Here is a 144,179-nt window from a genome sequence, read left to right on the forward strand (position 1 = left end):
CGATCACGCAATATGCATGGGGTTCTGTGAACAGGTCGCTCACATAAAATGCATCAAACTTAAAGAGCCGTATATGAAATGAGCCTGATACGATTCAAGAAAGTGATGTCCCAGGTGGGTGCTGCCATTTCCTCTATCACGGATAGCCACAATGAAAAAATTAGCGAGCTCAAGCAGGCCATCGCGGATAATGGAGAGAAGATTGATGTACTCTCCAGCAAATTTACTGCAGCTACTTCAACTACTGAGCTGAAGCAGGCCATCTCGGATAATGGGAAGAAAATTGAAGTGCTCTCCAGTAAATTTACTGCAGTTGCTCCTAGTACTGAGCTTAAACAAGCCATCTCGGATCATGGAAAGAAAATCGAAGTGCTCTCAAGAAAATTTACTGCATCTACCCCGTTAAGTTCGAGGCCCGCCGTAGGTCAGCCTCCTCAAAAACGTCCTCGAGAAGAACATCTAAAGGATCCCAAGCCCCTTATCGGTGGCACTAAAGCTTCATACGCCAATACTGTTCTGACTGTACCACCGCCGAGGGAACAGTTTTGGCTTTATCTCTCCAGAATTCATCCGAGCGTTAAAGGGGAAGCAGTGGAGACCCTTGTGAAAGAATGCTTGCAGTGCGACGACCCTATCCATGTGATTTCGCTGGTGAAGAAAAATGCCGATATGTCATCCTTGAACTTTATTTCTTTCAAAGTCGGGATGGACGTGAAATATCGCGACGTTGCTCTAAACCCAGCAACATGGCCTCAAGGAATCCTGTTTCGAGAGTTTGAGGGTGCGAGCACAAAAAACTATTGGGCGCCACCAGGAATCAATGCGTCCAAGCTAACACCTCGTGTTCAGTTAACTCCAGCACCAGGACCCAGTCCTTCATCGAATTTCCTGTCACCAGCTTCAGACACGGGGGCAACGTCGATGGATTCCTCATAAAAACGCCACCATCTACTGCTCAAGATTCTACAACAATACGCCTTCATCCCAAATACGCCGACTCCGCCATCATGCAACCATTTTCGCCAGGACGCACGAAACATGGTCTCTTGGAAGCCTCCGACCCGTCCAACACAGTCGAGCCCTGCCGCCAGCGTCAACACAGCCGTCCTGGTCCTGCCGTTGAGACTGTGGAACGAGGCTTCCAAAAGGCCTCGTCAGGCAAGTACCCCTGTATCATTTGCCCTTCGTACTCTGAATCGGCCTCCTCTTCCAGCACCGAGCTCTTATTACCGTATTTCAACAAGTCTGCACCAATCAACGACCGCTTTACAACACAATCACCAGAGCGCATCTCTCCATCGACATCAGTAGCAGCTCCACCAGGACGCCCGAACCACGGCCTTTTGGAAGCCTCCGACCCGTCCAACACAGTCGAGCCCTGCCGCCAGCGTCAACACAGCCGTCCTGGTCCTGTTGTTGAGACTGTGGAACGAGGCTTCCAAAGTGCCTCGTCAGGCAAGTACCATTGTGTCATCCGTCCTTCGTACTCTGAATCGGCATCCACTTCCAGCAACGAATTCTCGCTACCGTACTCCGACAAGCTTGCGTCAACTACTGACCGCTTCACAACCCGATCGCAAATGCACATCCCTCCACCGACATCCGTAGCAGCTCCACCAGGACGCATGAATCATGGCCTTATGGAAGCCTCCGACCCGTCCAACGCAGTCGAGCCCTGCCGCCAGCGTCAACACAGCCGTCCTGGTCCTGTTGTTGAGACTGTGGAACGAGGCTTCCAAAGTGCCTCGTCAGGCAAGTACCATTGTGTCATCCGCTCTTCGTACTCTGAATCGGCATCCACTTCCAGCAACGAATTCTCGCTACCGTACTCCAACAAGCCTGCGTCAACTCCTGACCGCTTCACAACCCAATCGCAAGAGCACATCCCTCCACCGACAAACACAGCAGCTTCACCAGGACGCACGAACCACAGCCTTATGGAAGCCTCCGACCCGTCCAACACAGTCGAGCCCTGCCGCCAGCGTCAACACAGCCGTCCTGGTCCTGTTGTTGAGACTGTGGAACGAGGCTTCCAAAGTGCCTCGTCAGGCAAGTACCATTGTGTCATCCGTCCTTCGTACTCTGAATCGGCATCCACTTCCAGCAACGAATTCTCGCTACCGTACTCCGACAAGCTTGCGTCAACTACTGACCGCTTCACAACCCGATCGCAAGAGCACATCCCTCCACCGACATCCACAGCAGCTTCACCAGGACGCACGAACCACTGCCTTATAGAAGCCTTCGACCCGTCTAACACAGTCGAGCCGGTTTCATCGGCCGCAAGTCGAATTAGAATGGAAGACGTTTTTATTTATTACCAGAACGTCGGCGAAATGAATGGCATCGTGGATGACTACCTTCTGGCGACGTCCGATGCTTGCTATGACATAATCGTGCTGACAGAAACTTGGCTTGACTCTCGGACTCTTTCCTCTCAGGCTTTCGGAACCAAATATGAAGTGTTTCGCTGCGATCGTGGCCCAAGAAATAGTTTGAAAACCATCGGTGGTGGCGTTCTAGTTGCGGTAAAAAAGAAATTGAAGGCAAGTGTCATAGATAGCGATCTTTGGGGTAGCGTCGAGCAATTATGGGTGCGTATTCAGTTTTTTGGTCGTACCCTATTTCTCTGCGGCATCTACATTCCTCCCGATCGAGCTCGTGATGAAACTACTATCGAAACCCACCTGGAATCGGTCTACTCCGTGGTCGAACACGCGAAGGCGTTGGACGAGATCGTCGTTTTAGGGGATTTCAATATGTCCGGAGTAACCTGGGCAGCATCCGACAACGGCTTTCTTCACCTAGATCCCGACCATTCAAGTTTGCATGCCGCTGCCTCTCGACTTCTTGATGGTTACAGCACGGTGACTCTCAGACAAATCAACTTCATTATCAACGAGAACTTCCGAAGTCTTGATCTCTGCTTCGTTAGTGCACAAGATGTTGCTCCGCTCATAGCTACTGCTCCATCGCCGTTGGTAAAGGAGGTTAATCATCATCCTCCGTTGATGCTTAAGCTCATTGCCCACCAGTCCTACGATACTGAAATAGTTGCTCCGGTATCCTACGATTTCCAAAAAGCCGACCACCGAAGTTTTTTGGAATATCTTGAATCTATTCAATGGAATGATATTCTCGATGCACATGATGTAGATCAAGCTGCGCAAACTCTCTCTCATATTCTGGGACATGTGATCGAGAGACATGTTCCTAAGAAGGTGCATGTCCCTAACCGTCTACCTTGGCAAACCCGTGAGCTCCGTACTCTGAAATCCGATAGGAGAGCCGCTTTGAGGCACTACTCTAAGTACCGTACTTTTTCAGCACGTGAATATTACTTGAGGGTCAACGTGGCTTATAAGATAACCAGTCGACGTTGCTACAGCCACTATAAACAACGAATTCAACGCAGTCTCCAATCGAAACCAAAGTCTTTTTGGAGGTACGTGAACGAGCAGAGAAAGGAGTCTGGACTACCTTCAACGATGATTTTGAATGGAAACACCGCTTCGGAACCTCAACAGATTTGCCAATTCTTCGCTCAGAAGTTTGCTAGTACGTTTTGCGATGAGACGATTCCTGAAACCCTCGTTAATCAGGCCATTAACAACGTTCCGCTGGTTAACGATTCCTGGGCTACGCTCGTCGTTGAGGACGAAATGATTTCCAGCGCCGCTTCGCGATTAAAATCTTCAAGGAAACCTGGCCCAGATGGTATTCCATCAACTTTCCTGAAGATGAATATCGAAACTCTGCTAGTTCCTATTCGCCACGTGTTCAACTTATCTCTGTCAGTTGGAGTGTTCCCGTCCATTTGGAAAAATGCGACCATGTTTCCCGTACATAAGAAGGGGCAACGGAAGGACGTTGAAAATTATCGAGGAATTTCGTCTCTATGTGCCATTTCCAAATTGTTCGAGCTTGTAGTAATGGAACCTTTGTCGTCTCACTGCAAAAGTCATCTAAGCGGCGATCAACATGGATTCGTCCCAGGCAAATCTACAACCACCAATCTTCTGTGTCTTACGTCATTCATTGGCGATAGCTTCGCACAAAACGTACAAACGGACGCCATATATACAGATCTATCTGCAGCATTTGATAAGATCAATCACGCAATAGCAATAGCCAAATTAGAAAGATTTGGCATTAGCGGAAATATCCTGCGCTGGCTTAGTTCATACTTAACTGCTAGGAAATTGACTGTCTCGATCGGAGGATTCCAATCTGCCGAGTTTCATGCCACGTCCGGAATTCCTCAAGGCAGCCATTTGGGGCCGTTGATTTTCTTAATTTATTTCAACGATGTCAACTACACGTTGAAAGGACCCCGTCTGTCTTTCGCAGATGATCTGAAAATCTACCGGATGATTCGCTCTATCGAAGACGCAATTTGCCTCCAGCAGGATCTGGATGCATTCATGAACTGGTGCATATTAAACCGAATGGTGGTAAATCCCGTGAAGTGCTCCGTGATTTCGTTCGCTAGAATTCGTAAACCTATAATTTTCCAGTACAAGCTCTTCGACACCGTGATTCAGCGTGCACATGATGTGAAGGACCTGGGGGTGATTCTGGATTCACAACTAAGCTTCAGACAACATGTTTCCTTCGTCGTTGAAAAAGCGTCTAGAACGTTGGGCTTCATATTTCGGATCGCCAAGGACTTCACAAGCGTGTATTGTTTGAAATCTCTGTATTGTTCGCTAGTTCGATCGACGCTCGAGTATTGTAACGTGGTTTGGAATCCCCATCATCTAAGAGGAATAGAGAGGATTGAATCTGTTCAGCGTCGTTTTATCCGCTTTGCTCTCCGCCGACTCCCATGGCGCGATCCGTTGCGACTGCCTAGTTACAGAAGTCGGTGCCAATTGATTGACCTAGAGAGCCTACAGGTGCGCAGGAACGTTGCACGAGCAATGGTCATTGCGGACTTGTTGCAGGGAAGGATGAACTGCCCCGCACTCTTGCAGTCCGTCGATTTGTATGTTCGTCCAAGAGCACTGCGGAATAACGTGATGTTGCGACCTTGGCTACGGCCTCCTTTGCGTAGGACTGTGTACGGACAGCAGAGTGCCATTACTGGTTTGAAACGGGCGTTTAACAAGTTTAAGGCTGTATTTAGTTTTTCTTCATGACGAATAATGATATTATTTTTTCTTTGTGTGCGTGTTTTGTATGTAATTTTATTATTTTACTTTTATTGTAACAACGATAGGGAAATAAGTTAAGTTATTTATACATCATTAGGACCTGTGTTGTCTGTTGATGTCATACATTTCATTTTTCATTTTTTTCATTTATTTAGTTCACATCAAATTCATGATAATACTGAATCAACAATTTGCCGCCATAATACTCGATTTGCAGCTGCAGCTCTCCATCCTCGGTCACGCCCAACACTCGCCAGATCACGCTCCACCTGGTCCGCCCATCGTGCTCTCTGCGCTCCACGCCTTCTTGTACCAACCGGATGGTTAGCAAACACCAACTTTGCAGGGTTGTTGTCCGGCATTCTTGCAACATGCCCTGCCCACCGTATCCTTCCAGCTTTGGCCACTTTCTGGATACTGTGTTCGCCGTAAAGTGCAGCGAGCTCGTGGTTCATCCTTCTCCGCCACACACCGTTCTCCTGCACACCGCCGAAGATCGTTCTTAGCACCCGTCGCTCGAAAACTCCGAGTGCTTGCAGGTCCTCCTCGAGCATCGTCCATGTCTCGTGTCCGTAGAGAACCACCGGTCTTATTAACGTCTTGTACATGGTACATTTGGTGCGGGGGTGAATCTTTTTTGACCGCAGTTTCTTCTGGAGCCCATAGTAGGCACGACTTCCACTGATGATGCGCCTTCGTATTTCACGGCTCACGTTATTGTCAGCCGTTAGCAAGGAACCGAGGTAGACGAATTCTTCTACCACCTCGAAAGTATCCCCGTCTATCGTAACATTGCTGCCAAGGCTTGTCCTGTCTCGCTCAGTCCCACCTACCAGCATGTACTTTGTCTTAGCCGCATTCACCACCAGTCCGACCTTTGCTGCTTCACGTTTCAGGCGGGTGTACTGTTCTGCCACCGTTCCAAATGTTCTGGCTATAATATCCATGTCATCCGCAAAACAGACAAATTGGCTGGATTTCGTGAAGATCGTACCTCGGCTGTTGAGCCCGGCTCGTCGCATAACACCTTCCAGGGCGATGTTGAATAGTAGGCAGGAAAGTCCATCACCTTGTCGTAGTCCCCGTCGAGATTCAAATGAACTGGATAGCTCACCCGAAATCCTTACGCTGTTCTGCACACCGTCCATCGTTGCTCTTATCAGTCTAGTCAGCTTCCCGGGAAAGCTGTTCTCGTCAATAATTTTCCATAGCTCTGTGCGGTCGATACTGTCGTATGCCGCTTTGAAGTCGATGAACAGGTGATGCGTTGGGACCTGGTATTCACGGCATTTCTGGAGGATTTGCCGTACGGTGAAGATCTGGTCCGTTGTCGACCGGCCGTCGATGAAACCGGCTTGGTAACTTCCCACGAACTCATTTACTTTAGGTGAAAGACGACGGAAGATGATCTGGGATAGCACTTTGTAGGCGGCATTCAAAACGGTGATCGCTCGAAAGTTCTCACACATTAACTTGTCGCCTTTCTTGTGGATGGGACAGATTATCCCTTCCTTCCACTCCTCCGGTAGCTGTTCGGTTTTCCAGATCTTGACTACTAACTGGTGCAGACAGGTGGCCAACTTTTCCGGGCCCATCTTGATGAGTTCTGCTGCGATACCGTCCTTACCTTTGTTGTTTTTGAGCTGGTGGATGGCATCCTTAACTTCCCTCAGCGTGGGAGTTGGTTCGTTCCCGTCCTCTGCTGCACCAACATAGTCATTTCCTCCGCTGCCTTGGTCCTCCGTGCCTACATTCTCTTCGCCATTCAGGTGCTCGTCGAAGTGCTGCTTCCACCTTTCGATTACCTCACGTTTGTCCGTCAGGAGGCTCCCTTCCTTATCCCTGCATATTTCGGCTTGCGGCACGTAGCCTTTGCGGGATGCGTTGAGCTTCTGGTAGAACTTGCGTGTTTCCTGTGAACGGCACAGCAGTTCCATTTCCTCGCACTCCGCTTCTTCCAGGCGGCGCTTTTTCTCCCGGAAGAGACGGGTCTGCTGCTTTCGCTTCTGTCTGTATCGCTCCACATTCTGTCGGGTTCCATGCTGCAGCATTACCGCCCGCGCTGCATCCTTCTCCTCCAGAACCGCTCTGCACTCCTCGTCGAACCAATCGTTTCGTCGACTCCGTTCTACGTACCCGATAGTGCTCTCGGCTGCGTTGTTGATGGCTGCTTTCACTGTACTCCAGCAGTCCTCTAGAGGGGCCACGTCGAGCACACCCTCGTCCGGCAACGCTGCCTCGAGATTCTGCGCGTATGCGGTGGCGACATCCGGTTGCTTCAGTCGCTCTAGATCGTACCGGGGCGGCCGCCGGTAATGTACGTTGTTTATAACGGAGAGTTTTGGGCGCAGTTTAACCATCACCAGGTAGTGATCGGAGTCGATATTAGCGCCACGATAGGTCCTGACGTCGATAATGTCGGAGAAGTGCCGTCCATCAATCAGAACGTGGTCGATTTGCGATTCCGTTTGTTGTGGTGATCTCCAGGTGTAACGATACGGGAGGCTGTGCTGGAAGAAGGTGCTACGAATGGCCATGTTCTTGGAGGCGGCGAAATCGATGAGGCGTAGGCCATTTTCGTTCGTCAGCTGGTGGGCGCTGAACTTTCCAATCGTCGGTCTGAATTCCTCCTCCTGGCCTACCTGAGCGTTTAGATCCCCTATGATGATCTTGACGTCGTGGTTTGGGCAGCGGTCGTACTCGCGTTCGAGCTGCGCGTAAAATGCGTCTTTGTCATCATCAGTGCTTCCGGAGTGAGGGCTGTGCACGTTTATTATGCTAATGTTGAAGAATCGGCCCTTGATCCTCAACCTGCACATTCTTTCGTCGATCGGCCACCAACCGATCACGCGCCTCTGCATGTCGCCCATCACTATAAAAGCTGTTCCCAGCTCACGTGTGTTGCCGCAACTCTGGTAGATGGTATGATTACCTCTAAACGTTCGCACCATAGATCCTGTCCAACACACCTCCTGCAGCGCTACGATTCCGAACCCGCGGTCCTTCAGTATATCGGCGAGTATGCGGGTGCTCCCGATGAAGTTGAGAGATCTGCAGTTCCACGTACCGAGCTTCCAATCGCAAGTCCCTTTTCGTCGCTGTGGTCGTCGCCATTGGTATCGGTTCGCATTCTTCTCTTGTTGATTTTCCGGTGCTAGTCTTTTTTACGGCTGGCTCGCAGGGCCTGACACCAACCCACTAACCCAGGGAGCTGGGCTTACCTTCCGGAAGCTACGGGTTCTGCATTGGCATTTCCTCCAACTACAGTGCTAAATAGCTAGGCTCGAGCGCCAGTCTTCGCCGGGGGTGGTGTTTTTAATGGGCGCCCAGGAGATAATATTTTACCTGAGCTTCCACCCCAATGATGTTGATGTCATACAATAAATAATAAATAAATCCTGTTTGTAAAACAAAAAAAAAAAAAAAAAAAAAAAAACCCTTCAAAGGAAAGCCTATTCCAGCATCTTTGCTGTGGGAACAGCTTGGAACGCAGCTTGGAACGCTTAATTCTCCAAAGGACGACGTGGGAGCCAAGATCCTTCCAGGAAGACACCCCCGTAGACCCTGTCCTAAACCGAATTTGCTCATCAATTCCAAGCACATGCGTGAGCCGAACCCAAACCCGGGAGCTGAATACCAAGCTCGATCCGAAAATGCAACGTCTCCGAGTATCCAAGGGATCTTAACCTTAACCTAGGCTGTAAATCCCACCTCAGATCGACGAACACTCACTGTGAGATGTCTGGGCATCCCGGACACATCAAGCCGGGCTGTAAGTCCCAACAACAATCATCGGAAGACCCCACGCTTTTATCTCCACTTGGACCAGCTGCTTGGAATGCGCAACTCTACGATGAGCTTCACCGTGCACGCTATGGACATCACGCCGTGATCGTAGCCGGAAGATCTAACGAATATCACAAACATCCACACCGGGATTCGAACCACCTGAATCCAGCAGTACCTGCACAACTCTGTCCACCTGAATCAGCCCTCCACGAGGATCAACGACACCACCACCAATCCCATATCGGGACAAAATCAGCCTACCCGAAACACGGCCACGTTTCCGAACAGGGCCCTCTTGGGCACCCCGGACGGCCCCTTTCAGTGGAACATAAACGGTTTCCACCACAACCTGCCGGATTTAGAAATTCTGGTCCACGAGTTGCAACCGGATGCCCTGGCCATTCAGGAAATACACCGCGCCACCCCGGCGACTATGAACAGCACCCTAGGCGAAAAATACAGGTGGTTCACTAAAACCGGCGCAAACATCTACCACTCGGTAGCGGTCGGCGTGTCTACGGACATCGCAGCTGAAGAGATTGATCTCGATACTGATCTCCCAATTGTCGCGGTCAGCCTTCCCTGGCCCTTTCCCCTTTTCGGTTATCTCCGTCTATATCCCGAACGGGAAGCTCCCGAACCTAAGGAATCAGCAGTTCTACACAAGATCTTCAGCGCTATGGTAACGCTTGGCGACGTCAATGGGCACCACCGAGCATGGGGCAGTCGAACTAACAATGCCAGAGGAAAATGTATCATCGACATCGCACATCAGCGGAGCCAGCATTTTCTTTTTTCTTACTCACTCTCCTAAACATACACGAGAAAGAAACAGATGGAAGAGGGGGCAGCTTGCCTCCTCTTTCATCTCGCTCATTTTCCTGCATGTTTAGGAGAGTGAGTAAGAAAAAAGAAAATGCTGGCTCCGCTAATGACATCGCATGCAACAACAACCTTGCAATTCTGAATGATGGCACCCCCACATTCATTCGCGGACAGGCAGAGACGGCCATTGACGTCTCTCTCGCCTCCGCCTCCATCATCAGCCGCCTCTGCTGGTGCGTGGAAACGGACAACCAGGGAAGCGATCACCGTCCAATCATTTTAAGACTCGACAAATCAGTTAGCCCGGAAACCTCTCGCCGGCACCGCTGGTTTATGACCAAGCCGACTGGGCCCAGTTCCAAACTGACATTGATTCCGGTATTGAACGAACACCCCCAGCCTCAATCACGGACTTAACTGCCATTATTACCCGATCGGTAGGAACATCTATTCCGAAGACTAGCCCAAACCCGGGCAGAAGAGCCCTCTACGGGTGGTCTCCCGCAACAAAGACGGCCACGAAAACCCGCAGAACGGCCCTGCGCGCCTTCAAAAGATCCCAGAAGAATCTGCCCGCCGAACACCCCGATCTCGAATTGGCCAAGAAACGCTACCAAACCGCCCGGAATGAATGCCGGCAAATCATTAGGGAAGCCAAGGAGAAAGACTGGATCGACTTCCTCGATACAATCAACGAGGACCAGTCATCATCGGAGCTGTGGAGAAAAATCAACAGTATACAGGGAAAACGCCGAGTGAAAGGGTTCTCGCTCAAGATCGACGGCGTAACCACCCGTGACCCACAGACGATCGCAGATGCTCTCGCGAAATACTTTCATGGAATATCCGCCGTCGATAAATACCCGCCAGCCTTTTTAAAGCGCAAACTGCCACGATGTCGAAGTTGCGGGGATGTAGTTCGTCGTAGATTATCCTGTCACATCCTGCGAAACCTAGTGACTTGCAATTCCATGTTTCAAGTTTCCAATCGTAGTCCTTATTTCGTCGCGTGGGTCTTTGCCGATTGTATCGAGTCGTATTTTCTCCTATGTTATTCGCAATGGGGTTTTTTACGGGTGGCTTATTGGGCCCATATAGCCGAGGCGGTAAACGCACGGGTATTCAGCATGACCATGCTGAGGGTGACGGGTTCGATTCCCGGTCGGTCCAGGATCTTTTCGTAAAGGAAATTTCCTTGACTTCCTTGGGCATAGAGTATCTTCGTGCCTGCCACACGATATACACATGCAAAATGGTCATTGGCAGAGGAAGCTCTCAGTTAAAAACTGTGGAAGTGCTCATTGAACACTAAGCTGAGAAGCAGGCTTTGTCCCAGTGAGGACGTTACACCAAGAAGAGAGAGAGAGAGTTATTGGGCCTACGCCAACAATCCTGTCTCGCTGGAGGGCCATCGTGCCAGTTCTGTTTAACGTCCCAACCAACACTAGGACGACCACGCTGATGGGGCTACCACCTTGGATCTAGCTGGGCGTGGTGCAGCGTTTCTTACTCAGCCGCTGCATGCCAGAACAAACGCTGTTTGAGCCGCACCTCCTTGGTGAACAGACGCTCGGGTCGTACCTCCTCAATCTAGCTGAAGTCAGAAGTGTTGAATGGTAGGTACATTCTTGGAGGTGCATCACACAGCTCAGTGAAGAGCTAGATATTAACTGGTAGGTAAATGGAAATAAATTGTAAATATGTTATATTGGGTTTCTTATTAATGTTTAGACTACTGTGATAATTTGAGAATCCACTGAATCACCATTTCCCAGCGCCATTTCACACTAATCTATCTAATTTTGTTTACCTTTTGTGCATCCGACGCCCCTGTGATGAACCCAATCGAACTTGTGTATGCCAGCCGCTGCGAAGTCGTGTGCGAAATTCTACTGTGATGATAATGAATTTCGGCCGAGTCTTAATGGGTGCAAATGTCGCAATACCTAGATTGAATAAAGGAGAGGCACTGAGCTGGTAGCGATATCAGTCAGTGCCTGGGTTTGGAGAACAAAGCCTCGCCTGTGTTTTTATTTCCAATAAGAAGGACAACAGTGCCCAGGCTGCACTACCTTTTAGCTAAGCACACAACTCTTAGCTGGCGGTCTTTGTCATCGCCTGACCCGTGGAAGCATTTATCAATTTTGTTAAATTATTTTACTACAAGGAGCTACTAATTGCACCACTATTGGTGCATTTACCCTAGTTGAACTGTTACTTGAAGTTTTCTATACCTCAAAATGTCGAAAATTTCTAGTACAAAGCTCTTTTGGTATAACCGACTCCGTCAAACCGCATTCCATTGTTAACCGACGTTTCTCGATGTTGACTTCAATGTAGCACAGTTTATTTTTCTGATTAACAGATACAACATTCAAACAAGAAAAATCTTTTTCTTTTTCTATATCAGATCTAAGACTCTTTATGAATAGCTTAAACAAATCAGATGTTTCTTTGGCGGTATCCGACACCGATGCCTTTGGTTTCGGTGAATCAAAAAACTTTACTCCGAAATGAGAAAAGTTGTGAGTTTTACAAAAGGAACAAAAATAAGAAGACTTGTCACCGCTGCCACTGTCATTCCTGTATCGATAACTACCGCTGCTTCTATTTCTGGAGTAAGACCTATTGCGTTCAAAACTCCTGCTTCTACTTCTGTATCTCACCTTTGGAATCTCTGGTTTGGGACACAACCTGTTAACAATACTAACTCTCTTATTGTCTTCGTCGGTCAATAACTGAGTTCTGCTAGAAGGCATTTCTTGAGTTAGAATCAGTTTTTCTGCTCTACAGGCTGATAAATCCGCTTCGTCAAAGTCTTTTTTGCAGGTTGGAATCGTTCATACTGATAACTTACATATCCCTTATTGCTTTACTCTTGATAAGCAGGTCCGTAGATAGTATATTTCAAAATCGCCATCAGAGAGTCACATTCAAACGGCATTATCAATTGTTGAGCTAAAACATTTCAAAAACACCTTTTCCGTAGTCATTTACTGCTTCAAAACATCACGCCGAAAGAAGCGGTCGCGTGACCACCTTGCGGCAGCGTGTGGTCAAACGTGATGGCTTTCCAGAAATGCTTCCAGTTTCTCAGTAAACTAATCGCATTTTAAATGTAGACAAAATGTATGCAAACACGAGGGGCCGATATGCATTAGAAGCAAATGAGGATAGCGAAAATATCATTCAAAACCACCTGCCTGAGATTAGGCTGCTTTCAAAAGTATCAGCACTGCTTAGAAAGGCAGAGTTAAGAAATGCGTTGCCCCCAGCAAATTTTGTTTTGACCAAGAATGAATCTCACAGAAATCTTGATGACCATAACACCCGGGGGAGCTTAAGTTGCGCAGTAGGAATACATGCACTAAATAGAGCCTCGGGTCCACATCCACTGACTGGGTGTCAGATTTGGACTCCTTGCATTATACTGCGTTCAGCTGGTCAACGAAATAACGCCCGGCAGCACTCACGAATTGCATGCCTCACCGAAGACGATCCAACGAATGACGAGTGAAAATAGAAAATAGAAGCTCTTGCTCCTGGACCGAAACATTCTTGACCCACCAGTCAGTAGATGGCGGTGAAGATATCTTCCCACAATCAAACACCAATTTGGAGAGTCTCGTTTTACGGGGCAGACGGGATCTTACATTTTTTCTTCATCACACATCCCATGCATTTGATAATATACGGACGGAGAAAAAATGATACAGGCTAACATTAGGGTGTTTCTTTTTCTCGTGGTCACAATGTAAGCTGATGCAGATATAATCCCGGGAGTGCTGGGAGTCCTTAGTGCTGAAGTGAGCCCCCAGGGAATTCATGACTTTTCAATGATTTGGTGCGTAGTAAATATGAGAATTGGCTGTTTCAAGTTACAATGGTCAAAATGTTTGCGCCTGCAAAACATGTTATGATAATATTGCATCATTTTTATGACTTGTAGTCAGTCTCTGTGTTGAAGTGTTTAGTGGCTTCGTGACCGTGCGGCTAGAGTCACCACTTGCTTAGGCTTTTCATCGCATGGTTGTAGTAAAGTAGCTGTCGTATCTCGGAGCCATATTTGCCATTATTCTTTAGCCTCGCAACGGTTGTAGAGTCACTGTCTGTTATCACAGATGTGAATCTAATCCTCTTCTTGTGCAATTTCTGGAAGCCATCGATGATCATGTTTAGTTCCATTCCTTCTGAAGCTCCCTTGCAGTTTAAGTAATGTATGGTTTCGTTTTTATTCAGGTTGCATGCGATGCATCTCTTGTTCCGAAAGCCCACAGGTTCTTCCTTCGACCTATAATTGCGGCATACTCAGATAAGGAATCATACTGGTGCTCGTTACTCCTCGGACATACATCTAAAACTGCACATGACTTGATCATCTCCTGCTCGCTGGGTTCTATCCATTGCTCATCAAGTTCCTTTCTCACGGCCAGTGAACTGTATACTACAATGTACTACGGTACATTTTTTTCATTATCGTCGCAATGCCTTTAGCGTCATGGCTAATGCTGCCTTCCATGCATGAATGTAGCATATGGCACCGTGATTGTAACACAAATCAAGATGATTGGAGTACGAAATGACAGTTTTAGAGCTGGAGTTCCAGTGGTTCGGGGGTTTCACAGGGTCTTAGGTGCGTCCATGGATTTCCAGGGGGTTTTAGGGGGATTTCGGAGGCATTCCAAGAAGTTTAAGTGCAATTTCTGCGGATTTCACAGTCGTTACGGAGGTGTTTTTGAGGATTTCGGAAACCTCCGGTAGTGTCCCTATATTGTCAACAGGCGCCATCATTATTTCCAAAATGACCAAGGAAATCGGGTTCCAACATCAACTCAATTAGCCAGGTCTGAAAATATTTATATTGCATAAGTCTTTTCATTCATTAGACGTGGGCCGTCACTATTCAGTTGGGAGCCACTGACTCTTGTTCCACTGCTCCATTGGTGGTTATGACCCTCGGAACGCACAATCCGAAAATCTTTGTCTCTGCTTCTTTACACTTCAGGTTCCTAAGTTATACGCATGTCCCGTTTGCAGTTTTCGGAACCACTTGGATTTCATCAGTTCACTCAATCCGCCAATCCACTACAAAATCTTCCGGAAATTACTCTATGACTTCCTCTAGGAATTTCTTTGAAATTTCCTTCAGGAATTCTACAAATTCCTACATATTTATTCTATACATTTATCTGGAAATTTCGCTGTGAATCCCTCTACAAATTCATTTGGAAATTCTATCATGCTCCCACAAAAAATGCTCTTAAAACTCTTACATTGATACATGACCTTTTTTCCAGGAATTGCTCTAAAAATTTCGGTGCAAATTCGATCCATCCGGGCATCGTAACCCCAGGTAACACCGAATCACTAGGGAACTAGCACAGAATGACGAAGATGGCGGGGATGAAACTGATAGCCAAGTAGGAGATCAGAGACAGCCAAAAGTAGACGATAAGCAAGTAACTGGAGACGAAGATGATGATGTTAAGGTTGTAGGATTCGTCATTAACATAATCGTCTTCATTGAAAATACGAAAGCAGTTTTCTCGTTCAAAACTTGAATGATTGCTCTGAAAAAGTATTAACCGTTCTGCACCAGCAATACAATGAATACATTTTCACTGCGGAAATTTCAGCTTTGAACGAGAAAAGTGCTTTCAAACTTTCTATGATGACGATTATGTCAATGACGAATCCTTCAACCTTAATGAAGATGATGGGTTGTTACGTGCTCTGACGGAAGCGGTCGGTCGATATTGTACTCGTGTCAAACGGCTCGAGTCTGTTCCGGTCAAGCCTGTCAGATGTGATCGTGTGAAAGTGAAGAAAAGTGCATGTGTGCCACCGGCCGAGTCGACGCGAACCCGAGCATGGAGAAAACTACAAGAGCTCGAGGAATGGTATCGACTAGAAGAACTCGAAGAGGAAAACCAACGAAAAATCCTGGAGCTCGAGCGGAGGCGGATCGCTCGTCAAAAGAAAGTTCTGCAAAGACGGGTGGAGCTGAGACAAATCGTCGGTGCGGAAGGCAGAGATGAGAATTTCGTACTAGTCGATGAAGATTTTCCGGACTTGGGAGACGCTGCAGAAGTAGGAGTTCAAAGAGAACGGTCACGAGATCCCTCTCTGGAAAGAACGGTGCAACGGTGTAACATCAAGCTACCAAAGTCCCATAGATCAGACCCGAAGCAGTCCACCGGTAGGAATCTAGTGGAAATTCCAGTGGTTCCCAACGTTGTTCTGCCACGACCGTCGTTTGAAAGCGGAATAAACTCCCAGTCTTTGAGACGTGATCCGTTTTCCGGTGATGAGCGAGACACAAGAACGGATCAGGCCACGCCAGGGCCGACACGTCTGCAGATTGCGTCAAGACAAGTGTTCCCAAGGAATCTTCCTCGGTTCAACGGGGCCACCGAAGAGTAGCCCAGGTTCATCAGCGCCTATGAACAGGCAAATCAGTCTTGTGGATTCACCAACGCTGAGAACTTGGTTCGCCTACAGGAGGCGTTGAAAGGAAAGGCACTCGATATCGTCCGCAATCGTCTGCTTCTTCCAGAGAACGTGCCGTTGATAATCGAGAAACTGAAAAAGAGATTCGGGAACCCGGAGAACCTTTCCACAAGGTTGGCGAAACGAATCCAACAATTGGATGGACCGAGCTCGGAGAGCTTGGAGTCGGTGATCGAATTCGGAAGCGCCGTTGAAGAGTTCACGCAGCACCTGAAAGCGGCGGGATTGGTCGATCACCCTAAGAACCCTAATGAGGACTTTGGTGCAGAAGCTGTCATCGTACTATGCCATGGAGTGGGTGGAATATAAATGGCGAGCTGACACAGTCGACCTTGAAACGTTTTGGGGCCTTCATGGACAGTTTGGTGGAGAAGGCACTGGAAGCAACCTTTGAGAAGGCGGAAGGAAACGAGACGTCTAAACGGCGAGAAAGGTTGAAGACGAAGACATTTGTTCATTCTACGGACGGAGGAAACAGTCCGACCAGGCAAAAGAACGAGACAAAGAAAGCCGGACGAAGCCTGCCGCTGCAGTCGCAGCGCCGAGAACTAGAATAATGCATCTGCCAGAAACCGGGACATTTCAGAAGACACTGCCAGGAATTTCTGAAGCAGAACGTGGAAGAACGGTGGAGGACGGTGAAGCGGCTGAATCTTTGTCCGCTTTGTCTGTATGACCATGGAAGCAGATCATGTCGTATAAGGATGTGGTGCAAGGTAGATGGTTGCCAAGAAAGCCATAACGTTCTTCATGGACGCCCTGCAGGGTTATCACGAGTACAAGCCCAGCGTAATAGCCATTGTCGCTCGGAGCGAGCGGTGTTGTTCAGAACAGTTCCCGTGACGCTATACAATGGCGAGAGGAGAGTCAGCACGCTTGCCCTGATCGACGAAGGGTCATCAGTTACCATGGTGGACTGTGAATTGGCGGAAGAGTTGGATGCCGATGGTCCGGTGATGCGTACAGAACATCGCTCCAAGAAGGTGGTGCTTGAGATATCCTCCAGAGATTCGCCGAACCGGTACGAGCTGTTGGAAGCTCACACGGGGCACAGGTTTGACCTCCCTACACAAAAATTGGACGCCTCCAAGCTGACCCAGGAATTCAAACATCTAAAGCACATAGATATTGCCGATTACGAAAGGGCTGCACCGAAGGTGTTGCTGGGAATTGATAACTTCCATTTGATAGCTCCCCTAGATTCGAGAATAGGGAAATCGGGTGAACCCGTTGCTGTCTTATGCAAGTTAGGCTGGACAGTATATGGCCCACGTCCAAACGTCGCAAGCAACTTTCATTTCCTTGGACACCATCGTTGCGCATGCGAGGAATGTAGCCAGGCAGATAGGAGACTGGACGAAGCGTTGAAGCAACATTATAAGCTTGAAGAGGTCGGAGTATCACCAATTCGTCTGGAATCGGGCGAAGATCGTAGGGCTCGAGAAACTTTAGAGAAGACTACTCGGAGAGTTGCTGAACGGTTCGAGACTGGATTACTGTGGAAACAAAATGAGAGCTATACATGGCTGTGAAGCGGATGCGTAGTTTGGAAGCTCGGATGAATCGAAACCCGGGAGTGCGAGAGACATTACGGAAACAGCTGGATGATTACTTGGCCAAGGGTTACGCTCGTCGTATCACCGAGAAAGAAATGAACGAGACGCCGAGAGGTAAAGAGTGGTACTTGCCGCTAAGCTTCGTGGTCAATCCGAAGAAACCAGGCAAGGTTCGGTTAGTCTGGGATGCAGCTGCGAGAGTACAGGGAGTGCCGTTCAACGACCTGTTGCTGAAAGGGCTGGACATGATAGTGGCACTGCCAGCCGTGATCAACAGTTTCCGGGAGAGGAAGATTGCCTTTGGAGGAGACATAAAGGAAATGTTCCACCAAGCCATGGTTCGACCAGAAGATCGCCAAGCACAGCGGTTCCTTTTTCCGGGTGCGGACGGTGACGTGGAGATCTACGTGATGGACGTTATCATCTTTGGTTCGAGCTACTCACCCTGTTCGGCACAATTTGTGAAGAATTTGAACGCCCAGGAACACGCCGAGCAGTATCCGGAAGCGGCGGATGCAATTATCAGGAAGCACTACGTCGATGACTACTTCGATAGCGCCGACAACGAAGAGGAAGCTGTACGGAGAGCAACGGACGTGCGTATTGTGCATGCCAAAGGAGGCTTCGAGATTCGGAACTGGATCAGCAATTCGGAGGAAGTTCTGCGCCAACTCGGAGAGCCACAGTGTGTGGCCAAGCTGCTAGAAGTCGACAAGAACTGACCAACGGAGAGAGTCCTTGGAGTGTTGTAGGATCCGGAAGGCGACAACTTCGTCTTTTCGACGGAGATACGGGAGGACCTACAGGCCTACATTCGAGAAGGAGCCTGGCCTACGAAGAAAATTGCACTGAGGTGCATTGCGAGTATGTTCGATCCGAAGCAGTTTCTCGCTCCACTGTTAATACACGGCAGGATCATTATGCAGGATTTGTAGCGCAGTGATATCGACTGGAACGAACGGCTAAAAGAGGAACACTACAAGCGGTGGGTGCAATGGACGAAGTTGTTTCATCAAATCGACGAAATTCGTGTTCCACGGTGCTACCTCGGAAGATTGGACTCAAAGGCATACGAATCGGTGCAACTTCATGTCTTCACCGACGCCGGAGAAGCAGCATATGGATGCGTCGCCTACTTCAGGATCGACCACGGCGGAGACGTACATTGTGCAATCATCAAGGCAAAAGCGAAAGTGGCACCGTTCCAGTATATGTCTACCCCAAGGATGGAATTGGAAGCTGCGGTATTGGGTGCGCGAATGGTAAATTCAATTTGCAAAAACCATTCGTATCCCGTGAAGAAAGAGGTTTATATGGAGCGATTCCAACACGGTGGTGTCCTGGGTGCGATCAGACCAGCGGAGGTACAAGCCATTTGTCGCCAACCGGATCGTAGAGATTGTCAGCATCACAAATCCAGAGGACTGGCGCTGGGTTAGTACAAAGTGCAATCCAGCGGATTACCTGACGAAATGGTGCAAAGAAACAGAGATCGTATCGACGAGTCGGTGGTATCGGGGACCCGAGTTCCTGCAGCTAAGTATGGAAGAATGGCCGGATCAGAATAGCCCCAGAGTGGAAGTAGCCGAAGGGCTTCGAGCGTGTGTACTTCTTCATCATATTGTTTTACCGGACGGCTTGATCGAGAGGATGTAGCATATCTCGCGTTGACAGTAATGGTGCAGACAGTCGCCACGCTGTTCCGCTTCGTATCTAACTGCCGTCGGTGCGTGCAAAAAAAAAAGCCGATTGAAGCACTGAGGAAGGACAAAAAGCGAACCGGAGTGACTCGGATAAATGAAGTGCCGTTGCGACAAGAAGAGTACCTAGCGGCGGAGAATGTTTTGTGGAAAGCTGCTCAGGCGGATGAGTTCGCTGATGAAGTGATAACGTTAATGAAGAATAAGGACCCCGAAACACCCAAGATGCCGCTTGAAAAGTCGAGCATGTTGTATCGTTTGGCGTCGTTCCTGGATGAAGAAGGAGTCGTTCGGATGGAAGGTCGCACTGAGGCGGCCGAATATGCAGCGTTCGATTCGAGATACCCTATAATCCTACCGAAGAATCACATCGTAACGAGAAGATTAGTAGAGTACCGTGATTTCGGGTGAAATTGATCAGTGGGGTGAAATTGATCGACGTGAGGGCAATTTTTATTTGTCAAAAATAAAGCTTTGAACTTAAAACAATTTGTAGAAAATGACCATCATCTGGCTCAAGGGTTATTGAATGATGAGTTTACATGTTTTACAGCTAATTAGTCACATATTTCTGTATTCAATTTAATATTTTCCAAACCTGCGTGTTTGGCGAATATAAAAGCCACTTTCAAACTTTTGTTACCATAGCTGTATCGTACATGGAATCAATATTAGAATGAATGTTCATAGCTGCCAAGTGTTTGCTAAATCCGATTTCGTCATCAAAAGTTCTACAAATATTCAAATTTATGCATAAAATTGTACTTTTGCTAAAGTAATGACTTATTTAGTATGAAAATTGCATACTTTTAGGCGTTTTCTTTAGGTTTATTAAGATTTCACCAAACTTGTATAAGTTTTACAAAGCTTTTCGCATTCTGGGGTGATGAATTCATATGGAAAATTTATTTTCAGCACATACAAAGACATTTCACTGACTGATCAATTTCACCCCGAAACTATCTGATTGTTTGTTTTGTTTTAACTGATATTTATTGCAATAATATGATTTACAGTAAAAGTTTCAACCTCGTTGACTGATGCAACCCGTCGTACTTGTTTTAAAGCAATGAGTTTGACCATATTGACAACTATTCAACAATTAGAAGCCAAAAACTGTGAAAAGTGATCAATTTCACCCGAAATCACGGTACTATCATCAGCAATATGGACACAGCAGTAGAGAAACCGTCGTGAATGAAGTTCGGCAACGGTTCTATATGGGTAGCGCTCTTTACGTGCATAACAGTGCGTGCAGTGCACCTAGAAGTAGCGTACAATTTAACTACTGAATCGTGCAAAATGGCAATACTTGCCCAAAATGTGGAAGAAAGATCATCAGAACATCATTGTGGGTTTTTAAGCGTCGATCACCCAACGCAATCGATTCATGTCAATGCTGTAGACAGTTTAGCATAGAAATAAAATGTCCGTTCAGGATAAGCAGTAAATCGGACCTTAATAAACAGTTTTTGATTATGGAGCTCGCGAACAAATCTGACTCAACGATCAGCTTTATTCTTCAATCACATTCTTCAATTTACAGCTCTTCTGTCCACTAGGGCACTGCGTGAGCGATTCCTATTGGAAGCTGTACTTACAATTTGTACAGCGCCTAAATTTATTCTATCATATTTCTTCTATATCCAACTGGTTGCCGTTGCGCTTCTTTCTCTTTCTACCCTATCATGGTAGTATGATGAGCACGAGGAAGCTGATGTATGGCTGTTGGTTGTTCCTGTTTCCAGTCCGATTGGGGGTCCATTATGAGTTGCCTTTCGCCGATGTCCAAGTATCCGGGTCCATTTTAGCCATTGGCTCAAAAGAGGGTCAGTGTCAGCTGCTCTCAGGGGGGGGAAAGAGAGGGATTCCACGGAGAGGATCGACTGGCAGATCCTGAGCGACCATTTCAAAAATATCTGAAACTTTGCACAATTTTTCAATTTCATGTAAATCGCCTTTTTTCGATATTAAACCTTCATATTCACTCACGACTAACTTTTCAAAAGGGTGTATGCGAAAATAGTTAAAAAATATTTTAAAAGCTGTACAGCAAAAACGGATTGTTCGATTGTTATGAATTTTTCAGCAAAGTTAGATAACTAAATGATGATTTCTTAGAAAATATACACTGTAAAAAATTTCTTTTTTTACTTTAAAAAAATATGATCCTTGTCACAAAAACTCAAATATCTCAAAACCCTAGCTTTTTACCAACGTCAATTTTTTAAGGGAAATGGCCCATTATATCAGCTATCTACCATAAAATTTTGGTGATGGTAAACTGATAAACAAAGAAGTTATGACAATTCAAATATTTCACAATTTTTACATTTAGTAACAAAAAAAATTTTTTTTCTGTGTAAATTATTTCGAGAATTATATTCTGATGCTGACTTTATTGTAAAGGCTACCACCTGAATTAAACAAGTTATTTTCATATTTTTTTTTTTTTTTTTGATTATTAATAATTACTATAGTATCTATTTGAAACTTAGACGCGATCCAGTGTTGTGATCAAAAATATTGAGAGTGTCATACTTTTTATTGTACGTGACTGGTGAAAAAATCATTTGATAGCACTGATGAAAAGCGGTTGATTATAAGAAAAATGGAAATAAATTTATTTTTAATACAAAAGCTGCAGAATAAAAGTTTTATATACGCGTATACGTCAAGTTTATCTGCAAAAAAAATTACCTCTTAGAGAACAGACTTTATGATCGGAAGAATGCGAGTAACTTCAACAACAACAAATGCATGAGAGGTATATTTTTAAAACAAGTACTGGCCCTCTGAGTATGTGTTAAGCTACTCGAAAAAGTATTGTAAAACTTTAAAACATGTTTAAAAGGGTTTTTAAATCTAATTTTTGATTGTGTTGATTTGGGGTAACATTGATCATGTCAGTGATCAATGTTCATTTGTGTTGAAAACACCCTTACTTACTAAATTCGGGGTCGCTGATTTCGAATATGTTGTCTAAATTCTTACAAATAATGTACTTTTTAAGTTATTTTAGGATTAAAATCCTCTAAACCACGAATAACGCCTAAAGGTAGGCAATGGCTTAAGGAATTGATAGTCGACTTTTTATTTTTTTATTTGTATTAACGAGATTTTTAGCCCTAGGCTAGTTCATCTCGGGACCCACGCTTTACTTCCCTTCCGAAGGAAGAACTCACATTTTGCGAGTTTGTCGGGAGTGGGAATCGATCCCAGGTCCTCGGCGTGATAGTCAAGTGTTCTAACCATCACACCAGGTCCGCTCCCTTATAGTCGACTTTTAATAAATCGTAAATTTTACTGAAAAATAGCATTTTCATAAAAGTTTCGTTTATTAAATCCAACTCTAGGATATCATATTGAAGTAATACAGTGATTTCAAACCTCATATTATATCTAGTATTCACGCCAAGCATGAATGTTTGACAGTGTATCTCATTGCGTTACGAAACACAGTTATGGAAAAATCGATTTAATTCAATGTTTATGAAATTCGATTTCATAAATTGCATGTCGTTTAATAGCTAAGTGATAGCAGATTACGATATACCATTCCATAGTAGAAACTGATTCAATGTAAAATGCTTGTTTGAACATTTCAAGAGGTGGGTCAAGCCGATCAATGTTACCCCGCTGATCAATGATACCCCGGATTACGGTATATGATATATCATCATGAAACACCCGTATATGATACATATATGATATATCAATGGTGCAACCCCGTTTACCCATCCCCCCGATACAGTTTTTTCGGAATTAAAATTTAATTTTTTTTTTTATAATTTTAATACTTTTAATTTGGTCAATAATGGGGGGGTCTTATAATGAGGGGGGGGCGGGCTCTCATTCGTTACTGTCGCCGTCGGTGTCGCTGTCGTCGCTAGCGGCCGGAGCTCGAATCCCACTTGGCCCTGGCACTGGGCTCCCGCTTGGCCCTGGCAAGGCCAGAAAAAATGAGGTCTCCACTGTTCGGGACTGACGGAGCGCCGCACAAGCCTGGCTTATGCGCACCGTCAGCGTCCGCCAGTCCCGGATGATCGTGCTGCCCGATTTTAGTTCCCACAGGGCCGCTAATCGATTAATGAAATCGCGTTGCGACCCTGTGAGAACGTGCGAGCGGGGCATTGGTGTTACGGGTATAAATATTTGTTACAATAATAAGACAGAATAATTGTTTAATGTGTTTAAAGTTCTATATTCGTTCGTTCCTTGTGCTACATGTTGAATTTTAACTTGTAAATATTACCCTAGTATTAATTAACATTTATAGGGTTCTGGCAGGATAGAGGTCAATGAAGTGCAATCCTATTTCGATTGCCAACATGCAGGCCATTTCGGGCCGCGATTAAGTACTAGATACGTAAACCTTTCCCTGACACAGACTTCAAGTCATAGAGCTCTAGTATCGAAACCCGAAACGGGATGCCCGATTAGGATTAGTTTTCCTAGACAAAACCAAGCTATGAACACAGCAACAAATGCTGTGAACTAAAAGGCATACTACCAACAAAACTACAATTCCAGGATGACTGACGGACCCAAACCAATAAATGAAACCTCGTCATCCTGTGATCGGAAGGAGTTATCCATCGGGATAACAGGGCACATTTATGTTATGTGTTGTGCTGCGTCGATTTGTGATGTTCCTAATTTGTGCATTTGTAAGGCTCTATGTGTTGTGATATGTTAATACTTTGTAATAATTAATTTCTTTTATTATTGTAACATGGCGCCCAACTTGGGGCCCGAGAATTTGTAGGGTTCCATGTTGTATTTTTGTAACATTGGTTGGACACTCACATGCCCACGGGGGTGAATACACCGTATGGCCTGTCTTAAGAGCTCTGGGAGCGTGTCCGTTCTCCCCACCCGGTCGTTCAGGTACAAGGCGAAGCGGTCTGCATCCACCTGCGGTAGCAGTAGTGGTCCCAATCCGCTTTCAGCCAATTTGTCCCGGATGGCGTAACGGTGCAAGAGCTCGACGCACTGCGCGAGCCATCATAGCCTCAAGAGTCGCCATTTGCCGGCTGTCGAAGCCGGACAAGGCAGCCGGTGACTCCTGAGGCGCGGATGATGGTGGGGCGATAGACGAAGCCCCTCCGAAGCTCACCCGCCGTGGGTAGTCGGAGTTCGGTGACAGAAATCCTCGGGGGATTCTGTTGCGCTCCGTGGTGCGCGTCTTGTTGGAGTCGCAAAGGGCGGGTTCCGCGCGTGGGCGCCGCCCTCGGTCAATGCCGGGGACGCAAGTGGGGACGAGGTCCGCGCGCGTGCTGCTGCTACCGGCGACCGTTACCGGGGACGATGGCTGGGGATCGGCTACGATGTCTCGGTTCTACCGGTTCTTGCCGGCGAGCTCCCCGGGGGCGCCTCTCCGTCATGATGCCCTTGGCTGGGCGGGCCGAGCGATGTGGATTCTGTAAATATAATTATAATCATTATAATACCATTATAAAACTAGAACCCGCCCGGTTTTGAATGAATTCCACATTTCGGCATCCCAAGAAACAGATCCTGAAGGAAATAGAGGAAAACTAGCAAAACCAATTAGCATGATATCATTTCACATAATAAAATCTTATTTTGTGACATGGGCTGGATAAATCAATAGAATGCCTTGTTAAATAACAAATATTTACATCAAATCACATTTACACATTGAACAACATGTAAATGGTTCGTTATAAAAAAAAATAGCACAAAAAAAGTTCAACAATGAACCGCAGTGCACAAATTACATCGACACGTTTTGGTGATACAGAAAAATAACATTTTTTGGAAATTTCTATAAATGTCATTTACGGGAAAAGGCTACAACCAAAGCAAAAAAAAAAACAAGTCAGTATCCCCATTTTTTCTTATTACTGTTTGAGTGTGTAGATGCTAAAGGTAGCTGAGAAACCATTTATTTTGACCAACGATTTCACAGACGCAGAAAATGCGTGAAAGTAAACTCTAAAAAGTCGTACAAAGCAGTTGCTCCAACATCACTGCAAAACAATACTGTACAAATTACTACGTTCAACTTTCTTAAATTTTATATATTCCATGGACGTAGGGTAAAAAATATAATTTGGACATGTATGTAATTTGGACAGGCACGGCGTTGTATGTCTTGTTCCGGAGAGCCTATAAAAGTAGATACTTCTCAATATCGATTATTGAATCAAGTAGACCCTATTCTGATGACTTACGGTGAAAATACGCTTAACAATTAAGAATTTACTTCAAAATGATCGAAAATGTAAATTATTTCACTAAAACCCCTCAAATGCACAGGTATGCAAGACGACATACACTTCGCCATCACATACAATATTCGCCTCAAAATCGTTGAATTAATAATTATAAGAAATTTAAATGCCTGATTGCAATGAAAAATGTTCAATAAAGAAACATTAGGCAGCCAATCTCTTAACATTCATCGAGAACGCTTGAAATAGGTGGTGTCCAAATTACATTACAAGTTTTCTACTGTAAATATATTTTAGACATCTGACGAACTACATGGAGATGCTATGCGATTGCATACTCGGAGGCGTATTCTGTGGGTCTGGCGATATTTCCTCGATTTTAACAAAAACTGTAATAGTTATCAAAATAGATGCCAGTTAAGCGAAGAAATTTGATTATTTGCAAGAAAATACTTGTTAATTTATGCTACTTCCATGATGTAGCAGTATTCATGGCTAAACATTGAGATAATTGCCCTGTCCAAATTATATATACCTGAGAGTGTCCAAAATTCAATTCTAACAGGCGATTGGAAATTGTGATTTTCTCAGCTTAAAATGCTTTCGTTAAGGTTTTTGTCACCAGGAACGTAAAGTACAGTCATATTTTAAGCGTATTAGTAACTTTGCGAAATAATCAATTGCTTTCTAATGAAGCTAGGGGATGATGTTTCCAACGTTGTCTTCAGCCTGTCCAAAATACATGAATTACCCTACATTGTTAAACCTTTATGATAGTTAAATTCAGATTGCCATTTTTAAAAATCATATATTTTTAAGAGCACATTCAAAGCATTCCCGTTATTTAGTGGCCACCCGTTACTGTGGGGTACTTTTTGAGATATTTTAGGATTGTTCCTCCAGGGTACATTCCGGTGGCCACGGGTTGGCCAGGGAGGTCACTGGTTATTTTCATGGTTACTGAAATAATGGATATGGAAAATCATGAAGATAGAGCCGTCGCATGCCTAGTTTTGGTGCCATAACTGAAATGTCCTCGAAACAGGTTCCCGCGAGGGCCATTCCGACACCCGGGACAGGACCAGATCGTGTTGACCGGTTCCACATGTCCACTATCAGACGCGCATTATCCAGTTGGACTTTTTTGCTGGAGACACCAACATTGTATCTAGTAAAGCATATAAACCATAATTGAAAGCGTATGCAGTGTACTGAGTACACGATGCGACCGCTCGTGTAACTTTTTTTGATGCGACTGATTTTTTCAGGGAGGGTTAATCGACAAGACGCACTTTAATAAAAGTTTTTTTTTTGAGCAATCCAAGCATCCTGTCGCACATTTATGTTATGTGTTGTGCTGCGTCGATTTGTGATGTTCCTAATTTGTGCATTTGTAAGGCTCTATGTGTTGTGATATGTTAATACTTTGTAATAATTAATTTCTTTTATTATTGTAACATGGCGCCCAACTTGGGGCCCTAGAATTTGTAGGGTTCCATGTTGTATTTTTGTAACATGGCGCCCAACGTGGGGCCCGAGAATTTGTAGGGTTCCATGTTGTATTTTTGTAACATTGGTTGGACACTCACATGCCCACGGGGGTGAATACACCGTATGGCCTGTCTTAAGAGCTCTGGGAGCGTGTCCGTTCTCCCCACCCGGTCGTTCAGGTACAAGGCGAAGCGGTCTGCATCCACCTGCGGTAGCAGTAGTGGTCCCAATCCGCTTTCAGCCAATTTGTCCCGGATGGCGTAACGGTGCAAGAGCTCGACGCACTGCGCGAGCCATCATAGCCTCAAGAGTCGCCATTTGCCGGCTGTCGAAGCCGGACAAGGCAGCCGGTGACTCCTGAGGCGCGGATGATGGTGGGGCGATAGACGAAGCCCCTCCGAAGCTCACCCGCCGTGGGTAGTCGGAGTTCGGTGACAGAAATCCTCGGGGGATTCTGTTGCGCTCCGTGGTGCGCGTCTTGTTGGAGTCGCAAAGGGCGGGTTCCGCGCGTGGGCGCCGCCCTCGGTCAATGCCGGGGACGCAAGTGGGGACGAGGTCCGCGCGCGTGCTGCTGCTACCGGCGACCGTTACCGGGGACGATGGCTGGGGATCGGCTACGATGTCTCGGTTCTACCGGTTCTTGCCGGCGAGCTCCCCGGGGGCGCCTCTCCGTCATGATGCCCTTGGCTGGGCGGGCCGAGCGATGTGGATTCTGTAAATATAATTATAATCATTATAATACCATTATAAAACTAGAACCCGCCCGGTTTTGAATGAATTCCACATTTCGGCATCCCAAGAAACAGATCCTGAAGGAAATAGAGGAAAACTAGCAAAACCAATTAGCATGATATCATTTCACATAATAAAATCTTATTTTGTGACATGGGCTGGATAAATCAATAGAATGCCTTGTTAAATAACAAATATTTACATCAAATCACATTTACACATTGAACAACATGTAAATGGTTCGTTATAAAAAAAAAATAGCACAAAAAAAGTTCAACAATGAACCGCAGTGCACAAATTACATCGACACGTTTTGGTGATACAGAAAAATAACATTTTTTGGAAATTTCTATAAATGTCATTTACGGGAAAAGGCTACAACCAAAGCAAAAAAAAAAACAAGTCAGTATCCCCATTTTTTCTTATTACTGTTTGAGTGTGTAGATGCTAAAGGTAGCTGAGAAACCATTTATTTTGACCAACGATTTCACAGACGCAGAAAATGCGTGAAAGTAAACTCTAAAAAGTCGTACAAAGCAGTTGCTCCAACATCACTGCAAAACAATACTGTACAAATTACTACGTTCAACTTTCTTAAATTTTATATATTCCATGGACGTAGGGTAAAAAATATAATTTGGACATGTATGTAATTTGGACAGGCACGGCGTTGTATGTCTTGTTCCGGAGAGCCTATAAAAGTAGATACTTCTCAATATCGATTATTGAATCAAGTAGACCCTATTCTGATGACTTACGGTGAAAATACGCTTAACAATTAAGAATTTACTTCAAAATGATCGAAAATGTAAATTATTTCACTAAAACCCCTCAAATGCACAGGTATGCAAGACGACATACACTTCGCCATCACATACAATATTCGCCTCAAAATCGTTGAATTAATAATTATAAGAAATTTAAATGCCTGATTGCAATGAAAAATGTTCAATAAAGAAACATTAGGCAGCCAATCTCTTAACATTCATCGAGAACGCTTGAAATAGGTGGTGTCCAAATTACATTACAAGTTTTCTACTGTAAATATATTTTAGACATCTGACGAACTACATGGAGATGCTATGCGATTGCATACTCGGAGGCGTATTCTGTGGGTCTGGCGATATTTCCTCGATTTTAACAAAAACTGTAATAGTTATCAAAATAGATGCCAGTTAAGCGAAGAAATTTGATTATTTGCAAGAAAATACTTGTTAATTTATGCTACTTCCATGATGTAGCAGTATTCATGGCTAAACATTGAGATAATTGCCCTGTCCAAATTATATATACCTGAGAGTGTCCAAAATTCAATTCTAACAGGCGATTGGAAATTGTGATTTTCTCAGCTTAAAATGCTTTCGTTAAGGTTTTTGTCACCAGGAACGTAAAGTACAGTCATATTTTAAGCGTATTAGTAACTTTGCGAAATAATCAATTGCTTTCTAATGAAGCTAGGGGATGATGTTTCCAACGTTGTCTTCAGCCTGTCCAAAATACATGAATTACCCTACATTGTTAAACCTTTATGATAGTTAAATTCAGATTGCCATTTTTAAAAATCATATATTTTTAAGAGCACATTCAAAGCATTCCCGTTATTTAGTGGCCACCCGTTACTGTGGGGTACTTTTTGAGATATTTTAGGATTGTTCCTCCAGGGTACATTCCGGTGGCCACGGGTTGGCCAGGGAGGTCACTGGTTATTTTCATGGTTACTGAAATAATGGATATGGAAAATCATGAAGATAGAGCCGTCGCATGCCTAGTTTTGGTGCCATAACTGAAATGTCCTCGAAACAGGTTCCCGCGAGGGCCATTCCGACACCCGGGACAGGACCAGATCGTGTTGACCGGTTCCACATGTCCACTATCAGACGCGCATTATCCAGTTGGACTTTTTTGCTGGAGACACCAACATTGTATCTAGTAAAGCATATAAACCATAATTGAAAGCGTATGCAGTGTACTGAGTACACGATGCGACCGCTCGTGTAACTTTTTTTGATGCGACTGATTTTTTCAGGGAGGGTTAATCGACAAGACGCACTTTAATAAAAGTTTTTTTTTTGAGCAATCCAAGCATCCTGTCGCAGCTACACTTGAAGATGGCTAGAGGGACATCCGATCCGCCATAGGGCACTGCATGAAATTCTCTCCTTCTCTTTCACTCTTACAGAAATTTTGTAAACAACAAGGCCAAGAAACGTCAAAATCTCATACAAAATCAAAACAGTGCAGTGCCCTATAGGTAGTACCTCGGCTACAGCACTAGGCTTCGCGACTCCGAATCACAGAAACGACTGGTGCGACGGCGAATGTGAACAGTTGAATAACGAGAAGAATGCAGTATCGGCGAGAATGCTGCAACACCGTACAAGAGCGAATGAGGCACGTTACAAACAGGCGCGGAACAGGCAGAACTCAGTCTTCCGGATGAAGAAGCGCCAGCAGGAAGAACGAGATCGCGAAGCGATGGAAGAGCTGTACCGCGCTAAGGACACACGAAAGTTCTACGAGAAGCTGAACCGCTCGCGCAGAGGCTTCGTGCCACAAGCCGACATAATCACGGGAATATTCTCACGAGCGAGCGTGAGGTGGTCGAGAGGTGGCGGTAGCATTACGATGAGCACCTCAATGGCGACGTTGCAAGTACCGAAGGTGGCGTGTGGTAACAGATCTAGGAATATGTGCACAGGACGAAAGACTTCCGGCCCCTGACCAACAAGAGATTGAGGAGGAGGCCGCTGGAGCAGATCGACTACCAAGCGAGTTACTAAAACACGGAGAAGCACTGGTGAGAGCACTACACTGGGTCATTACCAAGGAAGTATTACCGGAGGAGTGAATGGAAGGTATCGTGTGTCTCATCTACAAAAAGGGCGATAAGTTGATTTGCGGGAACTACGCGCACTGCGTACTGCATACAAGTGTACTCTGAGTGCTGCATACAAGGTACTCTTTCAAATTGTATGCCACCGTCTATCACCGATTGCAAGAGAGTTCGTAGGGCAATATCGAACTGGATTCATGGGTGAACGCGCTACAACGAACCAGATGTTCGCCAGGTGTTGCAGAAATACCGCGAATACAACGTGCCCACACATCACTTGTTCATCGATTTCAAATCGGCGTATGATAAAATCGATCGAGAACAACTATGGCAGATTATGTACGAATACGGATTCCCGGATAAACTGATACGATTAATCAAGGCGACGATGGATCGAGTGATGTGCATAGTTCGAGTATCAGGGACACTCTCGAGTCCCTTCGAATCTCGCAGAGGGTTACGGCAAGGTTGCTTTAGAGGGTGTAATAAGGAGAGCGGGGATAAACACGAGTGGGACGATTTTCACGAAGTCCGTTCAGCTGCTTGGTTTCGCCGATGATATTGATATTATTGCTCGTAAATTTGAGACGATGGCGGACACGTACATCCGACTTAAGAGTGAAGCCAGGCGAATCGGATTAGTCATTAATGTGTCGAAGACAAAGTACATGATGGCAAAGGGATCCAGGAAGGAATCACCGCAGCCGCCACCCCGAATTTATATCGACGGTGATGAAATCAAGGCGGTTGAAGAATTCGTGTACTTGGGCTCACTGGTGACCCGCCGACAACGACACCAGCAGAGAAATTCAGAGGCGCATTGTGGCAGGAAATCGTGCTTACTTTGGACTCCGCAGAACTCTACGATCGAATAAAATTCGCCGTAACACGAAGTTAACCATCTACAAAACGCTGATTAGACCGGTCGTCCTCTATGGGTACGAAACATGGACCCTACGAGCAGAGGACCAACGCGCCTTGGAGTTTTCGAACTGAAGGTGTTGCGTTCCATCTACGGCGGAGTGCAGATAGAAGACGGGACTTGGAGAAGGCGAATGAACCAAGAGCCGCATCAGCTGCTGAGAGAACTAATAATCGTCCATACCGCGATAATCAAGAGGCTACGGTGGACGGGTCACGTCATCAGGGTCACGTCATCAGGTAGGAGGTGTTGGTTGGCTTCTGTTCAGCAAAGCACCACCCTGACCTTCTGTATGTTATATAGGACTAGTTACGGCTTTAATAACCCTCTGGACAAATATTTCAGTGCTTTTAATACTGTGTGTACTTTGTTTGATTTTAATACATCTAAATTTGTATTCAAAAATAAGATCAAGGGCATAAAATAAGATACAGTCTAAGGAATTTATTTTAAATTTAAGACGATGATAACAATAAATAAAATGTAACTCATTTTGTGATGAAATTGTTAAAAATACTAGCACAATATTAGTGCGACATATAATTCAAAGACAACTATCTCGTAAACACTAAAATAATCATCAATGTCATCCAACAGCAGTAGTAAAACTTGAAACAAGTTTTTTCCCTGACCCATAAGTAAAAAGGTTACAATATTGTTACAAAGCCAACCGGATGCAATGACCTTCCCTCTCCATCTGCAATGCTTCCCAAAATGCAAGGCAAGCAAAGATGAAAAATTTGCTGATTGCACGCCGTCGAACCCAAAACTGGAAAACGGGTAAGGAGGAATTTGTTTCTCCTTCTCCGAACCTTTCCCGGGATCGGGACTAGAGGGCTGTTCTTGCCTTCGACAGAACAATGACTGAGAAAGTATCAAAACTGCAAACGAAAAAAAACTGCAAAGAGCAACACTCCCGCATTGACACTGGCGCCAAAGTCCATTCGATACCCAAATGAAGCAATGTCTGGATTGATTTTTTCTTCCTTCTTTTTTTGCATCCACCCATAAAATGAATCCCAAAAAGAATACCCCCGAAAGGAATAAGTGCACCATATTTCCGTAACGAAGGGATGCACGCCGGAATGGCCCTCTGAGGAGCGACAGAGAGACAGAGGAAGAGTAACAAATCGCATTGTGTTTGCGGCAGCCGAAGCAGCAGTATAAGTTATATCTGGGCAATAATTCATTCTTTCTTGGACGAGCCGGTTGGATTGCACGTGGGCAAGTGTTGAAATTAGCTGCGGGATTTAAATTGGAACCAAAAGCGCAGAAGACGAAAAAGAAACTGTCACATTGTCATTTTGCAACACACTGATTGCCTTGGCAGAATTCGTCTAATCTGAACTGGTTTATCGTTATACCGTTCTTTTTCAAGTTGAATTTAAGCTGTATGCTTACTGGAGCTATCCACTGAACCTGGAGTTTAGAAATAAATTAGCAAGCACTGCGTTGAATTGTCCTTTTTATATTTATGTATACCTTGGCGCTCAGTTAAAATTGAAACAAGTTTTAGCAGCAAGAATTCAAATGCATTCAATCACTAAAGGCTGTACCATGATCTAGTAATTTTCAGTATCGGAAAAGAAAATTTCTAAAGCTGATATTAATATGAAACAATATTAGATCGTCAAGAGACGGAATGTTGCGATCGTTGATCGATGACTCTGTCTGGCACAAAAGAATTTCGAATAACAAGCACGTACCGTAATCCGGGGTAACATTGATCAGAATTTTCGATCTTTCTTGAATAATTCTCTTGTTAAAGCAAACGTTACATGTTTCATATTTTCAAAACAAGTACTGGCCCTCTGAGTATGTGTAAAGCTACTCGAAAAAGTATTGTAAAACTTTAAAACATGTTAAAATAATTGTTTTGATCTAATTTTTGATATTGTTGATTTGGGGTAACATTGATCACGTCAGTGATCAATGTTCATTTGTGTTGAAAATACCCTTACTCATTAAATTCGGGGTCGCTGATTCCGAATATGTTGTCCAAATTCTGACAAATTATGTACTTTTTAAGTTATTTTAAGATTAAAATTCTCTAAACCACGAATAACGCCTAAAAATAGGCAATAGCTTAAGGAATTGATAGCCGACTTTTAATAAATCGTATATTTTACTGAAAAATAGCATTTTCATTAAAGTTTCATTTAATAAATCCAACTCTAGGATATCATATTGAAGTAATAAAGTGATTTCGAAACTCATATTGTATCTAGTATTCACGCCAAGCATGAATGTTTGACAATGTATCTTATTGCGTTACGAAACACAGTTACGGAAAAATCGATTTATTTCAATGTTTATGAAATTCAATTTTCATTAATTGCATGTCATTTAATAGTTAAATGATAGCAGATTACGATATACCATTCGATAGCAGAAACTGATTCAATGTAAAATGCTTGTTTGAACATTTCCTGAGGTGGGTCAAGCCGATCAATGTTACCCCGCTGATCAATGATTCCCCGGCTTACGGTACTTACTTTCAGTCCTGAGCACCCTCGGTGGTGCAGAGCGCCGAATTGAAAGATCTCCATCCTGGGCGATTGCCCGCAATCGCCTCGACCTGTTAAATTTCTGTCGTCTGGCTATATTTCGTTGTTGAGGCTGCGCTGCCATGAGCCTCTGGATCTGCTTCTGCTGCGATGTCCTGCTGGGTTCCAATCTAACGCTTGCTTGCACATTCCGTTGCCGCCCCTGCGTAGAGCATTGCCGACCCACCTCCACTTTCGCTCTCGAATATCTGTCGCTGTCGACTTTGATGACATCGACGTTGGAGATCCAGATGTGAGGCCAACCATGCACGAATTATATAACGCAGGCATCTATTGATGAAGACCTGCAGCCATTAAATGTTCTCCACTGATACACACCAAGTTTCACTGGCGTACGGTAGTACCGATTTCACGTTCGAGTTGAAAATTCGGATTTTGATGCGTCAACTGTTTTTTTTTTTTTTTCAAACAACTCGCAAAAGCAGCTCTCGCCTTCTTGATCCGTGCACCTATGTCGATCTTGGCGCCTCAGCGAAAAAAAAATTAACGTAAAAGTGGTGAATTTTTCAAGGAAATGCCCAAAACGGAATCGACTGACTACTCTCAGAACTTCAAATTCAGCAATTACATTTATTTACAGTAAATAACTTATTCGGGTTGAACTTGTAACGGGGAGCTAAAACACTATGGGAAACGAATCATAGTCATGAACAGAGTTTCCACGTATCTGCGCAGGTTTTTTTGTAGCGGTGCGGCGTTTCGATGATCTCAGGTGCTTCCTGACAGTTCCCGGCCGTTGTCGTCGAAGACGGCTCGCTCTGACGACGTTCGATTGGACGTCCTCGGTGGCGATGACGGCAAATGGCTTAGCCGCTGTAGATGCTGACGGATATTTGTTCAACATCATAACACAACAAGACATAATCAACAAAAGTACGCCACAATACTCGGTTTGTGGCTGCCGCTCTCCATCCTCGGTCGCGCCCAATGCTCGCCAGGTCACGCTCAACCTGGTCCGCCCATCGTGCTCTCTGTGCTCCACGCCTTCTTGTGCCAACCTGATCAGTAGCAAACACCAGCGTTGCAGGGTTGTTTTCCGACATTCTTGCAACATACCCTGCCCATCTTATCCTTCCGGCTTTGACCACCTTCTGGATGCTGGGTGCGCCGTTAAGTATAGCGAGCTCGTGATTCATCCTTCTCGGCCGCACACCGTTCCCCTGCACACCGCCGAAGATCGTCTTTAGCACGCGTCGCTCGAAAACTCCGAGTGCTTGTAGGTCCTCCTCGAGCATGGTCCATGTCTCGTGCCCGTAGAGGATTACCGGTCTTATCAGCGTTTTGTACATGGTGCATTTGGTGCGTAGGTGAATCTTTCTCGACCGCAGTTTCTTCTGGAGCCCTTCACGGCTCACGTTGTTGTCAGCCGTCAGTAAGGATCCGAGGTAGACGAATTCCTCCACCACCTCGAAAGTATCCCCGTCTATCGTAACATTACTACCCAGACAGATCCGGTCGTGCTCGGTTCCGCCTACCAGCATGTACTTTGTTTTTGAGGCATTCACCACTAGTCAGAACTTTGCGGCTTTGCGTTTCAGCTGGGTGTACAGCTATGCCACCGTTCCAAATGTTCTGGCGGTAATGTCCATGTCGTCCGCAAAGCACACAAATTGAAAGGCTTTAGTGAAAATTGTTTCACGACTGTTGAGCCCGGCTCGTCGCATCACACCTTCCAGAGCGATTTTGAAGAGTAGGCATGAGAGTCCATCGCAGTCCCCGGCGAGATTCGATTGAACTGGATAATTCACCCGAAACCCTTACGAAGTTTTACACACCGTCCATCGTTGCTTTAATCAGTCTAGTCAAGTACCCAGGAAAGCCGTTTTCGTCCATGATTTTCCATAGCTCTGCGCGGTCGATACTGTCGTATGCCGCCTTGAAGTCGATGAACAAGTGATGCATTAGGACCTAGTATTCACGGCATTTCTGGAGGATTTACCGTACGGTGAAGATCTTGTCCGTTGTCGACCGGCCGTCGATGAAGCCGGCTTGATAACTTCCTACGAACTCATTCGTTTTAGGTTACAGACGACGGGAGATGATCTGGGATAGCACTTTGTAGGTAGCATTCAAAATAGTGATCGCCCTGAAGTTCTCACATTCCAAATGGTCGCTTTTCTTGTGAATGGGGCAGATTACCCCTTCCTTCCACTCCTCCTGTAGCTGTTCGGTTTCCCAGATCCTGACTATCAGCCGATGCAGACAGATGGCCAATTTTTCTGGGCCCATCTTGATGAGTTCAGCAGCAATACCATCGTTATCAGCTACTTTGTTTGTTTAGAGCTGGTGAATGGCATCCTTAACTTCCCTCAGCGTGGGAGTTAGTTCATTTCCATCCTCCGCTGCACTGATGTCGTCGTGCTGATCGCAGTGCTGCTTCCACCTTTCCACGTCCGTCCGTCAAGAGGCCTCCGTATCCCTGCATATTTCGGCTCGCGGCACGAAGCCGTTACGGGATGCGTTGAGCTTCTGATAGAACTTCCGTGTTTCTTTGGAACGGCACAGCAGTTCTATTTCTTCGCACTCCGCTTCTTCCAGGCGGCGCTTTTTCTCCCGAAAGAGGCGAATCTGCTGTTTCCGCTTCTGTTTGTAACGTTCCACTTTCTGTCGGGTTCCTTGCTGCAGCATTACCGCCCTTGCTGCGTTCTTCTCCTCCAAAACCGTTCTACCCTCTTCGTCGAACCTTTCGTTCCGTCGATTCCGTTCAACGTACCCGATGGTGCTCTCGGCTGCGTCCTTGATGGCTGCTTTCACAGGGAGGCTGTGTTGATAAAAGGTGCTACGTATGGCCATATTTTTGGAGGCGGCGAAATCAATGAGTCGTAGGCCCTATTCGTTCGTCAGCTTGTGGGCGCTGAACTTACCAATCGTCTCTGAATTCCTCCTCCTGGCCTACCTGAGCGTGCAAATCACCTATGATGATCTTGACGTCGTGGCTTGGGCAGCGATCGTACTCGCGTTCGAGCTGCGCGTAAAATGCGTCCTTGTCATCATCAGTACTTCCGGAGTGTGGGCTGTGCACGTTTATTATGCTGAAGTTGAAGAATCGGCCCTTGATCCTCAACCTGCACATTCTTTCGTCGATCGGCCACCAACCGATCACGCGCCTCTGCATATCACCCATCACGATGAAAGCTGTTCCCAGCTCGCGTGTGTTGCCGCAGCTCTGGTAGACAGTATGATTACCTCTAAACCTTCGCACCATGGATCGTGTCCAAAACACCTCCTGCAGCGTTACGATGCCGAACCCGCGGTCCTTCAGTAGATCGGCGAGTATGCGGGAGCTCCCAATGAAGTTGAGAGATCGGCAGTTCCACGTACCGAGTTTCCAATCGCAAATCCTATTCGTTTGCTGGGGTCGTTGCCGTTGGTCTCGGTTCGTATTATTCTGTTGCTGATTTTCCGTTACAATGGTTTATTACGGCTGGCCATAGTGCACAGTTGAGCTTAGAGTCCTTCCCTGGCACTCGGACGTAGATCAGCCGCCTCTAACATGGGGATCAGACGCTGTTGTGAGCCGCTCCTCCTGGAGAGCAGACGCTCAGGTTTGCCGAAGCAAACCCCTCCCCCCCTTCCTTGTCAGCCGACGACCAAAGTTCTTTGGACCAAAGTTCTGTGGTTACCCGATCTTTCCTAAGGATGCTCATAGTTTCCGGCCGGTATCATAGGAGTTGCTGAGCAGAGACTAGTGGGTCACAATGGGATCTGAATTGAGCAGCATACCCAGCCTTTACCGTGCCGAGGGTATATGTATATCATTATTTTATTTGTATCATTTGAAATTCAAGGATCAGAACTATTTAAATGAGCAAAAAAAGTTTTCTTCAGTACCTCTCTGGTACCTTTCAGTCAGCCAGTTTAGCAACGCCCTGGTGCTACTTGCAATTTCCTTGAAGAATTTTGTGTTCACCATTTGATACGTGGACAAAAAATAACAAGTCGAACAAAAATGTTTTTAGTTAATATCCACTAAAGTCCTCAGCTAAGAAGTAAGATATTCCTAAAGTGGAACGCAACGTCACTATGTCAGTCTATAACAGTGACGTTCAATAACTCAACAATCGCATTCTTTTAAGTGACGAATACTTCGCCCTTCCCACGCGCCAATTCAATTTCTTCCATCTCTCATTGAACGTACATCCACCCACGATCCACTATTTACCCACGAAATCACATCTCAGCAAAGATTTTTCAGTAGGCCCCAACTGTTGACCGCCTTTTTTGTTGCACATACTCAACCGGCTCGTAACCGATCGTCAACCCGAAAACGGCGGCGACCGAGAGAAAAAGAAGCGCGTCGTTCCGTTCGATAATTTATTTATTTGTTTACCCTCTTTGCTGTTTTCAGGGGTATCATTCAAACTGGCTCGGGTAACTCAAAGCAGGCAAAAACAAAAACACCGTTCAACAGAAGTACGGATACAGAGTGCGCCAGAGAACGAGTTCAAAGAACATGGAATATTACTTGACCGCTGCTGTGCTGGTTCCTGCCGATCTGACACCACTTTTGCCCATCACCCTTACCTGTAGCCGTAGGGGAGACTGGGGAGACTTGATCCCTTTTTGTTAATTTGCCTGTAACATTAAGAAAAAACACAAAACTAGATCCATTTTTCGTACAGAATGGCAGGTAAACATCTATTGCAAGTTTATACACAACAGAAGGACTTTAAATTATTATTAAAGTTTTCAAAACTGTATTTTTATGGAGGCATGTCTTATGATGTATTTTTCAAAAATGGGTCACAATTGATCCCCTTTTGAGCACATGTTTAATTTAAAGGGAAAATAACTCCAGAAGCTTCCTGTTCATTTTCTTTTCAAGTTTGCTTACATTTTTAATGAATATTGTGTATTTGAAATTATGAGATTTCCTTAAATTGTTAAGGATATGCCGTATTTTGAAAATGGGGAGACTTGATCCCCCTTTTAATGGTGTGTAATAAAATAATAATTATCTGACACGTTTTATCATTGAATATACTAGGATTCCGAGTAAATAGAGGCTTCCAAATAGTATTTCATTTTTCACATGTATAATGTGTGTGTAATCCTCGAGGGATCAAGTCTCCCCATGTCACTGTTGTATACACTAAGCTACATTAATTGAAATATTTATATAACAATCTAATTTGCATAAATACGTTTGATAGTATTTTATTTACACTATGTGCTGTAAAATTTTGACACGATTTGGTTCAATTTTTACAAAGTTATTGAGATTTTTCGGAATAGCCTAAAAGATTTCTGAAGGACTGGAAACAAACCATTAGCCATTGAAAAATAATGCAATGCATAATCAAAATCAATTGTAGCCAAAACATTGTCGTCTGTCCAGATGTTGTTTTGGAAAAAATATGCTAGAAGAAAACTGTTTTTGATTCCGAGAAAATATGGGGGGAACAAGTCTCCCCAGGGATCAAGTCTCCTCAGTCTCCCCTACTTCTCGTCGGGTAAAGTTCCTGGCCACAAAATGAACGCATTCCCCAGTTGAAGATTTGAATGGTGATTGCCACTGTTGCTTCTCGAAAGACGATGACGTTTTACAAGCTGTATTCTGTACCTTGGCGGTAAATTCGCACCAAAATTAGCTCAGACAGAAATGAATTGCATCAAGCATAGCATCAAGTCTCACAGAATCTTATCACACGTTACACAACATTATTGTAATTTACCACGCAAAACATAGTCTTCTGTTCTCAATATGCATTTTTTCACGGATAAGTTTGGCAACGAATGGGACGAAATCGTCGCTTTCCTGCTCCAAAATGATAATTTTCAGAATAAGCGTTTAAAAATTGAAAATCCTAAAGCACCTTCTACAATAACACATATTTTTGATAAAAATAAACAAGTTTAAATTGCCGTATCATGGAAAGGGCCCACTTCATGAGTTTCGGATTACTATATTTCAGCGACTATTGAAAAGGTTAACTGATTACGAGATATGATGAGTACTTTTTTTCGCATTTGGAAGTAGAATCCGTGTACGGTAGAATAGAAAAAGCGAGAATAGAAAAACACCGAGTGACTAGGCTACACATTCATTGGAGTAATACGTAGGTCCACGCAGTACCATTCAACGTTTAGGTGCTTGAACTGAAAAATTTTCGTTAAGTACTGTTCCTTTGAATTCCACTAAGAATTTGCATCCTTTGACAGATGACACATTCCACGCACTTCTACGCCAAGGGTGTGAAATTTCAAAGTGATTGTTTTGCCCCAAGCTTTCCAGCATATGAAAAAGGGTAGATTCAATCTTAGGAAAACCATTTGTTTTACTTAAAATTTGACTGGTAACGTATTTAAATAGTTAGGTGAAGTAATAGCATTTTATGTAAGTAAAATGAATTTTTTCATTGATAAGTTTCAAATATGCCTGCTTGCATATGAAAGTTCAAAAACATTATACCTATTTTTTGTAAATGTAGTATAATGATGTATATTTTATACACCCAAAGGCTACTTTTCATAAAAAATGGGTTTAGATATGTTTTAAGCACTTTTTGCAACTGCCGCAATTTAATGGTGTCCCGTTACGAAAATAGCACATTTGTTGTAATAACTAATTTATTACGAACTTTAGAAAAATGATTTTCAGGATTCTCTTAGTACTCGTGGAGACCTTTCTTTCAATATATGGGTTACCTTGATCGGCGCGTTATCTTAGGCGTTACAATGGGTACGTAGACATGGTGTCCCGTTACGAAAATTTTAAAGACATTCATAAGTGGATAGATAAGTTTGGTTTGATCAATTATTGAACCAAAAAACTGTAACCATGATGAAATGATATTGTAGGTGGTATTTATTTACACTATCCTTCTTGGGGTAACGGCCCTACTGGAACAAAGCCCGCTTCTCAGCTCTACGAAAACTACGTAAAAAAATGGCAGGTATTCTGATGGATCAGCATAACAAGTGTTATTTTATTAAGTTTTGTGGTGACAGCATACTCTTTGAATGCTGTAACTTTTTCAACATGTTGTTGCAAGTGACTGTCGAGGGGGAGGGAATAGAAGCCCTCGATCAGCCCCGGAAAGCTCAAAGGGAAATGCGCTCACAAAACTGAATAAAGCCCAACGCTAAACGTACATTATTGCTTACATTTATTCAAAGCACTTGGTTCTCTGCTCTGGCCCTAAGCAATATCCTCTCCCTACTTTCTTTCTTAAATCTAGTAATTTTCTTCTTACTCACGATTACGCTGGGTGCACCCAGCTTACCGCCGCCACGCTGCCACTGCTAATCCTCCGCTTCATCCTCTCGCGCAGTTTTCGTCGTTGCCCACGACAGACGACTCTCCCCTAAATCCGGTTGTGGGATCTGCTTTACACCGTCGTCGCGGAGTCGAACGTTTGGTGACGCTGGCAATTGGTGACGCTGCCTCCCACGATCTGCCGCCTTTCGGGCCGGATGCTCACCGCAGCCAGGGCAAAAAGGCGCCACGAATGGGGTCTCGATGCTCGGAAATGGTCTCGAATCGTAATGTCGCTGGCTCGCCCGTGCGTCGTGGTACAGCGCTCGAACCACTGCCCTGATCGTCGTATCTCCGCCGGATGCGCCGGATTTGGCCTCGACGGAAGGGCGCTCGCCAGTCGGTTCCGAGTTCGGGTTCCTGTGCGGCTCCTTCTCTCGCCTCCCGCAACTTGTTCGGATCTCGTGCCTGCCTCCGAATGTCCGTCGCCGGTCGAGGTTCCCGACCGTGGGCGACCCACTAAAGAAAGGACGATAAATAAAAAGAGGCCCTGCGAGGGACCACTGGCATTAGCACCAAGTTTAGTTTCTCACCCTCTAGCCGCACTTACTTCCAATGGAAAGCCTCTTTTCTGGATGTGAGCCTTGACGGCTTTGGCGAGGGCTTCGGTTCTTATATTGGCTGGCCTCGCTGTGCTAGAGATGATTTGACCAACTGTGAACGGAAATGCATATTGGGTTATGGGCACCGATCCCAGGAAAGTCCAGATCCCTCACCTTGCAGTGGATTTACGTGGCGCTCACACGGAAGGTGCAGTGCGTGGGCTCCCCTTGATCAACGGTTCCTCCGTTGCCCGTCACGTGCTGAGTCATGTGGGAAAGTTGAGGTTAATGAACTAATCGCGATTGCAGCGGTGTAGGTTTCTTACCTCCTGCGATCTTTTCCTGTTCTGTCCGTGTCGGTCTGGTCACTCGTGATGCTGGCACCCGTGGTGGTTTTGCCCGTGATCACTGGTTCCTGCGGTTCCAGCACGTGCTGATCACACTGGAAAATTGAGGTTATTGGACGAAATCCGGATTTGCTGTGGAGCACTCTTACCTCCTGCGATATTTCCGACCTACTCCCGTTGGCTGAGCCAATTCCGGCCCTTTTTGCCACCCGCACTGGGTGTTACTCACTCAACGACGGAGATTTTCTCCTTCTGCACAAAACAGATTTTCTGTCCGCCGCAAAAACCACACGCGATGTGCACCGAACGGACCACTTTTTCTTCTGCCCGCTTTTTCTCGATCATTCCTCCTTTCCGTTATGTTGGTACTGGTCAGCGAAGACAGATGACAGCTGTCGGTCGCCGTTGGTATAGTCTTTTCCATCGGTGTGAAGCGTAGGATTTGAAAAGACGGTTGGTGTTCGAATGCGCCCACACGGAGCGAATTTTGTTGGCGTGCGTGGCGGGTAATATGTTTTTGTATGTTACGAGTTGTTATTCGTTTATGATTTTATTTCTAGTGCTTCAACTAAACTACAACAGATCTAAACGTAACACAACTCTACCGTAGCGGAAGAATTTTTCATAAATCGGTGATCAAACGATTTATGAAAAATTCACAAAATCTTCAGTCATCCTCCTAGGATGATGGTCAGAGACAAGTCGGTCAACCTAACTCTTGAGCAGACCTCAAGTTACATCGTTTCCTCAACTAAAACCAAACTCATACGCAAGCCTTGGTCGCTTGCCAAATCTTCTCTATCCTCCAAACTGCATAATCTTAATGCTAGACTAAACTTCATGCCAGCTGCGCCTGGCAAAATCTACGACCTCTCAAATCGTCTCTGACCAAAGTCCATGTCCAACTTAAACGAATCCTACGGCAAAACTTTCAAATCGGATTCTAGCCTATGGTATCTGCTAAAATAGGCTTAATTGTACACTAAGCATTAAGAAGCTTTATGTATCGACTATATCTATGGACAAAATTGGTTTGTCTTGGTTTGTGCGTATTTTCTGAGAAAAGAAACATTTACTAATCTAAATCGTCATGAGCCCGAGAAATAGGGTTTTACCGCGCCCCTGGTCGCGTTACTTTTGGGATGAAGATTTCATGACGACCCCCAGATCTTTAACCCTTGGCCACGCATTCGAATTGACTGGAAAAACTTGAGGGTTCGTGTGCACCATCCAGTCGTGGATGTGCTTGGATTGCCGAGATCGTATTTTGTTCCTTCGTAGTGGTGCCACTCATAGCTCTGTGTAGTGAGGATGGTCGAATTCTTGATGATGGGCTCGATTTGTCTCGATCGGCTAACGGCATGACCACTTGGTGTTTCGGTGTGAGAGTTCCTCGGATGTTGCTGCGCTTCATTCGATGTTCTGTTCGTTTGGTATCTGGAGCCTCCCTACTCAACGATGGTTTTCAGGGTCCCAGTCTCCCTTGCCCGCTGTAGGCTGTGTGCTGCGCTCTTCGTGGTGGTATTTGGAGCCTCCCTACTCACTGCTGTTTTCAGGGTCCCAATCTCCCGCGCCCTTCGTAGGCTGCCTGCTTGTCTACCTGCTCTCCCAATGCTCTCCAGTTGCTGTCTCACTGCGCCTGATAGTGGCCGTAAGCTTCAACTCCGCGTCGAACCGATATTTGGTCGTCGAACTCCGGGTCTCCACTCCTCCTATCAGAGAATACATCTGGTGCACTGCCGAGGTACCTGCGTCCCGTTTCCGGAATCACAGGGTGCCATTTCTCTCGCTTGGCGAACGGCTTACGGTACACCTCCTGGCGCGATGGAAGTGTTTTGGTACCGCATGTTGATCTCTCTTTGTAGTCTGTCGATTCGCTGGGTTGTTCGTAGTGGTGTTTGGAGCCTCCCTACTCACTGCTGTTTTCAGGGTCCCAATCTCCCTCGCCCGCTGTAGGCTGATGACTGCTGTGTTCTCAGTACCGGTATCTGGAGCCTCCCTACTCACTACTGTTTTCAGGGTCCCAGTCTCCCTTGCCCGCTGTAGGCTGACGGTTGCGGCGCTCTTTGACATGGTATCTGGAGCCTCCCTACTCACTGCTGTTTTCAGGGTCCCAGTCTCCCTCGCCCGCTTTAGGCTGTTGGTTCGTCCTGGTGTTTGGCGTGTCTTCGTCCTGGTATTTGGAGCCTCCTTACTCGCATTGCTTTCAGGGTTCCAATTTCCCGCGCCCGCTGTAGGCTTCTTGCTACATCCTCCTGCTCTCCCAAAGCTCTCCAGTTGCTGTCTCCCTGCGCCTGATAGTGGCCGTAAGCTTCGACTCCGCGCCGAACCGATGTTTGGTCGTCGATCTCCGGGTCTCCACTCCTCCTATCAGAGAATACATCTGGTGCCTTGACGAGAAACCTGCGTCCCGTTTCCAGAATCACAGGGTGCCATTTCTCCCGTTTGGCGAACGGCTCACGGTACACCTCCTGGCGCGATGGAAGTGTTTGGGTACCACATGTTGATTCTCCACTTGCTACTGTTCGACCTTCTAAGGGATCGGGGGATGGAATCGCAAATCGTTCATTGTTCCTGGCGAAGATCGTGGTCTATTACAAAGCCGGCTGATCTGTCGAGGTGGAGAGGTAGTCGTAAAGAAGTTATTGCTCATCACACCTGACTTTCTACCATTTTCCCGTTTGTTACGTGTTTTTGGAGCGTGGTACTCATGGTTGACAGGCATTGCCTGCGGACATAGCTTTAACATTGTGGAACCTCGTACGGCTGTACGGAAATCCTTGCTGTCGACTCACAATCGGTGTTGCTGCGGTGGAGCACTATTGCGACGGCTTCTCACCCTCAGCTCTCGTGATCAAATCTCCCAATGTTTGGTTTTTTGATGGCTTGGCTGCTTTGTGGTTGACAGGCACCGCCTGTGTACATAGCTTGAACGGCCCGGAATCTCGCTGCTAGTAACGACGATTCCCGTCGATGTAGTCGTCAAATCGGTGTAACGGAAGTGCAGAATCCGGTTGGAACTTCTCTGCCCTCCTGTTCGCTGTAATGATGCCCAATTATGGTGTTTTCTTCAGCGTTCGCTTCTTCGTTAACAGGCACCGCCTGTTTGCATAGCTTGCACACGTTCGTTTAGTCCGCCTTGATGTCCTTCGCGTGGTATCTTCCCTTCTTGCCGCTCAGAACATCTTCTAACACGTACAGGTTCGTCCCGATGATCTCCTTGACAACTGCCGGAACGAATTTCGGCTCGAGCTTGCTGTTGATTTGGTCCGCCTTCGAGGAGAGTACGAACGATCGCCGCCAAACCAAGTCTCCGACTTTGAACGCTACTGATCTTGTGCGAAGATTGTATCGCTGCTTCGCCCGTTGGTGGCTGTTCTTGATCCGCTCGATGATTAGCTTCTGGATTCGACGAATCGCCGAGAGTCGTAGGTCCTGCGCTACCTTCGGGTCTTCTGGTGTGTTGAGCTCCTGCTGCGTGTACAGATCCGTGTGCAACAACAGGTTTCGTCCAAAGTTGGCTTCGTGTGGACTGACGCCCGTCGCTTCGTGCCGAGCAGCGTTTATAGCCGCCGTGATCGCCGGTAGCTTTTCGTCCCACTCTCTATGATCGCCGTCCAACAATGCCCGGATGCAGGTTACTACGACGCGGTTGACGCGTTTGGCGTTATTGACCTGCGGACAGTAGAACGCTGTCTTCATGTGGCCGATCTTGTGTTTCGCTAGCCAGGATTTGAACACCATCGATTCGAACTGCTTCCCGTTATCGGACAGTATCAGCCGTGGCCGAGAGAACTTCAGGCAAACTTCTTCTTCCAAGAACTCCACCATTTTCTGCGAATCCGCTGTGCGCATCGGCTTGACGATCACGTATTTGCTAACCCAGTCGACTACTACCAACAGCACCGTGTTTCCTCGCTTGGAACGTGTGAGCGGACCGACAAAGTCTACCGATATCATCTCCCAAGGAGTCTTTGCTGGCTTTGGGTTTCCCATTTGCGGCATCATTCTTCTTCCCGGTGCCTTGCATGCTTTGCAGGTCGCACAGTTCATAACGTAATCGTGAATCTCCTGTTGCATCTGTGGCCAGTAGTAGTGGGCTTGTAGCTTGTGCCAGGTCTTGTAGAAACCAAGATGCGCTGCTGCTGGTTCGTCGTGGAATCTTCGGATTAGCTGGAATCTCTCTTCTTTCGGAACGACTTGCTTCCACTTGTGGTAAACTGCTCCCACTTCGTCCTTGCAACGGCAGTTCTTGAATAGCGTGTCGTTTGCTATGCGGAAGTCCGGGAATTTATCTCCTTCGCTCTTCACTCTGTCCACCAGCTTTCTGTACCACGGATCCTGAACTTGGTCTACCGTGAAGACTGCTTCAGCTACTGTTCTCGAGAGCGCATCTGGAACAACGTTGATCGAACCCTTTCTATAGCGGATCTCGAAGTCGAACGCGTTTAGACGCAACAGCCACCGGCTCATCAAAGCCGTCGGGTTCTTCATCGACTTCAGGTAGCTGAGTGCTGCATGGTCACAGTGGACAATGAATCGGATTCCTTCTACGTAGCCTCTAAACTTCTCGATCGCTCGGATCACTGCGAGGCACTCCCGCTCCGTGACCGAGTACTTCCTCTCCGACGCTGACAACTTCTGCGAGAAGTAGCTGATGGGATGCTCCTCGCCGTTGATCTCCTGCGTTAGCACTGCTCCGATTGCTGTGTCGCTGGCATCGCACGCTATGGCGAACGGTTTGCTGTAGTCCGGCATCGCCAGTACCGGTGCCGAAACCAGAGCTGCTTTCAGCTTTAGGAACGCTTCTTCAGCTATCGGATTCCAACGGAACTTGGTCTTTCCTGACGTCAAGTTTGTTAGCGGAGCTGCTAGCTGCGAGAAACCGGCGATGAAGCGTCGGTACCAGTTGCAAACACCGAGAAATCGCTGCACCTCTTTGCGCGTTGTTGGAGTCGGGAACTGTACGATCGCTTGGATCTTCTCGTCGTCTACACGCCAACCTTGCTCGTCGATTACGTAGCCGAGGTACTTCATGCTCTTCCGGCAGAACTTGGACTTCTCCGATGAAATCGTGAGATTCGCTTGGCGTAGCCGGCGGGCTACTTCTTCGAGCAGAGCGATATGCTCTTCGAACGTTTCGGAGCAGATGATGATGTCGTCCAGGTAATGGAATACCAGCGGTTCTAGATCGGCGAATAGGTGGGTCATAAGTCGCGCTAGGGCTTGGCTTGCCGTACACAGCCCGAAAGGCACTACCTTGAATTGGAAATGGCCTCTGGATGGAACGGTGAAGGCTGTCATTTGCCTCGAACCTGGATGGAGTGGTAGCTGCCAGAAGGCATCCTTGAGATCGATCGAAGAAATGTATTTGCTGCTTCGGAGGTTGTTGGTGATCGCTGCAATCTGGGGTATCGGATAGCCCTCGTTCACCATGATGGAGTTGAGGTGACGCGCGTCCAGACAGACGCGATACTGCCCAGTCTTCTTCTTGACGGCGACCAGCGGGTTGTTCCATGGCGAGAACTGCGCCTCCTCGATGACGTCCAGCGCTATCATCCGGTCGATCTCCTTGTTGACCTCCTGTAGAACATACGGCGACATAGGGTAATGCCGTTGTTTACGGGGCGGTGCATTCCCCACATCGATTCGATGCTCGTACAGCTTCGTGCGTCCTAGTCTTCCCTCTACCGCTTTCGGAAACTTCTGGATCGCCTGCTCTAGGCGTCGTTGTTGTTCGGGGCTGAGTTGCTTCATCTCCTGGTCTTCACTGATCTGGTCTTCCTGCTTCGCTTCTAGTGTGCAACACACTGCTTTGACGCCAAACTTTTCCCAGAAGTTCATTCCTAAAATGACGCAGTCTGGAATCGAAGGTACCAAAAGCACTGGAAGAACTTCGTTGCGGTTGTTGTACACTATTGGGAGATAGACGAAATGCGAAATGTTGTGTCTTGTGCCGTCCGCCGTTTTTATTCCGCCGCTGACGGTTCCTTTCTGCAAACCGCAGTCTTCCGCCAGCCCGACTCTTTTTCCTCCTAGTAGGGAGCAGTTTGCTCCGCTATCCAGCAAAGCTGTTAACTCCTTACCCAGCACTGATATGACGGCGTGCGGTCTATTGTCACTTCCGGGGTTGATAATGATCGAGTTGAGGTTTTGAAATTCCGGGATGTCGGAGGGGTCTCCGAGATTTTGCGGAGAGCTGCTCCCCTCTATTGCTGGTTCTCCGCTGGGTAGTTTAACGCGTCCGTGCGACACGTGAAGCAACTGCGCAACGAGTAGCCCTTCCGTCCACACCGGTAGCAGAAGAGAATGGCTTGTGGTTTCGGACAGTCCATGAATCTGTGGCCTTCCTCGTCGCAGTTCCAGCAGAGCATTGCTGGTCGTTGATCGTTCGGAGCCTCTTCCTGTTGTATATGGCGATCTTCCCGTTGCCTGACTGGTTCTGGCAACAGACGTTGGCTTCTTCGGTTGTTGTCGCTCTGATCCGAACTTGGCATCCACTGTCGTACTTGCCAGCCCTGTGCTCTTTGCGGCTGTTCTTGCTGCTGTTGTGGTGGCCGAGTCTGGAACGATGCGGCTTGTGGCCGTTGCTGCTGTGCTGGAGCTTGCGCTTCTCTTGTGTACTGTCGCGCTGCTCGCAGGACATCAGCTTCTGTTCGGTTGTACCTGTCCGTCGACCTGGACTGTTTCTCGTCGCGTGCAGCAAAGATTGGCCTCGCAGATTTCCGCTCCAGGTTCATCTTCAGCGCGTTCACTTGCTCAACCAGTTCGTCGATTGTGTGCTGCCAATCGTCTTCTGGTCCTTCCTCTACCGCTTCGTGCTCATAAGCGCCTTCTACTTCCACGGCGTGAACCCTGTTGAACCGCTGTGGCTGTTGGTGATGCTGAACCGGTGGTGGTCTGCTGGTTACTACTGGCGTAGCAAAGTTCGGTTCCAGAAGCGCGCTGTGCGGAATCGGAATCCTGCGTTGTCTGTTCAGAAGCATTCTCGTCTCGTCGTATCCGGTGCAGACTTCCACCATTTCTTCCAGTGAACGAGGCCTCGCTGCTGTGACGATGGCTGCGTAGTTCTCGTTCATGTTCTTCTTCACCAGGAAGAACTTCTCGTCGTCTGGTATGGGTGGATCGACGAAGCGAAAAAGCGCTGAAATGTCGCGATAGAATTTCGCGAAGGATTCCTCTCTTCCTTGGAATCGGAAGCTAGCTTCCAGACGAAGAATTTGGGAGTAGCCGCTGGGCAGGAATTCCCTTCGAATCTCTCGCTTGAATTGGTCCCAGGTTCGCAACAAGTTTTGCGAAGTTGCTCGTGAGTACCAGTCGATGGCGTCCTCCTGTAGTAGGTGTTTGATGGAGCTCAGGAGTGTGGCGTCACTCATGCCTTCTGACCTTGCGAACGTTTCCACGCGATCTAGGAACACGTTGAGTGATGTCGTGTCCTTTTCGCCGCGGAATTTGAATGGCCAGTTGTGAACGGCCTTTTGTATTCGGCGATCATCCGCTCGTTCCGGTGCTGGTCGCTCTCGACGGATCAACCGCTCCAGGTCGTCTCGCATTCTGTAGTACTCCTCACGCATGTGTTGTTCTCTCTCCTGCATCTCCCTGATTCTTGCTTGTAACTCGCGGTTATCCCGCGATTGTTGCTCCCTGGTTGACGGGTTCCATGTTTCCCGCTCTCTGGGCAGGTAGGGAGGGGGAGGTGAGCTGTTTCGGTGCCTCGTATCTGCTGGTTCTGCTTCTTCGCTGTCTCGCGTTTGGAACGAACTCGAAAACAACAATCCTCTGCCTTGCCCACCCGAGAATGACGTCACGAGCGGTGGCTGCACTACTGATGGTGGTGTGGTGTCTTGTCTTGAAATGCTTTCCACTGGCATCGTGGTTTCTCCTCCGACTGCTCCTTCATCTCCGCCGTTGTACCTTCTTATGGCTCCAGTCGAAGTTGCTTGAGCCACAACACTCTCACTTCGCGGTACACTATTCACTACACTTGTTCCGTTCAGCTTGTTTAGAAGCACGTCGACATGCACCGTTAGCATTGCATGCGTATCCCGCGATTCACTTGGCGGACGAATCAACTGTAGACGGTCGCGGTAATGATGGAGACGTGTCCGAATTTGGTTTAAGGTCACACTGTCAGCTGTACGAATGGCTGCTTCGCAGCTGATGTGAAGCTGATGAACTTGCGCTTCGCAAAGTTCTAAGTTGGATTGGGGACTCATGACGTGTTCTGAGCTAGTGGGCTTGTTGTCTTTCAAGCTCTCTTCTTGGACAAGAGCCTTAAGGCGAAGAACTTTTCCTCTATGAGTAGTCGGACCTAAGTTGACTACGTGGCGTAAAGCCAACTCGTAGGTCACCTCTTCGTCAGTCAAATGGGTAAAGTCCATTTTACTTTCGAATTTTATGCGTAAAGGCTAAAATTTTAATGATTATCAAGGCCGGATAATCAAATGCACAAAACCAAATCTCATCAAACCATACTATAAATCGCTAAACGGTAGTTCCTATTATGTGGATTTTCAGTTGGGCGCCAGTGTTGCAAGTGACTGTCGAGGGGGAGGGAATAGAAGCCCTCGATCAGCCCCGGAAAGCTCAAAGGGAAATGCGCTCACAAAACTGAATAAAGCCCAACGCTAAACGTACATTATTGCTTACATTTATTCAAAGCACTTGGTTCTCTGCTCTGGCCCTAAGCAATATCCTCTCCCTACTTTCTTTCTTAAATCTAGTAATTTTCTTCTTACTCACGATTACGCTGGGTGCACCCAGCTTACCGCCGCCACGCTGCCACTGCTAATCCTCCGCTTCATCCTCTCGCGCAGTTTTCGTCGTTGCCCACGACAGACGACTCTCCCCTAAATCCGGTTGTGGGATCTGCTTTACACCGTCGTCGCGGAGTCGAACGTTTGGTGACGCTGGCAATTGGTGACGCTGCCTCCCACGATCTGCCGCCTTTCGGGCCGGATGCTCACCGCAGCCAGGGCAAAAAGGCGCCACGAATGGGGTCTCGATGCTCGGAAATGGTCTCGAATCGTAATGTCGCTGGCTCGCCCGTGCGTCGTGGTACAGCGCTCGAACCACTGCCCTGATCGTCGTATCTCCGCCGGATGCGCCGGATTTGGCCTCGACGGAAGGGCGCTCGCCAGTCGGTTCCGAGTTCGGGTTCCTGTGCGGCTCCTTCTCTCGCCTCCCGCAACTTGTTCGGATCTCGTGCCTGCCTCCGAATGTCCGTCGCCGGTCGAGGTTCCCGACCGTGGGCGACCCACTAAAGAAAGGACGATAAATAAAAAGAGGCCCTGCGAGGGACCACTGGCATTAGCACCAAGTTTAGTTTCTCACCCTCTAGCCGCACTTACTTCCAATGGAAAGCCTCTTTTCTGGATGTGAGCCTTGACGGCTTTGGCGAGGGCTTCGGTTCTTATATTGGCTGGCCTCGCTGTGCTAGAGATGATTTGACCAACTGTGAACGGAAATGCATATTGGGTTATGGGCACCGATCCCAGGAAAGTCCAGATCCCTCACCTTGCAGTGGATTTACGTGGCGCTCACACGGAAGGTGCAGTGCGTGGGCTCCCCTTGATCAACGGTTCCTCCGTTGCCCGTCACGTGCTGAGTCATGTGGGAAAGTTGAGGTTAATGAACTAATCGCGATTGCAGCGGTGTAGGTTTCTTACCTCCTGCGATCTTTTCCTGTTCTGTCCGTGTCGGTCTGGTCACTCGTGATGCTGGCACCCGTGGTGGTTTTGCCCGTGATCACTGGTTCCTGCGGTTCCAGCACGTGCTGATCACACTGGAAAATTGAGGTTATTGGACGAAATCCGGATTTGCTGTGGAGCACTCTTACCTCCTGCGATATTTCCGACCTACTCCCGTTGGCTGAGCCAATTCCGGCCCTTTTTGCCACCCGCACTGGGTGTTACTCACTCAACGACGGAGATTTTCTCCTTCTGCACAAAACAGATTTTCTGTCCGCCGCAAAAACCACACGCGATGTGCACCGAACGGACCACTTTTTCTTCTGCCCGCTTTTTCTCGATCATTCCTCCTTTCCGTTATGTTGGTACTGGTCAGCGAAGACAGATGACAGCTGTCGGTCGCCGTTGGTATAGTCTTTTCCATCGGTGTGAAGCGTAGGATTTGAAAAGACGGTTGGTGTTCGAATGCGCCCACACGGAGCGAATTTTGTTGGCGTGCGTGGCGGGTAATATGTTTTTGTATGTTACGAGTTGTTATTCGTTTATGATTTTATTTCTAGTGCTTCAACTAAACTACAACAGATCTAAACGTAACAATGTCCTATGAATTACCACCATGATGTATAAAAAGGCTCATAGAATCACACAACGTTCAAAACATGAAAATCCCGAAGTGATGGTTGGCATTCCTTTTTACCCCATTAATCACCGTATAACTAGCCGTATAATTTACTTTTATGACGACAAACATATTTTGAAGCTTACACATATTCTTATTGAAAAAAAATAATAAAATACACCACGAAAATAGCATTGCATTACTTTTTGTGACTACATAAACTACTAACCATTGATTAAAAGTCTAGCGACCTCCCTCTTGTCGTTTTGGTTGTCAACCTTTTTTTCTTCTCGAAATCCGTTTGTTTGTATTGTTACTGGTTGTCGTTAGCTAAATATCAACGGAAAGCCCCCATAATCCCATCGCTTCCAAATAAAACATTATTTTCTCTAACCTCGACCAAACCGCGAGTTTAACGGTTCCCCAAAACTAACATAGTAAAAAAGGAAAATCCCCTTCAAAATGTAAAATTTATTTCAAATAAAATTGGTTCCTTTATTCCCAAGGCGCATGAGCCTTCAAATAAAGGATTAAAGCAACATGCGACATATTTTTGAAAAGACTGTGTTGGAAGAATGTACTATAGATATCATTAAATCTTCTTTGGATCATTATAATGTAGAATGTGGAAAAACCGCGAAGATAGATACGTTGCACAACCATAGTTTTGGAGATACAATTAAACTTCACGTACCCGACCCCCGATAACTCATTTTCAAAATATTGGAATTTCGTCAATTTTCATTCGATTTTTTTTTTTGAAGTCACCCTCGATCGATCATAAATTGGTGCTTATTTATTACACTCAAATGGCCATGTAGTATCCGAAACCATTTCGGAGATATTCCGGACTGTACTGGGGTCAGGGGGTGGGGAAGGGATCTGTTTTGCCAAATGGCTAAAAGTGATTATTTCGTGTGTGTTATTGTATTTTAGAGGCCCCCGCGGAACCTGCTCCAGGTGTTACGGAGCGGCCATATTAGTTGATACATACTTAAGTCATTTTTTTCTATCCCATTCTTTCGAAATCATGAAGATTGACACGTCGCTCGGCATGTTTTGGTTGCAAACTAGAAATGTCCCCGATGACATCCCTCTGGAACCTGTGCTATATGATCCGGAGTGGCCAAATTAGTTGATACATACTTTAGTCTATCGTTTCTGACTCAGTCATTCGAAATCATGAAGATTGATATGTCGCACGGCATGTTTAGGTTGAAAACCAAAAGTGTCCCCAATGAGGCCCCGCGGAACCTGTCACGGGGATTCGGATGGGCCAACTTATTCCAATCTGGTTAGAGCAGCTGTGTTTCACTGTTCGCAACAAAAATTTCGCTGAAAATCGATGGTTCAAACACAACAACACTCAAAATAATCACTTTTAGCCATTTTGACAACCCCCTGACCCCTGCACAATCCGGAATATCGCCGGAATGGTTCCAGATATTGCACGGCCGCTTGAGTATAATAAACTAGCACCAATTTATAATCAATTGAGGGCAATTTCAAAAAAATCGGATGAAAATTGACGAAATGCCAGCATTTTGAAAATGAATTGTCGGGAATCGGGTTAAATAAACATCGAAACAGGTTCCCCAGGGCCCATTCCGATGGCCACCATAGGGCCAGTGCGGGCTTGAAGGCCTATTTGTGTCCTGCCGGACAGCTACCATCTGTCTGAAAAACATTGCCGAAGACACCAACATTCTATCTAGCAAAGCATTTGATCTACAACTAGATGTCTTTAGCCGTAACGGGACACCATTTGCAAAACACTGTTTTCACGCGAGCGTAACGCTGCGCCCCCAAAACTAAATCAAGAATATTTCCGAAACTATGCATTTCTCAGTAAAACTCACTTCGGCAATCTTGTTAACATCAATCCAAAGAAGAAATGTCTAGAAGACTCTATTATTCAAAACCTCATAACAGAGCTGATATACGCATTTCAGTTTGAAAATTTTAAAAAGAAGATTTCTGCGATGGTGTCCCGTTACGAAATGTAACATGTTATATTATGTAAATTGGAACCAAAACCCCATAGAACAAGTATTGCATCAGGAAGTACATCTAATAAGCTTGTTATAAAACCTTTTAAACCATATGTTTATGAACATTGCATACGATTGCAGACGTCATTTATTCACGAAAGTTAGTTCCTCGCGGTGTCCCGTTACGCTGGAATGTGTCAGATACGTATTTCGACCTCAACTGTAAGGTCGTCTTCAGTGTCTTGTACTTGACTCGACAGCCGCATCTCCTATTCTGAAATTTTAAAAGCCTCGGGTGATTTTACTACTTCTTATGTTTATGAATCATTAGCTGATTATGATGATTTAAATGATGACTCTGGCCAGATCATTTATAAACCTCCAAATAAAAGAAAGAGAACCAATTTGTTATCCAATAGTAATAATGAAAATTTCAACCCTCAACCATCAACATCTTTTGATAACAATTTTCCTCCCCTTACTACTTCCCCCAAAGTAATATTTTACAGTGGAATTGTCGTAGCATCATAAACAAAATTGCTAGACTCAAGGCACTTTTATTAAATTTGAATATAGACATATTCTGCCTAAATGAAACATGGTTGATTGAATCTAACTTTTTGCGTAGGTTTTCCGCTTTTCAAAATTATAAGGAAAGATCGTTATATTTCCTATGGGGGAGTGTTAATTGGAATTCGTGATTTCAAATATTTGGATATTTCAATTCAGTCACAGATTGAATATGTTGCTGCTTCAATTACCAAACATGATGTAACATTTTCTATTATTATTCCTCCAAATGTATCTTTTTCCATATCCGAAATAAAAAATATGTTAAACAAAATTCCTTCTCCTTTCTATATTTTGGGTGATTTCAATGCCCATAATATAGCATGGGGTAGTCATAAAACTGATGGTAGAGGTTCGTTAATAATGGAATTGATTGATGAGTTAAACTTAACTATTTTAAATGATGGATTAGCGTAACAAAAACTAACTTTTTGTCTGTCTCAAGAGCAAACTTATGTGTCTCTGAAGGATTTTGGGCCGCTGAATCCGAATCCGGGCTCAGATTTGCTCCAACACGTCACAATTTTGAGCTATACCTCAATTTATAGGGCAAAATATGCGATTTTGGGCTTCTTTGACTGCCAGCCATTAAGCTTGGAAATATTTTTTTTAGGCAATCAAAAGGTTAATTGGTCAATTAACATCTAAATTATCGACTCACGCAAAATATTTCGTTTTACCAAATTGAATTTGATAGTTTTAAGCGATTTATGTTAGGTACGATATTTCCCATACAAGTCACCCTCCAAAAGTTGCATGCAAGTTTTCATACTAACATAAAATGCTTAAATCTATCGAATTTGATTAGGTAAAGCGAAATATTTTGCATGAGTCGTTAATTTAGATGTTAATGGACCAATTAACCTTTTGATTGCCTAAAAAAAATATTTCCAAGCTTAATGGCTTGCAATCAAAAAGCCCAAAATCGCATATTTTGCCCTATAAATTGAGGTATAGCTCAAAATTGTGACGTGTTGGAGCAAATCTGAGCCCGGATTCGGATTCAGCAGCAAAAAATCCTTCGGAGACACATAAGTTTGCTCTTGAGACAAAAAAATGTTGCGCTGTGTTATTTACCAGGATCGCAGTTCCCCCTTCTCGCCATTCGTGTATTGATTTATCAATTTGCTCTAATAGTTAAACCATGATGTCTTCATGGAAAACTATTGAAGATCCTAATAATAGTGATCATTTGCCGATTTTGGTTCAATTTAAAACTCCAACGCATGAAAATTCGTCCCAAATTGATTACATCCCTGATTTATGTAGTAATGTTGACTGGGTCAAATTTGGTGATCTGATATCTTTATCGACTCTATGACATTTCCCCGAATTCCATTACCCTGAATGACAATACCCCGAATTCCATTACCCAGAATGTCCCATTTCTCCGAATTCCATTACCCCGAATGACCCATTACCCCGAATATTTTTTTTCTGAATTATAAATTTCGTATTTTCCAATACGAAGGAAAATCACGACGTTCATCCCGGAACGAACTACAGTAAAACCTCCATGAGTCGATATTCAAGGGACCATCGACTCAAGGAAATATCGAGTAGTGGAATAAAAATCCTTTGGGAAGCTTTTTTGGGGGACCATTATAGTAAACAAGAAATTATTTTTCAGTATGGAAAAAATACCTCCATGAGTCGATATCGACTCAAGGAACATCGACTCATGGAGGTTCGACAGCTTGGTCGATAAAACTTTATTCTGCCTATTTTTGCGATGAGAATACCTAAGCATATGAAGCTCCTAGGACCCTTTGAACAGATCTCTGTCCAGCATGATTAATAGAACAGGCAATAACCAAAAGAAGGAAAAAATCTCTACTCAACAATTGGTTTCGGATCATATGGATGAAAGAAATAAACTAATGTGATCATGTAACTCAGAGGTTCCCAAACTTTTCGCTACTGCGGCGCCTTTTGAAATTTTCAAAAATGTCGCGGCGCACCAAAAACTTTTTATAAAGAATTTTAACAATTTTAACAACTTCAGTTCAAAATTTAAAATATAAATCGCTAAAAATTCTTTAAATGTCATATTTTCTTATAATTGAAAAAATAGATTTTTAAAATGAATCTGAAAGAAAAATGGTTGAAGATTCAAAGAACTTAACACAAATTTTAGGTTTCTGGGGGATTGCATTGCAAAGCTTTCAAATTTGTTAAATAAAGCACGTAGATTACCAAACTTTAGGGAAAATATATAGGTATATAAAAATGTTCAGAAGCTGTCAAGACGGCTGACAGTGACGGTGAGGGGTCATTTTTTTGGGATGGTAACATAAGGCTGAATTTCAAAAGGCTGAATGCACATAAGGCTGAAAACAAAAGGCTGAAACTATGGATATGTAACAAAAGGCTGAAATTACAAAAGGCTGAAATAACAAAAGGCTGAAAACATGGCAAATTCCAAAACTTGAAATATGCATAATAATGAACTCTGGAGAATCTGAGTTGAGGGTTTAATGATTTGAAAGATGGTATTACACAAGGTATTATATTTTCCCGAATACTATTCCCCGGAGTGGCACCCAAGCAACACAACTAGTCCTATAATAGTTTAAAATTCACGATTCATACATACTCAGCTGTATTTTTCCTGTATTATCAACTTAATATCGAACACTTATATAATCAAAACAGCGCAAAAAATGGCGGCTTATAGAACATCTTACAGGTTATTTAAGATGTTTTTAAAAACAATAATAGTACTTCAAATGTAGGTTCCAACTAACTCTCTTAAATTGACTAGTTATAATCAAGTTACATACTAGTTATAAAACTAACATATAACATATATATTACAATCTCTTTTTAAAGTTCTTATACTGTCATTTTCAAGTGATACAAATCTGCAGAAAACATTTATATCGTATCCCATTTCAAATGATGTAATGAAGCTATTTGAAAGTTAAATAACTTGTAGATTGCATATATACTACCATGTACACTTCCGATCTTTTAGAGTGCTGCCTACGGTGAAACGATCGAGGAGGTGAAGTTGACTACCGACCACTCGATCAAGGTTGTGGAGGCGTGGATGCGGTCCAGAAAACTGGAGCTGGCTCACCACAAGACAGAGGTGACGGTTGTTAACAACATGCAGTCGGCGCAGCAGACGGAGATCAGTGTAGGAGAGTGCACTATCCTGTCGAAGCGCTCTGTCAAGCACTTGGGCGTGATGATCGACGATAAGCTTACCTTCGGTAGCCACGTCGATTATGCCTGTAAAAGAGCCTCCACAGCTATTGCGGCACTGTCCCGGATGATGTCCAATAGCTCAGCGGTGTACGCCAGTAAGCGCAAGCTTCTGGCTAGTGTTGCTACGTCCATACTTGGGTATGGCGGCCCGGCGTGGGGTACCGCGCTAAGTACTGAATGCTACCGACGGAAGCTGGAAAGTACTTACAGGCTTATGTGTCTGAGGGTTGCAAGCGCGTACCGTACCGTGTCACACGACGCTCTCTGTGTCATTACTGGTATGGTGCCCATCAGCATTCTTATCAGTGAGGATATGGAGTGCTTCGAAATGCGCGGCACAAGAGGCATACGCAAGACTGTCAGGACGGCCTCTATGGTCAAATGGCAGCGCGCGTGGGACAGTTCCACCAAAGGAAGGTGAACCCATAGGTTGATACCGAGGGTAGATAGTTGGATTAATAGGCGCCATGGGGAAGTTTCATTCCACCTGACACAGGTCCTTACAGGTCATGGTTGCTTCCGACAGTATCTACACCGTTTTGGGCATGCGGATTCTCCCGAATGCCCAGTGTGCAATGGTTTAGAGGAAACGGCGGAACACGTTTTGTTCGTGTGCCCGCGTTTTCGCACAATGCGTGACCGCATGCTTGCCACATGCGGGGAGGACACAACTCCGGACAACTTGGTCCAGAGAATGTGTAGGGATGAGATTAGCTGGAATGCCGTTTCAACGGCTATCACCCATATCGTCTGGGAGCTACAAAGGAGGTGGCGCGTGGACTCGGAGAATGGCTAGTCCAGATGCAGTACAAGAGGTGGTCCAGGGGTTCGAAGTCGGCTTCGTAGGTCATACCGGTGCCCTGCGGTCGAGATCGACCCTTACAGCGATTAAGTGGCCGCGGAGAGGAAGTCCCGGTAGCGGTGCTGTCGTGGCGTCAGTCTACTGGGTTGGATCTGAGCCCGCGGTTGGAAAGGGGTCCCCGGCAAGGGTCGGGGTAGGTGAGACCCTGCTGTCTGCAACCTACGGATGCAGCTGATAAGGCCTGAAGGGTAGTGATACCCTTGCCTTCAGCAGGTCAGATCGGGTTGCATGTGGGCATCAGTTCTTGATGTCCGCTCAGCAGTAGGGCGCGGGCGGGGTTGACCCTGCCCGCCTTCCGAGGACAAAGGGAGTGGCGAGGACCACTCGGGAAACTGGCTAAGCGCCAGCATGCTATCGTGATGGACTCTCCAGTGCGAGTCATCGATGTTCGTTGCTGCTAGGCTACGGCAGCTAACCTTGAGGGTGCGATATGCACTAGCCCCTCTCTGAAGCAATACCTTCTTGGTGGTTCCGGAGAGACGTAGGGTTTGGCGACCATAGGAATGTGTTTTAGTGGGTCGAGGAGAGAGTAGTCCTGGCTTCTACCGGCATTGTAGAAGACGGCCTCATCCCCACACTACCCTAACCTTCCTGTTAGGGTGTCTGATGAGCAGATTTATCCCCCTATGGTTTAGAAGGAAAAAAAAAAAAAAAAGAGTGCTGCCTATATCCAGAAGAAAAAAACATAAAAAACTATCAATTGATATTTTTTTCTTAATAAATTCAATCAGCTTCTTCAACATGAAAACTATTTTCTAAGTAAAGAAGTCAATGCTATTTTAATATTCGAAAAGTAAATTATGAAATGCGATATACTCAGTGATTTTAGTGCTCTGTCACCTGCGCTTCAAGATTTATGGTGAAACTTATAATTTTAGTCATCCATAATTCGTGCGCCATCAAGTTGCCTTTAAAAAATGTAGCATAAGCCAACCAATTGATACTGTTTGTAGCATTTTTTTTTCAATCCGCACGAAAAAGCAACATGGCAGGTCATCCATGAAAGGTACAGTGCAGTACAAAACATTTTTTAAATAGTAACAATTTTAATCATACATAAAATTTTGCCCTTATCTCATTGCGGACTAGTTACGACTCATAATCCAGTGTTAATAAATTCAAAAGCAGTTTCCTCAACCATAATTAACAAATTGAGAGGAATAACATTGACATTTTGTATACAATTTTTATTTGTGTACTCATTGTTTTATTCGGTACTGTAATTTGAATCATTATGCTAAATAAATAAAAAGGAATAGAAATAAACTTTTTTGTTTTGATTTAGAAGCAGTTTGAATTTCTTCAAAATTTCATCCTGCGAGCTACTTTACAACATGAACTTTTGATTACGTTTATAATACACTTAAATAACGTCTTCTAAGCATACACACTAACTAAGAGTTTTGTCATAATTATTTCAACGCTAAAACAACTATAATATAACTGTTTTGTTGATCTGGCTGGATCTGTCACATTGTCAAACAAAAAAAAAACAGTAAACACGAATCGTTCTGGTGATGAAGCAGAAAATCTTAATTTATTTGTATTTTCATGTATATAGTGTACTATTTTTTGCCCGGGGCAAGTCATGAGTGAACAGTTCACGAGTTGGGAGAATTGGCCAGCAGCTTAGAAACATGGTCAGCACAGCGGAGTGAAACAAAGTCTGGTGGTTAGATTCTTACAACTTTGCATTTGGAACATAGTGGCAAGCACACTGGATACTGACGAATGCGCTGCTACCCAAATTTGTGAATGTGGCCCTGTTTGAACTGAGACGGTAATCATAGTCGCTTCCTTTAGATGAATTTGTACGGAGGATGCTAGGAAGAGGATATCTCATTGGATGTCAGCTTGGTATCTAGAAGTGATGATCCCGTTTTGTTATAAGATTGCTTATGAATGCATCTTTTGGGGTAGCCTTTGCGAATAAAACGAATCATTTTATAACCTCACTTTACCCGTCTCATCAGCAATCTGCGAAATCAAAACAATAACATTACTTGATGTCCACATTGTATGATAAGTGTTGAAAATGTGTATTATGCACATATTTTTTCACGTTTTGTAACCAATTATATCATTTTCCTGTTCATCAGCAGTCAACAAAAAATAAACACAAATATAACATATTATGTTTGCTGAAGCTCTTATAATACGTTTATAAAACATCTTTTGAAGTTTTGATTTCTAAAGATGTTTTCTGTGTTACTTGGGCATTTGCCGAAATGTCGTTCCCGTTGGTGCTGTGTCATTATGCCGAAGGATATCAGGCCTCAAATGCCACTAAGGCGAATGGGTTATAATGATTTTAATGCAAAGGAGGTTTACTAGGCAGCCTAGTTGAATGGTTAAATTATGATCTATGCATTTACCTCGAAAGAACAGATTTTCTAAAAAAGCGGGAAAAATCTCTGATGGAAGAGTAAGTATTGTGGCCGCATATAGTACAGTATAACGACCAAGCGGAAAGGTTTGATGATAATATCTGCATACTAATAACTCACCCGTGAGTGATTTTTCCTTCTTTTAAAAATAGGCTGTTCTTTTGAGGTATTTGCATATATTCAATGTTAGCATTCTTACCAATATGTAAAATGCAGCTAGCTTCTGCGTGCGCATATTCCTTAAAAACGATTCATCGGAGATTTCCCCTTCTTTTGAACATAGGCTGTTCTTACTGTGTTTGAATGTTATAGCTGCATCTTTTTTATCAAAGGTTTTCCTTCTTTTAAAATGTTGGGAGAACCATAATTTAAGTTCAGGTGTTGAAGCTGCTTACTTTTTACTAGATGTTTCTCCTTCTTATAAAATAGGCTATTCTATCAAGCAGTATTGTATTCGAACAGAACGTGAGCCAAAAATGAACTGAACACTTTAAATTTTTTGGTCGACAAAGCATTGAACTTGCCTGTCAGAGCTTTTGCTGCTTAAGAGCGCCCGCTCGGTTCCCATTCGACTCTGGGTTCACATGCGCTTATCTTCATCAATAAATCCTATGTGTCTTCTTTCCTAGGACTAGAACCTTGTGCCGCATCTACATGTTTGGACGTTATTATGTTATGTCACAGGGAAATGCATCATAGATCCTTTGGTACGACATTGTGGTCTCGGATATTGAAATACAGCTCCAGGAATTTAGATTTTTCGAAACACACGATGGTCGGACTGGTTCACTCTTCAATAAAATTAGCCCAATAGAATTAGCCCAAAAGATTGCCAAAATTGAAGGGTGAAATGGAGCAAATATGACCATTTTAGTATCACAGATACCAGGGTAACATGTTAGTCAGCATGCTACGGGTTCAGTCCTTTCCAGTTCATGCCGCGTTCAATTAGCATGTTCAAATATATTTGATCGCAGTGTGCCGAGTATGAACTTCAATGCAAATTGAACGCGTTCACACTGCAGTGCTGCAATTCGGTTCTGAATTCTTATGCGCTCAACATTATTGGGGGAAATAGTTTCTGTCGATATGTGATGCTAATTAACCTGTTTAGTCACCCGGAGTTCCTTGAGATACTTTATCAGGAATGGCCAACTGATGGACCGACGATCAGACTCTGTTGGTTTAGGCAATTTTATGATTTTCGATAATTCGTGCCAATAACTCCGTTACTGTATTGTATTAAATCATATGTTTGGAAATCCGGATTTTCCAAAACCCATGTTGACCGGACTGGTACGCTCAGAAATGGTTCCAATAGCAGAAGAATTTCTGAATCTAATGAGCTCAAAATGTTTGAAATCTGTGGAAACATGGTGGAGGTATGGCCATTTCAGTTTCGCGGATTTTAGAACTGAACAAAGTTCAAACATTTTTGAGCAACAGTTAGGTACAATAGTTTTTGCCTCAACTACCGCTTATTACCCGAATTACCCGAACAATTGTTTACATCTAAGACTCATTCAACCTAGTTTCCGAGTTGACACACATAATACTTCAAACGAATGGAAATAAATTGTTGGCGACAGTCTTGTTAGCGATCACAGTCTTTGACACCTTTTTTGTCGATATTCGGCTGCCTTTGTCTCCAACATTCGCAACACAAGCGATCAAACTACTGTCCGGAACAAAAATGTCGAATGAATGCGCTTGACCACGATTGCGTCTTCGGGAGATGGTTCGGTTTTTGTTATTCCTGTCTTTCCCATAAAGAGAGCTGTTTTGTACAAATGTATGTGTCGTAATCGATTTATCACACACGAATAAACTAATGTTATACCAATCTTAAAAAAAATTGGCTGAAATCTTGCGAAAAGCTGGAATTAGACAAATGTCACCGTGTCAGATGACGATGATTTGATCCACTTTTTTGTTTATTGATCTTCGTTCTACCGCTCGTGTTGTGTGTAAGAGGTAGCGGTCGCGCTCGAATGAAACAAAGGAAGCTGACACCCGACCGCGGCAACGAAACGAAGGTAGTGAAAAGTGTCGAATGTTTACAAGCCTGGTTGGCGAAATCCTTTGTCAATTTGAGCTAAAATAGTTTAGTATTAGCGGGGTATTGGCCGATATGATACTGAACCTCTCTCTCTCCTCTTCTTGGCGTAACGTCCTCACTGGGACAAAGCCTGCTTCTCAGCTTAGTGTTCTATGAGCACTTCCACAGTTATTAACTGAGAGCTTCCTCTGCCAATGACCATTTTGCATGTGTATATCGTGTGGCAGGCACGAAGATACTCTATGCCCAAGGAAGTCAAGGAAATTTCCTTTACGAAAAGATCCTGGACCGACCGGGAATCGAACCCGTCACCCTCAGCATGGTCATGCTGAATACCCGTGCGTTTACCGCCTCGGCTATATGGGCCCTCTAATGATACTGAAGAAAGTACAATAACATAGACATTATGATACCGAAATCCATAACATTATGTTCCACTTGAATGTCTTTTCATCAGTTAGAGTTAGCTCACGTAACCAGATGTCCATTCGATGAATAGTCAAATCGATTGAATGTCATATACTTTCTCTTCCGTAAAATGGGTTTTGACCAAATGACCGTTTGACCTAATGTACTTTCGAGCAAAGATTCTTTTGTTTCCTTTGATCATTTTCAAGTCGAGTCAAATGTGTATTGTGGGGTTTCGGTGTACAGGTCGGACTCGATTATCCGGGTGACTCCAAATTTTTTTCACCCCGGATAATCGAATCACCCGGATAATCGAGCCATGCTTCTTTTCTTTTATTTTTGATGTTCTTCAATCAAAAACTGTTCGTTAAACATAGAAGCTAACATACATGACGTTGTAGTGCCTAAACTTAACGTCAGGTATTATTATAACCATGTTTTTTGAAAATGAAATTTTAGCTGAAAAATGTGAAAAAATAAAAACAATTTTCAAATAGGTTAAATCCAATTTTCAGGTGTTGTATGTGATGTTTATCACATTTTTTGACATATTATAATCTTAAATCTAGCAAACAAAGCATGAACAAAGTTTTCCCCGGATAATCGAGCCATTTTTGCCGGATAATCGAGCCCCGGATAATCGGGCCCCCGGTTAATTGAACCCCCGGATAATCGAGTCCGACTTGTATTCGGGTTTGTGGGTAATTAAATAAAATCAACTAGGATTCTCTGCTTGACTTCTATATTGAGATTCTTAACAGAACTTCAGCTCCTATCGATGAGTGCTTCTTTCGATGACAACTCTCGTCTTCCAAGTGAAGTACCTCCTCGAGACCTACTACGATCGCTCCAGATATCACCACATCTCCCTTCCTTTAGGGTGATTGATCGGTTGAAAGCTGTGCAACGTAGTCCTTATATCGCACAGGTTTTTGCATCGGTCTGGATGGCCTTTGTAATGTCGACGTAGGTTGAGGTTCCGATATTCCCGCTGTATTTGATTCTCCCTCCGCATTGTCCAGCTTCTTCACGTGGGCTATGTTGCGCTCGTATGTGTTACCTGAAATAGGATCTATCACCTTAACGCAGTTCCCCCTTCTATTAACCACCGTATATTCCACCGGGCCGAAGGTTGTTTTTAGTTTGTGGCTAGGCAGCAGGTTCTGTAAAAGAACTTGATCTCCTTCTTGAATATTTGAAGCTTTTGCATGGCGCCGATGGTCTTCACTAATCTTGCCTTTGAATTTCATCATCACGTCTCTGTCTTGAGCTTCACCATCACCCATCCTTGGTGGCGTTTGTAGATCATTAATTGATGGAATTTTTGAACGAATAGTTTTACCACTGAGTAACTCGGTTGGGGTTTTTCCTGTCGTCGAGTGGGGTGTAGTATTGTACATTATTAAATACTGCGAGAGATCTACCCTCCAATCTCGATTGAGAGCATGGCTGATTTTGAGGCGTTTGAGAAGAGAACTATTTTGTCGCTCCACTTCACCGTTTGCCTGTGGCCAATAGGGAGCAATGTGGTTTAATTTTATGTTTCTAATGTAACAATACTCATCAAACTCTGAACTAACAAACTGGCGACCGTTGTCCAAAGTAATCGTTCTTGGGTATCCCAAGCGTACAAATATGGGCTCAAGAACTTTGATGGTCTCCTCTGTGGTAATTTTGCGCATTATGCACAATTCCTTATAGCGACTGAAATAATCAACAATTACCAACAAGTAGTCTCCAGATGGAAGTGGGCCCAAAAAATCCATTGCGATGTCGATCCACGGTTCACTTGGCATTAAGCGACGCAACATAGGCTCTGGAACTGAAGGACGACCCACCAGACGGCAACCTTCACATTCCTTAACGGTTTTTCTTGCCTCCTTATCCATGTTGGGCCACCACACTCTATCACGAAGCCTTTTAATCATGCTTGTTTCGCCTGGATGGCCTTCGTGCGCCAGCTGTAGCATCCTGGGTCGTAACTGGCGGGGAATCACTAGTCTGCATCCACGAATAACATGGTCATCTATGAGGCTTAAATCCTTCTGGAACGGTATATAGTCCTTTGCTCCTTCCTTAACGGCGTCGCTGTCCCACATGCCGGATGACATGGCTTCCTTCACTAATTGTAGTTCGAAATCGGAATCAATGGCGGTTTTAATCTCAGACACATCGATCGCAACTGACTCGGTAATGGCGCGGATGTATAGTCGGTCGTCCGTTAGGTCTATCTCCTCTTCTTCCTCAGACATGGATAGTCTTGATAGAGGATCGGCAATATTTTCCTTACCGGGTTTGTATACGACTCGAAATTTGAACGGTTGCAAACGGAGTACCCAGCGTTCGATACGTCCTGATGGTTGTGATGTTGGTTTGAAAATCATGGTCAAAGGTCGGTGGTCAGTTTCTAATTCAAACTCACGCCCCAGAAGATACAGTTTGAATTTTTCGATACTCCATACGATCGCAAGCGCTTCCTTCTCCGTTTGGCAATATCGTTGTTCTGTTGGGGAGAGAGACTTACTTGCATATGAAATCACCACCGGCTCGTTACAGGAATCATCGTTGAACTGCACCAGAACTGCCCCCAAGCCTACTGGAGATGCGTCCGCGATTACTCTTGTTCGCTTAGAATTGTCGAAGAAGCCTAATACGGGGACATCACATAGTGCATTTTTAAGTGCATTGAAGGCGCTCTCATGGTGTGACATCCATATGACTTTTGCATCGCCCCTGGTCATTAGCTGTCGTAGTTCGTAGGTTTTGGTGGCTAAGTCTGGAATGAATCGACCCACGTAGCCGACTAGGCCCAAAAAGCTCCGGATTTCTTCAGCATTCTTTGGCGTCCTGAACTGTTGAATGGCTTTTATTTTCTCCTCATTCGGTGTAATGCCATCTTGGGAGACATTATGACCTAGAAACTTGGTTTCGGTGGTTTTAAACTGACATTTATTCTGGTTCAAAACGACGTTGTGCTCCTCCAGCTTATCGAGCACTGCCTTTAGCGCCTGATCGTGCTCTTCCTCCGTTCTGGCGGCAATGATTATGTCGTCCTGATAGTTGTGGGCCAAAGGGCAATCGCATAACAGTTGCTCGATAATCTGCTGAAAGTGCTCAGATGCACTGCATATCCCAAACATCAGCCTGGTGTACCGAAACATTCCCATATGCGTGATGAATGTTGTTATGTACCGACTTGACTCATCGAGCTCGACTTGGTGGTATGCGTCCTTGATATCGAGTTTTGAAAACCACTTGCAACCGTTGAATCTAGTGAGTAAATCATCGAGGGTGGGAATCATATGGTATTTCCTTCTAATCGCAGTGTTAGCCCTCCGCATGTCTACACATAGACGGACGTCTCCGTTATCTTTTATTACCACCACCATAGGGGACACCCATGGGCTCGGTTCGTTGACCTTCTCGATTATCCCCAGCTTCTGAAGTTTGCTCAGTTGCTCCCCAACTTTTCGTTGGAGAGCGATGGGTACCCGTCGAACGTGTTGAGCTACTGGTGTTACTTGATCATCAATATCAATGCGTAACTTTACGCCTTTAATTGTTGGGAATTTTTCCACATTTTCAGTAAGATGTTGAATGCAACCTGAATTGATTACACTCGGTAGACCTATCAAGAGCACACCAAGCTGTTTTGCCGTTTCTCGACCCAACAGATTCTGTTTCCCCTCCTTCACAACGAAGAAGCAAACGTCAATGAGTTTGCAGGTTGAGGTATCAACGACTGTGATCCTGGCGTTGAAGGTGCACACGATGTTTAATTGACCATTCTGCGCATAGGCTGACAGGCTCTTGGTCGAGGGTCTGATATCCTCCATAACTGCTTCCCTGTTCTTCAGATAAACCCACGTTGCTTCATCGATAATATTGTATCTCGACCCGGAATCTATCATCATTTCAATCAAAACGTTGCCAACTTTGCACCACACCAGTTCGTCATGATTGTCACTTATCGCATATATGAAAGACTCACATCTTGTTTCGGGTTCAGCTGCTTCATCAGGTTTAACTTCGTTCACGGCGTTCACTCGTTGTTTCTTGATCGGTTCGGGGTGTCGTGATGCATTTTCCGTGTCAAATTTGCGTTTGCCGACTGGTGTCAGACACATTCTAGCGAAATGTCCGATGATGTTGCAATTACGGCATTGGACGTGCTTAGCTGGGCATTCGTTGGGCTTGTGTGACTTTCCGCATCTAAAACATTCTCCTCGGCGGTACTCCGGCGCATGGAATTTCTTGACTCCGTGGTATCCTGATTCACCGGATGCGCTGGCCTTGTTACCCCTACGATAGTCTGGAACGCTTGAGATTTTATAAACGGGAGTACCAGAGTTGCGATGTGTCTCGATCGTATTTCTTGGGTTATTTCCAGATTGTCCCAGCTCGCGAACTTGCTGCTGAACGGATAGGTGTGAGTTTACGAGTTTCGTCAATTCATCCAAATTGATGGTCGATTTTTCCAAGATTTTCCGGCGGAGGTCGGGAGGGGCCAGCATCACGATTTTGTCAACGACAGCTGCTTCTTTGCTGTCTTGCTCAGTCGCACCGAACTGGCACTTGGAGGCTTGAGTTTTTGCCCGTAGAAGAAATTTATCCAGTGTTTCATCTTGCTGTGGACTCAGGGACCAGAAGGAGTACCTTTCGAACGTATCGTGTCTCTTGGGAGCGAAGTATTCGTCCAGCTTCTTGATTGTAGTTTCCAAGTCATCTCCAGCGTCACCAGAACATCCGGGTAGGCCTTCATACACCTTTTGTAGCTGCCGGCCTCCAACAGCCAGAAAGATGTCCTTAAGCTTCTTCTTTTTCTTCTTTCCGATAGCTTTGGCAACGTATTCAAATTGTCTCTTATAGTCATACCACTTCTGTCTAATCTCAGACAGAGGAATGGAGTCGCACTCAAAAGGCGGGATCTTCAGCAATTGGTCGTCCATTGATTACGCCAGCACCTGCACCGCGGTCCGCTCGTCGCCAATTTGTGGGGTTTCGGTGTATTCGGGTTTGTGGGTAATTAAATAAAATCAACTAGGATTCTCTGCTTGACTTCTATATTGAGATTCTTAACAGAACTTCAGCTCCTATCGATGAGTGCTTCTTTCGATGACAACTCTCGTCTTCCAAGTGAAGTACCTCCTCGAGACCTACTACGATCGCTCCAGATATCACCACATGTATCAAAGACCAATAGATTAGCCATAAATGTCCAAAATGTCATTTCATTCGATTCTCTACAACTTTCAAAACATTTCAACATGTTGATATCTTTCAGCCTTTTGATATATTTCAGCCTTTTGATGCTTTCAGCCTTTTGATCATTCAGCCTTATGTGTTTCAGCCTTTTGATCATTCAGCCTTATGTGATTCAGCCTTTTGTACGTAACCCCATTTTTTGTATGCGGAGGGACACAACTCAAAAAAGACGGTTTTCAGAATCATGGACAAAATCGACATAGGGGAACTTACGTCTTCTCAGCAATTTTGATCTCTTCGTCATGGGTTTTTTTTAAACCTGTAGGTCTCAGAGTTGGCTTCAAATCCTTCTCAACCAAGCTGAGTTATATTCCAAAATTTTAAGCAATTCGGCCCACATAACCCCCCATGACGAAGAGAACAAACCTGCTGGTAATACCCATCGTCATCCTATAAATTGTCACAGATTTTTTACGATAAGTGGTATATGATAGTGATGTATGTTAAAAATATCGTCCCAGAACGTTTGAGACAGCACGAAGACCTGGAGATTGACAGTAATTATAGATGACAATATTATGGAAAGAACTTCAAAAAAGTTTGTTGAAATATTAACTTTGAATTACAAGCCATTGATAAAATCGAAAACTAAGCAGAATGAAATGAAAAGTTTAATAATTTGAGAGTTCTTACAAAAAAATTTCAAAATTCCGAAAATTTAAAAACTTTGTAAAATTCTAGATGTTTCATGATAATATTAGGAATTACGGAAAACATTCGTGGACTTTGAAGTATTTACTTTTTAATTGAAAATTTAGAAGATAGAAAACCACTTAGAGTGACTTTATTTTGAAGTCTTCCTCAAAAAGGCAGGACATTGGATAGAATACAATAAAGGCTGTAAGGTGACACAAGTTTTACTAAATAAATCATAAACAACAAAAAATATGTTCTGCCTTGAATAATAAGAGTTTATTCTTTATGTTTTGGATCAAGAGACGAACCAGCCAAGGGCTGAAAGTCTCTTAAATAAAGACAAATTAATCAATCAATGTTTTGACTCAAGAGCCTGCGGCGCACCTGAGAGATGTTCACGGCGCACCAGGGCGCCGTGGCGCACAGTTTGGGAAGCACTGTCATACAGGATCTCTAAAATTTTTGTCAAAATATTCATTGGTTACGTATATGGGATCCCGACCAGAAGCTCCTAACAAGATTATAACAAAATTATTACAACCGTTGTTAGAAATAACACAATTTGATATAATTTTGTTGTAAGGCTTCGTATATATGAATAACCATAACAAAATTGAAACAAAATTTGTTATTATTCTAATCACAAAACTATAACAAAACTTGTATTATTTATTCAAACAGATATATAACAACATTTGTTACATTATTCATATAACAATAATTGCCTATAACAAAATTTCGTAACACATTTATTGTAGTTTTTGCTACATTTTTTGTAACAAAATAATTTCAAAATTTGTTGGGTTTTTTGTATTCACGCGAAATAGTTTGATATTTTTTGTAATATTGATCACTCGAACCAAAAGCCATAAAACAAAATTTATAGCATTCATTTAGAACAAAACGCTTAATTCGTCATGTTAAAACCCCCGTAAAGCGTAATGGAAGAACGCCTTTTTGTATGAAACTCCTAAAATTTTTGTATCGACCGTAACGCTTGGTTGTACTTCCCCCTCTCCCTTGAGCGACGCGTAATTTGGGAACGGCGTCATATTTGTTAAAAAAATGTAACAGAACTTGTTAACATTTAGTTATAATCTACCAAATTCTTCCCATACCAGCAGTGCTACTATCGTTATGCGATGTCATTACAGCTGGAAGGTGTAATAAAAAAAACTGTTGGGATATCACCATGGCTTATCGGATGTAAACATTATTATCAATACTAACTGTAAGCTGGAATATAGGTGGAAATCAAATACTTCAAAGCTATCTTTTCTCTATTTTTTTTTTGGGTTCTTTTATTGCACTCTAATCCAAAACCGGAATAGTTCCCGGTAATGTGCCAATCGAATAAGAATCCGCACCAACAAAACAGCTGCTTTCATAGAGTACGTTTGGTATGTTTTGATACTGTTGCAGCGCTTTGTAGTGTTTTAAAGAACATTCTTTCTGCTGGAAGCTGTGGCGAAGAACCTGTTGATGACACAACAGCACAGTATTTTCTAGATGATGTTTGGTTAGTTTGTGGCACATTTGTAATGTCTTGTCTGGTGTGAAACACAACAAGTAAACATTGACAAACTTTTCCTTCATCAGACCATTAGGTTTTCTTTCTTTTCTGTTAACCTTAGTTTTGTTTTCTTATGCGATAAATAGTCGGGTAAACAACATGAAAAACCAGATTAATCCACCTAGTGGTGATAGTGCCTTTCTCGTCGAATAAGTAATCCGTATTTTTCCGTCGACGTTAGCCAAAGTGTTCCTGAATCCTGAGGATACTCTAGAACAGAACAAATCCCTTTCTCTTTCTTTTGTCACAGTGCTCGTTGACTCGCCAATGGGGAGATGATAAATAATAAATGTATTTGATGAAAAAATACCCAATCAATTAAGCAAAATCTAGTTGAGCGATTTGTTGAGAAATTTTATGGAGGACTCTTTTTCACCTTTAAATTTAAAAATTTCTTGATTCATTTCTTTGTGCCCTTCCTCAAAATGAATTCCGACTATAATTTTCCAAGAGGGGGAGGGGTTAACATAGGAGAAAATCGAAATTTGTTTCAGCCGTATTCAGAAAAGCAAGAGTTTCATCAAAGCCATAATCAAATTTGGAAACTTATTATACTCTCAGTTGACTGCTTGACCGCCTTCACTAGCACTGGATGCCGATCATTATCAAGACAATTCGATAATTTTTTTCTGCACACTTCAGTCTATATTTTATTATCGTTGAATATAAGATTCTTATAAAATTTGTCGAAAAAAAGGCAAACACTTGAATGAAACCCATTCCATTTAACCAACCAGTTGCATCAAATTTTAAACGCAAAAGGGGATTGATGCGAAAAATTTTAAATTTTCACTTTCGTAATTTCAGCGAAGCAATCAGGATTGCCGATAATCTTAGGTGTGGTCAGAGACTATTTTCTTGCTGACCGTTTATCTCCAGGACACCTGGAGCCGGTTCCGGAACACAACCGGTGTTACGCAAAGATGCGTAGCCTTAAATTTGAACCCAACATTATTGAAAATATGAACACCCCTTTACATCATATCAGTGACATTATTGTGCAGTACTTCAGTAAAGACATTTAGTAGCTTGCGAGAAGGTACCTTCAGTAAATGAGCAAATCGTGCTCCCTAATTTTATCAACGAATTTGTAAGTTAATTATTGTATATTTGTACTTATAATTTAATAAATATGAGTTTGCAGCTATGTAGCTGATCATGACAAATACCTGTCTAATTTCTACTGAAAGAGTCGGTGGTATCGAGCACCTCCCGCAACAACCGGTTCAGATTTCTTATTATCTGGATTTATTGGCAATTATCGTTGACAAATAACGGAAGCAGCTTGTTTGGCGTGACGCTTTTCGACCTGCTATTCTTCGGTCTGCATCAGATGCCTTCAGCTGGATTCACCACTTCGACTCCGTCAGTATAAGCGGTTCAGATATGATCTGAAACTAGGTATTTTCCTGCTAAAAGCCCAGTTTCATGTTCGAAAGGAATCGCTCAAGAAATTTCTTGACCGATTCCTGGCAGAAACTTTCTATAATGACTGCCATTGGAACTGTCATTTCTTCTCAACTGCGTACTGCAATCGAAGAAAAACGATTTCTTGAGTGATTCAGGCAAGGAATTTCCCATGCATTAAGATAGGGTGAGAAATTCCTTCCGAACTGCAAACAGCTCTTTACCGTTCATCTGGTTATCGAAAAAGCCGCTATTTGATGTGTCACAACATGCATGGGTTTGGTTCACTTTCTTAATGTGCCACTTCCGGCGGGACCTCTGGAACCGGTTCTGGAATACAATCGGTTCAAATATGGTCTGAAACTATTTTCCTGCTAAACATTCACCAGATTATCTGAAAACTCGCTATTTGATGTGCCGCATGCCTGGGTTTGGTTCAGTTGTTTAATTGATCACTTCCGGTGGGGCACTTGGGCCCGATTCCGGAACACAACCGGTTAAGATATAGTCTGGAACTATTTTCCCACTTACCGTTCATCTGGTTATCGAAAAAGCAGCTCTTAGATGTGCCACATGCCTGGGTTTGGTTCACTTTTTCAATTGGCCACTTCCAGCGGGACACGCGGAACCGGTTCCGGAACACTACCGGTTCAGATATGGTCTGAAATTATTTTGCTGCCTACCCTTTATCTGTTTATCGAAAAAGCTCCTATTTGATGTGTCGCATGTATGTGTTTAGTTTACTTTTATATTTGGCCACTTCCGGAGGGGCACCATGAACCGGTTCCGGAACATTACCGGTTCATATATAGTCTGAAACTATTTTGCTGCTTACCGTTCATCAGGTTATCGAAAATGCCGCGGTTTGATGGGTCACATGCATGGGTTTGTAACATTTTCATATCTGGCCCCTTCCTGGGGTACCGGTCCGGAACACCTAAATGGCCATAACTCCGGAACGGCTGGACCGATCCGAACCATTTTCAATAGGAAACAATGGGACCAGATTCCGCGTCGAATGAACCGTCGGTCATTAAAATCGGTTGAGGTTTACTGCCAAAAAGTGATGTGAGTTTTTTTGTACACATACACACATACACACACACACATACACACACACAGACATCACCTCAATTCGTCGAGCTGAGTCGATTGGTATATAAGACTTGACCCCTCCGGAGGCTCTATCAAATTTTCATTTTTGGAGTGAACATATAGCCTTTCGGTACACCTTGGTGTACGAGAAAGGCAAAAAGGTTTGCAACTTTTTATCAGACCGTTTTTAAATTTTGGTAGGATGTCAAAGATACAGTAGACGTTCGATAATTGCAACATGTTAACGTTTAACCCTTAAAGGCGCACGACAATAAAAACTGATTTAAAAAATAAATTAATAATTAATAATAAAAGTGAAGGTCAATTATTTTGGAGCGTTTTTAGGTATGTTGTTTTAAAACAACATTGCGCTTTTAAGGGTTAACTTAGCGAACAAAAATCCGATAACTGGAACGCCTGACAGTATCAACAAACCATCAAATTACGTTAAATGAACGTGAACTTCATCCGTCTGTTCATTTTGGCTAGCATGGCGCACCATTTTGACATTTGGCGGTGCGATAACTGCAAATTTGTTGCACTTACCAGACTTACATTTAAAAAGCATTGCAGTTAAACCGCTTGCACTGACCGAACGTCTACTGTAATAGCGTTGCTGAAAGTAACCGGACTTGCAACACTTGAATTTTACACAAATGGCGTATCTCTACACACGATCATTTTAGATCGATTACAATAAATACCAAAACAGTACTGCTGTTCTAATTTCGCCAAAAAGTATACCAAGTTACCAAAACTGGAACTAAATAATTATAACATGGAATTTGTTTATTCTACTATTTTGCTTCAACCTTAGGGAACATCTATCAAGTACGTCACGCTAAAATTGGAAACTTTCAACCCTCCCTGCCTCCTCCAAACGTGACGATAAACTTTATGGATTACCTCTTATGCGATAGATTCTATTTCATTGCTTAAAATTAAAATAAAAGTGGAATATAACTAAATTATATCTACAGCCTAGGGGCGGGACAGCTCTAATATTGATTAGCGGTATTAGCAGTATTAGGAAATATTAATCCCAAAGCCGTACCATTTTTCAACCAAGTAAGCCATGCCAATCGAGCTTAATTGATTCGCAATGACAACATCAAGATGTAACAAAAAGTAGTCTTAGCTTTCACCGCTGTAAGAGAAACATATTCAATCAGAACTAGGACTTATTACGAAAGAAATCGTTAGATATCGCTTCCATTTCGTCCTTCTCACTCCGGGAGGATCAACTAAGAACTTGCTGGCGGACACGACCACCAAACAGTAAAATCTTCACATTAACAGCTGCGATCAAAAAGTTCATGCGTATATTCAATGGGACAAACACTAAAATGTAATGTTATGTTACGTATGCAGGGCATATGGTTCATTCGTTGTCCAAAAATCTTTTAGCTGGACTCACAGTCTGGAACTAGCAGTGCAGTGGCATTAAAAAGAATACGGCATTAGAGTGCAGTCGTAAATTGAAATATTGAAATACTCACAGTTCTGTTACTGCTAATTAGGATGTCAAATCTCTTTCAATCTAATTCTAATCAGCACGTAACCATCTCTGAGTGCAACCAGAGATATGAATGAAAATGAGAAATGCAACGTCGCACAACTCACAACCAAGGGACTTGTGTCAATTTCCAAATTAAGTTTATTTGTATCTAATAAATTTCGAAGTTTGCCAACAACAGAAATATATGATTCCACCAATACGCCCAGGGTTATCATCAGAAACACATCTTTTTCGGGAGCATCATGATCTAGAACCAGCACAGAAACTTGTTAATCCCATCCAATGGAGCCATCTACTTTATTTCTCTCAGCACGGTGCCATGGGCTCTCAAAACCTTCATCATCGCTGGTGATAGTTGAAGCTCAGGCTATTCGATTAACTAAAACAAACAATGGGTATTAATATTTTCAATTGAACAAACGAAAAAAAGACCGCAGACAAACCGTGTTTCATCCTCTCGTTTTTTGTGACAGTTAGTTGTTGTATGAAAACTCATGACATACTGCACAAAAAATGTGTCGGTGGACGGTGAAGATTACGAAACTAATATTTATTAGGCAGTATTAGCGCCGGTATTAGGCACTGTCCTGCCCCTAGTCTACAGCTGTTATCATATCTGCTTATGATATAATTGTGATAGATTAAAACAAAATCACTAACCACAAGTCAAGTCTATTATACGTCAACGAGCTCAATGTGACGTCATACTATCCCGCTCGTGTGCGTCTGACAAACAAGGACTTGAATGAGGAAACTGGCAATACGTAGAACCAGTAGAGCCTCTATCACCGACCTTTTCAAGTGTTGTGATGGCCTCATTGGCAGAGGCGTCAGATTGCTTCCGATGGTGGGTGTCTCGGTTCGAATCCCGTTCGGCTCTGAAAATTTTATAACGTACTGGAAACTTTTTTTATGTTACCTACTTTTTCTAAAAATAGAATAACACACTTAAAAAATACCCAAAAAATGAGTATAAAAATTAGTTTTTACCCTAAAAGGTTGTCAAGGAATTATAACACAATTTGTTATAATTTTGTTAAATTCTACCATATTTCATGGAACAGGTTTTGTAATATTTTTGTTATGATCATAACAAAAGTTATTACTTTTTTGTTCTTTTCATATGGGAACTTTGTTAGAATTTTTGTTATTTTAACTACTAACGGTACATGTTTTATAACAACCCTTGTTATAAAAAATTATTGTAACAAAATAACACAGCTTGTTATAATTTTGTTATGTCCATCTAGTCGGGATACCTTATAATTGTTAACAATTTCTAAATAAAATCAAGTTTTCCTATAATTTTCATAGCAAAATGAACTAAGATAAAAACTTTTAAACACATGGAAACCATGAAGAAATATGTACTCTTTAATACGCCCATGTTTGAAAAATATTTTAAAAATAATTTCAAATGTTTAGGAAACAAAAACTAAAAAAGGTGCTACATATTAAAAACCGTATTTAAGATAAATTAGTAAAAAACTTAACACTGTTAGAACATTTTTCAAAACATTTTTTTGTCGATGAAGGCATATATACCTACCTTTATGATAGGTACAAATACTATGTACTTAAAAACAATTTCATGCTTAAAACATAATATTTTCTAAAAATTATCATTTGTCAAATAATTCAATTTTCACAAAATGTCTCTTAATTTATAAGTTAATATTTTTTTCGTGCTTGTCCGACGAACCAACCAACTCCTGAAGACCTTATCCAGCCATAAAAGTACTATTTTTAAAATAAAATTTGATTGAATGTGATTGAAAGCAATTGAAAGCAAATTATATCCTTAAAAAACGGCCTCTGGCGCGTGGACGATTTCGACATCCATATGTTCAACGTTATATTTCTGGAGGTATTTGCATGGAATCAGTCTATGTTCCTTTGCCATTATAAGATTAGTGGCTCTACTATACTATCCAATAGATACATGCGAGGTTAATCAGTTCGAAGTAGGGGAACGATGACTTTGAAAACTGTCGCATTTTTTTATGGGTCATACTGTAGTGTACCGTTAACTACCCATGGCGGGTCTCGAGGTAGGCTTGTGGATAAATAATTTGGATATTGGGCCATTCGGGGAAATGGGTCATTCGGGGTAATGGAATTCGGGGTAATGGAATTCGGGGAAATGTCCTAAAGCCGTTTGGGACCCTAGAAATGTCATAGTGAAAGAATTTGTGAAAAATATTGGACCGGGCCTTCACAGTTTAAAACCGAAGTTTGTATGGAGAACTTGGGGTGTTCAATTGATATGTGCATTAGAACGTGCCGTGCATATTTTTAGGCGTTTTCGGTATTTGGGTTGGTTTCGTTATTGTCTAACGCCTAAATATATGCACAGCGTGTTCTAATGCGCATATCAATTGAACATTCCAAGTTCTCCATACAAACTTCGGTTTTAAACTGTGAAGGCCCGGTCCAATATTTTTTTAAATTCTTTCACTATGACACTTCTAGGGTCCCAAACCCATGTTATTTTTTTCTCATCACATAACAAAATTTAGTGTTGAACGGTGTTATTCAAGAAAGATCGAAAATTCTGATCAATGATACCCCGCATTACGGTAACTTTGATAGTGCCCTGAAAACCACATCAAATCCCAAAAGTTTTCTAGAGATTTCAATCTTAGGGATATCAACATGATAAGAGAAGCCTTATAGAGCATATCAGATGGAATCTTCAACATGGGAAATTTTACAAAACTTTACATATCAATGTGAGTTTGTGGAGTACTGAGTGAAAACCTCAGTGAATTTAGCTATCAAAAATCATTATTCATCATTGAGTTGTTTTTGAAGTCTTGTAAACAAATTAATTCAAAAAACAAAAGTTTAAACTACATGAAATTACACTGGGCACTGCATACTTTTAGGCGTTTATCGGTGTATGGAAATTTCTGTCCCAATTTACAAAAATGATTACCGTTCGTAGAAACACGCTTTTCGAGAACGAAAACGTCCTTTTCAGGGCACTGATTAAACCCGTTGTGGTATGGGCTAAGAGCTCTCGTTGCGCTTATGCGTTCATTCCCTTTACTAAGGCACCCCTTCCTATTTCATCACCCTTCTTTTTCCTAATTCCCATCCCTTGTCCCATTCTCCCTCAGGTAGATGATGAAATAGGCTTAAACATATGGCGATGGCACAAATGTCTCAAATAGAGGATAACGTGCCTCTGGAGACGGCCTTCTGATACCTGATATGCCATTTAGGACTAGCAGGAAAGGTACGGGGCGAAATGGACACCTATCGGCCATAACGGACATTGGACAACCCTGTGTATTTTATGCTAAATATACCTTGGATCGACTAGTTAAGGACTGTTCATTTTATAAAGAGGACACCTTATTTGTGTGATATCTTTTTTATTTTTCAATAAAATCATTACCGGTTTTTTGCATAAATTTCCATAGCTATTCTACAGTGTAGGAAAAATATAACATTATACAAATTGTCCTTAGTTATGGAACTGAAGCGGTTTTCGTTAAAACTCAATAAAACCCCATTTCTCAAAATTCTACACAACTTTCCACATACATAACCTTAAAATTTTCATGAACTTTTCAATGTGTTGGGATTTAGTACTATTCTTCTAAAGGTAGAGTGTAATAGTTGGTCAGTAATAATGCACCAAGCATTATACAGCTTGATATAGTGAGTTGCCTTGTTATCAATGAAATTGATAAAACATACTTATTTAAGTCCAGTGATGCAATAACACTACGGAATCAGTTCAAAATTTGTCCAGTATAGAAGAGAATCGCATTCTAAATGATACCGAAGAAAAATATGCTTTAACGTACATTCTTCATCATAAATTTAATACTTAATGATGGCCATAATGAAAAATTGCATACTTTTTGCTCCATAAATGCAAGTTTTGATTCTAGAGAAGCTTATTATTATTCATTTTCAGCAAGGTCTGACCCTATGTGATTATATACCTTATTTGAAAATAACTACATGTTCATTTTTATTTTCGACATCATTGTTACGTTGTATTTGCCATAGAGTACATCGTTATTTAGAAGAACCTTCATAGAACGAAGCGGTTTTATCTCCGGTAACTGCCATGAAGCACAGTAACCAAGCCAACAATGCTATCAAGAAGCGGTTTTCTGCATTTGAAATTGCATTATTAGTACTTTCGACTAGATCCATTGAAAACATTCAAAATTTAATATTTTTATACATTTTTGTTTAACAAATAAATTTTATTCTGATAATCGAGTCCAATTTGTAACTTTAATATCTCAATAACCATTATTCCGATTAGGTTTATATTTTGCCAGAATATGTATCACTCAAACTGCTGCAGCATGGCAAACACTTTTTTGCAATTAAAAACGATACACCGATGTTTTACAGAAATTTTGTGTCTATTTTTAGTTTTGAAAAATTGATCTCTCGAAACACTTTGCCACATTTCTATGAAGTTCAATAATTTAAAACCAATTTACCGTCAAGGCACCATTCACCGTGGATCTAAGAGGATTCGGTGCAAATAAGGGCTGTCATTTGACACCAGTCTTATAAACATTGTTGGTGCCGTATTTAATTGCCTTCATTTTAGGTTAAAATTAAAGCAATATCTACAGAAGTAGAAAATTTTTCACAAAATTTGGTGATTTAGCACAATTAGTAAAGGGTAGTAGGGTCGCCTAATTCCGTGGTAGGTCACCATTCACCGTGGTAGTAGGGATCCATTCACCGTGTATAAGAAATTTTATTCTACTTTGTTTAAAAATGATCAAAACAACCCAGCCAAGGGAATTTTCTTCGTTTAAATTCATTTCAAGTAATAACTTGCAAGATTTTATTAGAAAAACGAATATTCAAATTTTTGATTTTTTTCTAGATATATGGGATAATATGGGGCACGGTGAATGGAGACCATTGATTTTTAGGGTACCCATTCACCGTGCTTTTTTGTTTAAATTAAAAAGTACGAGTAATCGTACTTTCTTGTTAAACTTACTTCGGTAATGCAACATACATACCTGATATGTGAATTTAATTGCTTCTTGGTGGAATAAAAACGTTACTACATTTAGTTTATCGCTAAAATCACCTTAGCGCAGTTTTCGTTTTTTCACTATGAATGCAGTGAACGAGCAGAAACCCGCTTCATGTTAACACACCTTAGTGTCAAAATGATACTTTTAAATGTTTCTAATGAGCGTTTTGACATGGTAACAATACATTAGTGTTGTATTGGTGAAATTGAAGGGAAATTGTCATATCATTCAATCATAAAATGGAAATAATGAAAAACTATTCGAAGGCACACGGTGAATGGAGCCCCCACGGTGAATGGCGCCTTGACGGTATTTATGGTTATTATCTGCTAATATAATGTACTGAACAACTAACCAAGGCTGCTCAAATTTGAACTACGCGTTTTCTTTTTATAGCCTTGCAAAGTTGTCCTCTTTATAAAATGAACAGTCCTTAAGTAATTTGCCTACAGAAACCAATGCTACATATGTAATACTCCATCACAGTTTACATGTTTACATAACATCAAAGTTAAACTTGATGCTAAAATAATCGGATTGTTTTTTTTTCCAAACTCTCTAAAACGCCTAACAGTATGCAAATGCGCGTACATACATTCGTGATTGCCAGTGTTCATTTCGTCCCGAATCGACTAAAACATCAAAATTACTATTGTTATGATGAAGACAGTCAAACACTCGCAACACCTTATTTGCCACTGCTTCAAAATTATAAAAAATCCACCAAATGAAACATAAAATTAAAATTTTAGCGATATTTTGGTTATTTTGAATTATAAATGCGTATGCCGACGACATATCGATGTTTGTGCAAACAGAAAGAGAGTTGGTAGCAGTGATGGAGGTGTTTGCTGCATTTGAGCTTACTTCTGGGGCGATTGTAAACACGACGAAGACTGTCGCACTGATGATAGGAGATGCCAATCCTACAACCGAGGCTGAAAGCACGCCGTTCCTTTTTTATTCTTTTTGTACGAAAAGTACAATACCCCGTTAACCACTGATGGAGCGTGCCTACGGAATGTTCCGCAGCTAGCGCGGGTTGAAGAAAACATAGAGCAATTTGTTTTGACAAAGTGAGGGCAATGAGGAGTTCAGGCAAACAGTGTCCCCAATGGCAGTGGTACGTTTGTTACAAAAATGTTCAGAAGTGCTCTTTATTACGGGACTCAAGCTTCCTCAACCATTTCCGCAACCAGAATCGTATTCAATGCATTGCCTCTTTATCGAGCTAGGTAATTCAGCATGAGGGGCACATATGCGGTATTCACGAAAACGTCTGATTAATCACTCTACATGAATTCTCACACTTGCAATCTCTTTGGCTTGCATCGGTTCTTCCTTTGTTAGAGGCTGATTGTCAACTACATATACTTGAAGGATGAATGAGAACTTTACCTTACTTTGCAACTTCAGTCGCTACATTTTTGAATCCTCTGTCAACTGAACACTGCACTGACGCTGTCAACAAGTCAACAATGTGAATTGAATAGTCCGATTTCTGAACAATGTTTCGATCGCTTGCCCTACCCGGGAACCCTTCAGAGTTAAAGTGCACCATACCGCAAGGCGTGCCTCAGGTATGGAAAACCGAAAACCTACAACCTGGATGAGGTATTAGGAAGCCCTGCACACTTGGAAAAAATACCCACTTCGGTAAAATATTTACCGAAATCTCAACAGCTGAGCGGTCGGTAATGCGTTCGGCAAACGAAAAGATTTCCGATCAGTCAGTAATTCGGCGCATGAAAATGAACTGTCAAAACTACTGATTGGTCGGGATCGTTTACCGAACTGCTTTACTAATTGGAATCATCAAATAAACTGTAAATTTCAAATCGATTCTCGATTCGAAAATTACCGAAAAACTGTATTTTTTTAAGATTTCCGAAAATTGGTAGTTTTTCACAAGGATTTTTTTCAAAATATGATCTAATAAAAACTGCAATACAATCGTTTCTGATAATTCAATGCTTATTTTTATTTTGTTCTATTCTTTTTGGATATGCTTAAAATATTTCATTTGGCAAAAATTTGGCTCCTGTCCTGTTGTAGTTAATCTATTGTTATTTGTGATCGCGCATCGATGCATAAAAAGAAATTTTTGTCGGAGGGGTTTGGTGCCACATTCAAAACATAAAAGCAATGGAGGAAAATTCCAAATGCAGTTTTAAATGTTTTCTCCGACTGGGATGTCGATCGATCCCTGCATACCGCGCATCTGCCAGATGCGGCCAAAGCGGCATCTTCATTTCTTGATCGATCTTTTTGAACCACGCGAAGGATTTTTGAATCGCACAATAGCAAGATCGCGAAAGAATTCTAGTAGGCAGAGAAATAATCATACGCTGTCGCAACAGTACTTTTTCGCAAGTACTGCTGAAATTCTCCAGACTCTCGAGATTGCTGGCGTTTACCGGATGATATCTTCTAGAAATCAACAACACGCGGCTTGTTCGTTGAATTTGGGACGATGTATTGAAGTTCGAGTACCTAAAACTATTTTATAAATTGAAATACTTTTCAGCTATTTTAGACCACCCAATTCATCGAGGTTAAGAGGAGAATTGTTTTCCAGATCAACTATGTCCTTGCCATTTGCCTGTGTGCTTGCCAACCAGTCAGTTTCAGGTTTTCCAATACGACGACGTTTGATAATACGTTCTCCGGAAATTCTTGCCAAATATTCCATGCGGTAATGTATGCGTTCTGCATGCCGATTGAGTCCTCTAGCATGGGCGTGGACCCACAACGCCTGTGAAATGCATAAGAAAAATATTGAGTAATTAATCATCTCAACAGACGCATGCCAAATATCGATTGCAACGCACTACTTTCACGACTATCAACCTATTTCAAAAGAAGCTACCTTGCGCCTCCATTAGCAAACGCACGCGGTAATCTCTGCTACGCAGTAATCATTTCAATTGGGCGGTGTACATTTACGTTACTACCAACAAGTTTAATCGCATTCATCGCAAAAATAAATTATCTATCGCGACTCTACAGGTCCTAAGCCCTGGTAAGCCCTGGAGGAAGGTTGCGATGGCCATCGTGTAAAGCAAAAATGGATAAACCCCAATACTAAGGTGTCATGCGACCCGTGCCGAGGGCTGAATGGTTGAGGGGTTCTAAACATGCTCAACCGCGAACGGAGTCTGGGGTGCACCAGGGCGAACACCCCAGTAAGCAGCCCTTACTGCACTACCGGCGGGGCACTGGTGCAGCGGACATTTATTTCCTGCAGAGCGTGACGACCCTTACAAAAAATATTGAGGTCCCATACAAAAAGTGTGACATATGGGGGAGGGGGGGGGGGGTTGAAAAAGGTCGATTTTTGAGTGACATAATTTGTGTGTCACCCCTAACAAGGGTTCTACGGAAGCCAAGGGGGCTCCGAGTAAGAAATTCCTCACAATCACACGTTCGCAGAGGAAGCAGCTTAGAACTCTCCGGGAGAAGGGAAAAGACCGGAATGAGGCCTTGTCCATAATCCTGAATAAGGAGAGCGAGCCCACTTCCTCAAAACGCTCGAGAAACGACCTAGACAAATCCGCCACAGAGGACCCCAAACAAAAAAGGGTGAAGCACCATCTGGATCCGAGAGAGCGCGCCCAACAGTCCACAAAAAGCGCGCCTCAGAAAAACGTGTCTGGACAACAGAACCCACCCATGAGGAAAACAGCTGGTATCAGCTACAGTGATATGGCCAAAAGCGTGAAGGTCGGGATAATACCCAAAGACTTCCCCACCGTCCAACTCACTAAAGCCCAGCTAGACCTCCTACAAGAAACACTCCTGCTCAGAGTAGTTCAACAGCGAAACGAGCCAATAAAACCCAAATTCAACAACCTCATCTACAAGTCCGGTTACATGGTTCTAATCTGTAAGGATCAAGAGACTGCTGAGTGGTTAAAGAGAATATCCCCATCCATGAAACCCTGGGAAGGTGCAGAGCTGATGGCAATGGACGAAGTGGCGATTCCACGTCCAGAGATGATCCGAGCATTCTTCCCACAAAACTCCAGCTATGACAACGACCGTGTTCGCGCCCGCCGCGGGTTGTTCTTCGGACACTTGTTAAAAACTACGTTCATTACGAACGGAAACGCTTTCATAGAAAACCAAAATGACATCACAACAACTAATTGGCGTATTGTGAAACGATCCATTCTGAAAGACATTCATGTCGATCTTCACAGTAGAGGGTGCGTCGATGGAAAAGTCCAAATACACCCTCAACTACCGATTTGGTGAAATCCAACTAAGGAAGATTACAGATCAACCGACTGATACCCCAATCCGACCCAAGAGCCATCTGAGGAGGCCTCCTGTTCGGGCAAGGTTCGGCTAACTGGAAGGCCGACCCAAGAGAAATCTGAGGAAGCCTCCGGTTCGGGCGAGGTTAGTAAAGCTCACCCCAAAAGCACCATAAAGGCTAGTCAGTCCGCCTCTAAAGGAAAAGCTCGAAGCTTACAAGCGGCCCCCTTCTCTAGTGGTACCAAACCAAAAATATCTAAACAGGGCAAAGGGGGTGCAAAAAGCGACAGTATGACCACAGAGGCGAAACTGGTGGGCCAGGTCGCTACAGGGAAGAGAAACAACCCAAACTGTAACATCAAACGACATCCTGATGATCCGCAACATCCAAAGCCGGACAGTCGTCGTCCGGAAAAAAGCGGGAACCCCGGAAATGGCGACTAAAGTTCTGCAAGTGAACTTCCACCATGCTGAGAGCGCCACGGGTGTGCTCTGTCGGAGGTTCACCAAAGAGAATCTAGCCGTTTCCCTCATTCAAGAGCCATGGGTCAATATATCCAGAATACAAGGTATTCCACAACACTCATGTTAGTTGGTATATGATGACAGCCAGCTTCTTCCTAGAGCGGCTATTTTATTACATAACAACTGTAAATACTTTCCAATTTCAAAATTCATAAAAAGGGACATCGTAGCTGTCAGGATGGAGGAACCTTCCACTAGAGGGAGTAGAGAGATCTTCCCAGGTGACGTGGACGAAATCCCTCCTCCAGAAATAGCTGCGCTCGTAGCCTACAGCCACCGACACAACATCCCCTTCGTCATAGGGTGTGACGCAAATGCACATCACACCCTATCACACCTATAGATAGTAAAGTAAACATAGATCCGTCACAGAGAACAGACATTCAGGCACAGAGAACAGACATCCAGGCTAGTACAAATTTCATACGGATAGTTGTGTAAGGATTTGAATCTTCACTTGAGTAAAGTTGCAAACCAATACACGATGACAACACTCCCAGATAACACAAAGTCTTATATGGTGTTGAATAGAATGCTGATGTGGAGGCCATATGCGTACCTGCTTCCATTTAACCGCGTGTAAAGTGTGCGTATATCGCCTCCACTTTTGCATCCTATCCATATGCGATCGTGTGTTGACTGGGCTAACGCTACCAAACACCATATTGCCACAGTCAGTGGTGAATTGAAACATTTCAAGTGGTGAATTAAATTAGTATGGGAAATTAACCGATTGCAGCGCCACGCTACACAGTGGCTGATTTCGTCATTTTAGCGCGCTTAATTAATAACTTTTTAACTATGACGTTTAGCATCATGGTGTCTTCGAGAAAGTTTTTCGCTATAATAAGGAGCTTCTTTTGAACTATTGTAAGAAATGATCAATCCCCCTAAAAGTGAGATAGAAAAGTTATTTTTTGCATTTTTCAAGATACAAGGTTGGTGTCTTCACAAAAATTGTAGATAATGTTATTTGGAGCAACTTTGTCAAAGACGCCAAGTTTGTAATTCCGTTACTTTTCAAGATACGTTACGTTTTTTATCATCAGCCCCTTGAAAAGGGTTTTTGCGCAATAACTTTCGAAGGATTGATCCTACATTTTTCTGATGTTCTACAAAGTTATAGATAATGGTAAAACACATAACTTTGCCGAACACGACATCCTGCTAATTTCAACAATAAAATAGTTATTACGGTTTTTGTAGTTTTTTGGGGAATATTTCAAGCATATATAAACTAGCTATAGGCAATTATATGCAAATTTCCTTTTACGCATGTAAATATACAAGTAATTGCCTCTCTTAGAATGCCAAAACCATCAAACTGTAAGAGACTGTAAGATGTTTTTTGTACAGAAACTTTCAACCATCTATGCTACTTTTATATGGGATTCATCCGTATCTTCACCATATTTTTTTGAGAGTTCATTCCAGCTTGCATTTGTATTGTTATTGTAAGTGTGTGAATATATAGAAAGGATTGTGGTGCATTCTGCAACATTCATGAAGTACGTTACATGAAAACTTACTATCTACTTCTATTTTCTGACTAACTGGCAGTGCTGCACGTAGTCCACGAAAAGAACGCATAAAGTGTTACTTTTTTTGTCAGATCACGATTAAACAGCACCTTACTGTAAAGTACAATAAGATTTATAATTAGCTATAACTATTGTAGACATGTACTAGAAGGAGCCTTCACAAAATATGTCACGCGCAAGTTTAGAATTTGAGAAAAAAAAATGGGACTTCATTCGCTCTTTTCGTGGACTACATGCAGCACTGTGAGTTAGTAAGAAAATATAAATAGATGATAAGTTTTCGTGTAACGTACTTCATGAATGCTCCAGAATGCATCACAATCCATTCTATATATTCACACACACGTACAATAACAATAAAAATGCAAGCTGCCATGAACTGTCAAATAAATATGTTGAAGATATGAATAAATCCCATATAAAAGTAACATAGATGGTTGAAAGTTTCTGTACAAAAACCATCTTACAGTTTCTTACAGTTTGATGCTTTTGGCTTTCTCAGAGAGGCAATTACTTGTAAATTCACATGCTTGAAAGGAAATTTGCATATAGTTGCCAATAGCTAGGTTATATATGCTCAAAAAACTATAAAAACCGTTATAACTATTTTATTTTTGAAATTAGAAGGATGTCGTGTTCGGCGAAGTTATGTGTTTTATCATTATCTATAACTTTGTAGAACATCAGAAAAATGTAGAATCAATCCTTCGAAAGTTATTGCGCAAAAACCCTTTTCAAGGGGCTGATGATAAAAAACGTAACGTATCTTAAAAAGTAACGGAGTTACAAACTTGGCGTCTTTGACAAAGTTGCTCCAAATAACATTATCTACAACTTTTGTGAAGACACCAACCTTGTATCTTAAAAAATGCAAAAACTAAATTTTCTATCTCACTTTTAGGGGGATTGATCATATTTTACTATAGTTCAAAAGAAGCTCCTTATTATAGCGAAAAACTTTCTCGAAGACACCATGACGCTAAACGTCATAGTTAAAAAGTTATTAATTAAGCGCGCTAAAATGACGAAATCAGCCACTGTGCGCTATTGCCACTTGTGTTGCCAATTTCAAATGGCCGTTAAATTCCTTACACAGCTTCAGAACTGGACTTGGATACTTTTACACTCACCAGCTCTGCCAAAATTTGATGAAATGTTGGTAACTGTTCCCTCTTCCGTTTAATCAACCGTTTTCAGGCAGAAATCGGCGTATTTTTCACTTTTGTGGCCAAAAGCGGGATCAATTTTGTTCGCGGTAAGAAATACAACTCGTTTGTATTGAAAAGCGTACCGTAATACTATGTGTTGTTGTTCAGAGGTGCGAAAACTTGATCCAATTGCTTTCAACGTTATTGTAGGAAAAACTATGTTTCCTTTGCAATATGGCATATTACGTTGAAAGGTCATACCAACGCAATACCAAAATGTCACAAAATAGAATATTTGTTATTTTTGCACCGTTTTTTACATTGTTCAATATCACCCCGTATCACGGCAGAACGGCGCGAGAGAAGTGCATCAGAAGAGAGGAAAAAATGTCAAAACACGTAAATAAAACGGAGCAAAGTGTGATAAGCGTTTTAAATACTGGGTCAAACTAAATACCTATTTTTTTTTTTTTTTTTTTTTTTTTTTTTTTAACGAGGTTTTACCGCAATGCGGCATTCGCCTCTAACTACCTATTAACATTTGAAAATGATTTAGAGAACTATATGTGCCAGTCACCCTAATAAGGGAATGCAAAAATTCCATTACGTCAAATACACATTTCTTAGTTGATAAGGTTCAGTTTGGAATGAACTTTTTTTCGTTACTTTGGCCAGGATATATTACATTGTGTGCTGCATGGTTTGTTTGGTTTGAGTGGGTGGCTGGGAGGGTAATAAGAGAAGAAGAAGCATTATTGTTGTGATCGCTCGGGAACTTCACCTTAACGCCTACCAAGAGAACTGTCCAACTAAATCAATTAGTTCGAGTAGAGACGTTCCATGGTGGAAAACTGCGCGTAGGGAATTCAACCGTGCCAAGTGAACCGGCGATTGTAGCCTATGCAGAAAAGCCCTGACGAACTACATCAAAGAAATAAGGTCAGCCAAACGGAAATCGTGGATTCTAATGTGTGAAAGCATAGAGAATACACCCGTAGTGGCCAGACTCCAAAAAACTCTTTCAAAAGACCACTCCAATGGTGTGGGTAGCCTCCGAAAGATGGATGGTTCGCTCACTGTAGAGCCTAGCGATACACTGAGCGAATTGTTAAAGATCCACTTCCCTGATTCAATCCCTGAGTCGAGCATCGGCGACCAAGGCACTGGAATAGCTGTCTCAGATCCACAAGAGATCCAATCATTGGGATGACTGCTGGCTGGTCACCGGACGGAGCTCGGGGATTGTTGAGTTGGATCGGATGCAGCTCGGTGGTCGCACCTGGACGAAGAGGTTGGCGACAGGAGGAGTGATCCGGTCTTGGATCCGGTAGACAATATGAAGGTGGAGCTCGGAGATGGACCTGGTCGGAGCTCGGAACTGGTGTAGAGCTGGTGCAAGCGTCGGAGTTGGGCCACTTTCCAAGCGTTGGAGTGAGGAGGAGCTTCGAGCCAGGAGGAGGTAATTGTGGTTGGAAGGTTGCGACGCTAAGGAGGAGTGTTGGAAGTTAGGTAGCGTTGAACGCTCGGATAGCGTCAAACCTTCAGGTACGAGTTTGTAGTGTTGGAGTGAGGTAGATTAGATGGCGTAGGTATGTTGTTATTAGCCCTAAAAGGGATACCTGGGGTCCATTGGACCCCAGGTGCCTTTCAGAGCTCGTCTTTGATGGAACACACTCAGCGAGGTGACGAAACTGAGGCCATGAAGGTATCCCTTTTAGGGTTAAAGAAGAATGTCAAATTGTATATACCTGTATGTACCTGGAATGAATAAAGAGTGTGACGGTTGCTGATTGAGGTATCAGTCGGCAGCCGTCTAGTTTGATGGAAGGTGTCTAGCGTTCTTTTTTCATTGTGATTAAGAAACAGTCACCGACGGAGCTAGCCTCGCTATGGCTTGTGTGGCCATGGTGGACTAGCTCCAACAGATTTGGGAGGAGGAAGTATTACTGGAGGAGTGGATGGAAGGTATCGTGTGTCCCATCTACAAAAAGGGCGATAAGTTGGATTGCGGGAACTTTCGCGCGATAACACTACTGAGCGCTGCCTACAAGGTACTCTCTCAAATTTTATGCCGCGATCTATCACCGATTGCAAGAGAGTTCGTGGGGAAATATTAGGCTGGATTCATGGGTGAATGCGCTACAACGGACCAGATGTTCACCATCTGCCAGGTGTTGCAGAAATGCCGCGAATACAACGTGCCCACACATCACTTGTTCATAGATTTCAAATCGGCGTATGATACAATCGATCGGGAACAGCTATGGCAGATTATGCACGAATACGGATTCCCGGATGTACTGATACGATTAATCAAGGCGACGATGGATCGAGTGATGTGCGTAGTTCGAGTATCAGGGACACTCTCGAGTCCCTTCGAATCTCGCAGAGGGTTACGGCAAGGTTGTGGTCTTTCGTGCTTGCTGTTCAACATTGCCTTTGAAGGTGTAATAAGAAGAGTGGGGATAAACACGAGTGGGACGATTTTCACGAAGTCCGTTCAGTTGCTTGGTTCCACTGATAATATTGATATTATAGCTCGTAAATTTGAGACAATGGCGGAAACGTACATCCGGAGTGAAGCCAGGCGAATCGGATTAGTCATTAATGTGTGGAAGACAAAGTACATGATGGCAAAGGGCTCCAGGGAGGAATAACCGCGCTCGCCACCCCGAATTTATATCGACGGTGATGAAATCTAGGCGGTTGAAGAATTCGTGTTATTGTACTTCCTGGTGACCGCCGACAACGACACCAGCAGAGAAATTCTGAGACGCATTGTGGCAGTAAATCGAGCTTACTTTGGACTCCGCAGAACTCTACGATCGAATAAAGTTCGCCATCACACCTAATAAACTATCTACAAAACGCTTATTGGACCGGTAGTCCTCTATGGGCACGAAACATAGACCCTACGTGCAGAGGACCAACGCGCCCTTGGAGTTCCCGAACGGAAGGTGTTACGTACCATCTACGGTGTTGTGCAGATGGAAGACGGGACTTGGAGAAGGCGAATGAACCACGAGCTGCATCAGCTGCTGAGAGAACCAACCATCGTCTATACCGCGAAAATCGGAAGGCTACGGTGGACGGATCACGTCATCAGGATGTCGGATAGCAACCCGACTAAAATGGTTCTCGAGAGTCAACCAACCGGTACGACCAAGTAAAGGACGATCTGCGGACCCTACGCAGAGTGCGGAACTGGAGATAAACAGCCATGGACCGAGTGGAATGGAGACAGCCACCCCGGCCTTAGCCTGATCGGTAAGGTAAAGTAGGGATAACCACCCAATACCTTGTCTTGGTATGATACCTAACTTTGGTATGCTGCAGTTATATGTCAGTTATTTGTTCCTGCTCGGGTTATTACGGGTGTGAAAAGGCTGTTTCTTATCCAAATATGCAATATCCCAAGCATCGTTGAAAAACCCAATTGAACGGTGCCGAAGAATAATTCCTGTAGCTGCTGCCTTGGTGCGGTTGCTTTTGGCAAACGCATAACGAGAAAATATGTGAAGTCGTAAGTGGAGTGAAATTGAAACGTGATATTTTGGGCCGATTTCCAGTGCTTAAAACGCTGATTATCGATAGCCTACATCTTTTGCTTTCATGTTATGAGGTATTAGCAAAAGTAAGTCGGAAAATCTGAAATTATTGGCTATTTTCCATCTGATGTGACGGATGTTAGCGCATATGACACGACTTATACAGTTATAGCGGAAAGTATCGAGTAGCGGAAAGAGCCCCTGCTCAAGTGATTCCTTATTGTAGTTCTTCTCCTCCAACTAACAAAATAAAACTTGCCTAAGATTAAACACTGTTCTTATTCGCACCAACTTTGTTACCTCCAGCAGTCATCCGATCAATTTGGGTTTGTTTCGATTACCCAATCAACAAGCTACACGTCCACTTTCCCACAGTTAGCCGGGCTCACCTGGGCCATTGAAATGCGAAGCTGCGACGGCGATGGAGATCCCTTTCGGGGGTAAATAAAATCGTTCAAATAATGAGCAATCATCTTGACCTGGGGTTCTCCAGCTGAGTATGTCAGAAGGAATAGGAAAAAAAACTCAAGAACCAAGGTGATTATCTCAATCATCGATCGTTTTGATCTTTTTGATGGGTTTTTATGCCTAAGTGAAGAGAGGCGCATGGTTTCTGAAATACATCTCCTTTCAAGCTCGGTGATAGAGTGTATTAGATTGTGGGAATAGGGGTACCGCTTGTATTGAATCATGCAGTTTCGTGGAAACGTGCCAGTTCATAACGTTTAAATCTGATCATCCCAAGCGAGTAATTTCACTTTTTTAATGGAGCCGAACTTCACGCAAGAAGGCTGAACCTTTCGGGTCGAGATCAGATCCTGTCGCCGACCGCCACTCATTCTTGAATCTCAGACTCAGAGGAGCAGCAGCCGGTCAATTATTAAAATTGCACAAATGGTGTGGGAACCGAGGGCCCCAAGTGGAACAGAACGCGAGCGACTAAGAGCAGATTAGGTTGCTTGACCCTCAGCGAAACGAGGACGCTATTGGGCAGGTTCTGAATTTGATCCCAGCCGTCCTCGTCGTTTTCGTCGCCGCCGTCGTCGGATGATGGTGGTGGGAACTGGTGCTCTGGCGAGGACTGATGCTGATGCAAGCACGCAATCGTTCTGTTCTTCCCATATAGCCATCAGATTCGCAAGGCTAAAAATTGAAGATAAATCATCGTGACACCCCCGAGCAGTATCGACCTGCTGAAGGAAATGTTTCAGAATAGCGACTTTATGAGAACCGCGTGCATGCTGATGGCAAGCTAATGGCATTGAAACTTAATGCCTACAAAAGAATTCCGAAACATTTCTTAAGCGTACCTAATTTGTACACTCAAAGATAAAACAAATGTTTTAATTTGTATCAATATAGAAAATTTTGCGGTAGTTTCAGAAGGATCCCAGATCTTATTACAATTGAGGGGCCCAGATGCAAAGGGGTGATCAAGGGAGTGACCGTTTTGTTGATATTGAGCTGAGCATACCAAAAAAATCTTCAAATTTTCATCTTTATGGAACTTTTTCAACTTTATTTTTATGATGATTATAAATTATTACAATTGATCGGAGAAAATAAGGTTGATTTTGAAACCCTACAGCCCTTTGCTTCTAACCCCCTCAATTGTCTGCTATAGGTACTTTTGAATCTAATAAATAAAAAATATGAGTTAGGTGTTAAACGACCCGTGCCGAGGAATGTATGATCTTATATAGAGCGTAATTGGTTAGGGTCATCAATAAGAACTGGAATGAGTTTTCTGCCATGGACTTCATTCACTTTGCGTCCTCGAAGTTAAACATCAACAAGCGCCTCAAGCAGGTTTTGTTGAGACTTCGGAAGTCAACGATGGTGAACATGCAGGAGCATGGTAACTGCGCCTGCAGCAACGCCGTGAAGCTGATGGTGCTGAAGTACATATACCCAGACTGAGGCCTTCGTAATCACGCGTATCCCGAAGGGTACGGCAAGCAATCGCAGAAGCGTTCGAGGCAGCTGTCAGGGGACAAGCCGGCCTGTCCCGGATTGAAGGAAGCAGGGGGTTGCGACCATGTGTAGGTCCTCAGCCACCACAGATTAAGACAAGTTAGGAGGTGGACGTCACCTGGACCCTGGTGGACACGCAGAAGCACGAAGACGAAGAAGAAAAAGGAACTAGAGTGTACATACAACCATCAAGCAAAGAAAAATAGGAGGGCAGGGGCCAAGCGCCAGAAGCGTGACGCCCAAGACGGACGAGTCCAAGTACTCAGAAGTCCTGAAGGCGAAGAGGAGCGATGTCAAGCTCATGGATCTTGGGGCCAACGTATGCAGTATTCAAAGTACTCGTATAGGCGATATTATCCTCGGGCTCTAGCGTGATAAAATCCACAATGTCACCTACAAATGTTTGGTGGAAAAAAACTAGGGGTGGGTAATGTCTTCATCCTTTTCAATATATTTCAGCTCACCTATCGCACCATTCACTACGCCATCTTCTACATCGACGTTGGTTGTAATCATGTATGGCATACCAACGGAAATGCGTAGCAAATATGGTAGCCCACCGGTTTCCACGACGCTCATCTTGTAGAGCTTGATGCGAGAGTTTGCCAGTTGACCAGCGTCCTTGTATCCCGCAAAAACGTCATCCGCTATACAGTCCAGAGCATCCTGATTATGCAGTACTTCGTTGTTGTATGCTTCAACATCCGCATTCCGATGATAAAGCCTTATTACTCCTGATGCGTTTTGTTTACACCACTCTACAGTACGGAACCGACTTTCAATCAGTTTGGTCTCCTCAGCAGTCATTTGCTGGCCATTACCAATCTTAGAGAGTATACTGGAGAACTCTACATCTGTCTGCCACATAACCTTAACAAGCGGTAAGAAATCCAATGCTTGCCAAAGAACAGCACCGTGAAAGGAATTACCTGTAGGCTTGTAAACAGGCCTTGCATTGACGGGTGGCAATTGTCGCAAGTCTCCACAGAATACGATGTTAATTCCGCCAAATGGATCATCATAATTGCCACTAATGTCCTGAAGACGCGCATGAATGGTGTTAAGAATATCCGCACCAATCATACTAACTTATGATCATTATGATCGCCTTAATGTTTGCAAAAGCATTGCGGTACAACTGCAGCATTTCAAAGCTGAGTTTCGAATTGTCTCGCCTTGACATAGTGATCCAAAACGCTGAATGAACGGTTGTTCCTCCTATAGCAACGGCTGTTTTTTAATCTTGCCTGATGACAGCATTCAGTGCTCCTGTGGGCAAATGTTCAATATCGTCGTTGTTGGGCTCCATGATGATCGTTCGCACAAACTCATCATGCTTCTCTGTAGCGGCATTCTTCTGCTCACCAACCTCTTCGTTCTCACAAGTACGAAGGTATTCCTCTACAGTCTGCTTCAAATTCAGCTCGCAGTCATACTCCCTTCGTTTTCTCAAGAGATCTGCCTCGTTCGTATCATAGAGCTGAAGAATGTCGCAGACTTCGTTTTTGAATGGCTAAAACAAAAGTACCGATTCGCGCTTGTACTCAGCCAACTCGTTCATGCTGTAGCCATGCCATCTCAATATTCGTGGAACATTCCGAAAAGTGTAGGTGTTAGTACCTCTTCTTTGAGTGTACCGTGCTGCGAAGTCAACTAAACAAACATCTTCTAAGCCATCGCGCTCTTCGTATTTCTGGATAATGTCCTTGGTCCACACATCAGTCGAATCTTCGTCGATTTCCTCTTCATCCATCTGCCTGTACTGTTTCCTAGATCTTATCCTTTCATGAGGCCACGGCCACATCGTTGGCAAGAATTGGACTTTCCTGCTGGCTTCAGACATGGGCAATCGCAGAAGTACCCACGCAGCTTCCTGGGCACACATCTCCACAGAGTTCAGCATTTTCAAACTAACCTTCTTCAGCAACGCCGTGTAATCTTGGTCTGGATACTGCTCTTGCAGAGCGATAAACTCTCGATGCAATCCACTTATACCGCGGTTCGACTTGTTGACATAGTCAACCAAGTAACACGCACATGAGTACACGTCGAGGATGAACTGCAAATGCATGTTAAAACGAAGCTTCTGAGCAATCCATGGGTTGAAAGCATAGGCGCCAACTTAGGGGGGGGGGGGGGCAAGCATGGTTTTGACCCCCCCCCCCCCCCCCCAATATTTGACGATTTTTCAATTTTCCCATATAAAAAATCAGAAAATCCAGGCTTTGCCCCCCCAATAATTTGACCAAGTTGGCGCGTCTGGTTGAAAGGATTCGTCCATAGCTCATTCATCGCTCGCTTCAGGAAGATCGTTGGTCGTTTAATCGAAGAACGCAGAACATCAAGGTAGTACTCGTATGTACATTTACAGTCGTCTAGAAACTCATCTGACGTGTTAAATGCCTTGGTTTCAAAAATTTGTCTCATTTCCGAGGCACGCTTCCTCAATCGATCTCGGCGACTATCATCAGCGGTGAGAGGAATCAGTGTACGCTCTTCGTTCATTGACCAGTACGGTATGCTAAACCTGCAACGCTTTTCATTACGTTTGTAGCAGGTACGCGTGTGGTCATGAATCTGCTTCTTGATCGTTTCCGGTAAATGCACAGCGCTAATGGAACTAACTTTCCTAATAGGCTCCATTGTAGCAGGCATATCTTCAGAAACAGTTTCGTTAGGATCGTTTGCGAGCCAAAGCATGATATGTGCATGGGGCTGCCGCGATGCTGAAACTCGATGCGCTTGAAGGAGTCCACGTCGTAATGCTTTCCCAACGGACTAAGCCTTGGTGAAGAAAGGATCGCCATGAGAACATCGACAAGCTTGTTGAAGTACGAGCAGCACGTGACGGCATCGTCATTGACCAGTGTTGCTCGCTGTAGAGCACTCAGCTCCTGCAGCGGGTCTGTTAAAGCAATGCCGTTATACTCACTGGAGAGCTTGTGTTTAGCTGCTTCAACAAAAGAGGCCATTGAGTTTCACTGGCGCTCAGAGTCAGGAACATGGTTGGCTTCCCCAACTGTCGTATCATGGCGAAAAGGTCCTGTTTCCTTTGATACCAATATTGCACTGAATTTGGTATCGACTTCATAAACGACAGGTTCTTTCCATAAGATCTTCCACGGAGGCTCGGTCGTTGAGCTGTCCTCGCGTTACGTGCATGTCTTCACACCAACCCTTCGGTAACTCGAAGACGCAGAATCTTCATAGCCATGTACAGCAAATGTTTGGGCTTGACTCCTCGCCTATCACTCCGTCTCAGCTCACTAGTAGCCTTCATGAAAGGCGTGACGTGAGTCCCAGCCTTGAAAGTACTGTTGCCAAAGACGGAGACTCGTCGATATGAAGATCAATATGAATGATCGACACGGCGGGAAAGGTGCTCGAGAAGGTGCGCCTCAACTGTCTGTTGAGGCATACCGAGGGTGTAGATGGCCTCTGGACCCTCAGATGATTCCGAGGGTAGACAGTTGAATGGGTCAATTAGAGGCACACATTTCCCGAATTGAGGAGAACATGCCTTTGGAGCCGATACCTGGGTCAATAGAGCGCCATGGGAAGTAACCTTCCACCTAACTCAGGTACTTTTGGGCCACGGTTGCTTTAAAGCAAAATTGACAGCAGAAGCTACTTTGTCGATTCCTAAAACTGCCGGAACAGCTTTTCATCGTAAGTGGAGGGAAATTCGCTAGATACGATATACCTACTAGTATATACACGGAACCGCCAAACTACCCAAAATTGAGTTCTTTTGACGCAATCCCATAGTTCGGCCCAATAAGCCAAATTTGAGTAAATCGATTAAACTCACACTAGGTAAATTGCCTTCACCTCCAGCAAAAACATTTACTTAAGAGTAGGTAAATTCAACCCAAGACCCCCCCTCATTCAACCCAAATTTGAGTAAACCTGCATTTACCCAAAATTGGCTTATTGGGCTCAAGGGCCCCCGTTGGGTAGATGTATCTCTGTTTGTTTTTGACAACATCGATGAGGGAAAGAGGGAAAACAACCTAATTTTGGGTAACTAGTTTATTCGATATACTCAGCTTTGAGTAAAATCGACCCAAAAATTAGGTAGTTTGATTTCTCCGTGTAGCGATACCTGTTATGTATACACTCAGAAATAAAAGTATACACGGAATTACTATTATTTATGCATTTTGTATCCGCATCTCTGTCACTCTCTTTCTGTTTTCATGCTATCTGGTGCTTCGCCTGGGTTGACGAAACACTTCTCTTCAACCCAGGCTAAACGGCAGATAGCATGAAAACAGAAAGAGAGTGAGAGAGATGCGGATACAAAATGCATAAATAATAGTAATTCCATGTATACTTTTATTTCTGAGTGATGATATCCTTAATATTCATGTAGCTCTTTTATATCAGTGTACTACTGATCTAGATGAAACATCTAAATAAGATAAGTTCAGTTTTCATCCGCCATGTTTGGAAAACATTGTAACTTTTTTATCTCGCAATTGTTTTAATCGTTAATAAATGTAATCGCGATCGAAAGTAAATTCGCGACGTTTTATTTCTACCGGAAAACTCCCACATACACGACAAATTTGGTGTCAGAAGTGGGATCGTCGAGTTTTCGCCGCGGTTCAAAATCGAAAGTACGGACAAAACGCATTCTTCCCCACGAGATGCAAAATGGCGCACGAGAACACCGAACTGCTAGGCCAGCTCTCAGCGATGATTGCCGATGCACTCAGGGCCTCGATCGGAAGCGTCATTCAACAAGTGAACAATGGAGCCCAAAACGCAACGAATAGCACTGCCGCTCCCATTCCGAAAATCGCTGCTTTTTCGATGTCCGAGTACCGTCCTTCAGATGAATCATCCGTAGCCGATTATTTTGGTCGATTTAAGTGGGCATTGAGCTAAGTCAGATACCCCAGGCTCAGTATGCCTACTACGCCCGAGTTCATATGGGAGCGGAGCTGAACAGTGCTTTGAAGTTCTTGGTGAGCCCGGAAGATCCAGCGGACATTGAATTCGACGAGCTGCAGACGACGTTGATCAACCACTTCGATCGGAAGAAGAACAAATACGTCGAAAGCATCAAATTTAAGCAGATAATTCAGCAAAAGGGCGAATCGGTGGCACAGTTTGTCCTTCGATTGAGGCAAGGTGCTGCGGACTGCGAATACGGAGATTTTCTGGACCGTATGTTGACTGAGCAAATCCTGCACGGTCTGGAAGCTCGTGAGATGTGCGACGAAATTATAGCGAAGTAGCCAGCTACATTCAAAGAAGCCTACGAGATTGCCTACACTCTCGAAGCGACCCGCAATACGGCGCGGGAAGTGAATACCGGTGCAACATCCGCGGTGCCGGAAGGAGCTAATAAATTGGGATACGAAAGCTTGAGGACAAGAAAGAAGTCGACGTTCAACCAACCGAAGAATTCCCGTAGTGATCAACGAACGAGCAATCAGTTCACCAACGAAGCAGGACCTTGTAAAGGATGCGGAGGACAGCACCTTCGCAGTCAGTGTCGCTTTCGCGATGTTAGATGCCACAACTGCAACATCTAGGGACACATTGCCAAAGTGTGTCGGTCGAGATCAGCTTATCAGGAGGCATCAACTGATCAGGTGGAATCACAAGAGCTACCCCCAACGGAAATCGACATCGTGCAGTCGCTGAGCCAAGTCCACGATCTCACAGGTTCCCCGTATAGCCTGCTGGAACACTTTATCACTCACAGGTTCACCGTATAGCTTTGCGGAAACACTTTATCACTCGCGAGGAGAGTCCATCACAGGACTCTGATAACGATATATCCGACGCGGAAGACTTACTTCCTTGCCTAGTGGCACATGGCACGGACCATGGCACTAGATCAAGAAGGGAGTTCGGTATGTGGTATCAGTAATAACAGAGCACATTGAAACCCCTTCAAGGTTGGGCAAAGATTGCTGTATTTCTCAAAAGGTTCGGTTTTTATAGCTTACAAAGTTGTAATGGTTATCATATGCTTGTTCATGGTTCAATGTGTAAAAAAGAGAAAGAATTAACTAGACGCCTGGGACATAAAGCTGACAATATAAATTTCGGCGATGTACCTATCGAACCCAATGTTTTGGTTATTTGACTCTTCTGATTGTACCCTGCCCTGTGGGGCCACTACACTCGTAATACGAGTCAGCAAAACAGGTGTCCGCGCGTCGGGTCAGAACGCTCGGACCGCACATGCATTCCTGACCATTCTTACTGTGTGCAGATAGCACAGTGGAAACAGCATTGATGCTTACTAATTGAATTGTATATGATTTGGTAGTTACTGTACGTATTTATGGGATGTAATTGATTATGCGGGAAGATGCACAGCACACCTTTCCCCCTTTTTTTTTTTTGAATGATTTAGTGAAATGTATATGAAACGAAATCATTTAAAACAAAAATTCTGTCCCAGAGATCTTTACAAAATAGTAGATTAAAAAATTTTTTTTTTTTTTTTTTCATTTTTTTTTTTTGAAACAAGTTAGGCTCGGTTGTTCACTTAATACTTAATATATTTATTTTATACTGATGCTGTTATCAAGTTAGTACATTTTAATTATTCTATTTTTATGTACAATAGTGGTCTTTCGTGAACTCATTTCTTCTAATTCACAATTTAGTTCTTCAACATTTTTGACTTTATATGGTCCAATATAATGAGGATCTAATTTCTTTCTGTTTTCGTTCGTTATATAAACCAAATCTCCTTCTGATAACTTTATTGAGTTTGTGTATTTATTGAGGTATTGTAATCTATGTTGTTTTCCTTCAATTAAATTGGTTTTTGCTATTATGTTGGATTTCTGAAGTTTGTATTTGAGTTCATTATAATACAATTCTAAATTATAAATTGGTTCTACTTTGGTTTTAAATATATCCTGTGGTAACTTTGCTTTTCTACCAAAGATCAATTCGTGTGGGGTATAATCTGTATCTGTGTGTATCGTTGTATTGTAAACAAATGTATAGAATTTAATCCAGTCATCCCAATCGTCATGGTGTTCATTGCAAAAAGATCTTAGATACTCGTTTAGGCATCTATGATTTCTTTCCAGTGCACCTATAGTCTGTGGGTGATAGGCTGTAGCAAATTTCTGTTTGAATTTTAGTATTTTTCCTATTTTATTCAGTATTTCATTATTATATTCCGTTCCTTGGTCCGACCTAAGTTCAAGAAAGTTTCCAAATGTAAGTATAAAATTCTCGACAAGATTTCTTGCTATAGTCGAAGCTTCTTTATTTTGTACGGGTATTATAACCACATACTTTGTCAAATCACACTGTATTGTTATACAGTATCGATTATTGTTGTTTGTCCTCCGGGGTAAAGGTCCTACTGTATCAATTGATATTACATCAAATGGTTTAGCCGGGGTGGTGGTTTCAATATTTGGCTCCCTGGTATGTTTATATACCTTATTTATTCGACAAGATTTGCAAGTTTTTACGAATCCAGCAATCGTTTTCTTCATATTTTTCCAATCGTATATGACTTTTAATTTCTTATATAATCGGTTTTGTCCTACGTGACCTCCTATTGGTGTCACATGGTAGTCGTGTAATATTTTGTTTATTTCGTTTATATTTTCAATTCTTCTACGTGGTTTATATAGCAAAATTTCCACGTCCTTAAATGCATTGATCGCGATCTTTTTAAACGATTCTACTGGTAAAATCGTGAATATATTATTTTGTGTCGACATAGCTATTTTATTTAACTTTTTTTCTTTAAGCATGTCATTCAACCTTAGACAAACGGACTCTAGTGTCTGAGTTCCATCGGCTGTGACTGCACATAATTCTTCTTTTTCTTTTGGATCCGTTATAATCATCATTATTTTTCCGTTCGAACGTGTTATTGTGTGTAGTTTAGGTAGTTGATAAGTTTTTGAGGAATCTTCTACTTCGTAGATTGACAGTTGCGCACCTGTAAGATCCTTTGAAATAGGTTCCCTTGTTGTTGTATTTTTAGTCATAGACCTAGTGTTTACTTTCAAAATTGTCATTTCCTTTAATTCATTTGATGTGATTGCTACTCTTGAGAGAGCATCAGCACCAACGTTATTTTTTCCTTTGATGTACTCGATTTCAAAGTCGTAATCTTCTAAATCTAGACGCATTTGCGTAAGCTTTTTGGTTGGTTCTTTCATACCAAAAAGATATACTAAAGGTCTGTGATCAGTTCTAATTATGAATTTTCTCCCGTATATGTAGGGTTTAAAGTGATTGATTGCCCAGTGTATGGAAATCATTTCTTGTAAAATTGTATGTTTTTTGGCTTCTGCCTTATTAAATGTTTTGCTAGCGTAGGCTATTGGAAGGTCATCACCATTGTGGTTTTGCGATAACACTGCTCCACATGCTACGTTAGATGCGTCTGTAGTTATTATAAAATCTTTAGTGAAATCTGGATATTTTAAAATTTGTGGAGATAATAAATAAGATTTCAATTTTTCAAATGCCGTTTGACATTTATTAGTCCACTCAAACTTTGTGTTCTTTTTCAATAAATCATTCAAAGGTTTCGCTACTCCTGCAAAATTTGGCACGAATTTCCTGTAGTAATTACAAAATGCTACAAATCTGCGAATATCATCAGCATTTGTAGGAATGGGAAAATTTTTGACCGCTGAAAATTTTGAATCGTCTGGATAGATTCCTTGATCGGTAATCTTATGCCCTAAATATGTTACTTCTGATTGAAAAAATTTACATTTGCTGGGGTTTAATTTTAAATTGTACTGACGAAGTCGTTCAAAAACTTTGGTTAAATTTGTCAAATGGTGTTTAGAAGAACATCCTATTACAATAATATCGTCAATATATATAAAAGCATGTTCAGGAGTTAATCCTGCCATGGCTATTGTCATCATACGCTGAAAACTGTTTGGGCTGATATTTAATCCAAACGGCATTCGCGTATATTGATAATGTCCGGAAGGTGTTGAAAAAGCTGTATATTTGCGTGATTCTTCTGAGAGAGGAATTTGGTGAAATCCTGACATCAGGTCAAGAGTACTGAAATATTTTGCTCTACCAAGTTGATCTAAAATAGAATCAATTCTTGGTAGCGGAAATTTGTCTGCTAATATCTTTTTGTTGAGTTGTCTAAAATCGACAACTAATCTCCATTTTTTATTGTTATCATTTGACTTCTTCGGCACTAACAATATTGGTGAATTGTATGGTGAAACAGAATGTTCCACAATATTTTCATTAAGCATTTTGTTCACTTGAGTTTGTATTTCTTCCGTTTGTGAGTGTATTTGCTTGTAATTTGGGATGTATGTCGGAATATTATCAGATACGTGTATATCTTGATAATAAAAATTGTTTGTTGAAAGCGCATCTTCGCTTAAACAGAATACGTCTGAGTAATTCGATATTAATTGTTTAAAATCTTTTTGTATAAAATTTGGTATATTCGCACTATCGATTTCATTCCAAATATTTTCTTTACGTATGTTTTTATAAGAAGTGGTTTGATTATTTTTCAGAACGTAATAATTGTCAAGTGGCTCTGTAATAGGGTTTATTTGATTGTATGATATAAATACTGGCTTATTCGTAGTGTTCATGAATTTTGCCATTGGTTCTTTTCCGGAAATGATTGCATTTCCCAAAAAAATTCCTGATTGAATTTCCTTAGCATGTACAACCATTTCACTTTTGTAAGTCTTGTTCGTTAATCGTCGAATAGTTTCACTCCTTTGCGGAAGTATGAATCCATTCTGGAAATTGTCTTCAATAGGTACAGATACTGATACATTTCCTAAATCGAAATGCAACAGCCATGACTCGTAATCAATTTTGCATCTATTTGCTGCAAGAAAATCACGTCCAAGAATTCCATCAGTTTGAATAGGAAATTCCTTAGGTACTAAATGAAATGTATGCTTGGTTTTTAATCCATTGCCGAAATTTAACTCTGTATCTGCGGTGGCAATGGTTTCAATTTCGTTGTCTGTGATTCCAATTAGTTTAATTTTTCTTGATGTATTTATTAATTTATCGGGGTTTACTTTGTTGATTTTGAATAATGATGTATCCGCTCCGCTATCTATTATTAACCCTAAAAGGGATACCTTCATGGCCTCACTTTCGTCACCTCGCTGAGTGTGTTCCATCAAAGTCGAGCTCTGAAAGGCGCCTGGGGTCCAATGGACCCCAGGTATCCCTTTTAGGGTTAATGTTATTTTTCCCACAGACATTGAAGTTTCTATGCAAACAAAATTTGATGCTTTTAAATTTATTGAGAGGATCGGTCTACCCGATCCCTTCTCTCTAAAAAATCAGACTGTCGGTTTTCTTGACGGTCGTTTCTATCGTCTCCTCTTTGCTCAGAGTTATTTGTCTCAGATGACGCGTTATAAATTCTACCTCTTCCAGATCCGTTCCTGTTATCGTGATTGTTATATGACCTTTCTTGACGACGGTCATTATTTCTGTAATTGTTATTGTTGCCATGGTTTCTCCAGTTGGAGTTACGTCCATTTGAATTGTTGTGTTGTCGCCAAGGGGGGTTATGATTGTTTCTCCATCCCTGACCTTGACGATGGTTTCCTCTATAAGAGTTGTTTTTGAATGGAGGTCCGTTTCCTCTAAAATTTGATTTGTACTTATTGTTAAAATAGAGTACATTTGCAGGTGGGACTGCATCATTGTCATTTTCTGCAGCCCGTCCTATTGCATCATTTAGAGTCTCAAATGTCCCTGATTTTATTATCAATTGGGCACTCCCATTTTTGAGACCATTTGCTAGAGCCTTGATTCCTGCTTTGTTGGCCATTTTTGTTGCTGTGTCTATTGGAATTGCATCATTAATGTATGCAGTTTCCAATTGACTGGTGAGTTCTTCTATTTCAGAAGAAAATTTATTTAACGTTCCGCTTTGACGAGTAGCGTTCAATTTTGCCAAGACCACATCAGCTGAGATGTGATGCTTGCATTTTTGTTTCAGACTATTTATTATGGCATCAATATTGGCTGGAGTGTCTCCTACTGCTGACCTAGCCTTTTTCTCTAATTTTGACAGCACAATTTGTACCGCAATTGGTTCAGTTGCTTGTGTAACTGCCGTTTTTAATGCTGTAAGAGCAGCAATTATGTTACTTAATCTTTCGCCATTGCCATCGTATTGAGGTATGAGGGACGACGCTAATTTAATCACTTCGGCTGCCATTGTTTCTCGGCCTTCCTGTAAATTTTCAGGAGTTGTTTTTGAACACCTTTTTAATATAATGATGGTGTTCACCAATACTTTAAAAGGAATAGTACGTTTAGTGTGTGCTAATTTGTTTTTTAGAATTTCATGGATGTGTACCCATGCATTTCTGGAAGCCTTTTCAAAATATATTAATTTAGCTTCTGATAGGATATCCTCTAATTCGATTAATGCTGTTTGTACATAGGTATATAATTGATTGCATGAAGCTTGCTTCTCTATCAGTGTTTTGTATAAAAATGTTTTATTGATAGATTTTTTTAAATTCGCTTCTAAAGTCAATAATTCTTTAAATTTTTCCTCGAGTTCAACAATATTCATATTTTAGTGTTCTATATTCATATTCATTGATTTCATTTGTTTACTCACGAGAAATTACAATTTGATTCACAAAAAAATTGAAAGACTGCCATAGAATTGTACAATATGCTTAGGTATCTATATAATATTTTTAAGATAACTTGTTCTCTACAAAATATTTGTTGCTTACCGCAGAATTATTATACTGGTAAATTCCTCCTTTAGCGTCAGGAACAACTGGTATCCCACCAGTAACGTAACTGCTAACACCATCAGGCACGCCAGGAAACGCCGCATTGCATTGATTCGTCGGTTTCAACCAAACTGCTAGTTCCAAAATACCGCTTTCAGCTTTTTCTCCTTTCTTCTTTTGTTTTGTCTTTGCACTGTTTACCTCTTATGTGGGCGAGGTAGCAACCCTTTCAGTTTATTCGACAAACAAATTAGTAAACATGGGCAATTACTCGCCCTCCCAGATTTTGCTCCTCTGCACTAATGTGCGTCATTATTCCACGATTTGTGGACACTATCACAATGCCGGTAATCGTTGGCAACTCTTCGCTTGCGTAGTGTAAGATTTCACGTGCCCGTATTGTCACTCGGTCCACAATGTAAAGATCACTTAGCACTAGTGGATATAGTTCAGTTTTCTCATTGTTTCTCTGCACTTTTATAAATCCTTCCTTTTGAAGAATATTCAAAAAGTGTTCTCCGAGTTCAGTTTTTATTATCACACTTTCACTGTTCCTATCTGTTAGGCTTCTTCTAAGTGTCTGCACGATATTCCTTATTTCGTCCATATTGTCTATTTATTATCACTTTTCTTCACGTTTTTTCTGGTTTTCAATTTCAGCATCAATTAATGCGTCCGTAGATGCCCACCAGCTTTCAACACTAATTCCTCCACTTGGTTTCCATTTGATTTTGGATACATCTCGTTCTTTGGTATTGTTTAATATTTTGTATAGTTCACTGCCATTTTTCTCCATAAATCGTATGGCCTTCACTTGTGCTTCAACCTGGTGGTTTATTTCCTCCCAAGTTTCCATTGTTCTCTTGTTTTGGATACACTTTTGCACTATTTGTCGAGTTTATGGAAAACACTCTTCTAATTGATGGATAAACACGTCTTCTGTTTGCACTGATTTACACTTTAGATAATTCCACCAATGATTTAGCCTTTTTCAGTGCCTTTTTATTTAAATATTTGTTAACCTCACTGATTAACGTTATTGATAATTGAAGCCCGATCATCGCACATAGTAACCAAAGCATAACTATCACTTTATCAATTTTCTCGGAATGATCACCTTGCATGTTAATGATTTCCACATGTTGATCACCGTTATGCTCTACATGAGCCTTTGATTGTTCTGTACCCATTGTCACTTTTCCTATACTAACATATCAATCACTTTTTCCATCATGTGTGTGTGTTTTTTTGCACTTATCTTCAGCTGCATTTATTTTCAACTGTTGGTTCGGAAAAGTCCGGTCGCCATCTCACAGGTTCCCCGTATAGCCTGCTGGAACACTTTATCACTCACAGGTTCACCGTATAGCTTTGCGGAAACACTTTATCACTCGCGAGGAGAGTCCATCACAGGACTCTGATAACGATATATCCGACGCGGAAGACTTACTTCCTTGCCTAGTGGCACATGGCACGGACCATGGCACTAGATCAAGAAGGGAGTTCGGTATGTGGTATCAGTAATAACAGAGCACATTGAAACCCCTTCAAGGTTGGGCAAAGATTGCTGTATTTCTCAAAAGGTTCGGTTTTTATAGCTTACAAAGTTGTAATGGTTATCATATGCTTGTTCATGGTTCAATGTGTAAAAAAGAGAAAGAATTAACTAGACGCCTGGGACAGAAAGCTGACAATATAAATTTCGGCGATGTACCTATCGAACCCAATGTTTTGGTTATTTGACTCTTCTGATTGTACCCTGCCCTGTGGGGCCACTACACTCGTAATACGAGTCAGCAAAACAGGTGTCCGCGCGTCGGGTCAGAACGCTCGGACCGCACATGCATTCCTGACCATTCTTACTGTGTGCAGATAGCACAGTGGAAACAGCATTGATGTATCGTACGTATTTATGGGATGTAATTGATTATGCGGGAAGATGCACAGCACAACGACATAGCATCCACGGGAAAGAAGATGGTCGACGTTCGAATCGACGGCCGTGCCTTACGCATGGAAACGGGCCCTGGAGCGCCCTGCGGAATAATCGCCGAATCCAAACTACGACACATCAAGCCGAATTACTCGTTATCGAAAACGGACAGACAGTTTTCGAGCTACACCGGGCATCCTATCAATTGCCTAGGACGTATTCCGGTGAATGTAACTGTTGAAACTACAAACCGCCGGTTGAATCTATATGTCGTAGCCGGGGAGTCTGACTCACTCTTCGGTCGTGAGTGGATTTCTCAATTCGTTGATCAGATCAACTTGAATCGGCTGTTTTCTGAACCGGTCAACTCGATCAGCAACTCTGGCCTGACAGCGGAACAAACTACTCGTCTCACGGCTCTGCTAGATAGCTTCGAAGATGTGTTTAACGATGTTCCAGGGAAATTGGTTGGCCCACCTCCCCAGCCAAGGTTCATCTGAAACCTAATGTATCTCCTGTTTTTGTGAAGGCCCGAGATGTGCCTCATGCGCTGCGTGAACGATACGCAGCTGAAATCGACAAAAAACTGGCGTCAAGATTCTTCAAGCGAGTGGAATACTCCGAGTGGTCATCCCCAACCCACATCGTCGTTAAGAAAAATGGAGATTTGCGGATCGCCGGAAACTACAAACCGACCATCAACCCAAGAATGGTAGTAGACGAACATCCCATACCGAAAATAGAAACGATTTTCAATAAAATGAACGGTGCTACAATGTTTTGTCATCTGGACGTGACCGACGCCTATACTCACCTGCCAATCGACGAGGAGTTCAGTCACACACTGACTCTGAACACAGCGACACACGGGCTCATCAGGCCCACCCGAGCCGTATACGGAGCGGCAAACATCCCTGCAATTTTGCAACGCCGCATGGAGTCAGTCCTCCAAGGGTTGGACGATGTCGTCGTCAGCTTCTATGATGATATCATCGTGTTCGCAAAAGATTTTGAAAGTTTGCTTCAAGCGCTGAGGGTCACACTGGACAGGTTGAGACGTAGTGGATTGCACCTGAACCGAGCGAAATGCGTTTTCGCTACATCATCCCTTGATTGTTTGGGTCACAAGATAGATCGTCATGGATTGCACAAATCGGACAAGCACGTTGAAGCCATTCGTGATGCACCTCGCCCGGCGACACCGGAGGAACTGCAGCTTTTCCTAGGTAAGGGCACCTATTACAATGCTTTTATACCTAACCTCTCCGAAAGAGCAAGAATTCTACGCGATATGCTCCTAGCTGATTCATTCGATTGGTCACCCGAGGCCGATCAGGCCTATTTGGACCTGAAGGAAGTGTTGACATCGCCCCAGGTTCTAATGCAGTACGATCCTACACTAGAGTAATGCGGGGCAAAAGTTCGCACCTAACAGACTTCACAAAATAACTATTGAACGAAAAGAAAATAATATCGTTTTTCTTCGTTAAACGGGTCCCTATCATGTTGCCTTCAAAACGTAGTACTAGATTTTTTCGCGTTCCTTTTGTAGTTTTAGTAATACAATTTTTAAAACAAATACTCCAATGCGAACTTTTGCCCCATAGTGGGGGCAAAAGTTCGCATTATGCGGGGCAAAAGTTCGCACCTTGTACATGGTAGTTTATTGGTGTGATGTTCATTTATTTCATGTTAATTCATGTTTATCTTTTCACTCTAGCCATGAAATCCGTTTCTTTCTGATCTTAGAATTACGACCCAGCTGGAATACGACCTGGTGTTCAGCTTTTGTAGAGTGAGTTTTATGAAGACTTCCACAACTATTAACTAAGAGCTGTCCTTTCCAGCGTTACTTAAGTTGTCAAAATTCATTGTGGGGTAATCATAGAGATACGTGTTGCACAAAATACATGAAAAAAAAAATCAAATATGCAGCAAAACTGTTGAACGGAACTGCTATCGAATCTTATCCTCGTCAATATGATGATGTACTATAACTGTGAATTTACAAACTAAGCTATGAAAGACCCCGGTAAAGTAGATGAACATCAGACCTTCAGAAACATACGAAAAGACACGACGAGGATGACAAAGAAAATGTTTTAAAATGTTTTTTAAGCCATTTTTCATTTATTGATACAAATGCGTGAACATAATGTTTGCTTTACAATCAATCTTCTTACAAAACTAAGTTCAGACTCTCTGTCGCAACGATTTCAGGGTACATACTACTCATATTACGCATATATAGTAGTTTCTATACGAAATTATCATTGCTTCAAAGAGTCTGTAATTATATTGATGTACTAGACTCAGAAATCTAGTGCGAACTTTTGCCCCACAGCTACTGCGAACTTTTGCCCCACTGTCGAGGTTTTAACAATGTCACTTTCTGCAAGAAGCACTAGTAGTTTATTGTTTATTCGAGTGCACCTCGCGAACTACTATGGAATAACGATTCTCCTTTATAAAGAGGTTATGAGATTCTTCTTCTTCCTGTTACTACAAATTCTTATTCCAAAAGGTCCAAAAATTCTATCAAAACCCCTAGAAACACATTTTTTCGCATAACTCTGCCAAACCATAATGAAATCGTTCCAAATTTTATTGACGAGTAGCTGACCTGATTATGTGTCGAACCCATACAGATTTGTTTGGGTTCTTAACTCGTGCTCAGAAAAAGACCCACTGCGAACTTTTGCCCCGTGCGAACTTTTGCCCCGCATTACTCTACCGCTGGTTCTGGCTACGGATGCTAGCAAAACCGGTCTTGGGGCCGTGTTATCACACCGCTTGAGCGACGGATTGGAACGACCGATTGCTTATGCTAGCACAACCATGTCGGCTACAGAACAACGATACCCCGAAATAGACAAGGAGGCACTCGCTATAGTGTGGGCGGTGAAGAAATTCTTCCACTATTTGTACGCCAGAAAGTTCACTCTAATCCCGGATCACAAGCCGCTGTCACGGATCCTGCACCCTGAAAAATCACTTTCTTCGTTGTGTATCAGTCGGATGGCGAATTACGCAGATTATCTGGCACATTTTGACTTCGACATAGTGTACAAGCCAACAAAGCAGCATACGAACGCCAATTATTGCTCCCGCATACCCAGCAAGCCGATGCCATCCGAAATCAACATCCTTAACTTGCAGGAAGGAGGAAGTATGGAGGACGAATTCGACGGTTTTGCCCTACATCAAATTCAGCAGCTATCTGTTCGAGCGGAACATATTGCCCGGGAAACGCGTAGAGATAAGCATCTTAGGGAAATCTTTCAAGCACTGGAAATGGGACGCAACCTCTCGAAATGTGGATACAAGTCCCTCGAAGACAAGTACACTCTAGCAGCGAATTGCCTACACTTCGAACACCGAGTAGTCATCCCACCGTCCCTCAGACAGCCGATTTTGAACGACCTACATACTGCTCACCTGGATGTCGTTAAAATGAAGAGTCTGGCACGGTCTTTCGTCTACTGGCCAGGTATTATGCCTCTCAAGAAAAATCAGAATATGGCGATTATCTGCCTCTGGCTTCTGATATCAGCGCGACAGTCACTAATCATAACAGCGTCACCAGATTTAAAAGTATATAATTCCACTATATGGGGTTTGACAGCAAGAACACTCATTCCACTGAGCTACTCTTGCCGTTCGTCACAAATACATTCAAAAACATCTGTCACTTCGCGAAACCCACGTGCTTTTGTTTTTGGCGGGAACACTTTTTCTTTTGTTTTGCCTTGCGACTGTCATGCGGCGGTATGCCTTGCGAGCGTACGGCCGCCGCAGGACTCTAAGAAAAGATAAGCGCGACAATATTGACTCGGACATAGAGAAAACCGTCCGATCCTGCTGTGACTGTGCCCGAGAAGCACCGGCACCTCCAAAATTCAACCGACATCACTGGGAGTATCCGGAGGGCCCGTGGGAGCGTGTTCATATTGATTACGCGAGCACCACTCGGAACACATTGAAGAGGCTCAAAAACTGCTCCGAAACTGCTGAGTCACCCGCCAAGCTGTTCCTGGGACGCAATATACGGACGCAACTGGATTTGGTGAGACCACTAGATATCAGCTCAAGATTCACGGAAAAGCAACAGGCGAATTTCGACCCGTTGTTTCGATCTTTCACTCCCGGGCAGAAGATCTATTTTCTCTCCGGAAATTCGCGGATGGATAAATGGATTTCTGGAACTATTTCCGAATGTTTGGGAGATTTGCACTATAAGATCGACTATCGCGGAAAACAAATCAAGCGACACGTTGATCAAATTCGACGTTTCAGTGACAATGATCAAAACAACGGACCACCACTCACTCCACCCACTGCAAAACCAAAGTCATTGCGAGAGGAAGGTCAGCCGCTGCCACGGGTGCGTTATCATGGAAATACGATGACGTCACAGAACCAGTCATCGATTCGGTGGTCAGCGACTCGCGAGGCGGCTTGGTCAGCGATGAATCTTCGATGGTACATGATTCTTTAGGTGGCGCTTTTTCAACACCGTGTGCTTCTCCAGACATACAGTCGAGACAATCAGATCCCCTTGCCCTGCGCCGTTCGGAGAGGCTTCGCCGGCCTCCGTTGAGGTTCTCCCCGTAGAGGGGAAGAAATGTTATGTATGATATCCTTAATATTCATGTAGCTCTTTTATATCAGTGTACTACTGATCTAGATGAAACATCTAAATAAGATAAGTTCAGTTTTCATCCGCCATGTTTGGAAACATTGTAACTTTTTTATCTCGCAATTGTTTTAATCGTTAATAAATGTAATCGCGATCGAAAGTAAATTCGCGACGTTTTATTTCTACCGGAAAACTCCCACATACACGACAATACCTACTAGTAAATTATGTTTATAAACGAGTACGAGGTATAGACAAAAACAGAGGTGGGTCGCGGTCGGAAGTACATTCGCCTGACTTTAATAAATCTGCAACGTTCCATCCTGGGCTTGCCATTATGAAATGTCGTATACGATATGGTGTTGAAGCCGAAGCTCTTGGTGGGTGTACTAATTTACGACTTCATGAGTTGGCTAGCACAATTACAATTCATACAAGTTTGAGCCACCGTAGCGTCGATTGAGTAGCACTGACATGTATTGACGAAACAACTTCAGGCACTGATGCATATACCGTAAACCGGGGTCAAATTGATCAGCGGGGTGAAATTGATCATTCGGATACTACATTGTAATTCCATACTAGGAACTCTTAGGCGTCGTAATGATCTTAAACTTTTTACGTCATCTGGTTCGTAGCTGTCTAGAGATGAGTGCAGACTTTTATTTTTTTTGAAAAAAGTTAGTTTTGCCTTATTTTTTAAGGAATTTGCAATGTGCTTCTCATTAAGCTGAAATCATTGCTACTAAACAATCGATTGCTAATAGGACTTCCCGTAAATTCTCTGTTTTAACATTTGTGTGGAGCCTTGGTTGGGAAGTTATGTAGCTAATCAGAACATGAAATGGTTATAAAAAAGTTCATTTTATGATGAAATAGTCATTTAGTGTGATAGAAATCACTTACTTTAATTGAAATTGCCTACCTTTAGCCGTTTAAAGGAAAATTCAAAATTTAATTTTGCATTTTAAGTATTAAATTCACTAGTTATAAGATTTTAAACGCTTTATTCGGTTTTAGAAGAGCAAAATTGAGCGGAGAAGGAAATTTTCCTTTCCAACCGATGCTTAATTGTGTACTGATCAATTTCGCCCCAAAGTGGCATTTCCAATTTTTTGATATTTGGAGTTATTTAACTTAAAGTTTAAATTTGTTAAATAAAATTCCGTCACATGGTTCCATGGAGATCCACAGGGTACTGGTTTTACAGACATTCTTTTGGCAATATTTGAATTGGCACTGATGTTATCCGCAAAAGTTGTTTTAAGGTGATCAATTTGACCCCGGATTACGGTACCAAATTTACAATTCAATACAGAACCGAGATGTAGACCACTGCTACTAAGGTACTGAGCAACTACTTCGGATGTCGTCTTAGTCAAACTTCCTTCCAAGTTTGCTTTCACGTCACTAACCGCCTTTTAGAAGCAGATGACATCTCGCTCACGTCTGTCCAAATTCCGAGTCGCCATCGGGCACAAAAATCCCCCAGACAGATGAGTATCAAATTTCAAAACATGGCCAATCAGGCAAAGTTGAAAATAAATCCAAATGGTCACAGCAAAAAAAAAACTCAACCGGAGGTGCAAAGGCGAAATGCTTCGACATATTTTCCGCCCAAGTTTCGGCCAGGAAAGCGCGACGACAGAAGTGACAAAAGTGACACGTTTTTCAACCAACCGCGACACGTCCGAAGCATTCCTTGGCCAATGGACAACAAGCGACATCTCTCCTCCGCAGAATTGCACAAGCATGGAGTATAGATAGGTAGGTTGGATACGAATCTCGACCAGACTAAACAACTGCAGCCGTCGTCGTCGTCTTGGTTGTTGTCGATGGCGATAGTTTGGCACGAATTTTGCACCAATTATCAGCGGATTGCGATCGACTGCCGATTTCACTTGGGCAGCTAGCAGTGCTTTCATGAAAGTTATAAAAAATGATCGAATTCCAGGGCGTTTCAAGGAGCGGTGTCAGAATTTCGCACCGAGGTGGAACGCAAAATGCGCCTAGACGTGTATCGATGGTTTTCGATCTTGGCCCGGCATTCGATCCAGATTTTCAGCGTTTCGGCTCCGGGCAGACAGACAAAAAGTCACACTTGTGCGCTGGAAACAGGAATTCCAAATAAAGGTATTGTTTCGATTCGAGTACCACATTCTTCGTCTCACCTTGAAATGATAAATTTGGTCGGTCCGGTAAAAATTGCAACGAATATGATATTATGAAGCACGGATTGATGTTGTTTCAGAAATTGAGTTGGCGATAAAATCAGCTCAGCAAGAAACGACACGCAGTCCATTTTCGTCCCATATAATCATATTAAGTCACTTTGGATCTTTGAATGAATTCAGCAGATGTCGGGTCAGTACACTTGCATCTTTCATCAGTGCATTCCACTGCAATTGCCGCGCATTCGAAACACGTGCAGCTCATCTTCCGGGCACTAGAGAAAATGGCACAAACCTCGCTCGTTAGCACACCGCGCATTTCAAGAAACTATTAATATTCGCCCCGGACATCATCGCACTTGCACTAACTAACAGCTGGCGCCAGTTAGATGGAACCGGCCGACACATTTTTTTGGTTTTGCTTAATGCCCAGCTACGGTTGAAAAAGGGGTTGAGCTGCTGGGGAATTAATCTGACTTTTCTCAGTTTATTAAAACTGGGTGGTACCTTATCCTTTCACATCGGATTAAAGATTAAGACGCGTTTGTTTTTCTAAAACGCATGGCCTTAGCCATCATAAGAACAAGAAACGCCGTTTGGCTTCTGTCTGTGAGGACTACCCTAAGCTACTCATCATATCAGCAATACTGTTATCTGGGCTGCAAAATGGTGCGTCGACAACCTGGGAACGTCCAACATAGTACTTAGAGGCCAACATTTCCAGTGAATTCAGCAGCGATACCATACTTACCAGCTGCTTTTTTGGTTATGAGCTTGTGAATGGCAACTTTAACGTTCCTCAGTGTGGCAGTTGGATCACTCCGTTCTCGATTGCACTGACGTAGTCATTTCCTCCGTTGCCATCGAAGTGCTGCTTCCACCTTTCAATCTGTTTTGGTTCGCGGCACGAAGCCATTGCGGGGCACGTTGAGCTTCTGGTAGAGCTTTGAGTGTTTCTTTGGTAAAGTTGTTGTTGTTGCTTATTTATTTAATCTTTACCGCCTGAGGCGGCCTTCAATTTTGGGTAATCTTAAATCTATAACTAATTATCTGTAAATTGCTCCTTTCTTTGATATTCGTCCATTTATTTGCACTTGTTCACATGCTTCTTTCTTTATATTAGTCACCATTTCCTTCTGCTTCAAACACGGTTCGTTGTTTTCTTTGTCCTTACTTTTTTCCGTTTCAAATCTTCTTCCTTCTTTCCTCCTCCTATTTCTTTCCTCCTTCTCCTTCTTTCCTCCTTCCTGCTTCTCTTCCTTTCCTTCTTTCTCCTTCTCCATCTTTTCTCCTTCCAGGTTTTCCGCTTTTACTATCTCGATGGTTTCCGTCGTTGACTTCTCATTTTTGTCTCTTCTGATTTCGTCCAGTATGCTTTTGACCAGCGAGACGTGTACCGATTAGGAAGAGGCGAGGAACTTGACGTCCTCCTCTGCACAGCCATTTCCTCGCACTCCGCTTCTTCCAGACGGTTTTCTCCCGAAACAGGCAAGTATGCTGTTTCCGCTTCAGTTTGTAACGCCCCACGTTCTGCCGGGTCCCATGCTGCAGCATTGCCCGAGCAGGAACAAATAACTGACACATAACTGCAGCATATCAAAGTCAGGTATCATACCAAGACAAGGTATTGGTCGATTACCCTGGTGTGGAAAATAACTTATTTAGGTATTGTGTTGGTATTGATATAATACCTCAACGAGTTGTTGGTTTGGTGTTGAGGACCGTATGAGGTATTATTCAATTATGGAAAAATCACTGTTTGTATGGAAAAAAATCGCCGATTATTATTTAGGTATTGCCATACCTGATGTCATTATTTACAGCCACAGAGTAGGGCAATCCAAAGGGAGGACCCCCCTTGGACGAAGGTAGAGCGGAAGAGGAAGAAGAAGGCGAATCCGCAGGTAGTAGCGCAGGACGCTAAGCCAAGGCGTAGGTAGGCAGGTGCCAAGCGCGAGAAAGGCGACGCGATCGTCATCAAGACGGAACAGTTCAAGTACTCGGACGTCTTGAAGATGATGCGAAGCGACGCCAAGCTTGAGGGTCTTGGAGCCGACGTACGCAGTATTAGACGTACTCGTACGGGCGAGATGATCCTGGAGCTGAAGCGCCAGAAGGAGCACAAGGGCGCCGCCTACTAGAAGCTGGCAGAAGAGGTCCTTGGTGAGGGTGAGGGCTCTGACACATGAGGCGACTCTGAAGGTCAAGGGCATTAATGAGATCACCAAAGTGGAAGAGCTCGTCACGGCACTGCGGCAACAGTGCGATGGCCGCCGCAGCCGTTAAGCTACGGAAAGGGCCAGCAGGGACACAGATAGCTTTGGTTCAGCTAACTGTGGCGGACGTCAAAAAGTCCGTTAAAGTAGGGAGCATAAAGCTGGGTTGGTGTGTATGTCAGCTGACATTCCACGAGCCACCAGAGGTTTGCTTCAGGTGTCTGGAACCAGGACACAAGTCGTGGGACTGCAAAGGCCCCGACTGGCGCAAACTGTGCAGGCGATGCGGCGCTGAAGGTCATAAGGCCCAAAGCTGCACGAGTCCGCCCATCTGCATGATCTGTACTGGGAAATCCTCGAACAACAGACATCCGATGGGTGATCCAAGGTGCCCGGCCTTCAAGAAAGCCGCAGTGAACAACAAATCACAGTGCAGGTAATGCAACTGAACCTGAACCACTGTGATGCGGCTCAGCAACCGCTTTGTCAGGCGGTTCCTGAGTGGGAGACGGATATCGCCATCATATCGGACCCATACCGAGTACCCGCCGGCAACGGCAACTGGGTCGGGGATGGGACTAGAAAAATGGCGGCGATATGGACGACGGGTAAATACCCCGTCCAGGAGTTGGTGTCTACTACCTATGAGGGCTTCGTGGTCGCCAAAGTAAACGGGGTCTTCTTCTGTAGCTGTTATGCGCCTCCGCGGTGCGGCCGATCGAGCAGTTCACGCATATGCTGGACCGCTTAACGACCGTGCTAACAGGGCGAAGGCTGGTGGTAATAGCGGGTGACTTTAAAGCCTGGGTCGTGGAATGGGAAAGCCGTTTCACGAACCAGCGGGGTCAAATCCTGCTAGAAACACTGGCCTTCTTAGATGTCGACTTGGCTAATGTCGGTACCAAGAGTACCTTTAGTCGAAACGGAGCGGAGTCAATTATTGACGTGACCTTTTGTAGTCCTAGTATAACAAGTAGTTCGAACTGGAGAGTAGATGATGGCTACACTCACAGCGACCACCTGGTGGTTCACTACAGTATCGACTACAACAACAGCAGACAGCGGATAGAAGAAGAGGCGGCTAGGCCAAGGCCAAGCCCTCGCAGGTGGAAGACATCATACTTCGACGAAGGGGTATTTAGGGAGGCGCTCCACCGTGAGCGAAACTTAATCGGTTTAGACGGCGACGAGCTGGTAGCGGTGCTCTCACGATGCGACCATGCCTAGGCGAGTCCACCCTAGAAATGGGAGGCCACCGGCTTACTGGCGGACTGACGCGATTGCGGACCTGCGCCGCGCCTGCCTACGGTCTAGGCGGCGGATGCAGCGAGCACGATCAGAGGAAGAGCGAAACGAACGGCGGGTGGTGTTCGCCGCTGCAAAAGCCACGCTTAAGACCGAGATAAGAGCAAGCAAAAGGCCTGCTTTGAAAGCCTCTGTCAGAGTGCCAATACGAACCCAAAACGCCTACAGGATCGTTATGGCCAAGACGAGGTGTGATGGCTCCTACAGAGCAATCTCCAGAGATGTTGGAGGGGATCATTGGAGGACTTTTTCCGCGTCATGATCCTAGTCCTTGGCCTCCTTTCGTAGGACAGCCGGGGACTGGGGCTGGCTATGAGGAGAGGGTCACCGATGTGGAACTTGCGGGGATAGCTAAGTCCCTTAGCGTAGGTAAGGCCCCAGGTCCGGACGGAGTTCCGAACCTGGCCTTAAAAATAGCTATTGCAGAGGCTCCCGAGATGTTCAGGTCTGCAATGCAGAAATGCTCGGACGAGGGAGTTTTCCCAGAAGCTTGGAAGAGGCAGAGCCTGGTACTATTGCCAAAGGTGGGGAAACCACCCGGAGACCCGTCGGCATATAGACCAATATGCTTGATTGACACGGCGGGGAAGGTGCTCGAAAAGATCATCCTCAATAGAATGTTGAGGTTCACCGAGGGCGAAAATGGTCTTTCGAGTAACCAGTACGGCTTTCGGATGGGGAGGTCCACCGTAGACGCTATCTTGTCGGTTACAAAAACCGCCGAGAAAGCACTCGAGCCTAAGAGGAGGGGAATTCGCTTTTGCGCGGTAGTGACTCTGGATGTAAGGAATGCGTTTAATAGCGCCAGCTGGTCTGCTATTGCCGATGCGCTCTTGCGTCTGGGGATACCGGAGTACCTGTACAAGATTCTCGGAAGTTACTTTCAAAATCGTGTACTAGTCTACGACACGGAGGTGGGTCGGAAGTGCTTTCACATAACCTCAGGAGTCCCGCAAGGTTCCATCCTGGGTCCGGTGTTATGGAATGTCATGTACGACGAGGTGTTGAGGTTAGAGTACCCAGTGGGAGTGGTGATTGTCGGATTTGCCAACGACATTACGCTCGAAGTCTACGGTGAAACGATCGAGGAGGTAAAGTTGACTACCAACCACTCGATCAAGGTTGTGGAGGCGTGGATGCGGTCCAGGAAACTGGAGCTGGCTCACCACAAGACAGAGGTGACGGTTGTTAACAACCTGAAGTCGGAGCAGCAGACGGAGATCAGTGTAGGAGAGTGCACTATCCTGTCAAAGCGCTCCGTCAAACACTTGGGCGTGATAATCGACGATAAGCTTACCTTTGGTAGCCACGTCGATTATGCCTGTAAAAGAGCCTCCGGCACTGTCCCGGATGATGTCCAATAGCTCTGCGGTGTATGCCAGTAAGCGCAAGCTTCTGGCTAGTGTTGCTACGTCCATACTTAGGTATGGCGGCCCGGCGTGGGGTACCGCGCTAAGTACTAAATGCTACCGACGGAAGCTGGAAAGAATTTAAAGGCTTATGTGCCTGAGGGTTGCGAGCGCGTACCGTACCGTGTCACACGACGCTCTCTGCGTCATTACAGGCATGGTGCCTATCAGCATTCTTATCAGTGAGGACATGGAGTGCTTCGAAATGCGCGGCACAAGAGGCATACGCAGGACTGCCAGGATGGCATCTATGGTCAAATGGCAGCGCGCGTGGGACAGTTCCACCAAGGGAAGGTGGACCCATAGGTTGATACCGAGGGAAGATAGTTGGATTAATAGGCGCCATGGGGAAGTTACATTCCACCTGACACAGGTCCTTACAGGTCATGGTTGCTTCCGACAGTATCTACACCGTTTCGGGCATGCGGATTCTCCAGAATGCCCAGTGTGCAATGGTTTAGAGGAAACGGCGGAACACGTTTTGTTCGTGTGCCCGCGTTTTCGCACAACGCATGACCGCATGCTTGCCACATGCGGGGAGGACACAAACCCGGACAACTTGGTCCAGAGGATGTGTAGGGATGAGTTTGGCTGGAACGCCGTTTCAACGGCTATCACCCATATCGTCTGGGAGCTACAAAGGAGATGGCGCGTGGACTCGGAGAATGGCTAGTCCAAATGCAGTACAAGAGGTGGTCCAGGGGTTCGGAGTCGGCTTCGTAGGTCATACCGGTGCCCTGCGGTCGAGATCGACCCTTACAGCGATTAAGTGGCCGCGGAGAGGAAGTCCCGGTAGCGGTGCTGTCGTGGCGTCGGTCTACTGGGTTGGATCCGAGACCGCGGTTGGAAACGGGTCCCCGGCAAGGGTCAGGGCAGGTGGAGACCCTGATGTCAGCAACCTTCTGGTGCAGCTGATAGGGCCTGAAGGGTAGTGATACCCTTGCCTTCAGCAGGTCAGATCGGGTTGCACGTGGGCATCAGTTCTTGATGTCTGCAAAGCAGTTGGGCGCGGGCGGGGTTGATCCTGCCCGCCTTCCGAGGACAAAAGGAGTGGCGAGGACCACTCGGGAAACTGGCTAAGCGCCAGCATGCTACCGTGATGGACTCTCCAAAGCGAGTCATCGATGTTCGTTGCTGCAGGCTACGCAGCTAACCTTGAGGGTGCGATGTGCACTAGCCCCTCTCTGAAGCAATGCCTTCTTGGTGGTTCCGGAGAGACGCAGGGGTTTGGCGACCATAGGAATGTATTTGAGTGGGTCGAGAAGAGAGTAGCCCTGGCTTTTACTACTGTTGTAGAAGACGGCCTTAACACCACACTACCCAAACCTTCCTGTTAGGGTGTTTGTTGAGCAGATTTTTCCTCCTATGGTTTAGAAGAAAACAAAAACAAAAAACACATCATTGAACAGCTGTGGCAGATTATGCACAATTACGGATTCCCGGATGTACTGATACGATCGATCAAGACCACGATGGATCGAATGATGTGCGTAGTTTAAGTATCAGGGACAATCACGAGTCCCTTCGGTTCTCGCAGAGGGTTACGGCAAGGTGATGGTCTTTCGTGCTCGCTATTTAACATCGCCTCGGAAGGTGTAATAAGGAGGGCGGGGATAAACACTAGTGGAACGATTCACGAAGTCCGTTCAGCTGCTTGGATTCGCTGATGATATGATATTATAGCTCGTCAATTTGAGACGGTGGTGGAAACGTACATCCGACTAAAGAGAGCCAGGCGAATCGGATAAGTCATTAATGTGTCGAAGACAAAGTACATGATGGCAAAGGGCTCCTGAGAGAAATCATCGCGCCCGACGCCCCGAATTTCTATCGACGGTGATGGAATCGAGACGGTTGAAGAATTTGTGTACTTGTGACTCCCTGGTGACCGCCAACTACACCTGCAAAGAAATTCAGATACGCATTTGAGCAAGAAATCGAGATCCTTGGACTCCACAGAACTCGTTTATTTTTGTCAAATTATGAGTGGAAAAAGTGAACTTGTAGAAGGAGCTTCGAGATTCCTAATTTTCAAACGCTTATTCAGAAAACTCACATTTTCTGTGTTGTGTCCCTATTGCAGAGAAGCGACGATATGAGCTCCTGGAAAAGGATAATCTTTCTAGCAACATTAATATCACCAGGCCCGAAATAAACCCCATATTTACCAATTAGCATACAACGCTGTAATCAGTTTCACTGCACAATGAACAGCGTCTGATTACCCTCATTGATTCGACAAGTAATAAGAAATAAATTTATTATGCAAATTACGAAAGCCATCCATTTTCATCATTGCTTTCCCATCGTCCTTTATCACAGTCATCTTTATCGCTTGGTGTTTTCTGATCGTAAATTTGGTGTTGCTCATCAATCATAAAAATGTAAAAGCGCGGCCTACCTGCTGCCGATCAAGAGTGATATCATGCTGCTTCCGCTGTTGATGGTTGTCCGTTGATGCAACCTTGCCCTGCTGCGCGATCGCTTCTGAACAGCTGATCGTCTCCTGTTGCACAGGTCCATGTTTTCGGCCTGTAACGACGTTCGCGTCGTGAATATTCAATGCGAATCAACGAGCATCTGTTTCCTCGCCGAAGCCTGAAAAAGCTCTCCGATGGTAACGATAATTATAATTATAGAAATGATAATGCGAACGAATATTATCGCGTCTTTTTTTGCCTTTCTCGTACACTAAGTGTACTGGAAAGGCTATATGTTCACTCCAAAAATGACTTTTCGATAGAAGGCCCGGAGGGTCGAGACACATATACCAATCAACTCAGCTCGACGAATTGAGGTGATGTCTGTGTGTATGTATGTGTGTGTGTATGTATGTGTGTGTGTATGTGTGTATGTGTGTGTACAAAAAAAACTCACATCACTTTTTGGTAGTAAACCTCAACCGATTTTAATGACCGACGGTTCATTCGACGGGGAATCTGGTCCTATTGTTTCCTATTGAAAATGGTTTGGATCGGTCCAGCCGTTCCGGAGTTATGGCCATTTAGGTGTTCCGGACCGGTACCACAGGAAGGGGCCAGATATGAAAATGCATTTAACACATGCATGCGACACATCAAACCACGGGATTTTCGATAACCTGATGAACGGTAAGCAGGAAAATAGTCTCAGACCATATCTGAACCAGTTGTGTTCCGGAACCGGTTTCGGGTGACCAGTCGGAAGTGGCCAAACATAAAAGTGGACTAAACCCATGCATGCGACATATCAAACTGCGGCTTTTTCGATAACCTGATGAACAGTAAGCAGGAAAACATTCTCAGACCACATTGGAACCGGTAGTGTTCCGGAACCGGTTGCAGATGTCCCGCCGGAGGTGGCCAAGTATAAAAGTTAACCAAACCCATGCATGCGACATATCAAATAGTGGCTTTTTTGATATCCTGATGAACAGTAAGCAGGAAAATATTCTCAGACCATATCTCAACCGGTTGTGTTTCGGAACCGGTTCCGGGTGTCCGCCGGAAGTGGCCAAATATAAAATTGAATCAATACCATGCATGCGACATATCAAACCATGGCTTTTTAGATAATCTGATGAACAGTAAGCAGGAAAGCATTCTTTAATCATATCGGAACCGGTAGTGTTCCGGAACCGGTTCCAGATGTCCCGTCGGAGGTGGCCAAGTATAACCCATTCATGCGGGTTATTTTGATGAACAGTAAGCAGGAAAATATTTTCCGAACATACCTGAACCGGTAATGTCCGGAACCGGTTCTGGGTGTCCCGCTGGACATGGCCTAATATAAAAGTGAACCAAGCCCACCCAAGTAACCACAAGCATTATACCATTGCACGAATTAGACTGAATATGAACCTTTGCAATGCAAAATGCAGTAATTCCATTCTTCTCATGCAATAATCCTTTAGATTGGCATTATCAATGTATTGATGCATTCCATTTTTCCTTTACATTAGGGTGCATTAAAAGGTGATATACGATAATTCAATAATTCAGCACTGCAAAAACTGGATAAATGCAATGTACAAACTAGCAAAGCTTGCTCTAACAATACAATTATAAAAGCTTGACTCTAATGGTAAACAAATGAAATCAAGAAGAGTGAACAACTTTACGGTCAACTCTAGCGGTCTTTAACACTTCTGGTTCGACTCCCGACCAACTTATTCTCCGTTTGAACCACCGATCCACGACTTTCTTCAGCAAAACCTTTTTAGAGATGACTTTTTCTCTTAATTTCTGTTGCCTGCTATCGCATGCCAATAATGCTGGAAACCACAATTAGCATATGAGTAGTGTGCGAGGGGTGTTTTAATTTTCTTATATTGAATAAATATATTCTAAAATGCATTATGTATTTTTCAGTGATTTACCAGAATGTAATTACAGGGATTCTATTACATATGGCATAGTCGTTTTGCACTCTACAGCAATGATTGAGACAGAAGAACAGTTTCCTTTTAGTTAATGAAATTTCTGTTGTTATCACTGCACTGCAGCAGAAACAGTCCAAGGCGCCAGCACGTATGGAACTCATCTAGCGGTCTTCAACACTTCTGGTGCGACTCCCGACCCGACAACAAAAAAATGATGGTTAAATGTGGGGGGCATTAGTACCGTCGATAACGAAACGGTGCTAAAAATAGATTTTTGTTTTGGTTTTTCGTGTTGCACGTATTAAGCATGTGCAAATGCAAATGTACAGCACATGCATTTATGTCACTTTAGCAATGGCTGTCAACGTGCTGCAATATGAGGCACTAATTTGATTTGAGTGGGGCCTTTTTCGACTTTAATATTGCTTCAATGAGGTGTTTAAAGCAATGCAGCATTATATACACAATTTTAAATATAAATATATGGCAAAATTGATGCACTTATATACGGCTACGTGGTTACTTGGGCACACACTCATTTTCGATTTCTCTGTTCGGTAATTAATTTTACGGTTTTTGAACCGTAAAATACAAAAATTACTGAGTTTTCGGCATATTCATGCAACGTTACTGATGTTCAGTAATATTTTTTGACATTTTACTGAATACGGTTACAGTTTGTGCCGAGGGTTCAGCAAAATTGAAGATTGACTGAGTTCAGCCAAGAATCAGTAAAAAACAGTACTTACTTTTCAGCACTGGTTCATTTTTACTGAGTTTTCGTTAAAGTAAAATGTAAACAGTAATCCGCGCGTGCTCCTAGCTGTCAAAAAAGAAAAAAAAGCTTTGATCATCAGAGCTATCGCCGTAAAACTGTCTTCACTGCATGATTTAACATTTTCAACACCGATTCCTGTGCCCTTGCCGCTTGTTTGGTGGTAAGTATTCGGAAATCTACTGCACCAGAGAAGTAGAATGGCCGTATTCGCTAGACAAATCTTCAGGGACTTTATTGTGAGTGCAAGTAACACAGCAAATTGTATACATTTTGCCACATCTCCGGATAGAACAATACTCGAGCACCGACTGGACTCCCGCACATGGAGCTTCGCCCTGAGGCCATTCCGGTTTTACTTCGTAGATTTTCAATACTTTCAAAAGCGGTCGGCAGGGGCACATGTATCGGAAGCACCTAGACTGAAATGCAAAATGCATCTAAAGTAGGACAGACCGGGAGGGAACAAAATATTTTCCGGAACTGAAATACTGAGCAAGACCAATCAAATAAAATTTTAGAGTACCGAAAAAGACAGTAACATGTGTATCAGATATTACTGACTACTTCAGTATTTGTTTGACAGATCGAAATTTTAAGTGTCACCGACTTTTCGGTACTCACAATCGTTTACCGACTTAACTCTGCTGTTCAAAAACCCAGTAAAATTTTACCGACTTCGGTAATCAAATCTGAGTGTGCAGGTATGCAACACATCAAATCAAAAATTTAGGTATATCGAGTTGCCTAAAAAAAGTTTCCGGCCATATTTGGGACAACCGATAGTGTTCCGCAACCAATTACGGGTGCGCCATGACTTTTTAGGTAACCTAATGAACGGTTAACATGAAAAAAAATCATAGGCCATACTTTGGAATACCAACAGTGTACCGAAACCGGTTCCAGGTGCCCCAACGAAAGTGGTCAAATGTAGAACGGAACCACGAAAAGTACACACAGCATATTAAATAACGGCTTCTTCGATAACGCGAAGAACGGTCAGCAAGAAAATAGTCTCAGGCCACATTTAAGACTAACGTTAGTGTTCCGGAATCAGTTTCGAGTGTCTCGCAGGAACCGGCGATATGTACAAATGAACCACACCCATTCATGCAGTACATAAAGTCGCGACTTTTTTAGGAAAACTGATTAACAATTTGCATGAAACTAGTCTAAGACCGCATCAGGGACAATCGGTAAGTAATGAAATGTGAACCGAAATTGCGTTGTAAAGTGATAAAATGTGAAACTGAAGCAAACCCATGCGTGTGGTGCCATAAAACCACGCTAATTCGACAATGATTGCTGTCAGATTACCTGGGTGAACTTTTAATTCGATAAACTAACTATATTTTAGTTTTTGTTTAGATTGTAGGATTGGTTTTTGAATACAAATCCTACAGATATTGTGGTGGTACGAATTGAGAGCTTGTTCCTTTTACAATTGTTGGCTTCCGAAGTTCACTGAAGTTGGTCACAAAACGGATCAGGTGTCGGAAAGCACCAAATTTGAACTTTCGGAAGTAGCAGCTGCACGAAGAGCCGCTACGGGTGTGAGTAACAGCACAATATCGAATCATTCGTATTTACAGTGTATTACATTGTGACATTGTCGAATTAAAAAATCTGGAGCTCGATTTGAATAGGTCGTATGTACATTTGTCGATATAAAATTCGATCAGTTTATTTTAGTTATTGTAGCAATAGGGAAGATATTTTGGAGATTTTTAATGATGGAACGGAAAGCCTGTTTTGTGATGATTCTGCTGTATGTATCAACTTTGTTCAATTTCAACGGTTTTTGCTATAATAAGCGAATCCAGCTGATCGAATTTTTAATCGACAAAAACACATACGACCTTTTCAAATCGAGCTCCAGAAATGTCGTATTAAAGTGTGATGAATGCGCAGGGTTTGACAGTACATGAAATAGCAGCTTTTTTGATAACACAATGATCGATTTGTAAGAACTTAGCCTCAGATCATATTTTAAACAACCGGTAGTGTCCCGAAACCAGTTCTGGGTGTCCCACTGGAAGTGGTCAAATGTATTATATAAAGCTAATCGTGTTTTTAGGTAACCTAATGCTCGTAAGCAATGAAATAGTCTCAGACTATATTTGGGAGACCCGGTAGTGCGGGAACCTGTTCCGGTACCGCATCGAAAGTAATCAAATGTACCATGCGATACATTAAATCACGGCTTTTTTAATAACCTGAGAAACGGTTAAATAGGCTCATATCACATTAGAGACGGCCGGTAGAGTTGCACAACCAGCGTTTGGTACTTCGCCGGAAATACGAAAGTAAATAAATTCCATGCAAGCGATAAATATGTGTAAGAGAACAAATTCTTTACAAACTAAACCCACATACAAACAAACGTCTCACTATAATTACTACCTATCGTTCTTGTTTTCAACGGTCTATAAAATATAGCCTAAAATATGCAGAAAAAACTTTGTCGAAGACCGCAAAGTGATCTGTAATTGTGTAAAAACTTATATCTTAGCTTGTTAGTATCGTCTTGATATTGATCAGCCTCCAGTGTTGGTGAAGGTGCTCAAGCAGTCAACTGAGAAGTCTGATATTATTCAGCTCTACATATACGTTGAACATACACACTTATTTCAGAGTCACTTGTTCGGCTGTTCTATTTTCGGTAAAAGTTCGGATTACCGAAGTTCAGCACAGTTTACCGAAGTTCGGGTATTTTTTACCGAACGTTCGGTAAACATTACCGATGATTCAATAGAGTTTACCGAACGTTCGGTAATTTTTTGACGAATTTCGGTAATATGTTGCTGAACATTCGGTAATCTGAACTTTTACCGGAAATAGAACAGCTGAATACGGTACTTTATTTTAAGTGTGTAACGTCGGACCATGTGCCAATAATAAGTTTTAAGTCAATTCAATGATGGCTTTGATAAAATGGGATTCGAGCAAAAAAAAGTCTCGCGTTCGGTATGTTTTAGTGAATTTGTTTTTGATCTAATTTTTATTAAAACTAAGTGCTCATAAAAGTTGCCAGTGTGATTCGAATTTCTCTAAAATAGTATTGAAGAAGATTTCGGAGTTAAATACCACCGCGAAGAAGGAAGAGTGTGTTTGTTCCGGTACTCCTGCAACTCGGAGCAGCTTGTTGCTAACCTACAGCTGGTGCTTGTTTCCCTGTAAACCTCAAGAAGATGGATTGTTGTTCTTTCGGTGAAGGTTAACATGGCACATATAAAAAATTCGTCGGTTCTGATTCCGAATAGTTTTTGGAAGAATCGCGGTGGTTTTGTATACTGGTGATTTTGTGCTTTCGTGGCCAAACAGTGAAGAAAAGTAAACGGCATTTCGGATGTGATATCGAGTTCGGCTGATGCTTTTCAAGTCAAGCAGTTGCAGGAGACTTAACCTGGTGAGCCCGTTCCAATTAAACACCTTATTTTGCTGTTCTTCTTTATGTATATTTCAAAATAACTACACTAAATTAATTACATAACAATCAAGTCCCATAACTTAATCATACCCGACCTTTCCCGTACCAAAACCCCTTCTTCTTTCTATTTACGAGAGCGTCGGTGAGTCGCTGGCATCTCGATAAATAGATATCATACCTTCCCTATTATCCCTTCCCATCCACATAACGTGTTTCTTATCGTTTCAGAGAGCGATCAATGGCGCTTAAGCCTAGGCTTTTTAGCCAGGACACATGGTCCAAATGCCTGTGCCCCATCCCGGAAGCAAAAAGGCCCATGGAGTGACAAATTTCTTAGCTATGTCACTCCCAACATTGATGTTAAAAAATCACTTACACTCACATCAACACATCTACATGATCAACTCAAATACACTTACACAATCTGAATCTTGCCGCATCACTCGCTTATAGTGAATCCCCAATCAACCTATTCCAAATATCCAACTCCTTGACACCTATGGGGGCGCCGGTGAGTCGCTGGCCTTTCATAAATAGGTGTCATATCATCACATCCTTTCCTTTCCTCGTAACGGAGAAGATGGGCGTGGCCGGCAATGGAAGTTTTCATGTCTTTTTCTTCAACCTCTAATTGGATAGCTGTTCCTTCCCAAATAGCATTCCATAAGCAATTAGAATAGGAGTATTAAGGTTTTAACATGACAACTTTCAGTATGCAATCTACGAATTACTCCGTTACAACGTAACGCAACGCAATTCAATGATGACTTTGATAAAATGCTTGCTTTTCTTTAAAAAAAATATCAGGATTTTGGAACACTTTCACTTACGTCGACGGAAAGATTGTGAGAACATATTCGACGAGAAAGGCACTATCACCACTAGGTGGATTAATTTGGGTTTTTTCGGGAATTAGCGTATTCCGTCTGAGACACTTCCGATGGGCACCTGGATTGTGTGCAATTAAGTTTTGAATGCGTTGCAGTAATTGCCGCTTTACGCACATTTTCATTAAGTATTGTATCATCGTAAAAGCGTAAGTAGAGTTCATTGCACCGAACGAACCCAGGAATAATGGCGCAATGTCTGTCAGATGTTTCGAGAGTATCAGTTTTACGGCAAAAGTTGGTTGAGTAATACAGTTAATGTGTAATGCTGTAACAACCACACATTATCGCGCCAACCGAACTGCACCCGATTATCCTGAGAATCAGCCGTCGCACCGACCGGTTGGAGATGAAGGATGAAATAATTCACCTTAAAGATAAGTGTGACTTTTCTAAACACTTGCTTTATAAACTTTATTGCGAAAATGTAGTTCGATGTGAAATGTTTAGAGTAAGGTGGGGCAAAAGTTCGACCTTAGTTGAAAATTCAATATTTTTCAAAAAACCAAAGCAGATAAAAATAAATGAATACCGTTTGGTGATTCTACCATCCATGCGCTAAAACTCTGCTGAACAAAGTAACATCAAATGTCTTTTCAATTTTAAGTTGCAACACGTTTTGTAAGTGTGCGTCCAATTCGAACTCTTGCCCCACCACTGGGGCAAAAGTTCGAATCTAGTGTTTGTCGAGTTTAGCTAATCGTAACACAATATTTTGACACTTTAGTAATAGGAATACCTGAAACCAATTAATATTTGATGTTGGAACTGGAATACACTTCAAAGTTCGATCTGGATTTTACCCAAATCAGGGTAAAACTTACTACATCAAAAATTAGTAGTTTTCCGCCAAATTCAGATAAAACAACATTTTTTTTCAACTTCGATCGAATTTTCTCACTAATTCCATCATTTTTAGAGATAATATATACATTTTGCCGAATTTTAGGTTTTTACCTAAAGTTGCCACATGACTCGAACTCTTGCCCCACTATGTGTAAAATATGATTTCCAAATCTTTTTTGCAAAAAGTTATACATGCCAGAGCATCTTCAAAATATACCTAGTTACGCCCCAAAATAAAAAACCGAATTCGAATTCATTACAATTCCATTTCATGCGTTGAAAGTACCATCGCAAACTACAATTTTTCGATCAAAAACCAACATTCACTCATAACTTTTCCAAATATTAATCAATTTTTATAATTTTTGGAGTGAAAGACTCTTATTCTAATAGGTTTCGAACAATCTTGACACCCGAAAGAAAAAGTTTGAATTGAGCTCGAACTTTTGCCCCACTCTACTCTATTTCACGATTCGGCAGCGACCAAATGTCCACAGAAATGCTACGCCATATTACGAAACTCCACAATCGTCATCATCCAAATTTCAAAAGCAGTTTGCTCGCTCAAAACTTAAATGTTTGCTTTGAAAATGTATTCACTGTACGACATTCTCCACCCGCAATAGAGTGAATACATTTTTACTGCAAAAAATCATGTTTTGAACGAAAAAATTGCTTTGGAATTTTCAATGATGACGTTTATGTCAATGGCGAATCCTTCAACCTTAAGTTGTCCAATATTGGAGGGTCCAACCGGCCGACTTTTTCCAGAGAACTTTCGAGTAGTTGTTATGGGCAACTGTAATGCCGATGCAGTTTATAGATCACCTGCGGATTGTTTCCAGAAGAAGAAGAAGAAGCTGACCCAAACACAAGCATCATCTTCGTGCGCCTCCTGGAGTCATGCGCGTAGCTACAACACTTTTGGCCCTTCAGCTCCAATGTCATGCACGTTGGCTGTGGTGCATAACAAGCGAGCACGACGTTGGAGCTGAGGGACCATATTCTCAGTAGTTTCTTTCATCCCTGGAGTCGCATCAGATTTCCTCGGAGCAATTGTTCTCACCCTCGCTACCATGGATGAATCTGAACTCTGATGGATTGAAATATTCGTCTTCTTCATCGGTACTCTCGTATACCACGAGGGTAATATCGTCGGCAAAGCCGACCAGCTTTATACCCGGTGAAAGTTTGAGCCCCAATACGCCGTCATACGCCGCGTTCCATAGTACCGGGCCCAGGATGGAATCCCTGCGGTACACCGCGGTGATTTTATAGCTTCTCTCGCCTTCTTTGGTGTCATAGATTAGCACACTTCTCTGAAGGTAGCTCTCCAGTATCCGGCACAGACTAACCGGGACTCCTAGGTGGTGTATGGCGCACTCTATGGCGCACTCGATGACGGCCCAACTGACGCTGGTGAACGCATTCTTTACGACTAGCGTGACGACCGCACAATAGCGGATTCATGTTTGCTTCTTTTGGAGCGCTATCTCGGCCGTTTTGGTTACAGCTCTAATAGCGTCCACCGTCGATCGGCCCTTCCGGAAGCCGAACTGGTTATCCGAGAGGCCAGATTCACCGGGTTTCTCGGTATTAACCGAGACAGAATGATCCGTTCCAACAGTTTCCCGGCGGTGTCCAGAAGGCAGAAAGGTCTGTATGCCGATCGGTCGACAGGTAGCTACGGGTTTGGGCAATAGAACCAATTGAGACTAAACTAGATATACAGACTGCTCAATCGACCCAGTGGCTAAACCAAGACTCCTGGATAACTAGCTCAGCAGCATGAGACCCCTAGAGCTGGGTCTACAGGGTCGGCATGCTACTGGGTAATTTGGAGGGGCTACACGGAACAACGGGTGCTGAAACAGTGGAATCCTTACGGACCGGTGGATTGAAAGTGTCTAGTTTATGGGATTTATTGGAAGTTCTAATATTGACGTTGGGTTACTAAACCTTATTGGGCTTTTGCTACTAATATGAGCTAATCTGTGGTAAGGACTGTTGTTCTGGTACGTACCCGGGGCGTTTCTGGACGTTAGCGAACGCTCGCTGCTGCAGGTGAGGTCTTGTTTGGCGGTGGTGAGTTGGAAGACGCCAGTTTTGGTGCCTTGGTCCTCGCGCACCTGAATGGCGGCGCCGCTTGATTGGGCCAAAGGCAATGCAATGGCGGATTGCTACGGAGGTAGCCTAGGGGCTTACGGCGTTCTCTTCGTTGACGTCGTTCCCTTCGTTCGTAGGCCTTCACGGTCCGAGAAATCTCTCACGACATCTGCGGTTACGGAGCCTGAGAGGTGGTCCTTGTCGGTTAGACAAATCGTTGGTTTGGCCGAACGTGCACAGTTGGTTGGGGCAATCTAAGGATTATATAATCCAAACAAAGGTCCTGAATACCAAAGGCATGTTAAACAAAATGCCTTCTGGGTAACTAGCAGAGTTAATTACCTGGCGGAACTATTTGCCTCGTCCTGTGGTTTACTTCAGGGACACACACGGAACTTTGGGCACTGTAGGCATATTAATCACTTGGCTCAACTGTCTTGCATAGACGCCGAATTACTAATGATCAATGGCCGACACCCCGAAATTACATCCAGCAAATCCATTCATTTTCCATTTGTTCCACCCTCCCTTCATTTTCCTTCCATGTTGATTATCACCATCCATCCATTTCTAATCCTTTTCCCTTCTAACCACAGTTGATCTTATCTGCCCTTTTAAGCCCGTTGATCCCATACATTTAACAAACTATACCATCTCTATCTACTTCCTAATGATACAAACCCTACATTGAAATACAATCTATAAAAACACTACAGTTTATGAGTTCACAAATTTAAAATAGTGTTGGGATAATTAATGAAATGCTTTGGCTGTTTTCCTACTCTTCGCATCGCCCAACGTGGCGCTAGCTTCTATGCACGAAAAATCGCTAAAAGTAAATCGCAAAAATATTATATGGCAAATAGCATCTAAAGGCGTTTTCCTCGAAGTGGAACACATTATTCGAAAAAATATTTGGTAGTGGTTGTGCACAATGATGACCGGTTTGGCGCAAATCAAATAGCTTTTCATTTCGAGAAATTTGAGTTTAGATGTTTTTCGCCATACAAAATAAAATGTTTGTACTCCTGCTGTCCAACTTTGAACGCACTCCCTGCGGATAATCCATTGTAACTAAACGGTTACACAATCTTTGTCTCTTCAATCTCTCCGGAAATTCGCCTCTGTCTAGGCACATTTGCATAGCCATTCTGAACATGTTCGGGCTCGATGGCCATCTTGATGGCTACTGTCGGGATACCGTCAGGACCCGGGCCTTGATCAACTTGAGCGACTTGATGAGCTTTTTGTTTTTCACCGGGGCCATTTTGGGCGGTTTGGCCATAGGGGACGGGGTCTTGTATCGTGGCGCGGGAACAACGTTTCCACGATCTTCTGCTGCATCTCGGGGATCGTTATGGGGGTGCTGATGCTCCCTTCGTTTTGGCCATACCTACGGTCCCGTTCATCATACGGGAAGATTGGAGGCTTGTCTGCGAAGCTACGCCTACAGCCGGATACCGTTCCAGTTTACATCAAGGCACGACCGGTGCCGTTTTCTCTTCGTGGTGCTGTTAAACAGGAGTTGGAGAAGCTGGTGAAGGATAGTGTCCTAGAAAAGGTCAACCACAGTGCGTGGGCCACGCCCGTAGTGCCGATGATGAAGACCAACAATCGGGTAAGATTGTGCGGCGACTATGAAATCATAGTCAATCCAAACTTAGTCGTCGACGAACACCCGCTGCCTACTATGGAGGAACTATTTGCCAACGTTGCCAGAGGAGATAAATTTTCAAAGATTGACCTAACTCAAGACAACCTAACTCAATCTACAGCTTGAAGTTGAGGAAGAGGATCGTGATGTATTGACTCTTAGTAATGATCAAGAGCACCTGCGCCGGCTGACGGAGGTACTGAAGCGCCTCAGTGCTTACAATATGCGAATCAATATCGACAAATGCCAGTTTTTCACCGACGAAATAGAATACTGCGGATACCGAATCGACAAAACCGATATTCATAATGTCCGTTCAAAGGATGAGGCACATCAAAACATGCCGACACCTGCGAACAAAGATCAAGTACCGTAAACCGGGGTCAAATTGATCAGCGGGGTGAAATTGATCGCTCGGGTACTACATTGTAATTCCATACTAGGAACTCTTAAGCGTCGTAATGATCTTAAACTTTTTACGTCATCTGATTCGTAGATGTCTAGAGATGAGTGTAGACTTTTAATTTTTTAGAAAAAAGTTCGTTTTGTCTTATTTTTAAAGGAATTCGCAATGTATTTCTCATTTAACTGAAAGCATTGCTACTAAACAATCAATTGCTAATAGGACTTCCCGTGAATTCTCTATTTTAACATTTTTGTGGAGCCTTGGTTGCAGTGTTTGGACGAAAAAGTGATCAGTGAACCACTCGGCAGTTTTTCTTCCCTTCTGTTGGTTCTGTTTCAATTACCAAGCGGTGTATGTTCTCTCGTCGAGTCGCATGGTTCACGAAGGAACACAAAGAGGATACTCCGATATAAACAAGCTGCGGCGATGAGCGGGCATCGCTAAGTGTAACACTTACCGATGATCGCTCATCGTTGGCTTGGGGCAACTGTGAATAATCGTTATTTTCATCAGTATTTAATGCGTTTTCGCTTTAAAAACGTGAAATACTATTTAATTTAACTGTATTCATGACGTTGCAGGTTGTGTAGTCACAATAAAAAAAAAGAATTATGGCAATAAAATATTCTTACCGAATGCATCGCTTTCATTAGCGTCATTGAGCATCTTCTCTCTTGATTGCGCTCTCGTATCGAACCGGGCAAGAGAATGAACAGCATTTCGGGGAGCGTTCCCGATCATGTTGGTTCATGAAATGTTACATTCGCGAATGTATCACTTGCTGAGCATGGACCATTCAGTGGTTCGCGATAAAAATCCACACACTGCTTGGTTGGGATGTTATGCAGTTAATCAGAACAAGAAATAGTTATAAAAAGTTCATTTTATGAGGAAATAGTCATTTATTGTTATAGAAATCACTTATTTCAAATGAAATTGCCTACCTTTAGGCGCTTAAGGGGAAATTTCAAAATTTAATTTTGCATTTAAAGTATTAAATCCACTAGTTGTAAGATTTTAGACGCGTTATTCGGTTTTAGAAGAGCAAATTTAAGCGGAGAAGGAAATTTTCTTTTCCAATCGATGCTTAATTGTATACTGATCAATTTCGCCCCAAAGTGGCATTTCCAGTATTTTGATATTTGGAGTTATGTAACTTGAAGGTTACATTTGTTGAACAAAATTCTATCACTTGGTTCCATGGAGATCCACAGGGTACTGGTTTTACAGAAATTCTTTTGGCAATATTTGAACAGGCACTGATGTTATCCGCAATACTTGTTTTAAAGTGATCAATTTGACCCCGTATTACGGTACGATCATTCGTTGGGTTAATAAATTACTACGGGAGGTTCTTTCCCAACCTCAGTACGACACTGTACCCGTTAAGCAACTTGCTCAAAAATGCTTTTCCATTCGTTTGGTCGAAGCAGTGTAAAGCGGCATTCGACAGCGTGAAGCAGGAGATGCAGTCAGACAGGTTTCTTGTACACTACAGCCCGTCGCTACCATTGGTCCTGGCAACTGACGCGTCACTGTACGGGGTCGGCGCTGTATTGAGCCACGTTTATCCAGATGGCTCGGAGCGACCAATATCGTATGCTTTACAAACGTTGAACGCAACACAACAGGCGTACTAGCAGGTTTACCGGGAGGCATACGCGATAATTTTCGGAGTTTGGCGATTCCACCTGTGGAGCTTCGAATTATTGTGGACAAGCGGGTGCCCCCAGGAAGTAACTTGTGTTTACAGTTTGACGTTCGCGAAGTAGTGACGCGACGACAGTTTGCGCGCCTACTAGATTGCTTGATATGCATTTGGCAAACCATGTGCTACTGGCGTGCATTGGAAGTCTAATCGAATAAAAATGCAGATTCAGTACCACACACTACCAATACCTGTACGGCAGACGGTTCATTCTGGTCACGGACAATGAACCCCTGAAGCAAATCCTGACGGACACGAAGAGCCTTCCGAAAATGTCAGCGCTAAGAATGCAACACTATGCGATATTCTTGCAATCGTTCGACTACAGCATCCAGTTCAGACCAACGAAACAGCACGGTGCGTTCTCGAGACTACCGCTGAAGGAGAAAGTACCGGACAACGTTATTGAAGAGACGGACATGCTAGAGGTGAACATGATCGAGACTTTGCCGATAACTGTTGAAGAGCTCGCGAAGGCCACCGCCGCTGATCATACCGTGAAGGCGTTGCTGGAAGGTTTACGAACTGGAAGAAGTATTGAGCCGGGTCACCGTTTTGGAGTTGATCAGTCGGAGTTCACCGTACAGAAAGGCTGTATTCTGCGCGGGATCAGAGTGTACGTTCCCTCGAGACTTCGAGAACGACTCCTCAGCGAACTGCACTCAACACATTTTGGTATGACAAGACTGAAGTCTCTGGCTCGTGGCTACGTGTGGTGGCAAGGTATCGACGGCCAGATTGAGGAGATGGTGCGAAACTGCAGTTGCTGCCAATCGACGAGAACTGAACCGGCCAAAGCCCCAACTCACTGTTGGCAACAAACGGTGAGACCGTTTGAGCGCATCCATGTGGATTTCGCGGGGCCGTTCATGCAAAGCTACTTCATTGTGCTGATAGACGCGTATACCAAGTGGCCTGTGGACAAAATCCTTAACAACATCACAACAGCGACTACCATACAAGTCTGCCGTGAATACTTCGCTACATATGGGATTCCCTCAGTTTTGGTTTCGGATCATGGCGTTCAGTTTACTTCTGAAGCATTCCAGGACTTCCTTTGGAAGAATGGAATCTACCACAAGATGGGTACACCATACCATCCGTCTACGAATGCATCAGCGGAGAGGTTAATCGGGACATTCAAGGCCAAGCTCAAGTGTTTGAAGTGCGACAAGGCGATGCTGCAAGCGGAGCTGTGCAACATTTTGCTCACCTACAGTAACACCTTTCATCCAGCAACCGGACAGTCTCCGACTATGATGGTCTACAATCGCCCACTGCGGTCTCGTTTGGACTTGATGATTCCGAATCCAGAAACTGTCAGAAAGGATGTTACAGAGAAAGTACGAAGCATTCCGAAGGGGGCGAGAGTTTCAGCTAGAGACTACATTGACAGCGACAAGTGAAAATACGGAGTCATTGCTGAAAAACTCGGTAAGCTGCACTACCACGTGCAGTTGGATGACGGAAGAACATGAAAAAGGCACATCGATCAGCTCAGGGAAGTTGGTTCAAGGTTGAAGAGCACCAGAGTACCGTTACCGTGTGAGTTACCGAATATACCAACTGTAGTATCACCACAAGCAAAGGATGCTGGTCCGAACATCAGTGCAGGAAACAACGTGTCGAACGAACCAGTAGCAGAACCGGATTTCCAACCACCATCATCGCCGACTGATAGGACATTTGCAGGAGTAGACAACACGAATCAACCAGTGGCAGTTGTTCCTGGCTCAACCGTTTCTGTCCCGCCGGTTCAGAGAGATTACCGACAGTCACCGAAAAGATCCGGCAGGGCAACGCGACCGCCTACAAGACTTGATTTGTGAATTTCTTGAATTAAGGGGGGAAGAGATGATATAGCCAACTTGAATTCCGGGCTACCCTATTTTTATCATACCTTAACATATAAACTACTTTGATTCCCACCCGAATGTATACCAACATTACTAAATAAAAATATTCATTCTGTTAACGACAAGCACACACGCGTTTTCTTTTCGTGCTGCGCCATTTTCCGTCCGAATTCCCAGCGGAATTGCGTTTCTCCGGGATATACAACACCGGAAGAATACGGTGGACAGGGGATGTTGCAAGAATGCTGGTCGACAACTCTGCAAAATTGGTTGGGTACAAGATGACTAGATGGGTTGAACAGGTAGAATGCGGTCTGATGCGCATTGGTCGTGATTGAGAATGGAAAGTGGCAGCTGCACACCGACTGTTGTGGCGTACAATAGTGTAAATTAAATTGATTAAACGTTGCCTTAACCCTCCTAAGATGTTACGCTAGGAGCACCACGATAGCGTACTGCATTGTGTTAATTGTGATGTTGTGCAAATATATTCATGTATAACAATCATGTATATAGGTGATAACAGTTTTCCCGAAAAATCCGCCAAGTTCAAGCACGATTCCTATACCTGTCTTAGATTTTTAAAACGATAAAACATGCTCCCAGAGCCACATGTGCACCACATTCAGCCGTTTGTTGCTGATGAGCCATGAAGGAAAGCAGACGGCCTTCCGAATGGCCGTAATTCCGCTCGCGCACATATGGAAGGAAGAAAGTGCGGAAAGAAAGGAAAAACGGCACAACCATAAAAAAAACAGCACACACAGGGAGAAATTTCCTGCTCTGATGCGCCTTGATCTTGATCCGCAGGCAGAAGGAAGAACCGAAGAAGGGGGCCAAGAATTAACCGCGCCATGCGGCTTAAGCCAGAGTGTCAGTGCAGAAGGAATGCCATTACGGCCAAAAACATCCTGATGACCCTCCGCTACTAATGTTCAAGATGTTACCAGAACCAACGTGGTGGTCGAGCAACCTGCTGTTCATTGGCTTGTTGTTTTTTTTATTCGGGCTGTTTTAGTTCGGAGAGGCTGTAATTACGACTGACAGTGGCTTCCTCATTGCAATGTTTCATCACCTGGGAATGTAAATGATATCTGGTGCATTGATGTAAAATTGCGCGCTCTTCAGAACCAGGAAAGGTGGATGTCAGAACGAGGTTAGTGTGAGAATTTTTACGGTCAACGGTGCATGAAGCGAATGGAACGGTAAATGCAACATAATGAAGACCGTTTGGAATTTTATTGGTTTGACTTAATGAAGCCTAATGCAGGGGCAGGCCTTGATACACCTGTTTTCAGTGCGGAAAAAGGTGCTAATGAAAAACGTTCGAGGCGTTTCTGAACAACATCTTTCGGTGCAAATTTCGAAAGTAGCAAATGCCACTTCTGACTGAATCCATGAGAGATTACACAACGCAACATTTTTTTGTCTCAAGAGCAAACTTAGAGTAAGGTGGGGCAAAAGTTCGACCTTAGTTGAAAATTCAACCTATTCAACCTATTTAAAAAAATATATACAGTGTATCAAACAATTGTCCGTACAGCAAATGTTTTGTCAAAATAATGTTTCCATCAAATGTTTATAACTTTTTTATACGTCAATCAAAACCGCTGAAGTTTTGACCAATCATGAGTCATATATTACTGCTCTATTGGTAAAATTTTGAGCGAGATCGAATAAGTTTTCTGAAAGTTAAAGAACTTTCACTAAAACTTATAAGATTTTTGAACACATTTTTAGAACATTATATCTCAATATATAGTCGATGAAACTTTTTCAATCTTTTTTGTGTTACAGCTTATACCTAAGGCTTTCATATGCAGCTTCGTTTGAGGTTGTATATTCACTACAAAAAATATGAAAAATTTGCTAATGTAGTTGACGGTATTTAAAAAAATACCATATTTTGAACATATAATCTGCCAAACGTTTTCTACCAATAAAAGTGCATTAACTGAAAGAAAAATGCATAGGACCTACTCTTCACATGTTGTTTAGTAGGTCCTGTACAAAAATATTACATTAAGAGAGTTAAAAAAGTTAAAAACACTTGGCACTTTTATTGATCAAAATATGATATATTTCCAAATAAAACTCTGGATATATACAGATTTTTCATATTTTTTGTAGTGAATATAAAACCTCAAACGAAGCTGTATATGAAAGCCTTAGGTATAAGCTGTAAAAGGTTTCATCGACTACATATTGAGGTATAATGTTTTAAAAATGTGTTCAAAAATCCTAAAAGTTTTACTAAAAGTTTTATAACTTTCAGAAAACTTATTCGACTTTACTCAAAATTTTACCAATGGAGCTACAATATATGGTTTAAGTTTGGTCAAAATTTCAGCGTTTTTGATTGACGTATAAAAAAGTTATAAACATTTGAATGAAAATTTATTTTGACCAAAAAATTGCTGTACGGACAATTGTTTGATACACTGTAAATACCGTGTGGTGATTCTACCATTTATGAGCTAAAATTTTGCCGAACAAAGTTACGCCAAATGTCTTTTCAATTTTGAGTTACAACACTTTTTGTAAGTGTGTGTTTTATTCGAACTCTTGCCCCACCACTGGGGCAAAAGTTCGAATCTAGTGTTTCTGGAATTTCGCTAACCGTAGCACACCATTTTGACACTTTGGTAATAGGAATACCTGAAACCACTTAATATTTGATGTTAGAACTGGAATACACTTTAAAATTCGATTTTGATTTTACCCAAATCAGGGTTAAATTTACCACACCAAAAATTAGTAGTTTTCCGCCAAATTCAGATAAAACAACATTTTTTTCAACTTTAATCGATTTTTCTCATTAATTCCATCATTCTTATAGATAAAATGTACATTATGCAGAATTTTAGGTTTATACCTAAAGTTGCCACATTACTCGAACATTTGCCCCACAATTCGAACTTTTGCCCCACTATGTGTAAAATACGATTTCTAAATCTTTTTTGCAAGAAGTTATACATGCTAGAGCATCTTCAAAATATACCTTGTTACGCCCCAATATAAAATATCGAATTCGATTTCATTAAAATTTCATTCCATGCGTTGGAAGGGCCATCGCATGTTACAATTTTTTGATCAAAAACCAACATTTTGTCATAACTTCTCGAAATATTGATCAATTTTCATAATTTTTGAAGTGAAAGACTCTTTTTCAAAAAGGGTTGGAACAACTTTGACACCCGAAAGAAATAATTTGAATTGAGCTCAAAAACTTCAAAAGAAACTTTTGCCCCACTCGAACTTTTGCCCCACTTTACTCTATGTCTCTCTGACAGATTTTGGGCCGCTGAATCCGAATCTGGGCGCAGATTTGCTCCAGCACGTCACAATTTTGAGCTATACCTACCTCAATTTATAGAGCAAAATATGCGATTTGGGGCTTTTTTGACTGCCTGCCATTACGCATGAAAATATTTTTTTAAGCAATCTACAGGTTGATTGGTCAAATGACGTCTAAATTAACGACTCATGCAAAATATTTTGTTTTACCAAATCGAATTTGATAGTTTTAAGCGATTTATGTTAGATATGATATTTCCCATACAAGTCACTCTTTAAAAGTTGCACGCAAGTTTACCAACTAACATAAAATGATTAAATCAACCGAATTTGATTTGTTAAAACAAAATATTTTGCATGAGTCGTTAATTTAGATGTTAATTGACTATTTTATCCTTTGATTGGTTGAAAGAAATATTTCTATGCCTAATGGCTTGCAGTCAAAAAAAAAACAAAATCGCATATTTTGCCCTATAAATTGAGGTATAGCTCAAAATTGTGACGTGCATGAGCAAATCTGAGCCCGCATTCGGATTCAGCGGACCCTTATCCGTCAGAGACACATAAGTTTGCTCTTGAAACAGATCAAAAGTTAATTTTTGTTATGCTGTATTACCTAAAGGGATAACTGGAAGATCCCCTGAGGTACATCTGAATCAATTCCTGAAGGAGTCTCTCAAGCCAAGGATTAAATACTAGAAGAATTTCTTAAAGAATCATCTGATAAATTACTGAAGGAATCGCTGGAGGAATTCCTGAAGGAGTCCTTTGAAGTTTTTTTAAGAAATTTTGGAAGGCATTCTTGAAAAAAAAATCTGATTCAATCCCTTAATTGATTTCTGAAGCAAATACTGGAAGAAGTGGCTAAGAAATCTTAGTGGAGCTGCAGATGGAATCCGCGGATAAATTTCTAAAACAATCTACGGAAGATTCTTAAATTTCAGTTGGAAATTTATGGAAGTATTTTTTTTGTTCAAAAAAACCGTGAAAATGCGAGTAGAAGAAAAAAGGCTAATAATGGCATATGTACATATTTTGATACAGGGATCAAAACGTCATATTGATTTGATTAAGATAAGAGGTAAAACTACTAATTTATTCCTGAAACATCACCATCATATCACAATTAGTTCTTAATCCGCATGAGTCCCTGGAAGACTTTTGAATGTATCCATGAGAAATTTTTTGAAAGAATCCTCGGTGCATTTTAGAGTTTCCTAGAAGATTTCCCAGTTTTGAAGTTCTCCATTCCAGAAAACATTCTTGGAATCCCTAAAAGATTTTCCGAAAAAATCCCTGGAGAAGTTTTAGAAGGAATCACTGATAGTATTTTGGAGAGCATTCTTGAGAAACATTGATATAGAATCCCTTAACGATTTTTTAAAAGAATCCTTGAAGGATTTCTGAAGTACTTGGAGAACTTTTTAATGAACGAGATTTCTAGGAATTCCCGGATTTCCAGGAGAAAGACCAGAAGATATTTCTGAAAGAATTCCATGTCAGAGCTTCTGACAGATTCCCTACGCAAAACTTCCGATGGAAGAATATTATAGATATTTATAAAGGATTTATAAAGATATCCCTGAGAGAGTTTCTTAAGGTTTTTCGATTTTTTTTAGGAATTTCTAGAGGAATCGCTGGAGAAGCATCTTTATAAGAGTTTATATGGAAAATTCCGAAGAAAATTGGAAAGAAAATTTATAAGGAATCTCAGAAGGAATTCGGGAAACGTCCCAGGAGAAATTAAAATTTCTACAGAAATTTTTGAAAGAATCTCTGGATACGTGTCTGAAGTATTTAAAGATTCGATGAAATAATATCTGAATTTTAGAAACATTTTCTGGAAAAAGAAGAAATTGCTAAAGGAATCCCTGGATGATTTTCTGGAGGAATTTATCGATGATTTTTTTTTAAACGAGATACTTCCGAACGAATATAGGAAGGGACAATTGGCAGGAAGAACCCCTGGAAGTATTACTGGAAGAATATTTGGAATTTTCTGAAAAAAAAACAGGACAAATTTCTAAAGGAATCCCTGCAGGAATCTCTGATGGATTTGCCAAATAAAACCCTGGAAACCTTTTCACATCAAATCTTGGTCCTGGGACAATCACTCCCAAACGATCATTTAGAGTCCTTAGGCTCACCTCTACTGTAAAAAGCCATCGTGTGTACCCCATACGAAGCCGACGGTTCCTGGTTCTCTGCTAAATATCGTTTTAGGTGTGTGAAGAATTAGCCTAAGTTAAAATTCGCGAATAAAAAGAAATAATAAAAAAAATCGTTTTTGATTGTTGTTCCTCCGGCTTACCAGCTATGTGTCAGGCTATCGCAGCCTGCCATGTTTTATTCGCCTCATTTTATATACCTACTTGGTGCAATTAGTTCTCGTCGAGTATTGTTGGCATCCGGGTTATTTGGCTTGTTTGCTTAGCTGGTAGTGCAGCCTGGGCACTGTTGTCCTTCTGACTTCAGCTAGATTGAGAAGGTACGATTCGAGCGTCTGTTCACCAAGGAGGTGCGGCTCAAACAGCGTCTGTTCTGGCATCTAGCGGCTGAGTAAGAAACGCTGCACCACGCCCAGCTAGATCCAAGGTGGTAGCCCCATCAGCGTGGTCGTCCTAGTGTTGGTTGGGACGTTAAATAGAACTGGCACGATGGCCCTCCGGCGAGACAGGAGTGTTGGCGTAGGCCCAATAAGCCACCCGTAAAATCCCCATTGCGAATAACATAGGAGAAAATACGACTCGATACAATCGGCAAAGACCCACGCGGCGAAATAAGGACTACGATTGGAAACTTGGAACATGGAATTGCAAGTCACTAGGTTTCACAGGATGTGATAATCTACGAAGAACTACATCCCCGCAACTTCGATATCGTGGCGTTGCAGAAACTTTGTTGGACTGGACAGAAAGTGTGGAAAAGCGGGCATCGAGCGGCTGTACCAAAGCTGTAGTACCACCAATGAACTGGGAACAGTATTTATAGTGTTGGGAAAGATGCGACAACGTGTGATCGGATGGCAAGGACGTGCAAGGATGTGCATGTTAAGAGTTAAGGGGGCGTCCATAAATGACGTAGCTTTTTTAAGCGATTTTTACTACCCCCCTCCCCCCTCGTAGCATTTCGTCACAAATTTGGTAACCCCCCCTTATAAATGACGTAGCATGTTAAACAACCCCCCCCCATAACAAAATTTTCATTTCAAATTGCAAGTAACGCAAAAAATACTAGAAACTTAGTTCTGATTTCAATTATAACTTGTATGTTTACCGAATATTATGAAAAACAATAGCAAGAAAATATTGCCGACTGGGAGCGATGCTCCCAATACAGTTCGATATCATATTAGTCTAGGAGCTCTTCCGAAGATATTAGTTTCCTCAGTAATAAATCTGTTAAGAATATCAATTTGGTTGAAGTTGAATAAAATTCACCATGACATTTGAAGGACCCTGAAGGAGTTTCTTCTAAAATTCTTTTAGCAGTTCAGACTGGAATTCCTCAAGGAGTTTCTTCTGAGATTCCCATTTTTTTTAGAATTCCTCCCTTTTAAAATCCTCCAGCACTTCGTTCTAGGATTTCTCCAAAAATTTCCTTTAGGATTCCATTTGAGATTTCCTCTTTTTTTGTATTTCTTCAGAGATTCCTTCGGAGATCCCTCCAAGAACTCCTTCCGGAGTCCTTCTTAGATTC

General features: G+C 43.2%; 4 protein-coding genes across 4 annotated transcripts; 2 read left to right on the forward strand and 2 right to left on the reverse strand.

Moving 5' to 3' along the window:
- Positions 1-48,624: 48,624 nt before the first annotated feature.
- On the reverse strand, positions 48,625-52,707 carry LOC115258028 (uncharacterized). The gene is made up of 5 exons (XM_062851455.1): positions 52,267-52,707; positions 52,097-52,212; positions 51,945-52,031; positions 51,779-51,882; positions 48,625-51,718 (listed from the first exon to the last, which is right to left on the reverse strand). Exon 5 carries the CDS (start codon positions 50,807-50,809, stop codon positions 48,638-48,640), a length of 2,172 nt encoding a protein of 723 aa, XP_062707439.1. The 5' UTR covers positions 50,810-51,718; positions 51,779-51,882; positions 51,945-52,031; positions 52,097-52,212; positions 52,267-52,707; the 3' UTR covers positions 48,625-48,637.
- LOC134286445 (uncharacterized) lies at positions 51,391-69,175 on the reverse strand. The gene is made up of 5 exons (XM_062848058.1): positions 66,751-69,175; positions 66,065-66,579; positions 52,097-52,212; positions 51,779-51,863; positions 51,391-51,687 (listed from the first exon to the last, which is right to left on the reverse strand). The coding sequence occupies exons 1-5, from the start codon at positions 69,173-69,175 to the stop codon at positions 51,391-51,393; spliced, it is 3,438 nt and encodes a 1,145-aa protein (XP_062704042.1).
- A 38,236-nt stretch (positions 69,176-107,411) lies between these two features.
- On the forward strand, positions 107,412-108,823 carry LOC134286446 (uncharacterized protein K02A2.6-like). Its single transcript, XM_062848060.1, has 3 exons — positions 107,412-107,882; positions 107,945-108,641; positions 108,717-108,823. The coding sequence occupies exons 1-3, from the start codon at positions 107,412-107,414 to the stop codon at positions 108,821-108,823; spliced, it is 1,275 nt and encodes a 424-aa protein (XP_062704044.1).
- A 26,776-nt stretch (positions 108,824-135,599) lies between these two features.
- Positions 135,600-136,733, forward strand: LOC115254397 (uncharacterized protein K02A2.6-like). The gene has a single exon (XM_029851889.1). It carries the CDS (start codon positions 135,600-135,602, stop codon positions 136,731-136,733), a length of 1,134 nt encoding a protein of 377 aa, XP_029707749.1.
- Positions 136,734-144,179: the final 7,446 nt, after the last annotated feature.

Source organism: Aedes albopictus, chromosome 2, assembly GCF_035046485.1.
Source record: "Aedes albopictus strain Foshan chromosome 2, AalbF5, whole genome shotgun sequence".
NCBI lineage: Eukaryota > Metazoa > Arthropoda > Insecta > Diptera > Culicidae > Aedes > Aedes albopictus.

Bases quoted from the DNA above. Each gene is read 5' to 3' on its own strand.
- LOC115258028 (XM_062851455.1), bottom strand. From the start codon at position 50,809: ATGGACTTTACCCATTTGACTGACGAAGAGGTGACCTACGAGTTGGCT.
- LOC134286445 (XM_062848058.1), bottom strand. From the start codon at position 69,175: ATGGACGACCAATTGCTGAAGATCCCGCCTTTTGAGTGCGACTCCATT. The intron at 52,213-66,064 runs GTGGGTCGTCCT...TCAATTTTCCAG, and splicing joins AATGTGAAGGTTGCCGTCTG to TGTGATCAGCACGTGCTGGA. The intron at 51,688-51,778 runs GTAAGTGCGGCT...TCCTTTCTTTAG, and splicing joins AAAGAGGCTTTCCATTGGAA to TGGGTCGCCCACGGTCGGGA.
- LOC134286446 (XM_062848060.1), top strand. From the start codon at position 107,412: ATGCGGGAAGATGCACAGCACAACGACATAGCATCCACGGGAAAGAAG. The intron at 107,883-107,944 runs GTTGGCCCACCT...GTTTTTGTGAAG, and splicing joins ACGATGTTCCAGGGAAATTG to GCCCGAGATGTGCCTCATGC. The intron at 108,642-108,716 runs GTAAGGGCACCT...ATATGCTCCTAG, and splicing joins GGAACTGCAGCTTTTCCTAG to CTGATTCATTCGATTGGTCA.
- LOC115254397 (XM_029851889.1), top strand. From the start codon at position 135,600: ATGTCAGCGCTAAGAATGCAACACTATGCGATATTCTTGCAATCGTTC.